The sequence below is a fragment of the Pristis pectinata genome, chromosome 17 (assembly GCF_009764475.1).
Source record: "Pristis pectinata isolate sPriPec2 chromosome 17, sPriPec2.1.pri, whole genome shotgun sequence".
Taxonomy (NCBI): domain Eukaryota; kingdom Metazoa; phylum Chordata; class Chondrichthyes; order Rhinopristiformes; family Pristidae; genus Pristis; species Pristis pectinata.
The window spans coordinates 20,700,721-20,844,899 of record NC_067421.1 but is presented as its reverse complement, the minus strand read 5'-3'; the positions used below and the strand labels follow the sequence as shown (position 1 = coordinate 20,844,899).

The following is a 144,179-nucleotide window of genomic DNA, read 5'->3' as shown; positions in this document are numbered from 1 at the left end:
TGCTTCCCCTTTCAGCCATTTTGTGTTTGCTGCAACGTGAGTATTCCTATTCTTTCATGGACTTTGGAGACTAAACTGATGAACCCTGGAGAGCTTGAACCGGGATCTATATCCTAAAATAACCAAATCAGTCTGACCTAGTGCAGGGTGCACAATATTTGCTCTGACTTCATTATGAGGACAGTCACCATGAAGAGGGCCATTTGTACAGAGCATTCCTTGGGGTAAGCTATTGTTCGGTATTTCCAAAGCTTGTCTCCATTTGTGGAACCTACAGGGAGCACTGTTGGGCCAGAGTCGAAGATTTGCCTTCACGTCAAGGCTTCATCAAAACCCAATCGCCATCATGCATGTGTGCTTTAAGTGTTTTAGATGTCGTCCTTTTAGTTGTCATTCTGCAGATGATATGGTGGAAGAGGAGAGGACCATAGGGGAACAAGGCAACCTGATGGAATATGGTGAAGATAGTGAGGGAGGAGGGCACCTGGCTGAAGACCCTCTTCACCGAGGACATGCAGGGAACAAGTCCCCCATGTCAATTGGCAACAAAGTTGCAAGGAGCCAATGATCCCTTAAGTGGGAAGTGGTTCCTAAAGCTAAACTGCAGATCCTCTGTATGAGATGAACACATAGTATTAACTGCATTGTGGCCAATCTGGCAGTGCTGGCATTAAGTCAGGGTTGAAAACTGGTTGATGTTTGGTTTATCATTTGAATCTGCAGTTGGATTTCATAATTCGTCTACTCTACATTCTTTTGCTATGCAAGAGCATCCCATGTGAAGGGGCATTTCCTAATGCGGCAGCCACCACTATAGTGCTATAAATGTGCTCATGCACCACTCACCAAATTTTCAAGGAGAACTTTATTGAAAACCAATTGTTTTTCAACCAAATTAAATAACTGGACAAAGTAATTGGAAAATATAGAAATGCTTGACTTCCATAGAATTGCTTTGCAACTAGTTTCAGAAAGCTGCCTCCTCTTCCGATGTTCAGTGGCTTGAAGTCTTTTGTACACATTACCAGCAGTTTAACACTACCAAGCTAACTATTTTTAGCTACTGGGCAAACATATTTTACCCAAATTCTTACTCATGCTGATCTCTGCAAAAAAAACCCAAAAAACAGTAGCCCATATAAGAAAAGCTGTGAGAAATTCCTCTAAAACAAATATCATTACGGCAATCAGCAATGATTGAGTTTTGTTGTGAATGTTGACATCAGTGATTCTGTTGTTCCTTTCTGATGACTGTCTAATGACAGATAACAAAGCAATGATCACAAACTTGGCCCTTTTATCATTAAATTTACCTACCCTTCTCTGATAATTATCTCTTAAGGAATCAGACTTCCTAACCATTAATCATTTGTATTATTATGCAAGACATGACAGTTCCATTCTATTATGTTCAGGCTCATTTTGCAAATGAAACTCAAGGCTGAACACTCTCAACAGATAAACTATAGGACCGTTCCCAGAACTAATCTGTTCAATTATGGGACCGTATGTTCAACAAAGAGACTTTGATGGTCAATATCATGATTTAAAATTGACTAAAATTTACCTCCACGCCAAAAAAAATTTCATCTCTCGTCTCATTGTTCAAACTAACAGTGCCACCTTCACTGTCACCAAATCAATGTTGACAGCTATGAGCAATGAGGTCCATCAGGATAACTTTTCAGTTTCTCTTCCCTAAATTCTCGGAAGAATTGACTCACAGTAAGGATGCTGGATTCTTGGTATATGCTGGATGCAACCATCTTCAGCTTCTTCAACAATGACTTTCTTTCCATCATGACCTTAAAGATTCCACAATATTGAATTCCATTTGCAGCTCACCAGGTAACGAACAGCCCATGCCCACACACTTTGGGTGTAGTCTGATAAAGTAACAAGGAACATTTGGGGCACACAAATCCTCCAACAAGAGACAATCCAACCACCATCCCTTGGTATTCAATTGCATTACCATTCCCTAGCCATCAGCATCATTTGCAATGGGGGTGATCACTGCTGAACAAAAACTAGACACAACAAGCCACATAGGTGGCACGGTAGCATAGCAGTTAGCGTAACGCTATTACAGCGCCAGCGATCGGGGTTTGACTCCCGACGCTGTCTGTAAGGAGTTTATATGTTCTCCCGTGTCTGCGTGGGTTTGCTCCAGGTGCTCCGGTTTCCTCCCACATTGCAACGACATACGGGTAGGTTAATTTGGGTTTAAAATGGGCAGCGTGGACTCGTTGAGCCGGAAGGGCCCGTTACGACGCTATAAATAAAATTTAAAATTTAAAAAAAATTTTAAAATTTAAATTTAAATAACGTGTCTATGACAGTAGGTTGGATGCTGCCTCATAGCTTAAACACTTTAAACAATTTCTACCATCAGGAGTACCCAAAGGAATTTAAGTTTAAGTTTGGAGGAACATGTTAAATATGCACATTAAATATGCCCATTTTACACATTCACGTACATCCACCCGTCGCAAATTGTTTAGTGATTATTTTAGGGTTGGAAAGAGCAGTTCCTCTGCTGCCCGGACAGCAGGGCTTTTGATTGGAATGTCATTCACCACTTCTTTCATTGGTGGAATACATTCCCAGTTGTAAGTGAGGAGGTCTTTGTAGGTTTGATTGAGCTGGATGTATCTTCATTGTGTTCAAACTGGTTGTCCCATCCAATGTCACAGTATTATGGCTCTTCATAGACATTTGATACAACTGATTGTCTTGCTGAGTCACTTCAGAGGAAATGGCTCTGGAGTTATAAATAAGTTAGTGCAGGCAAAGACAGACGATAGCTGTAACAGAAGAACAATGGTGAAAAAGATAGTTTTTGAATAATTTGGTTAGTGTTATTGTCATCAACATTGATGCTATCTTTTTATTTTAGATTATGTAAGCTGATCTCTCAGAATCATTAGTCCAGTGTTCTTGCTATACCTCTCTAGTAATTGCTCCTCTACCCCCAAGAAGAAATATTAAACTCATTCACATTAAGTGAATCAATAGTTTGTCTTTACAATTTTATTTTACTATTTTCAGTATTTCTTTTATTTAGTATTAAGGACCTTAAGACCTGTAATTATTCCTGGTACATTTTGAAATGATCTAGGATGAAGTGAAACATCAATTGGGATTAAATTAGCTGATGGATGAGATGGGAAGAGCTGCACTGCTGACAGACAGAATAAAGAAGCAGCAGAAAATATCATCCATTGTGTAAATCCAAAATATTTTCAGGCTATCAAGAAGGCAAATGAAACGTTGGCCTTCATTGCGAGAAGGATTGAATTTAAGAGCACTGCAACTGTATCTTTTAATGGTGAGGCTGCACCTGGAATACTATGCGCTGTTCTGGTCTCCTTACTTGAGAAAAGATACACTGGCTTTGGAAGTGGTGTGGAGGAGGTTCACCAAGTTGAGTTCCGGAGGTGAGGGGGTTAGGTTATGAGGAGAGATTGAGTTGTCTGGGACTATACTCACTAGAATTCAGAAGAATGAGAGGGGATCTTATAGAAACATACAAAATTATGAAAGGGATAGATAAGACAGAGGGAGGAAAGTTGTTTCCATTGGTAAGTGATACTAGAATTAGGGGAAGTAGATTTAGGACGGAGATGAGGAGGAACTGTTTTTCCCAGAAAGTAGTGAATCTGTGGAATTCTTTGCCCAGGAAAGCAGTAGAGGCTACTTCATTAAATATATTTAAGACACAGTTAGATAGATTTTTGCATAGTAGGGGAATTAACGGTTATGGTGAAAAGGCAGGTAGGTGGAGTTGAGTCCACGACCAGATCAGCCATGATCTTATTGAATGGTGGAGCAGGCTTGACAGGCCAGATGGCCTACTCCTGCTCCTATTTCTTATGATTTTCCTTCTCCTTTGTATTCTAGTCATTCTTCAAACACATTAGATTCAAATTCAACCTGAATTAACAATTGCTCTTTGTATGTCATTAAAAGATTGCCTTTTTATTTACCAAATAACCAGGCTGGCTCGTTATACATTCCTTGCAAATTGACAGTTCAATTTGCTACTCAAATTACCTGCAGACAGATAATGCAATGCAACAGATAATCCAGTATAACAGAAAGTCTTAATAGACAATCAATGTATCTTAGTTGTTGACATGATATCAATTAGCACAAGAGGGTGGTTCAACTTTTCTACTTGTTTAGTTGGGGAAAAAATCCACAAAGCTGCAACTCAGGATAAAGATCTTGATCAATCAACCTTTTAATTGTCTGAAGGAACAAATTGATTTATTGGGGACAGTGGAAGGGTTAATGACTGACTGGGAAAGCAAATAAAAGACAAACCTAGTGGGATTCCAGCTCATTCTTCAAATGCCATGTTATTGACATGTTACTTCTCTTGCCTCAATGTTCTTGTTTACTTTTTCTTCAAGCGGTGATCTTGAGCTCTTGTCGGCTTTATGTTAGCACATCTTAACCTGGAGGCATCTGGGGTTCTGTGAGCTGCAGGGTAGCTGGGGGGGGGGTGGAAGTGGGGATGGTGGGGTGGTGAGTGGTGAAGAGCAGGGGGTTGAATCTGACAAAAAAGCAAATGTGTCGTGAAGCCAGATTCAATCCATGGATTTCAACCCAGAACGCTGGGCTGCATGAGTGAAGCTGATTGCTAATTGACGTCAGTCAGTGCCTGTGGAGAGGGAATCAGAGTTAATGTTTCAAGTAAATGAGCATTCATCAGAACTGAGAAAAGTTAGAAATTGAACATGTTCTGAATTATAGAGAAGAGGCAGGGGTGATGATTGTTCTGAAGGTCATCAAACTGAAATGTTAACTTTGTTTATCTCTCTCTGGATGCTGTCTGACCTGTTAAGTGTTTCTAACACCTCCTGTTTTTATTTCAGATTTCCAGCATTGGCAGTGTATTTGAAGATCAATGTACTTGTGTTAATTAATGTGTTAATCAGTATTAACTTTGGGTGCATCAATTTCCTGGATCTCACCAGGGAAACCAATGGTAACTGGCGTCAGAAGAGATGACAGGTATAAATGATAATGGGTACTGGGTACTGGGATAATATGTACTGAATATATGTGCCTGCTTGTATGAAAGGGTTTGTTCACAATACTTGGGCTGAGAGCTTGCATCATAGACTGGAGCCTGGTGGATGTATGATGGATTTCTCATTTATTTCTTGGAAGTATCATCTACACATTAGACACCTGGTCCTTTGATCTGCATAGAATCAGATTATACTGTGTTAGAGTGGACCTCAGATAGGAACCACAATGTCCACCTGCAGCACAGTGAACAGGAGCTTCAAAGAGCAATGGCAGTAGTGGCAAACACTGGCAGCACCAGCCTGTTCCTCACTGTCAAAGTGTTGAGTGATGGTCTTTGCTATCGGGACATGAGGCCGTGTATGAGAAGTTATGGCAGAATCGGAGGTTTCCACAGCTATTGCACTTCACTAACTTCAACACCACCCTCACTCCACCTCTAAACCAACACATCCCAGCCTGCCTGTACTATTCAATCTGCCTCCTTATCTTTGTTTTAAAACCATGTAATTCTCCTCTTACTAAATGACATTACACTTTAGATTTCTTAAGCACCTTCACATCTTATTAAAATGAAAACAAAACATCCACACTGCTGAGATCTGAGGTAAAGGATCAGACAAATGTTTCCTGCATATTGGACACTGGAACACATGGCAACTTAAAGCCAATATCTTACTTGCATCTTCTATTAGTTGACAGCTGAACAACAAGGACAGATTCCTTATTAATCACTTGGTGTGGGTTGGGAGCAAGAAATGTTGAAGACAACATGAAAGGAAAGAATGCTAAAGAAGGGAAGAACTGCAAGAACTTTATCTCTCTTCCACTTTTTATCTGTCTTCTTCACTCTAGATCTGATTGAGCTAAGTGCTGCTGACTGTTTCTCCTCAACAGAGTGGTTGAACAAGGCCTTAATGTTAGATCTGGTCAGTCAATCACTCTATCAAACCTCAACTTTCTTAACATATTTCAATCTAGTGCATCAACTTTTCCAGACAGTAACAGCTTCAGCAATTTTCTTTGACTGCTGAATAATGTACTCACAGGCTCTCATTTCACTCAATAGCCTCATCATTTAAGTTATTTCAAGGGCCCTCTCATTAGTCATTCTCATCCAACGCAATTTCAGCATTTGTCTGTGACACAAGTGCCTTCAATCTTCCTACTTCAGTATTCAGGGTCCAAATTTCACATTCATATCATGTAAATTCTGCACATAGCTCCCAACGGGCATTAACCCCCTAGGACAAGAAACCCTTGCACAACTTTTCCTTCCCTGATGCCCTGGATTCCTGAAGCCAGTTGTGGTAACTTGCAGGTGCCTTTTCACTAAGATGAGCAAAGTCTGGCTCATAGACCCTCTGGCACAGAGGCATAGAGTTGTATAGCATGAAAGTAGCCCATTCAGCCCAACCTGTCCATGCTGGCCATGATCTCTATCCATGCCATTTGTCTACTTTAGGCCCATATCCCTCTATTCCTTTCCTATCCAAATACTGGTCCAAGTGCCTTTCAAATGCTGTAATGTATCCACCTCCCCCACCTCCTCTGGTAGTTCCTTCCAGGTAACCACCACCCTCTGTGTGAAAAACTTATCCCTCCGATTTGTGATTTCACCAAGCTTAGTATTTGTATGCACAGTTACCAAAAACCTTTATGGGTAAACAAAGATACTTTTCGTCATCAATTTGATTTTTGCACAGAAATCTCCATCACTATTTTGACCATTTTCTCTGCTTCTCTGCAACTTTGACTTCCTGATGTTATTAAATGGTCTAAATACAATTAATTTATTTACATATCTTATTTTCATTTGGTTAATACTGTCTTTTCTGTAAACTCCAAACGTTTGTGGGTTTGTTATCCTTGGGCTTCACCTGTCAAACACTTCCTCACATAAAGATAGATGGACTCGTCCCCTTATCTCAAATGTCTGCAGACAAGTTATTCTTTTCTTAAATGTTCTTAAGCTGAGAAATTTGTTAGAGTTCTTTGTGAGATGACCTCAGTTAAACATGTAAGCTTCTGAGGGGGATTGACAGAGTGAAAGTTTCTTCTAGTGCGGGTATCTAGAACTGGGGGCAAGTCTTCAGGACAAAGTGTTGCCCATTTCAGATGGAGATGAGGAGTAACTTCGTTTGTCAGAGGGTTGGGCTCTGAAATTTTCTACTCCGGAGAGCTGTGAATATATTCAACATAGAACAATACAGAACAAGAACAGGCCCTTCAGCCCACGATGTTGTGCTGAACTAATTAAACTAATGACACCTAATCCCTTCCATCTGCACATGGTTCATATCCTTCCATTCTCTGCATATTCATGTGCCTATCTAAGAGCCTCTGAAATGCCTCTATTGTATCTGCCTCCACCACCAACCCTGGGAGTGCATTCCAGGCGCCCAACACTCTCTGAGTTAAAAAACTGCTCCCGCACATCTCCTCTGAACTTACCCCTTCTCACCTATAACGCATGCCCTCTAGTATCAGACATTTTGATCCTAGCGAAAAGATATTCAAGGTGGAGTTAGACATTTAAACGATAAGTGTGTGAAGGGGTATGGGGAAAGAGTGGGAAAGTATTAAATTAAATTAAATTTAAATTTTATTTTATTTACAGCGTGGTAACAGGCCCTTCCGGCCCAACGAGTCCGCGCCACCCATTTTAAACCCCAGTTAACCTACCCGTACGTCTTTGCAATGTGGGAGGAAACCGGAGCACCCGGAGGAAACCCACACAGACACGGGAGAACGTACAAACTCCTTACAGACAGTGACGGGAATCGAACCCCAATCGCTGGCGCTGTAATAGCGTCACACTAACCGCTAACCGCTACGCTACCGTGCCACCCACAGTAGAGTAGAGAGGATTAGCCATGATCTTATTGAATGGCAGAGCAAGCTGGAGGGACCAACCAACTACTCCTGATCTTGTTTCAGAAGTTCTTCTCTTCTGTTGCTTTCAGCTTTCTAAATCCAGATTTAATCGTAACTCCACTTCCCTTTGACTCTTTCTTGTTAGGACCTTCACTAAGTGCCAAGAGTTTTAATATCTGGTTGAATTTGTGAGAACTGAATAATGAAAGGGAATCTGCCAATGTTCAGGACCATTTCATCATTCACCTGAACCACTGAGGACCAAAACAGTATTTGATCAAAGGTATCTGATAGGTAATAGTGATACTTCTATTTTGCAAGTATGTTGTATATGGTGGTGAAAATCCGACTGTGTCTTCATCCATTACCTCTGATGTTGATGCAAAGAGAGGATGAGATTTCACATGCACAAGTGGAGGAGACTTGAATGCAGAGGCCAGATGTCCCCAGTCAATGAACTTTCAGTCCAGGACCGCATTCTGCAGGCTGATTGTTATGATTTCCTCCTGTCAGGAATGTCACTTCCAATGTATTTAAACATTGATCTGTGCTCAGATTGTGGGCACAAATATGAGTTGGATTATACTCTTTCCAATTATTTTAGCATATAGTAATATTTATTTTATATACAGTGTTGCTCAACAGAAAAAGTGACAAGGCCTGTATTAATTGTAGACATTCACTTAGTGTAATCCTCTCTGTGCTAAATATGGAATCTTTGAGGTTCCTTCAGTTCATTCATGTTGTTGTCCGTCTTCCAGGAGGTAAAATCAACTTGAGCTTGCACCACCTTGTATCACACAGGGCCTCAGGGGACAAGGTGGGTTGCTGGCATGTTGCCTGTTTAAAACACAAAAATCCTGAAGAGTATAGGAGGCCTGTCTACTTGCTGTGACCAAGACGCCATCTCCAAATCACCAGAACCCCATTAAATAGAAGTAAGGTGAATATTCTAAATGATGCATGCAGTGAATGCATCTCCTGTTGGAGATTATACACACCTGGGAACTGAGTTCAGCTAACCCTAAGGTCTCTCAAGCCAGTTTTACCTAAGTATAAGCATTGTGTCAGGTGCACAGAAATAATTCTTGGGTAAATGCGTCTAGATCTAGTGAATCTATTAATTTTGTTTAATAACTTTGTGTGATATTTAATTGAAAATCTTCTTCAAATCTAAATATACCATTTCTACTCGTTCCCCATATCTATTCTGCCAGTTACAACCTCAAAAGGATGTTAACAGATTGGTCAGATATGATCTCCCTTTTATGATTCCATGTTGATTCTGCCCAATTCGCTTATTGTTTTCTCAATACCCTTTGCAGAACACATCCATTCACATGGCAAGGTTAACCGTGACCTTTCAGTTGCCTTTAATTTTAATTCAACAATTCATTCCCACTCTGACTTCCTTGAATTTGGTTCTTAAAACATTGCCCTGTGTAAGCGCGAGGAATAGAATCTGATCTTCCATCAAGGCACATTACAGTCTTCAGTGAATTCAACATTTTCAGAAAACCAGCCTTCCTACTTTCTCAGAACTGGTCTGTTCTGATGAAAGTTCATTTTTCTCCACAGGCACTGCCTGACTTAGTGAGTATTTCCGACATTCTCTTTTATTTCAAATTTCCAGCATCTGCTGTGTTTTGTATCTCTCAATTCTGGCAATATACATTTTATCATTTACTTACTTCAATATTACACCTCCTCCAGACAGAACAGCTGTGATTAATAAGCTTTCACCCTGTTTCTCTCTCCACAGATGCAGTCTGGCCTGCTGAATGTCTCCAGCATTTTCTGCTTTTCGTCCAGGTAGCCAACTCCGTCAAATAACCATCGCACAGTGGACTGACGCTAGATGACGAGCCGTTTGCTGCTGCCAGAGTGTATGATGTTTACTTGTATCAGTCTGTTTCTGAGGTCCAGCACCAAATGCACACTATCACTGTGAAAAGCTGCTCTATCCACATGCGCTGTGGGAATTTTACTGAAGTCCAGATGGCCTCATGTCTTCTTAATGTGCACTTCTAGAAATACTGTCCACTGATGTTTGTCCCGTTTCCACAAGAGTGATGAAATTTTTTTTCCCACTTGTCTTACGCACCAGTGGATTGAAGGTAAACTGCTGCAACAGATGTCACTTGTAAGAAAATTCCAGTTATGTAAGGGTTTAATGTGGTAGTAACATTCAGAGCCTTGGGCAGCATTGTCCCTGTGGTAGATGTTGTGTGCAAGTCAAATCCAAAATTACTTTCCTCTTAAAAGTGCTTGGTGAGGGCAAGTCTCTTCAGTGTGTTTCCAGGTCAATGGACTCTGCTCTTTGACAAAGCAGATGGATGTCAGACACTAAGGGCTGGCAATGCCTTCCTTCCCTTTGGATGAAGTACCCTCCCTCCTCAAACACCAGGACTGCCACTGGAAAGTAAAATGGCTTCTACACCAAACACAGCTGTTGCTGTTAATGGAAGAACTATTATTAGAACATTACTGTGAGGGAATGGTACCTGCAGGAGTCTTGCAATGCAAAAATGTCATGCTAACATCAGTTACAATTAATACACCAACACTAGGTACCTGTAGAAGAAACTAAAACTGCAAAGCTACAAAAGAAAAATTAAGTAGTCAATGACATCCTAAGATCCATGCCCAGAAATTAAGTTATGGAATACATGTTTTTCAGAACTACAGGATTGAATTCTAGCTTAAAACTGATTGTAAAAGCTAGTGGGTATCTAATAGGCACATGGCATATAATGAGAGATTTGATCATGCATTTTTATGCTCATTATGCTTGCTGCCTAAAACATGCAGAGCATACAAGTGTGTTACATGTGTTAATTATTGCACAATGCACATTTGATACTGCCCCTGCGAAACTGAATCATGTATATGCAATTACTGCACAGTATGGACAACATACTCAAAGCCAGGTCGGAGGAGCATGAACAAGAGCTAGCCCTGTACAATTTAAATAGCCACATGTTTGTTGGGAAGGCAGGTAGAATGGGGCTCAGCCACAGTGAGCTTTGGAGTAAATAGGTAAACTGGTAAATTGGCAAATTGACTTATTATCGACACGTGTACCAAAGTACAGCAAAAAATGTCTTGCATACCATTCATACAGATCAATTCATTACAACAGTGCATTGAGGTAGTACAAGGTAAAACAATAACAGAATGCAGAATAAAGTGTATTCCACCAGGCGGTATTAATTAAGGCATGTTGCCTTGTTTTTCTTAGGTACTGGGATGATAGTGGTCTTCTTAAAGCAAGTGGGAACCTCAAATTGAAGCAGGGAGAGGTTAGAAATGTCTGCAAGTATCACCTCCAGCTGATCTGCACAGTACCTAAGGGACAACATCTGGGCCAGATGCTTTCCATGGATTCACTCTCCGGAAGACTGATCTTACGTCTGCAATGGTGACCACGGACTCAGGTGCATTGGAGGCTGTCAGGGTGGGTTGACATTCCAATCTCTTGCTGTTCAAAACATGCATAGAATGTGTTAAGCTCATCAGGGAGGGATGCACTGCTGTTGCCGACGCTGTCTGACTTCATTTTGTAGCTTGTTATAGCATGTAAGCCCTGCCACAGCTGACGGCTGGTCTGGGACTCGGTTTTGGACTGATATTGTCCCTTAGCATCTCTGATAGCTTTACAGAGGTTGTATCTTGATTTCTTCTATAGGTCAGGGTAACCCAACCTGAACGCCGCAGACCTGGACTTCAGTGGGAGTGGATCTCTGGATTCAACCATGGTTTCCGGTTTGGGAACACCCTGATTATCCCCTTTGATACACAGTCCTCAACACACTTGCTGATAAAGTCTGTGATGGTGGAGACATACTCATCTAGGCTGGCAGCTAAGTCTTTGAACATGGACCAGTCCACTGACTCAAAGCAGTCACATAGAAGCTCATCTATTTCCTCAGACCAGCACTGCACAATTTTCAGTACTGGATCCTCCTGTTTCAGCTTCTGTTTGTATGCAGGTAGAAGGAGCACAGCTTGGTGGTCTGATTTACCAAAGTGTGGGTGGGGAGTGACTCATTAGGCATCTTTGATCGTTGTATAGCAATGGTCAAGGGTGTTTGGGCCCCTGGTGGGACAGGAGACACGCTGGTAGTATTTTGGTGACACTCTCCTGAATTTGGCCTGGTTGAAGTCACCGGCAAAGATGAAGAGGGCCTCATGGTATCCCGTTTCAAGACTGTTGACCACGGAGTATAGTTCATTGAGCAGTAACCTGGAGATTACAGGGAGTTCTGGAAGTGAAATGACTTTCTTTCAGAAACATAAGTGCTTCAATTGTGGTTCATTGGTGTCCAGCACAAGCAGGAACAGAAGGGGAAGGGCAAGGGTTCTCACACAGGGCAGGCCAAAGGAACATGGGGAAATGGGTTTGGGTAAGGAGGGCTTATCCTCAAGAGTCTTCTGGAAAGCACACATCTACCTCCACCCGTCCAAGGACCAACGTATCTGGAGGCTCTCCAGTGATCCTCATGCTTTGCACATTATTGTGCCTGGCAATGATGGGGGTACAGCTGTTTCTGGTTACAAAATGGCAAGAGGGGGAAGGAGAAGGAGAAAAAGACAGAATGAGGAACAGTTTCTTTCTATGTTTGTTGGGGTACATCTAATCTCCTGAGCTTCAGCTGAGGACCCAACCACTGGTTCAGGGTTTGCATTGGCAAGACAGTCAGTGCCCGAATCCAGCTAAACCTTGCATCCTTTCTGACTTGTAACAACAAGCAGCCAGTTAATATCATGTCAGACAAACGTCTGTCAATGAACATCTGGATCATGTGCAAGTTTCATTTTTTCTCCTTGACATTTCATTGCATTACCACTGCCCACTCAACCCCTACAGCTACGTCCTGAGGAACACCATTGATCAGGAGCTGTCAAGATGTAATTTCTATGACAATAAGATCATGTCAGAAGCTGCTGCAGCAACAAAGTCAATTCCTCACCTTGCAAAGCTCTGTCACCATCTACAAGGCACAAGTCATGGTCATAAGGCAAGTTCTGTGCAATTCCAAAGACACTGGACAATAGTCTTTATTGTCTCTGTGTAATTTCAAATGTAGTGATGAACACAAAGCAGCCCTCTGCAATCTGACCCCTTTACCCTCTCTGAACTCAGAGTGCACTCCAATATTAAGATTAATCCAGTATTTGGCAGGTAATAAATGAGTTGCAGCAATTTGTCAAAGCTATGATCTAGATGAAGGAACTGATGGGATTGTGGCCAAGTTTGCAGACAATACCAAGGTAGATGGAGGAACAGATAGTGTCGCAGAGGCAGGGAGTCTGCAGAAGGATGGACAGGTTGGGAGAGTAGGCAGAGAAGTGGCAGATGGAACGCAGCGTCGGGAAGTGTGGGGTTATGCACTTTGGGAGAAGAATAAAGGTGTAGACTATTTTCTAAATGGGGAGAAAATTCAGAAATCAGAGATGCAAAGGGAGTCCTGGTTCAGGATTTCCTTAAGATTAACTTGCAGGGTGAGTTGGTGGTAAGGAAGGCAAATGCAATGTTAGCTTTCATTTCGAGAGGACAGGAATATAAAAGCAAGGACGTAATGCTGAAGCTTTATAAGGTGTTGGTCAGACCACATTTGGAGTATTGTGAGCAATTTTGGGCCCCATATCTAAGGGCCCTGGAGAGGGTCCAGAGGAGATTTCCCAGGAATGAAAGGGTTAACACATGAGGAGCGTTTGATGTTTCTGGGCCTGTACTCAATGGAGTTCAGCAGGATGAGGGGGGAATCTCATTGAAACCTACCAGATACTGAAAGGCCTGGATAGAGTGGAGGTGGAGAGGATGTTTCCATTAGTAGGAGAGTCTAGGATCCGAGGGCACAGCCTCAGAATAAAGGGGTGTCCCTTTAAAACTGAGATGAGAAGGAATTTCTTCAGCCAGAGGATGGTGAATCTGTGGAATTTGTTGCCACAGAGGGCTATGGAGACCAAGTCATTGGGTGTATTTAAGACAGAGATTGACAGGTTCCTGATTGGTAAGGGGGTTATGGGTTACAGGGAGAAGGTGGGAGAAGGGGTTGAAAAAATAATCAGCCATGATTGAAAGGTGGAGTAGACTCAATGGGCCAAATGGGCTAATTCTGCTCTTATATCTATGGTCTTATGGTTATGGTCTTCCTCCCTAGTACAAGAAAAACTCCTGACCTATGCTATCCCAGAAAGAAAAGTGCAGACATTTGCTTGGGAGGGTACTTAACACATGCAAGTCAGGTCAGAGTTCACCCACAATCATACAACAGGACAGAATATTGCGAAACGTCGACTGTTTATTTCCGTCCATGGATGCTGCCTGACCTGCTGAGTTCCTCTAGCACTTTTTGTGCATTGCTCCAGATTCCAGCATCTGCAGAATTTCTTCTCCCTCACTTATCAGCATAATGTCATTTTCAATAAACTGTTGTCTGAGGACCACGTGCATCACAAGGTTTGGATAGGTACATGGATGGGAGGGGTTTGGAGGTATATGGTCCGGGTGCAGGTAGATGGGACTAGGCAGAAGGTCAGGTCGGCATGGACTAGATGGGCCGAAGTGCCTGTTTCTGTGCTGTAGTACTCTATTACTCTATGCATCTATTTTAATAGGTTCACAATTGGTTCTACATTTTCCTTTTTGCATGTGCAAAGGTCATAAACAGGGACAAAACGATGGCAAGACAAACTTGGAGGCACAAGGTAAATCAAATGGCAGTGACATTGCAGCACACCCCATGGTCTTTCGTTGACAGAGCAACGAGAGGAAGGGAGCTTGTTCTGCTTGGGCCAATGGAAGCTCCAAAGGCTTTTCTCTTCCTACAGACACATTGGCAGGTGGATGTTTGCAGATTAATTTTAATATTTGCTGATTAACCCCAAAATGTTATATCTAGTTTTGTATCAACCTAACCATGGAACAGTGCACCTCATAAACTTCAAGAAAAAGTTTTCTTTATCAAATTTTAGGAAGCTGTCTCTTATGCATATAAAAATATATAAGTAATTCCTGATATAAATAATTCAGTAGAAAAAAGATGACACAAATTCTACTAAAAACTGTACCCTTTCAGAGCCTCCTTAGCCACTAATCTTCTTTAGCTCTTATTCTATATGGGTAGACAAGAAAAGAATACACCTTGGATGTTTATTTAGAAAAATACATCAAACGTGACTGCACACTGTAAATCTGCAGTTTGGGTAACATAGAGGAGCAATAAGCTTGTTAAATGTAGAAGATGTTGATGCACTCCAGCAGGGAATTTGATGTCTGTTCTGCTCAGCACTCTGAAAATTGAGCACATACTCTCCTAAACACAACGTGTCTCCAAGAGTGGGCAAATCTTAACACTTAATCAGAGGAAATATTTTAACTCAATTTGAGTTAACCTTTTCTTAGTATTATGAGCAGTATGAGTAGAGAATAAAGTCTGGGTGAGGAGAGGGTGTGGAGTTCTGTTGCGCATCAGCAGCATTTGCATTAATTTCAGGTCACCCCATTATTGGAAGGATGTGGAGGCTTTGGAGAGGGTGCAGAAGAGGTTTACCAGGAAGCTGCTTGGATGAGAGGGCAAGTGCTATAAGGAGAGGTTGGACAGGCTTGGGTAGTTTTCTCTGGTGCAGTGGAGGCTGAAGGGAGACCTGATAGAAATTTATAAGATTATGAGAGGCATAGATAGGCATCTTTTAAAAGCCGGCATCTTTTTCCCAGGGTCAAAATGTTTAATACAAGAGAGCAGTAAGGTGACAGGGGGTAAACTCAAAGTAGATGTGCGGGGCAAGTTTTTTACACAGAGAATGGTGGGTGGCTGGAGAGGGTTGTAGTGGCGGTAAGTAGGATAGAGGTATTTAAGAGGCTCTTAGGTAGGCACATGAATGTGCAAAGAATGGAGGGATGTGGACATTGTGTAGGCAGAAGGGACTAGTTTAATTAGGCATTTAATTACGTTTAACTAGTTTGGCACAACATTGTGGGCTGAAGGGCCTGTTCCTGTGCTGTACTGTTTTATGTCCTAAGTTTTTTTTTGAGCACTACAGCACAGAAACAGGCCCCTTGGCCCATCTAGTCCATGCTGGCCTGGTTTTCCGCATAGTCCCATCGACCTGCACCCAGACCATACCCCTCCATACCTCTCTCATCCATGCACCTATCCAAACCTCTCTTAAATGTTACAATTGAACCTACATCTACTACTTCCACTGGCAGCTCATTCCACCCTCGCACCACCCTCTGAGTGAAGAAGTTCCCCCTCAGATTCCCCTTAAATATTTCACCTTTCACCCTAAACCTATGTCCTCTAGTTCTAGTCTCAATTAACCTGAGGGGAAAAAGCCTGCATGAATTCACCCTATCTATGCCCCTCATAACTTTGTATACCTCGATAAGATCTCCCCTCATTCTTCTGCACTCCAGGGAATAAAGTCCTAACCTATTCAACCATTCCCTATAACTCAGGTCCTCAAGTCACAGCAACATCCATGTAAAATTTCTCTGCGCTCTTTCAAGCTTATTGATATCTTTTCTGTAGGTGTGTGACCAGAACTGCACACAATTTGGCCTCACCAATGTCTTGTACAACTTTAACATAACATCCCAACTCCTGTACTCACTACACTGATTTATGAAGGCCAAAGTGCCAAAAGCTCTCTTTACAACCCTATCTACCTGTGCTGCCACTTTCAAGGAACTACGGATCTGTATTCCCAGGTTCCTTTGTTCTACGGCACACCTCAGAGCCCTACCATTCACTGTGTAAGTCTAACCCTGGTTTGTCCTCCCAAAGTGCATAACCTCACTTGTCTGCATTAAACTCCATCTGCCATTTTCAACCATTTACCCAGCTGCTCAAGATCACGCTGCAAGCTTTGATAGCCTTCCTCGCTGTCCACTACGCCCCCAATCTTGGTGTCATCTGCAAATTTGATGATCCAGTTTATCACATTATCATCTAAATCACTAATAAAGATGATAAACAATGGACCCAGCGCTGATCCCTGCAGCACACCACTAGTCAAAGGCCTCCAGTCAGAGGGACAACCATCTATTACCACTCTCTGGCTTCTCCCACTAAGCCAATGTTGAATCCAATTGGATCCTCCGATATTTGTTTTCTAATAATCTTTGACATGTGACTATTTATCCTACGTGAGAAGATCCCTTTAATTTGACGGTGCATTATGACGCCACATGATCCGAATATACTTTCTGCAGATCCATTGATGCAGTGCCACTGCAGTGAGTCTAAATACTTACTATTCCATTAATGTAAACAGTGACTTCCACCATTCTTGAGTTTATTGTTTCACATTTGTATTGAATGTGAATTAATTAATAGTAAATTCTGAGATGCTGCATTCTGTAAAAGAGGGTCTAAAAGTCGCACTGGAAACCATATAATGATGGAATAAATGATGTTGTGCATCAGCAGCGATATAGTCAAGGAATAACTTACCCATATTTATGGTACGGGAGCTAGGTTTGTTCCATAGCTGTGAATTGCCTGCTATAATTCAATCACCTGTGAGAACTCCTCTTCAGCTCTCAGAAACTGATTAAAATACCTGCTAGTAGCATTTCTGCTGGGAATAGTTATTGGAAAATAACATTTTTATGATCAGATAAAAAAGACCCATGGGACTTTGAAATCACATAAAACAAATTAATCTTACAGAGCATATTAACTTCACACAGTTTTTCATTTCCACAGATATGGCCTGGAGCATTTGACTACATATTCTATGTAACTGAGCTTAAAGCCCTATAACTGCTCACTGCAGACCAGGACAAAATAAAAATTACAACATTGATAGTGGCCATATAGAATTAAAATATGATCTTTCCATGAACATGCTACAGTGAATGGCATACTATGAGTTTGTAGTTATTTAAAAGCAAACTGTCTTGATATTGGGCAAGAGACAAGAATTTAAAATGCATTATAACTGAATGGAGTTGACAGTCTGAAGATTATTTTGGGATTAATGGACCAGATTTTGCTGTCAAAATGATGTTTAGGCTAATGGTATTTGCATTATTGATATAAATGGGAAGGCAACTATGGAATGGAAGAGCAAATATATGATCAATATCCAAAAAATGTTGTCTGAGTTACATCATAGTGTTAGCTTTAAGGAAACAGCACCTCACTGGAAACATACTGATTGCCATGAGCCTGCCATACCTTATAGTTGATACAATCCAAACCTGCCACAGAAAATTATACATTTTAGTTATATGGAAGTTATATATCAAGAAATTCAATTGCCCATGGAAGCATGCAGCACAGGGCACCTACACCTGTTGACATAGATACCATTAGTGTGTGGCTTCCATGTGCATAGACCACGTCAGGACTTGAGTGGTTCAGCAATCCCAGATGCAATCCTTTCCTCATTCACACACATTAAGTGCAAATAATTTCAGGAGCCCCATGCACCAGCTCAAACTTACCTCAGCTAATCCTTATCCTGTTAAAAAGGGGTTGAGCAATAAATTGAACCACTGCTAGAAGTTATTATGCAGTTTTGGAAACTCTAATGAGGGTAGCATAAGCTTGGGAGCAGACACCCTGTTTCACTGACACTCCCACATTCTAGAGAAAATCCATCAGGTCTCACATACAAAGCACACTGCAAAATTGAAGGGCACAGCACAGTTCAGCCACTGCTGCCTAGAATCATCCAGAGTTCAGAAAGACAACAGTCTTCATCCCTACAATCAGATCAGTTGGGGCTGTGAGTTGCAGCTCTGCCTGGAAAGGATGGTAGATCTCTGTCTGACTGATGTGATGAATCTTAGCCTCCGGGTGCATTGCTCTTCTAACACCAGGAAGATAATGGGAGGATGGGTTACCCTGGCAGTGGCCCTTCAGCATCCTCAAGGGAGGGTCCCTTTACATGCTCTGGGTTGTGCGGGAGCCCAGCCAGTCTGTTTCTAAAGCGTCTATTGATTTTAACTAAAAGAAAAACATTTGATCTCTAAAATCGTCTCAAACATCCAGAGATGTAGAAATTCCAGACCCAATGAGCACAACAAGTTCTGTTCCAACTGACTCCCTAACAAATCTGGAAGTAAATGATCTGTTTACATAGGAGAGGTTGAGCACTGGTGTCTGCTGTCCAGGCCTACTTTCCTGTGGATCCTCTGCAGTCTGGCACTTACACATTACTGAGTCAGTTTCTCAGAAAAGGTGTCAGTTTTGTGATACACAAGGTCAACCCTGTTTTGTTCCAGTTTGTGCCTCTTATACTCATGCAGTTGAAAGGTTCAGTGCATTGTAAGATACTGATCGTACTTAGCAATTTACTTCATGCTCTAGTTCAAGAACATGCGCAGTGTAATTGAGTTTCTCTTCATAACTTCCAGAGTTTAGAAGAATGAAAGATGATCTTGATGAAACGTGTGAAGTTTTTGGAAGACTTGTCAGGGTGGATGATAAGAAGCTGGAGAGACAAGAACTAGGGATTATAAACCCAATTAATGATTCCTACAGCATGGACATTCCTTCCAACATCTGTTGGTATTATGCACGAATTTAAGGGAATCCCTCCATCCACTCCTTGTGATAGCCAATCACATTAAAGAATTCTCACTGACAACAAACCAGGAAGGTAAAAGGTACAATTTTTAATTAACTTTTTTTAATATTTTACAGGGCATTAAATAAAATTTGGAATAAATCCACGTGATTAAAGTAGCAGCTGAAATATCATTAATAAACTTCTTAAACTTTTATTATTTTAAAATCCATTATATCTTGAGGTTTATCTGAGAGAATTACAACCATGTGACTCGTTAGTTAGTTTTTTTAATGACAGAGACTTTGCTATTATTTTGTTAGTGCATCATTAATAATCACAAACCTTCAGCAGCAGAACTGTATGTTCAAGACAATTTATAGCTTAATTCCATCAGCGAAGGCTGAAAACAATGTAATATGTAGACAATCACTGATAGCAACTCTGGGATTTCCATATGCCTGTATGGAAACCCTTAATTTGCAGTCAGTTTAGTTCTGTTACCATTGCGACTGCAAAATCTGGGTCAAAGTCTCAGAGTGAGCGTCTGTCATTTAGTGCCGAGAGGTTCTTCCATGCAGGCAATTTTGAATCGGTATTTCTTTGAACTAAATATCTGTGAATGCTCAAACATTAAGTATATTCTTGGTCACTAAGGGAACCAAGGCGATATGGGAAAAAAGTGAGCTGATGTGGAAGTTCAGCTTTAATCTTATTGTCTGCTTAAAACTTTGTTTCTTGTGTTTTTATTTTCCTAAGAATTGCATTTCAAACTCAGGTACTTTTTTAGCAATGTGATAATAGGTAATTATTATTTATCTGACACAGAAATTTAATTATTGCAACAGTGGAATCTCATTCTTTCAGCCATTGATATTGGAGATTTTTTTAAAAATTACTATTTCTTTGATCTTTTTTGCTCCCTTATTCCAATAATTTTCCCCTCTATTTATTACCCTTTTTCTACCTGATGACATTGAAAGTGACACATGCAACTTCCAGCTGGCATTCAGACCTATGCGTTAACCAGGAGACCAAGCACAAAGATGGCAATTTTTAAATGTATTTATTGGAAGTGAAGGTGTCTGCCAAGGCCAGCATGTATCCCTAATTACCATCAGAACAGAGTGGCTGGCTAGACAATAGGGGATGTCAGGTGAATGCACACCAGTCCTCACTGAAGGGTCAGCGGTGGAAAGGGTGAGCAGCTTCAAGATCATGGGTGTCAACATCTCAGAGGACCTACCCTGGGCCCAGCACATAAATGCAACCATGAAGAAGGTGTGCCAGCTAAGGAGATTCAGCATGTCATTGAAGACTCTGACAAACTTTTACAGATGTGTAGTGGCAAGCATTCTGACAGGTTGCATCATGGCCTGGTACAGAAACTCCAATGCACAGGAATGCAGGAGGCTACAGAGAGTGGTGGGATCAGCCAGTTCCATCACGGATACGCCATTCCCCACCATCAAGGACATCTACAAGAGACAATGTCTCAAGAAAGTGGCATCCATCATCAGGGACTCCCACCATCTGAGCCATACCCTCTTCTTGTTGCTGCCATCAGCAAGAAGACCCACACATCATGGTTCAACAACAGCTTCTTCCCCTCTGCCATCAGGTTCTTGAACTGACCTGAAAAACCCTAATACTACTTTGGACTTTTTTTCTCTCTCTCTCTCAATCTAGCACTAGTGTTGTGATGTTTATTTTGCACACTTAAGTTCATGTTAACTTATATTTGTCCTTGTCTTGTAATGTACAGCGCTGCTGCTGCAAAAAGCTCATTTTCATGGCATTTACACCCAGTGTATGTATGTCTATGTACTTGAAATTTGAAACAGTTTCTGAGGGCAGTTCATCACATTGCTGAGTCTGAACTCAAATAGGGGCCAGACTTCAGTAAGAAAGGTAGAGTTCCTTCCTTGAAGGACATCAGTAAGCAGCTGGGTCTCGATATTTGGTTCACTGATGCAATTTCATTCAATAGTTTGTCATCTTCACCGGTACTAGTCTGTTTTAGATTTATTTAATTGTTTGAATTTAAACTCCCCAGGGGCTGCAACAGGATTCAAATTCATGTTTCCAGATCTTTGAACAATAGTCCAGCAATCTAACTACTACAGTACCATGGAGACACAAGAGACCGCAGTTGCTGGAATCTGGAGCAAAAAAAAACAAGCTGCTGGAGGAACTCAGCGGGTCAGGCAGCATCTGCAGAGGGAAATGCACAGTCGACATTTCAGGTCGAGATCCTTCATCTGTAATGGATGTAGGGTCTTGACCCAAAACGTTGACAGTCCACTTCCCTCCACAGATGCTGCCTGACCTGCTGAGTTCCTCCAGCAGCTCATTTTTCACTATGCTACCATACTCATTCTTATCTACACAGGAGAAAAAAAATACAATCAGCATTTATCACACCCTCTTGATACTGCTGGAAGATTCTTTCATCCCTGTGCTTGCTGCCACATTTCCGGGAAGCGTGACCTGAGATTCTGCAGTGAAGAGAAAGATCGGCCACTTTGGTGAAGCACCCAAGTATCTGTCATCCATGTGAAATTTTAACCCGGCATAAGTCAATAAATTCAAGAGAAGAATAAAGGATTGATACAATGGAGAACAAAAAAAACTAGGACAAAATTTCCATAACAGTGAAGATACAAAATTACAGTGTTATAAAAATTACTGTGGTCCATCAATGGATATTAAATGAAGTAGACAGATCTCTTTTATAATATTTGGATCATGAACCACAACCCATTTCAAAAGGTCAGAGCGTACTATAAGGATAAAGTAAACTGGAATCAGTTACCTCTGAAATGGATAAAACAAATAGGATCTGTAGTTTTTAATTTTTATTTGAATCAATATTTTATAACTTGTTGAAGTGGAGTATTTGATGAGTGGATGTAAATTTGAACATAATGAGAGCTTATCTCAAGCACATATTTCAGTACTCCACATTTTATTGAGATTTTCACTGCAAAGATTTGCTTTTAAAGAAACTAATAGTACAAGGTTAGGAAAAACTTAAATATTGAGGAATATAAGAACGTGTGAAGGGTGAAAAGACCAGGCAACATTAAGATCATATCTGGCATTCATTATGTATAATTTAACTTAGAGAATCTAACTGAAGCATAAAATCTCAAGGAGATATTCTGTAATGTTTTCCTATCCTTCCCCCCACATTGCCCCCACCCCCGCCCTGACAAAGTGTGAATCAAACAAAACCTTTTACACAAAGTACAAGGTTACCAGTCCTAGAACTCTGGGGCAAAAATAGAAATGTTGGAAAAGCTTTGCAGGTCAGCCAGCATCTGAGGAGAAACAAGAATAGTCTTGATCTGCTAAGTGGTTCAAATATTTTTAAATGTTGTTCAAACACTTTACATAACTGTCAATCTTTAATGAGCACCAGATTTTTAAATTCATTGGCATATAACTTCCTTGTCTGAACAACAGAAAAACAATCGTCTTTTGCAGCATTGAATTAAAATTATTTGTCAATTTTCTTGTAATCCACAGACTTGTTTGTTCTAAGAGTAGAGTTCAGCATCGATCTTTAATGTTTTAGTGCTTGTGCACCTCAGATATTGGCAGTTATGTGCTTTATTTTCTTACAAGATTCCTAATAAAGGTCAATATTAGTCTTTCAATGTGTTCCCTCTTCTGGGACTCCATTCCAGTCTCAACACTCTCATCAACACACTCAATCTTTGCAAGGTCAGAAACCTGGCTGAAGAGTCAACAAGAACCTGGCACTTACTTACACGTGGTCTCAAAGTGACTGGAGATAAGCATGAGTAAAATCCAAAGACCTTTTTTTGTGAGGTGGGTTTAAGTGCAAGATTCTCTGGTTCATTTTTCATGAAAGGCCACCTCTACGCAATTTGAATTAGTGTAGGCATTTCCAGGATAATATAAACCATGTTGTCAAACCAAGGAGCTTTGACTTCTTCAGAGTAAGTTCTTGGATACCAGTGTATCCAATCTGCATAATGACTTGAAAGGTGAGTATAAATGCACTTCTTCAAATTAGCACACATCTCTACAATTAGACATCAACTGCAGAGAAGGTAGGTTATAAAAAGGTCGCTGCAAGATTTAGATCAATCGAACAAATGGAGAGGCAAATGATAGATTAAAATTAATATTGACAAATCTCTCTCCACTGATCCTTATTGTTTCTTCCTCAAAAAAACTCAATTGACTTAGTCAGACAAAATCTCCCTTGAAAAAATGCTGATTATCCTCGATGATTTGTGTGTCCCTTAATTTTTTTTTACCAATAATTTGCTCACCAATGATGTTAGCCTGCCTAGCTTGTTTTACATAATAAGCTAAATGGTATTCCTTGAGTATGCTCAAAGATCAGATTTTGAAAGGAATTCCTTTCAATAATTGGACAGTGTGATATAATAATTAAAAACATGAATATAATCTCGGTTAATATAGCCACCAGTAGAATACATGTTTTCAGAATTTAGAGCAATATTTAGATTGATAGATCACACCTATCAAGTGAAATTTGCTACACTATGTTCAGTTTAGCTTTTCCAATTTACATGAATTGGAATGATATGGAAGAGTTACAAGGCTGATGCCAAAATGTGCAGGGAATGTGTTGGAAGAAAAAAGTGGAGTAACTCAACGTCTACGGTCTTCATTAAATAAGACAGACAAGAAAAATAATGATAACTTCCCACTCAGCCAGTAGAAAAGGCCAGCGCATTTAAGGGCAGATTCCTGGGCAAGTTTAACCAGTATGAATTGTGAGGCCTGATTAATGTACATGAAAATAGAGGTTTGAACAGATCTTTGATTCAATGATCAATCACTCTACACTCATCAGCATTTTATAATTCTTAACGTCTTTAAGGCTTATTTCTCCCTAATAACCTCTTGAGATTCAATTTCAAACCAAAGACATTTAATAGTAGAATGAGAGCTACGGGTGATACATGACCTTTGAAAGCCACAGAACCTCAGAGTCTATGACTTTTGCTAGTTCCTCAACAACACACTGGCCCAGTGCCAAGCAGAAAGAATGTATTGCTGTCAGAGAGAAATATCCTCATGATCTCCACAAATGCAGCATGGCCATACGAAGTTCATTGGAACACAGAATGTGTTTTCAAAATAGAATGCAAATTATTTTGCTTACACGATGAAAAAACTAACCATATCTAAGTGACCTTTCGGGCTTCAATTGTCTTTTTTAATGAAATTTTGCTTTGTTGCATAAACATTAATTTAATTTTTTTACTGGATGCTGAAGATACTTAATTAAAAACAAGCAATATTTTGACATTTTTCAATAATTATCATATTCATTGGCAATCATCTTTGAATTCATGCAAACATTGAGTGACCCCTTAACCACAATCAATGATGAAGAGAACTTATTAGTTATACAAAACATTCTCTGACATTCATGCAAACTGGTTCTTTGTAATTTCTTTCTGATATGTTAAATATTTCGCAAGAAGTGAGAATATTAGTTAAGGTCCACCAGCATGGCAACCATTTTAATCATGTTCTAACATTGATTTTTGAGACTATAAGTCCTATGATTGAGACTTTAAATGACTAAGTTAAAATACAATCAAATAAACTGCTGGCCATAATGGAACTTTTAGTTAACATTTCTGTAACATATCCCTATTAATTTCAATAAATGAATAATGTGATCCAATAATTAAAAATATTGGGAATTTTCAATATTTTTCACAACTCAATTTCTTTGATCTCAGATATGTCATATGAGAGGGGCAGGGAGGTGCAGCAGTTAGTGCCATTGTCTCACAGCTCTGGGGACCCAGGTTCAATCGTGACCTTGAAAGCTGTCTGTCTGGAGTTTGTACATTCTCTCAGTGACCACATGGATTTCCTCCGGGTGCTCCAGTTTCCTTCCATGTCCCAAGGACATGCTGGTGGATAATTCGGCTGGTGTAAGTCATAGCTCAGTCTAGGTTAATGGCAACAAGAATGAAGGAGGAATTGATGGGCATGTGTAAGAGAAAATGGGGAGAGTGGGAACAGAAGCTGCCTAAACCCGATGGAGTAAATGGCCTCCTTCTATGTAGTTACAAGATATGAATGCTTAAAGATGACGGTTTTCCCTCTGACCCTTGCCCAGTGTAAACTAGATTCTTAAAATAAAATGGCATTCTTACCCCTTTTTTTCCAGATAAAGACCACAGGGTAAATTTCCACAAGTTAACTTCTGAAAGGAAAAAAGGGGCAGCCATTCCTGACCTGAATGTCACAACATACTGGAACAGAGTAAGGACGAATAGAATCAGTTCTCCTCTTTACAGTTCAGAAATGATACACAGATGTAAGATGTAACAATAGTTGTCTGTGGGCCAGTAACAATTATTGCCTGAGGACCAAGGTAATGATAGCAGCATGAGTTCAACTTTGCTCAATATTCTCTTGCTCTATATTATTCTGAAGTAGATTGAGTATTTATAAAATTTAGCTCTACATAACAGAAATACAGCTACGAAATCAGAGCCAAACCAAGGGGTTCAGATGATTCTATAAAGCACAAACTCTAATGACCTGTAATAAATGCATTTGTCATATCACATATGACACATGATAATATTCATTAATACAAACACGCTACCAAAGGGTTATTAGTTTTACACCTGCCGGAGATATCCAGTCAATGTTAACAATGACCATGCAATTTTATGAATGTTTATAATGTTTTCAACCCTACACCACATGACCTTTATGTTACTGATTTTCACTGAAACATAATGCTTCTTCTCTTTGGCTTGGCATACAATATTTCATTTATAGTTTGGGAATGAACCTTGGAACAATTTTCTATATTAAAGCTGTCATTTAATTTCAAATTGTTTCTGTTGTTCTCGCTATTTACAATCAGTTCTCACTGCTGAAGCCGATTTGTAGGTTGCTCTCTAGCCAATTCAAAGAGCAGAATCCACTAATGAGACCACACAGACTTCCGAGATGTCTGTTGTTTTACATGAGGTCGAAAGACACATAGATTTTCTCCCAACCTCTGAAATGAGAGGAATAATTTAGCAGAGCAACTCATGCTTGGAATTAAGTTAACTCTTTGCTTGAGATTTTTGTGACCATTAAATCCTCGTGTGTGAACATAGAACATTACTGCACCGTACAGGCCCTTCAGCCCACGAGGTTGTGCTGACCTTTTAACCTACTCTAAGATCAATCTAACCATTCCCTTCCACAATGATCAGCAAAACAAGAGAGCTGCCTCAACAGTGAATTGATGGGATGGTTCAAAGCTCACTAATATTGTTATTGTGTTGACAAGTGGCAAGGTCTGTTCATCCTGTTGTGATTAGGTTTACCAGTTTGCTTAATGAGGAGGCCATTGCTTTGCTGGATTCTTGCACTCCCTTCAAATGAATTATTATTCAAACTATTGGGTCCTTGCATTCTGAAAAAGATAAAAAGCTACAACCCAGATGGCTAGCTAACATATAAAGTGTTCCTTTAAAGATGATTCCCCCTTAACTGAGTACATTACTAAGAATGGTCTGACTCTCGAAACTTTGAGAGCTGCATCCACACCTTTCACAAGAGGAGCCCTCAGAATGGTGTCACTTATTGTTACAAGTTTAGATGTTATCATATGCAAGTTGCTGCACTGACTGAATGAGTTTGAGTAGCAGAGCACCATTTTTATTGTATGATATGAATTATATCTATATTGTTCTGATACTCCACTTCTACAGTGAATTCTTTGAATATGTTTTAAAAGATTTAACACTTATTACAACTCCATCTCTCATTCTCTTCTGTGGCAAATGTTATGCGTGAGATGCATCAAGTGGTGAACTCTATATTATGCCAAGTTCTTCCATTATTTAAAACCAAATCCAGGTTTACCAAAGCACCTCAGGTAGAGCAGAATTTGCTATCTCTTATCTACATAAGCAATACACTCAGTGGCATTGTGAATAGATATCTTTATTAGTCACTTGTACATCGAAACACACAGTAAAATACATCTTTTTGCGTAGTGTTCTGGGGGCAGCCCGCAAGTGTCACCACGCTTCCGGCGCTAACATAGCATGCCCACAACTTCCTAACCTGTATGTCTTTGGAATGTGGGAAGAAACCAGAGCACCCGGAGGAACCCCACGCACACAGGGGAGAATGGACAAACTCCTTACAGATAATGGCCGGATTTGAACCCGGGTCGCCGGCACTGTAAAGCGATATGCTAACCCCTACACTACCATGCCTCATAGGCAATAGTACATCACAGGCAAGGTTGGCCCTTATTTGCAAAGAACAAGGCCCTTGATTATGTGTAATCTATTTCCTCTGCCTTTGGTTTCACTTCTCACAGCAGCAGGATTCCTTTTTGCTCATTCTTTCATTCACTAATCTCTACAGCTGCCAAACCAGTTAAACCCTGCTAACTTTGGCAAACCTGACTGCTGACTTCCCAGTTGTCCTTATTCTATCCCAAGACCTATATAAAAGCTTTCATACTTCCCTTCCAGCTTTGATAAATGGTAGACACTCAAAATAGAACCAATTTAGGTCCCAACAGTTCACACACATTTCCAGAATATTTTCAGTATTAAGAAAATAAAAGTGCAAATTCACAATTCAAAAGGAATTATGGCATAAACAAATTAAACGAGCTATGGCAGAGCACTGAACCTTATTCTATCTCAACAATTTGTGGGTCAGCCAGAGAGACCTCTATTATTCTACTGTTTCACAGAACTGGGTGGTAACCAGAAAAGCTTGAGTCACATCCAGCAACTGCAAATTAAAACTGATACCAAGCAACGCAGTATGACAAGGAACAAAATGAGATCTTGATTTCAAACTGTGCATAAGCCTTTATTTCATATGTTGCACTAGGGAGCTGGCCCTATAAGATTAATGGTTTGAAATGGGTCCTTTGTAATTCAATAAAGGTATATTTTCCTTAAAATAGACCTTAATATGAGTTTGCAGCAGCATAATGGTTTAAAGCAATTTGAAGCAGTGCAGGAGTTTAAAATGGGTGCATGCTGAGTGACGATGGCAGGCGAGTGTGTCACGAACCAGCAACAAAAGAAACACACTGAGCATGATTTAGTGTTAAAAACTATTTTATTAATCACTACTTATGATAATACGTAAAATAAAAGTAAAAATGTTAGTATGTTAGAATTCAAAAATGTTAAACCTCGAACGTTAACCCCAAAACTAAACTCTTCGTGTGTGTGTGTGGCAAAGTCCAAAACTCCCAGTTCCGGAATGGTTCTTAAAGTTCAGTTCCGCAAGCCATAAGGTGAAACATGAGCAAGGGCTTCTTCAACAACCACCGTTGTCTGAAGATAAGACGTAGACGTAGAGAACATAGAGAGAGTAAATACGAAATCCAAATGTTCCACGATGGAACCCAAACGACACTTCAGGGTTTACTCGGTAGTGACTTCCTCACCCCGAAAAGCATCCGAATTGTGGTCGTCCACACACAAATACCTGTTTCCTTCTACAGGTCAGCAACAAAGTGAACTCCACCGGATTACTTCCAACTTCCATACATGGATTTCAGTAGCAAACACAGTTGTTTCTCCTCATCCATCGATAGAGAAAACAAGCAGGCTGGTGTCTCTCTCCCTTCTCTCTCTCTCCTTCTTCTCCTTCTGACTTCTTCAACAACTTCATTACGTCCTTTATCTTCTATTGATGTAAGCACGCCGCACACACACATACACACACGCTCTCTATCTTAAAGGGACTTTCACTGAGTCCGTAACAAGTGAGATATCCACCTCCATTGGGTAGGGAAGTCATGCACTAGAACCCTCCAACGCCCCTGCACAGTGCTGTGTGCCTACTTAGTGCTGAAATCAGTGTCACTAGATGTGATGCCAATGATTTCCCCATGGCTTCCTGAGAGATTGGGTTCGGCTGCAAGCTCCTGGTGGGAACAGGTCTGTGCAATTGGAAACTGAGGAGTGGAGATGGAGAGGGTGAGCACAGGTGGTGGATGGGCAGCCTCATTCTTGAAGAGTGCAAGCAGCCAACAGCTGGAGAATGAGGCAGAGTGGAGGGGAAATTTTGAGGAAAAGAGGGAAGGAGACAAGGGGGGGGGGGAAGCAGGTGAATGAGGGTGCTTGAGTGGACAGGATGGAGGGACTATGGGAGGGGAAATCTGATAGAAGCAGTTAGAGGAAGAGGGAGAGAGATAGGGAGATTAAGGGAGGGTAGGGCTGACGGAAGACGATGAGGGCAGAAAGGATTGCAAAGGAGGTGTTCCACAGTATTTGGGCAAGATTGTGCGTTTACAATCAAGAGGACGTTTGTTTGTGCCCAGAGCATGTGTACATGCCCAGACAAACATGCTCATTCTGTGTAGTAGAGTCAGGTCTCCAGTTGTCTTGGACCTCTTTGCCACTGACACTTTTGTGTGATAGCTGCTGGGCAATGGCCACTCAAAGCTTAAAAAATTCATGCACAGAACCAGAGTAGAAGCAAGTCGCCCTCGATTCCAAGGGTCAGTTGAAGAAGACGGTACACTTTTCAATGTTCCAAAATTACACTGAGTTGACAATCAATGCAAATCTTTTTCTGCAAATATACTGCAATTTTGTGAAAACTTAACAGTTATTAATGATACATAGAGGGTTGAAGAAAATGAAATTTAAGCAGAACCTGAGAAGTTAAACTTAAAACTGTAATGAAAGACATGGGATTAATATTCCTGCTTAGCAGAAGCATTCCGCTAAATTTTTGTTTAGTTCTTTAACTGGTAAAATAAATGCACAAGGAGAAGTACAAATCTAAATGTTTTTTATGCAAATTCCATCCTTTAGCCAAATATGTATTTTTAACTTCCCAGAGAGTGTTCCAAGAATATATTTTACTGAATTATGGGATTTTCTTTCCATCGATTTAAATGAATTTTCATAGTCACAATAAATACAGCCATCATGCAAGTCAATTAAATAATATTAAAATGTTAACATTATTTGTTATGAGCTTTTGCTTGTCAATTATACAAAAGATTGTGTTGTCAGGTTTGAAATTGTGACTGAATATCACATCACAGTTGCAAAGTGGGTGAAATTTAGTAAGTTAATTGAGTATAGGATGCATAAAAATTAAACCACATTATTATGTGATAGCCTCTTCAGGACAGGTGATGGTGTGGTTGTAACTTGAGTGCATTTCTTAAGATAATAAGATAACCCTCTTGCTCTTACTTGTAATTTTCTCAAGTAAGAAAACTACATGCAAAAGGAAGAGCATAAAGCCCAAATGTAATTTATTTTCTTGTGATCATTACTTCTCTTGAAATCAATCTGTTTTCTGCTACCAGTTTTAGATTCACAACAAATATGTCATTAAATTCAAGCAGATGATCCTGAACACAGTATGATTAATCACTTAAGTCCATGCTGGGAGTCTGAATGAAACAAACCAAAAAAATTTATAGAAAATATTTCATCTCTGATACTAATCACAAGAGCTCCTGCAGGGCATTTTACACCAAACACCAGAACAGCAACTGCTGTGGCCATACTGACTGGTGGAAAACTTTCAGATTTTATCTGTAGTTTTATAGTATACTGTAAGGAAACTTGTTCTTGCAATTGCTAGCTCCATTTATTGCTATGAAAATGGACTAATAGAAGTAGTGGTCTCAAGTTTTTTTTAAATCTTGCTCTTTAGGTATAGATGAACTTGTCCAAAAACATCTACACCTGACAAAATTAGCACTAGAACTAATAAAAGCTTAGCAGTTTCAGAAAATGTAACTTCACAATAACACCTCAGACAAAAAAAAAACTTTCATACAATCTCCCCAACTAGAATCCACATGTAACTCTTAATACAGTCTGTTCAATTTCAGGAAATACATTTTTTATGTAGTGCCGCTGAATGTGGTATTACAGCAATAAATATTTTCATATTATTTTGCCAATGCAACTTTGATTATAGTTACAATCTTATTGTAGGCAGCTTTCAGAACTTTATCCTACTGGACACACAGGGGTTCCTCCCAGTGCCAAATATGACAAGGTTGTGATCAGTCTAGTTCATTTTCCAGAGAGTTAAAGAAAATTTCTTCTCATCCAGTACTGGATGTCTGACAAGGAGATAATTTGGAAACAGTGGGGCAGATAAGCAAGGTATGGTTAAATAGAGGTGGGTCCCATCAACATACACAGTGTACTTGAGACAAATAGGATAGATGCATTTAAGGTGAAGCAATGTCATAAGGAAAAATGGAATGTAAAGAGAGGCTAATAAGGTGAGATGTAATAGGGTGTGAGGAGGCCCCTATAGAATTCAAACACTAGTACAGACCAGCTGGGCCAGATGGCCCATGTTCTGTGCTGCAAACCTCATGTAATATTCATCTCTTATTGTTTGGACTTAATCAAATTCAAGTGAACTTTGCAATTCATTTTGTTTGGCATTCTTGCTTTACAGCAAACCTGCTTTGTATAACAAGAATTACATCTCTGAATATACAATAATTTAACATGTAAAATATTCAATGTCTTTCATATAAAAGGTAGTTCAAAAAAGTGTTTTTAAGTAAAACTTTGCAAGGTTGAATATTTTGTAACTCGTAGTCTTCAAGAAATTAACTAAAAGTGCAATGGAATAATTTTGATTTTGGTACATCAAGAAATTGAAGTCATTCACGAGGCTTCATTTGAAAATGGCTTTGTAATCAAACAACTGTTTAACTGATCATTTGAGCAGCAGTGTTGCAGTGGTTAGTATTGCAGCCTTGCATCCCCAGCGACTCAGGTTCAATACCGACCTCAGGTGCTATCTGTGTGGAGGTTGCATGTTCTCCCTACAACAGCTCATGTGTCTTCCAGAGCTCCGGTTTCCACCCACCTTCCAAATGTGTGTTGGTAAGTTAATTGTCAGAAAAATGGGATTAGGGCTGAAGGGCCTGTTTCCTTGCTGTATTACCCTATAACTGCTACTTCTCTGTAGATTATCAAAATGTATTACAAAATTTATATTGAAAATTCACTTTAAAAGTTTGCTTCAATGGGGAGTATTTGTTCTTTTGTATTAGGCGGTAAAAACCATTTGTAACTGTCATGTCTAAATCTGGCAAAAAATACAAATACAATGTCATCTATATGCAACAAGGTTTATTTTATGTACCTGCTGCATTCTACTGATTGGATGCACCATAAGACAGACATTAAGACTTCAGCTGCAGCATTATACTGAGTGGGCTGCTTAAAAACAGCCTTTTACTTCATCATAGCATACAAATCCCCATAAACATGCAGTGAAAATCAGCAGCAAATGAAAACAAGATCTGCATGTGTACGTAGCTTCAGTCATTTGTGCATGACCGGTAACAACACTGATGTCATACAAATAAGAGGAGCTGGACCAAATAAATAAAATACAGTAACATCTACAGAGCAAACTTCCAGAATACAGTAAACAGTGATTTTTTCGGTCATTTCAAGCTTGTATCCCCATGCATAAGATTCACGCACAACTGACTTTTCGCATCAGAATCAATGGCTCCTGGGCAGAATTAGGGCAGTGAGGTGTGCAGTTTTGAAACTACAATTCTTCAAAGAAGGTGACTCAAGGTTTAGTGCTTTGTCAAGCAAGATATAAGGGAAAATGCAATTAGAATTAAATTTAGAAGTCTGTTCATAAAATATATATTTCACCGTTATTTTGTTTATTAGCAGCTCATATCTGTAAATATGAAATAAAACCAGAAAAATTGCTGCAAAATCCTGAGCAGTTCAGGGAGCAAGTGTATGTGAGAAACAGAGTTAGTTGGTGGCAGGGATTTTGGGGGTGGGGAGAATGGACAGGGTGAAGAGCAGTGGTAATATTCCAAACTGAATCCAAATGCACGGAGCAGCAAATGATCGAGATCCCACCTTCCACTCCCCAAAAGACAACTAGTTGATCATTTAAATACATTAATCGTTTATAAGCAGCTGCCATAGCAGTGTTTTTTGAATTCCTGAGCTTTCCAAAAACCGTCAGTGAAATCCTGAAGAGAGCAGATTGGCAAGATACAGGAGCTCAGGAGGTGACAATGTAATCTCACAATAAATAATTCAGCTTCACAGCTGCTCTCTCTATTGCCTCTGTGGAAGCATTTCTTCAAAAGAAGTTGTGTTCACTCTTTCCATAAATGTTGGAGAAAGTTTTGAGTGGATTAGTGCTTACCTCTTGTTCAGTATCTACACCCTCAGACCTACCAACGTCCTTATTGCTGTTAGCAGATCTCCACCAAGAATATGGGACCCAGGAAGTACAACGTGGCTAACTATAAAAGCACAAGTCTCATTGCTAATCACTGGCATTGCAGGCTACCAGCACTAGTGATAGATCTGCCACCTGCAGGAACTGGTGCTCATGCCTTGCTGATGACAGGTAAAGCGACCATAGCTCTCATATCTGCACCTCAGGAGACGGTAATGGCACATCATCTGCTCCTGAAGGTAGATGTCCAGCAGAAAACTCATGACAAAAAGAACAGATGATAGATGGAGAGAGTGCGGGAGGCTCAGCAACTTGCTGACAGCCAGGATGTGTTCTTAACTGCCATCAACAGCCCAAGCACCCAAAGACACACCCCACAGCAAGTCTAGAACAGGAATGGACTCATCAGGATTAGAGAGAGAGTCAATACCCACCTGAAGAAACACTTTAAAGACTTTCTCAATGCAACTCTGCCCTTGATATGAATGCCCTTGACTCCATTCCTTCCAGTACTGAGCTGTACACTTACCAATTCAGCCATTATACAGGGAACTTGTAACTTCCAATCTACCTTCTCAAAGTTGAACATGCTTACATTTGTGACGTAAACTACACATGGCAGACTTTAATGATATCTGCCGTCTCCATCTCTCTGCTGTGCTACAGTGCCCCCACTGACTGGAAGGGATAAATGCATTGTGACACAAGTAATTCACATTTAACACTGAATGCAAGAAGTAAAATTAATAAAATATGTCAGATACAATCTGATATCTTATTGCTAGGCTTGTGAAATATACAGGAAATCAAAGTAAAAATATAGATAAATAAAAATTGGCTCAATATCAAACAGAATGCTCTCCTTTGCAATATTACACTTTCTTTGGATTATACATCCCAAGTCTTTGGAGATGTCATGATTGTTGATTTGTATGAATGGAATATAATAGGTCCAATTACAATAATACCATATCATTTTTTTCATCAGACTGCAAAAATCGAGAAACTGAACTATTTTCAATCTGCATTCTATGCTACATTAAGTTTCATTTGCTCCTGCATGAACTGTTTTATGCTTTCCACCAAACACATCAACTGTTTCATGGTTTGCCACTTGTTACATTCAAGTTTTTAAACTACAAATATTTCTGCAGAAAAAAAACTATTCAATATGATTTGTAAGAAAGTTCTTACGATAGCAAAATATAATTTTACAACAGCTGGTTATTCACTTAATGGAGAGCTGACTGCATTAGTTTACAGGGCTGGTTAGCTGATATCAACTCTCTGTCAGAAGAGTGGAAGTCAATCCCTTGTGATTGGTTAATCAATAAAATGTTGTCTTAAAACTTGGCAACCAAATGATAAAGTACGACTTTCCCCTTTATTGCAGATGGGAAACTAATTCCCCCATGCAGGATACTTGATGACTTAATTCTAACTATTTATGTCAGGTTCACATTGATTTATTCTGACATAGTGCTAGTCAAAGAGGTAATTATCCGCTAGCCTGTTACTCCAAGATCTCTACTGTGTCTTCAAACAGATATTCAAGTTTTCAGTTGTGTCTCTGTGTCTGGAATGTTCCCTTCTAGATAGAGTAGGAAAGGGAATTGTTACGTATCATATTTCAAGCCATAATTTAGATCATCAAGGAAATGAAAGGTAAAAAGAGTTAAAAATAAGAAAAAAATCCTTTGACTAAATGTTTTCAGTACTTAAGTATTTTTGTTAGAAAACATACCTGGACATAGCTTAAGAAATATCCTACATCAGCCTCCAATGTGCTTTAACCCTGTTCTACTGCGCACTATAGTAAGTGAAATAAAGGACCCTCGCTGCACTCTTTAAAAAGATCATGAAGTATTTATAGGACAGTTGCTGGATTATTTCTTTTGGGTGCTGGTGCATTGTACCCATGTTTGAGGCTGTTCTATACTAAAGTTTGAAAACCTGCATGATCAGGCTGGGACTGAATTACTTTTATTTATTTAAAACCTTGGCTGAAACAAGTTGTTCCAGGTGTGGGTGCTCAGGTGGGGTTCTCTCAGGGAATTGAGCATGACTTTGAGAATGAAGAGAGGTCAGAGCAGGTGAAACTGCTTGAAAATGAAGGGTGTGGGGGCAGTGGAAGACAGGACAGGGGGCAGGCAGAGCTTCAGCTGGCACCTCAATCCAGGAGGCAGAAAGACAAGAAAATGGTCTTACCTTCAGCAAGTGCAGAGAATTGAATGGCCTCCTTTTCACAAAAGAGGTAGAGCTGCTGCAGCTAAATAAAACATTAAACTAGGACACGGACGGCATTGTGAGTGCCCTCCTCAAATTCAGCAGTGCACTGCCAGATCCAAGACGTTACTTAGATCTTAGTGACCATGACTCTTAACTTTTATGCATCAGTCTTCTCCAAGAACGCTGCTGAAGATCAAAGCAACATCTGAGAGCTGTAGTGCACTGCTGCATTTGCGGAGGGCACTGTGTATGTGGAGACAACTTCATCCCATTGGCTGCTGCCAAAGACAAGCAGGCAGAGAAAACACAATGGTTTGCATTGATCGTAGGTATCTTAAAGTCTTAAATAAAGCTTAACTGAAATCATCAGTTTTCAAGAACTGAAAGGGAATCTGCTCTCTCAGTGAGTAGCTAGTATGCAACTACAAGCTGCAAATCAAACAGGTGAAATGCTATTATCCTGGAAGTAATCATGAGTCTGTGGCGACTCGCCGTTTAGTCGGGCGAACCGGCTCGGCAGTCAGGTCGCGCGGCGTCGGAGCAATGAGGCCCAAGATGGCAGCGGGCCTCGTCTTTCCGAGCGACGGGGAGAACACGCGCGCGGGAAAGTCTTGATGACGTAGGACTTACGTCATTGCCGGTTGTTTTGGGCGGGAACAGTCTCCCTTAAAGGGCCCGCGCAAGGAGGGAAAATAAACCACTTCTGTTCGACAATCCTCCGACTAGCGTCTTGTTTTATTTCGCGGTTGCAACCGCTACAAGTCCTTCAGTCTGCAGTAGTCCTCTGCATGTAGAGTTTGACAGCAAGTCAGATGGTGGCTACTGGGCGGCAAGCACTCTGAAAACTTTGACAATCACTCCCTCATCTACATATGGAATTCTTAAAGTATCATTGCCTAGATTGATCTGAGGAAACTCCCTTGCAGCCATCATTCACCTACCTTTAAGGGGTGTATTCTGCCTTTAAGTAGCACTTGCAACTCAGAATCAGGTCCCCTTTTGCAGCTAACACAAATATAACATACTATTAGCACACAAATAAACCAGTGTGGGTTAATAACACACTAAAATCACATGTTCTTCTTGGTGGGGTTGGGGGCGGGGGATATATACAATATTTTCCTTGTAACTTTAACATTTGCTGCACTGAGTTAATGATTCAAACTGCATCATCTTCAAGGATCCTACTACTGCGATTGTCAACATTACACAATATAAATTCATGAACCGATTAGCGAGCGTGTTTCAGTCTGCATGGCTGTCTAAAGTGATCACTAGATTGTCAAAAGCTTTTTACTGCAATAACTGGCTTTCCAAAAATAGTATATAATGACTATAATTTCCCATAATAGTTCAATAGGTCTGTTCAAAACAGAGGAAAAAGCCTTTAATGTCTTCCTCTGCCCTGTGGAAGTAGTTACATTGGTTAGCAGCTACAGAATATTAATGTGAAATGTACAACTAAACACTTGCCCGAAATCTGGATACTATACAGCCTGTTTATTTTGGATGCTAATTGAACAGCTGCTGAAATGTTCATTCCATGTAGTCACTCAGCTGGCAGTACTTCATTATTATGGCCTGGTTAGTTCAGAACCTTGGGGCAGGAGGCACAAACATGTCAATCATCAAAAGAGCCAGACAGTCTTCAGTGACACCACATCCAACCCGTCCCTCTCAGATGAACAATACATTGGTGGCTCAGGTTTTCCAAGACTGTCATCGCTGAGATCTGTGACATTCTGTGGAAAGACTTTCTGTGGAGATCAAGGTTACACTGACTCTCAGTTTCCTCAATAAAGATCAATCCAAGAGGCCACAGAATATCTCTGGCATGTTTCCTAATTTGCTGCTTACCACTGCTTCAGAGAGGTCATACCAGCACTTGACTTATGGAGTAATGATTTTGAATACTTTTATTTCAGTGAGAACCTGATGCAGGGTCTCGACTTGAAATGTCAACCATTCCTTTGGCTCCACAGATGCTGTTCGACCCGCAGAGTCCCTCCAGTTTGTGCTTTGTTCCTGATTCCATCATCTGCGGTCTCTTGCGTCTCCCTCCAACCATAATTTCCTTATGATATAGGAGGCCATTCAGCCCATCAATTCTATGCCAGCTCTCAGGGCATTCTCATCAATACATGGCCCCCATTTACTTCTGTGTGACCTATTCTCTTTCGCATGTGCCCATTATCTCCTCAACTCTCTTACCACCCACACACAACTGGGGTCAATTTACAGCAAACAATTCATTAACAACCATCATTTCTTTTGGATGGAAGAGGAAACAGGAAGACCAGAGAGAAACCGCACCAGGTCAAAGGCAGAATGTACAAAGTACACACAGACAGCACCAGAAGTCAGTCGAACCTGGGTTGCCAGAGCTCTGACACAGCTGCACTGCCACTGAGCTACCTTCCTCATCCACCAAGAGGAGATGGTTGGTCTTCCCCTGTCAGGAGAACCGCTGAAGGGGCTCTCTCCAGTTGTGCATGTGGCCTCTTTCTCATTTCTCACCATCTAGGATTAAGCTCAGGAGGCAGCCATTTGAGTAATCTTTTCAGTATTCTCCCTTTGTAGGCTTAACCTCCGCATGGGAGTGAAGGAGTTAGTATGTCAATGGTGAGAAGAGGGTGGTAGGTGGTTTAGGAAAGGCCGAAGTATATAGGAGTATGCATAGAATAGCAGCTTGAAGATTAACAGTTTGTATGAGTATGAGAGTCTATGATAGTCTTGGTAAGTGTGTATTTTGTCACAAACCAGCAACAAAAGAAACACACTGAGCATGATTCAGTGTTAAAAACTATTTTATTAATCACTACTTATGATAATATGAAAAATAGAAGTAAAAATGTTAGTATGTTAGAATTCAAAAATGTTAAACCTTGAACATTAACCCCAAAAACTAAACTCTTCATATGTGTGTGGCAAAGTCCCAAACTCCAAGTTCAGGAATGGTTCTTAAAGTTCAGTTCTGCAAGCCATAAGGTGAAACATGAGCAAAGGCTTCTTCAACAACCACCGTTGTCTGAAGATAAGACGTAGATGTAGAGAAACATAGAGAGAGTAATTACGAAGTCCAAATGATCCACGATGGAACCCAAACGACACTTCAGTGTTTACTCGGTAGTGACTTCCTCACCCCGAAAAGCATCCGAATCTTGGTCGTCCACACAAATACCTGTTTCCTTCTACAGGTCAGCAACAAAGTGAACTCCACCGGATTACATCCAATTTCCATACATGGACTTCAGTGGCAGACACAGTTATTGTTTCTCATCCATCGATAGAGAACACTAGCAGGCTAGTGTCTCTCTCCCTTTTTTCTCTCTCTTCCTTCGACTGACCTCTTCAACAACATCATTACGTCCTTTATCTTCTGTTGACGTAAGCACGCCCCACACACACACACACACACACACACACACACACACTCTATCTTAAAGGGACTTTCACTGAGTCTGTAACACTGTATAAATGAATAGTACTCTTGGTGGGGTGCAACTCAGCTTGACGCATTTTGTGAGATCATGAAATAAATCTAGTATTGTTCCATGGGATTCTCAGTCCTGGAGAACAGAACTCCAGCCACTTCCTTCCTTCAAACTCTGCCAAGTTTCACGTCCTCTTTCTGGCAAACAAGAGCTCCCTCCTGGCATGCATTTCATGAACCAGGAATTTAATGTTACGAAGTCTACGTAATACCACCCGTTAGCAGAATCAACATACCTAAACACAGACCAGGAGCCAACAAGAGATCTTGCTCATGTATGGTCAGTGCGTACAAAATGATCAGTTAAGCTATTCTGCTTTATCACAGATTTAATACAAGTTATGACAAAAACTGCCATTGCTAGCCAATTCATTTCAGATTATGGAGCACATTGAGCAAGTAAAAAGATGACTAAAGTTTATCATAAGTTAAGCAGAATTTTTCTTTGCTGATCTGCAAATTAGATGCAATGCCATTACATGCTCACTAATAACTGAGCGATTTTATTTTAAATAAGGGCTTTGTGTTTTAGGGAAGTGGGCGCCATGAGAAGGCAGTTGGAAACCAAAGAATAAATAGAGTCTTATTGCAAACTTTCTCTTGAGTGCCAGAGCAGAGGGCCACAGTATCCCATCTCGGCACCTGAAGCACCCGAGACTTAGCGGATTCTATTAACTCATGTTTGCCATAATCTTCCATAAACAGTCACAAAAGATCAATGACCTTTCACCATCTACTGTGTCGGAATGTTTAAGGTCATGTTCTGTGGTTACATAACATGATGGCAACTGCTATAAATGCCCAATAAATTTTAACTAGGAAATTACCAAATTATGTAAATAACTATTTTAGATGTATCCAAAAATCAAACATCACTGCTTACATATCTTTGAATTTCAATTATTTTGTTAGATTTGGGAGGTTTGTTCACAACATATTAAAATCCATTTGGTACATTTGAAAGACAAGATGTCAACATGGAAAACACAGTAACAGCACAAAGATCTTTCTACTTTGAATTAATACTGATTATATAGCAGACATGCAGAAAAAAACATTTATGATTAATTGCAGTACTCACCGCTTCTTTAACGTAAAGCAGCCTTGCATATTGTGCCTCTTTAAAAGTTTCATAGAAAGGGAAACTACAGGCTAAACTTTGTTGGATGCATTTTCACTGCCTTTTTAATTGGGAAGGACTCATTGCTGCCCCGACATTATAAGGAAAACTTCACAATTATCCAGCAGAGACTAAACTGCTAAGAGCACATATTGGGAATGGTGTGTGGCCCACATTGATAAAATTAATTGTTGAAAACAAACAGAAAGTGAGTGCACCTGCAAGTTCCCAATATGTAATCCTAGCAGGGGAAGCTCTGCTGGAAGTATGATTTTGTAAAATCACCCTTTATCCATCTGTTGGTTTTTATCACTTGGTCAGACATGGTTTTGAAAAACCTGTATGCTGAAGAAAAAGTGTATTTAACAAATGCAAAATAAATGGGTAGGTTGCAATATTTGCATTCTCTGATATAAATCGTCACTTAAACGTTGCACCTTGATGCACAAGTTATACTCTACATTTTTTTTAAATCATTGGTGATACCCTGCATTAAAGACCACATTTCTTCACTTGGGTTTATGAATAATAAATTCACCAACACAGGTATTGGTCTGAATTCACTGTACAACTGAATTAGCAAGTTGATAATGTAGAATGTTTTTGTATTTGGATGTGCAATGGAACAACCTTGAAGCCATGTCAAGATAAAAAAAATGACAGGACAATTACACAACTAATGTTATTGGAAGTATGGAACAGGAATGAAATGCACTAAATAACACTAGCAATGGCTAGTTCAAAGACCTCTCTATTTTGTTAATGATGAAGTATCTTGACCACCTTCTGATAACATAAGTGAAAAAAGAAATCAAGATTTCTGCCTTGGAATTATAGCAGAATTAATAATTAAAAATACTGAGTTAAGTTACAGCAAGTTCAAACCACTGATTATCCTTTACAATATCACAATGCAGCTGGTAAATGTTCAGAGGACCTTTCCACTTTTGCTTTATGGAAAATACATCAACATAATTATAGTATACTTTTCACCCACTAATTTCTGCAAAGATCCCGAAGTTATATATTGGGAGTTCTCATTGATAATTAATCATTAACTTACTCCCTGCAAGCACTCTCTCTTTTATGACACAGGGTTGATATGTGTTCTCAATAATCACTGCATCACTAATTCATCAAACATAATGCTATATAAGCCGCTTTCTCAAATTGGTGGTGTTTTGATTATGCACCTGAGAAAGATCATGCAATGACTCCTTTACCATTTCTACAGTAAAATTAACATGACAAAATTATGTTTGTGATTTTAACACAAGTGATAAAATTATTAGAAGAAAAATCTGGGAAAGAACCCTTTTGACAAAAGAAACTAATATAAACTGGCAATTTGAAGCACAAAAGTTAAATCTTTGATGATTTTGCAAGCATTACAGCATCAAGGTGCAAAATGCAGCTATCAGTAAATTTTATGTTTGTTTAATGAAGGCAACAGTGACTGTGGAGAATATCAGCAAGTAGCCAATTTGACAGACTTTGGGCTTTGCTGACCTCCTTCTCCATGGTCTTAGCCACACGTCAACACAATTAGAAGATAACCCTCTTTTTATACTCAGTACCCAGATCACATCAGTAACCTTTCAGCCAACTTTTTTTTTAAGTCAATCTTCAAACCAGCAGTGATTAAACAATTGTTTTGGTACTCCTAAAGCCACCATAAAGGATTATGTATGGATGGAAGCAATGGTATTTTAATTCATTCATGACACACACCATCACACATTCTGCTGCAATCTTAAAAAGATGTACTACAAAGAAAACACTAGCAAAGAAAATGAATTGTGCCTTCAGTGCCCTCTCAGTTGTGCAATGTTGTTATAAGGGGGAAAAAAGTTCAATTTATACCTTTTGCAAAGTATTGCACTTGTTTTTCCTCTGTATTTATATTCTCATTGTGTATGACATCCAAAGGAGTTTCCTGCTCTTTTAGCTTCAGTGCTTCGATTTCAGTCTTCAGTTCATTTAATTGTTCTTGGAGATGTCTACTCTTCTCCATGTACTCAATTCTGTAAGTGTTTGATGAGAAGATATCAGTATTCAGTGATAATGTATCTTTCTAGAGCAGTATCTCTACACTTACAGTAACAACTGCAAGCAATGTAATCAAATATATAGCAGGTAAATAACAATGAAATCAAAACAAAAGCAAACAACACACACAAGTATCAACAGTATAAGCTTCACGTACAATAAAATGCTGAAAATACTCAGCAGGTCAGAATGCCTCCATGGAAAGAAAACCAAGATAACATTTCGAACCAAATACTTTTCATTGGGTCATTTTGCCATCTAAAAGGATCACCCCCAGCTCCATTGCAGTACTCTTGCAGAACTTTCAACTCCCACTCCAAAGGCATGCCATAAGAACTGATACTCCAATGTATCATTGAGGGAGTGTTCCATTGTTGGGGAATCTTCTTTTGGATGGTATATTTAATTCGGTTGCTGTCTACTCCATCAGGAAGATGTATAAAAGATCCCATATTATCCCTCTGTTTTATCACTGAAAGAACTGATTATCTCATTGTTACTGCATTATTTGTGGAAGTTTGTTTTATTTAAATTGTCTGTCTCATTTCCTATTTAGCATAGTGACCAAACGTCAAATGAACTTCATTGAACATTCCAAAATGCTTGAGCAACAAAATCTGCTGGAGGAACTCGGGTCAAGCAACATCTGTAGGAGGAAAGAAATTGTTGGTGTTTCGAGTTGAGACAGCCAAAGATCAAGAAGGATGCAACAAAAAAAATGCAAGCTTTTTCATTTTTCTTCAAAAATTTAACATATTTTTTCCCCACACTTCTGACTTCCTATTTTTCTAGATCACAAAATATGTCATATTATGAGGCTAACACATTAAGTAAAGAGAGAGAGAGACTGTAGGTTTAATATCCCACTCAACTTGATTCCCAATCTTGGCCAGTGTTGTGGGGAAGTGAATGGAAATAGTGGACAGAGCTCATCTATCCATTCCCCTACATTAAAAGTGAATAGCTGAGCAAGATAGAGGGAAAGAGATTACAAGGGGAGAATTGCATATTGTCCAGGAATTTTTCTAAAGTTCATTTTTCACCCTGCAAGTATCCTTGGGAAGGCCAGCATTTAATGCTTATTCCTTATTGCTATTGGGACGATAGTGGTAAACTGCCTTCTGGAATTGCTGAGGTCCTTCAGGTGAAGTTTTTCCCACAATGCTCAACATTTAGATGAGTAAAAATGAAGGAATGGCAACATATAATCCAAGTCAGGATGGTGTGCAACAGAGAGGAACCTGGTGTTTCCACATCCCTGCTGTCCTTTGCGTTCTTGGAGATTATGGTGATGAGTTTTGGAGGTTCTGTTGGAATAGCCTTTGCAAGTAACTTCAATGCATTTTCTTTATGGCACATTGATGACAATATAGGGAGAATAAAAATTGGGATTAACGTAGGATTGGAGTAAATGGGTGATTGACGACTGGCACAGACTCAGTGGGCTAACAGACCCGTTTCTAGGCTCTCTCTCTCTACAACTCTATAAATTTTAGGAAGAGAACTTGGAACTGAGGAATCCTCTGAGGAAATTTGCAAGATTCTAATTTTACTCATATTCAAAATTTAAATTACACAATGGGAAGTATTAACTTACATTACAACTTAGTGTTTTTAAAAATGAATTGTTTAAGCACAAGTTCTTCTCTCACCTTTCATGCAAGTGAAATATGGAAAGGCGGCAGTGGAACGTGCAGTTTACAGCATTCACAGGCTACAAAATGTAGCCCCTGATTTGTGCAATCAATTACATGTTTCACCATTTTCCCTCAAGGCATGTTTCATTTTTGTTTCGATTTACTCTATAAATGTCTGCACGTTCACAGCAATGTATATGTTGTGAATAGTGCCGAGCAGCTTTTCCATCTTTATATCAGAATCAATTCTTTCCCATGGTTAGGAATACGAGAACCCGTGTTGACTACGTAACCCTTCCACCTCTTCTACCACTCAATGAAATCACAGATGGCCCGTGGCCTAACTCCATATCCCTTAATACTATTGATAGATTTTTATGTTAAATGTTAAATTAAGGTTTAAATTTACTAATTTCAATTGCCCTTGTCAAACATGGGTGTAGAAGTGTTTCCTAATTTGTTTCCAAAAAAAACTGGTTCTAAAGTTTAAATCATAGCCTCTGGACATGAACTCCATAACCAGCAAAAAAAAACTGTCTGGAAAAGGAGAAGCTTTATCATTCAAGACAAGACAAGATTTCTGTATTAGTCACATGTACATCGAAACACACAGTGAAATGCATCTTTTGCGTAAAGTGTTCTGGCGGCAGCCTGCAAGTGTCTGATCAAATCTTCCCCTTTGGCTTAATACAAGGATGTACAAACCTAATTTGCACAATTTGTAATTTAAACTTCAAAATCCAGATATCATTCTGGTACATCCACACTATATTCCCTCCAAGGACAATGTATCCTTCCTGTTGAGTGTTTCCCTGTGGTACTCACACTATTCCAATACCAACCTGTCGCTTGCACTGTTGTCGTGTAACTTGTATCATGGTTCTCCAGCTCTAAAAGCCAGTATCTAATTAGCATTTCTACACAAATCCAAGACATGTTAATGATGTAAGTATACATCTCTGTAAGTATCTTATGACCTCAAGTACTTTTAAAAAAGGGCAGAACTGAGAACTTTTCAAATCCAGAGTTGATTACTTCACATTTGCCAACAATGCAATTCCTTTGCCATAATGGGCACTTGCTTGATTTATTAATGTCTTTTGTAATGTAATGCTACTGTTAGCACAGGCTACAATGTCACATAGATGAGTGTCATTGATAGAACTGATATATAGTTTTCTATCCCTGCTTCCAAGTTGTTAATAAACATGATGAACAATTGTACTAAAACACAGATCATTGTGAGATGCCACTAGTCACATCCTGGCAATTTGAGTACCTACCCATTAATTCACTCTCCTGACAATCTGCCTATTTCCTAACCAGGTTAATCTATGCCTTCAATTCCATAAGCTTCAACATGAGTAAAAGTCTCATGAGAGACTTTCTCAAATGACTTCTGAAAGGCTGTTTAAATAGTATCAGTAGGTATTCCACTGCTTGCTATTTAGGTCATCTCTTCAAAAATTTCAGTCAGCTTCATTAAGCTTGAACTACCCTTTACAAATTCTGACAGATTCTCTCTGATAAGCTGTAAATGCAATGTGTAATCACTGTAACCCAGTAATTTCTGAAAATTGATGGCTGCAAAATGCTCAATAATTCTGATTACTCTTACCAAGTTTTCTTAAATAGCATAGTGACATGCAAAATTTTCTAATCTAAGGGAATGACTAGCAAATCAAGAGAAGTTTTTCAAATTATAGATAGCCCACACACAATGTTCTCATCTATATCTTTTAAAACTCTATCCCAAGATGAAAATTATTTGGTCCTAGGAATTTGTCGCACTTCAGTGCCATTATTTTTCACACAACTGTTATTTTGTTCACTTTAATTTTGGTGAGTTCATCCCCAATTCAATATTACTTTCCCTGGAATGGAGCCCAGGTTAATTCTAACCACTGTCTTTTTCTAAAATAATTGCAAAACAGTTGTTGATTTTTCATCTCTTGTAACTCTCTTCTCATACTTTTTTTTGTATCTCTTACCATCTATTTTGTCATCTTTTGTTGTTTTCTGTATCTCCAGTATTTATCAACATCAATATCTTTTTGAACCCTTTTTTCCCCTTTCACTTTTAGCCTTTTATCTTTTTAGTCATCCATAGGTAAGTGGCAAGTGGTCCTCTTGCCCCTTTGACATTTAAATAGATCCTATATCATAAATCCTTTCTTTAAACAACCCACACTAATCTTGTTATTTTACCCATTAACAGATTTCACAGCTTATTGCAGACAGTCTCCATCTCACAGCATGAAAGTCAGCCTCAGCAATATCTAGAGTTGTGGTGACTGTTGTACGTTTCTTCTCTACAAATACTATGTTGAACTTGATAATATTATGAACACAATAAATCCTCATGTACTATTAAAGTTATCTAAATTTCCCTCATTATTCAGTACAATTTCTGAAATGGCCTGTTCCCTTCATGGTCTGAGGACATTTTATTGCACGTTAGACAGCACTTCCCAGTTCAAATTGTAATATTGTGATATTTTTGTAATTAAACAACTATTTCTAATATCCACTTTATACATTTCATATTAGAATTGTGATATTTTCAATAACAAAATATGTAGTTCCATAACATTCAGACAAAAGAAACATAATAGCTGTATACAAGTAAGTAGCCACACAGAATCCTGTGTAAAATTGAGTCAGCAGTTTTGACAGATGTTAAAGAAAACTGTTTCGCACAATCATATATAGATATGAAGGGCAATGAAGTTAATGAGAAATTAGATCCAGGTCTAATTCCTGACTTAGAGAACAGGACTTGCTCATTTTGTAAACTCTTAATGCTAAATCAGCCAATCAGATATCAAACTAATCCAAAACTAATAGCGGTCAAGGTATTAGCAGTTCTGTGCCATAGAAATTTTCAGCTCATTTCACCTTTACTGCATTCATGATTCAATCAAATCATTAGCCAGCCAACTGAAGATGTTTTTTTGTAAAATCGATGTGACCAAGGCTCACTAATCAATGTTACAGGTTGATCAACATTCAAAACAAAGTTACTTACAGAAGTAGCAAGTGTTCTGGATCAAGGTAACTAGTGCATTCACTATATGTAGATTTCCAGAAGGCATTTAATAATTTGCTGCAACGAAGGTTATTTTAGAAAATAAAAGCTCATGGTATAGGAGATGATATACAGGCTTCCATAGATTTGCTGGCCAAGAGGAAACCGCATGGGCAAACATGGGTCTTTTTCTGGTTGGCAATATACAAGTGGTGTGCCACATGGATTGGTTCTGGGGCCTTGACTTTTCACAATTTGGATAAAGACAAAGGTATGATTGCTAAATTTGCTGACACAGATAAACAAGAAAACAAATTTTGGAGGACAAAAGGAGGCTACAATGGGAAACGGATGTTAAGAAAGTGGACACAGACCTAGTAAATGCAGAAAATATGGGAAAAAGTGAAATTGTCCACTTTGGCAAGAGATATGAAGTATTAACTAAATGGTGAGTGACAGGATCTGGATGTTCTAATGCTTGATCTGCAAAAGGCTAGATTGCAAGTACAGCAAATAATTAAGAAAGTTACCAATGTTATTGTTTATTTGTGGAGGGGAATTGAACACAAAGGTCTGCTTCAGTTATGCTTCAGCTAGAGAGCATTGGTGAGATCAAACTGGAATACTGTGTACAGTAATAGTCTACTTATTTAAGGATGGATGTAAATGCACTGGAAGCAGTTCAGAGGTGGTTCAGAGGACTGACACCTGGAATGAATGAGGAAAGGTTGAACCGGCCAGGCTTGCATCCACTTAAGTTTGGGAGAGGAAACCTGACTGAAACACAATAACACCTGAATAATCTTGGCAGAAAGGATATGAAAACAGTGCTTCTTCATGTGAGATAATCTACAACCAAGGATTACTGTTTAAAAATAAGGGATCGCCCATCTAGGACACAGAGAAAATACTTTTTCCTCCTCTTAAGGGGTCATCTGTCTTTAGAACTTGCTTCCTCAAAGGATGGTGGCAGGTAAAGGTAATTAGACACTGCATAAACACAGGGTGAAAAAGTACTGCATATAGACAGGAATGTGGACTTGAGGTTACAGTCAAATCAGCCATGTCCTTATTGAATAGCGGAGCAGGCTCAAGTGGCTAAGTATTCCCTTCTGACTCCTAATTTAGATATTGGCATGATCTTGATCAATTGTGCTCTGGCTCATCTGCCATTATTTGAAGTTTGCTGTGGAAAAATTAATAGGATTTTTTTGTAATCCACCAGTGGCTTTCAGCGCAGAAAAACTCCAGGGAAGTGAATTTTAAACTGACACACTGATGCCCCTTCTCATTATTGCTGGCATTGCCTGCTTCACAGGGGTTCGTCCTCCAGTTCTTCACTGAAATCCATGAAAAATGTAAGAAGCAGCAACAACCACAGTACATTGGCTTTACTGGTTACTGTCAAAAAGGGATTATGAAAAATCCTGCTACATAATGAACTGCAAGCTGCAATGCTAAACAATGAGTTCACCACAAACTAATCCCAGTACAGTCTGATGTCAAACAAGGCTGGATCATGCACCCACTTTCTTTACAATCTTCCGCACTGCACCTCCAACAAGCTGCCCAATTGAGTGAGGTTAATCTACACATTGAAGAGGAAACTTTTCACCCTTCATAATCTTCACTTCAAAACCCAGATCACACCAATTTCGGCCATGGCATTACAGTGTGCAGATGGTACTTGTGTATGAGCATGTTTTCAGATCACCTTTGATGATCTTCACTGAAGAGTGTATGAAGATAGGTCTTTCACTAACCATTTGGAATACAAGCGACCTCTACCAATCTGCCCTGCCACACAACATCACCACAGACAATCAAAATTACAAAGGCATCTTGGAAAACATAGATCAATTTCCATTTCTCAGAAGTCACCTGTCAGTGAAGGCAAACATCAACAATGAAAGTCACTAGGATCTCCAGTTTGCTGTGAGAAAAAGCATTCCAAGAGCAAAACCTCAAACCTAACACCAAGCTCATGGCCCATGGAGCAGCAATTATGCCTGCCTTCTGATATGCTTTGGAGACATTGACAACCTACAGTAGGTAACTCAAAGCACTGCACAAGTACCAATAACAGTGTCTATACAAGATTGACCAAAGCCATTAGCAGGATGGGTGAACGAACGTCAGTATCTTGTTGAAGGCCAATATCCCTAAACACTCAACCAGCTCTGATGGTCAGGCCATATTGACACCAGGCTCCCAAAACAAGCAAGAGACAGTAGAGACTCCAAATGCTGGAAGTTGGAGCAAAAAACAAACTGCTGGAGGAACTCAGTGGGTCAGGCAGCATCTGTGGAGAGAAATGGACAGTCAATGTTTTAGGTCAAGACCATTCATCTGGACTGCAGTCCCAAAACAAGCTGCCAACCACAAGCTCTGTCACAGAAACAGCAGAAGGAATGTGCAATGTCCCTAACTATCCACCCACAAACTCCATCAAATACCTTCTGCCCTTCTTCTGGATAGCGATGTGTTTCCAGCAAAGGCTCTTCAGCCATTTCAGAATGCACAGAACTGGGCAGGAAGTGGACACCCTTATCGCCAAGGACTGCCTATAAGAAAAAGACTGCAGTTTGTTGTACTGTGCCAACCTCTCCTGTAATAAAGGATATCAATGAATTTTCTTTTCCCCACCCCAATATGTTTGAGTGATTTGGCTGTCCTGGTTGATTCATTGCCACTGCTCCGCCTACATACAAGTTGTAAGTGCAGGGTTAACTGCATGAAGTTGAGATAAGGCATCTTTTAAGTTAAATATGAGGCCAGGATTAGTTGAGAGCATTGGAGCTTGGATAGTTAGGGTGCAGAGAATCTAAACAGCAATAAAGCTGTTGGTGTAGTTGTCTGGATATGCCATTTGAAAATTAAATTCACCTTGGCACATCATTTTAAATCAGTGAACTTCCTCCTTCACTGTATCCATGTTCTTGGCATTGCCCACATCATGCTGAGAGCCATTTCTGGTCTTAACCAGTTTAACTCCCAACTTTAAACGTACCTATACTACTCACTTCAACCATTCCCTGTGGTAGTAAGTTCCACATTCTGACCACTCTGGATAAAGGAGCTTCCTCCAAATTCCCTACTGGACTTTATGGTGATTATCTTATGATGATGGCCGCTAGTTAAACTCTTCCCCACAAGTGGAAACTTTCTCTCTGTATTCAGTCTATCAAAACCTATCATTTTAATCATTCTAATAAGGTCACATATATTAAACTAGTGCCACCATACTTCATTCCTTTAATGTTCATTGAACATTATTGACACATACACTCACGAAAGAATGTAACGCACATGGACAGTCTCCATTTCCTAACAACAATGTCCATTTTGGCCACAGACAATACATCCCTGGATTTTTTTTTAATGCTTATTTCACATGTACATGGAAAACATTTTACATAAATCCAACCAAAATGAAAAACTGCACAGTTGATTAAGAATACAATGACACACTAACTAATGTACTTCCAAGTTTCATGACAACAAAATGTAATGAAAAATTCTGATTTCTTAAATCTGAAGGGGGAAATACACACTTAAGGAAAAAAATTAAATACATAAATGTGAAAAAAGTAATGAGAATCAATTAATTTCCTTATGAAACAGTGGAAATGTTCCTAATGAGTGCTGCAATCTTTTATAACTAGTCATAGAGTTGTACAGCACAGAAACAGGCCCTTCAGCCCACTGTATCTATGCTGACCATCATGCCCATCTATACTAATCCCACTTGCCTGCTTTAATTCCATGTCCCCCTATGCCCTGCTCACTCAAGTACATATCCAGATGCCTCTAGGATGTTGATACTGTTTCTGCCTCCACCACCTCCTCCAAATACCACCTACTCATTGTGAAGAATTTACCTGAAAAATCTACGTTAGGGGCAGCATGGTAGCATAGCAGTTAGCGCAATGCTATTACAGTGCCAGCAATCGGGGCTCAATTCCCATCGCCATCTGTAAGGAGTTTGTACGTTCTCCTGTGTCTGCGTGGGTTTCCTCCGGGTGCTCCGGTTTCCTCCCACATTCCAAAAGATGTACGGGTAGGTTAATTTGGGTTTAAAATGGATGGCGCGGTCTCGTTGGGCCAGAAGGGCCTGTTACCACGCTGTAAATAAAATTTAAATTCTCATAATTTTATATACCTCATGTCACCCCTCAGCTTGCTTTGCCCCAGGGAAACAGGCCCAGACTATTCAATCTCTCTTTATAACTCAATCCCTCCAATCCAGGCAAAACCCTTGCAAATCTTTCCTGTACTCTCTCTCTAGCTTAATCACATCTTTCCTGTAGTGTGACCAGAATTACCTTCAACTATTCCAGATTAACTGTGTTATGAACAGAATTAAACAACCAGATTTTTCTCCCATTACTAGGTTAGGCCATGTCAACTTACTAACCAAGTCAAGTTACCTGCCCTAGACCTCGATTTATTCAGGCTGCAAAAGAAAACTGCACTATCTGTTGAGTGACAGATTAAAGTATTTCACTTTTTTGTTTACATTGTACAGTGTTTTAATATGAGAGGAAGGATCCCTTGAATGTATCCTGACGTTTGATGGGAAAATGATTCATTAAAGGGTGGACGAGACTTTATGGAAGGAGATGACAAAGGCAGTGAGTGCACCAGCCTACACCTGATAAACCATTAAACGGTGTATGAAAAGGTTAAATGACTTCATGAATTAATGTGAAGATATTTGCCCCATGCACATCTGAAGAAATAATATAGGTGCGGCAAAGATCCTTACTTTTGATGTTCTTTTCCTCTCATTAGACAATGGTAAACAATAATGCAACATGTTAATTCTGTGGGAGTTCACTGTCCCTGGTAGAGTCAGAGTTATACAGCACAGAAACAGGCCCTTTGGCCTGACATGTCTATGCTGATCAAGATACCTATCAAAGCTAGTCCCATTTGCCTGCATTTGGCCCATATCCCTCAAAGCCCTTCTTATCTATGTACATGTACAAATGTCTTAATTGTACCTGCCTCCACAACTTCCCCTGGCAATTCGTTCCTTATTTTCACCACCCTCTGTGTAAAGCAACTTGCCCCTTAGATCCCCTTTAAATCTTTGCCCCCCTTACCTTAAACCTATGCCATCTAATTTTAGAAACTCCTACCCCGGGAAAAATGACTATCTACTCTACTCCATGCCCTCATGATTTTATGAACCTCTAAGGTCACCTCTCAGCCTCCGTTGCTCCAGGGGGAAAAAATCCAGCCCTCCAGTCCAGATAACATCCACATAAATGGATGTCTCACCAATGGTAGTGGTGGAGGGAGATTAAATTGCACCACTCAAGAGGAAGATGGATGCATATCCAAAAGGAAAGAATTTGCAGGGCTTTGGACATTGGGGAAGAGGGCAGGGGAATGGGATTCAGAGCTGAAACAGACTCAGCAGAGTGAAAGCCCTCTTTCCATCCTGTAGCCTTTCAGTGATATTATGCGGAATACTTTAAACAAGCGACACTGCGTGCGATTGGATACAAACTTAAAATCTGACCTGAGCTCAACCAAGGTGAACCTGAACTGAGCCTAGTACTTGCATTGTTTCTCCACCTGACCCAGAAGCCTTTGAAGAAGAACACACCTGTACGATGACATTGAATCAAATCTTACATCCACACCCAAAATAAACATTGCAAACCTGGTTGAAGTCCCTTGTCTACTCTACCCATGTGATCCATCACCACTCTGATCTGAAGAAATTTTTTTTTGGCAGAGGGTCATGGATTTATGGAATTCGTTGCCACATACAGCCATAGAGGCCCGATCATTGGGGGTGTTTAAGGAGGAGATTGATAGGTATCAAATTAGTCAAGGTATCAAGAGATATGGGGAAAAGGGCAGATATTGGGGCTAGATGGGAATAGAAGACTCGATGGGCCGAATGGCCTACTTCTGCTCTTTTGTCTTCTGATCTTGTGACTGCAGTACCAAGGCACTATAAACCTCCAAATCTCACCTAATGTTCCCGACTCCCAGTAACCTGCTCATTCTCTTACCTGGCATCATACTCTGTTACTGACAAACCTGAAAACAACACCTAAAAATAACACATAACAACACAGAAGGGTTATGTAGTTATAATAAAGAACTAGTTCCCAGTAGGCAATGCAAGGGGTCACATGGGGGAGCAGGAAGTGGCTGAAAAGGGCAGGAAAAGCCAGCCAGCCTGTCTGTTGTTGTTTTAATAAATGTTCAGATGTTAAACCCACACCAAGTTTATCTCGTGATGAAGAACAAACATAACATGGTGTCAGAAGTTGGTGAGAGGTCTGAACAAGGAAAGTAAATGAATACGGTGTGCAATTGAGAAAGAGACTCAGTGAGTATAAAAGAAAAGCTGTAAAAAGACGGAGAAAAAGCCGGCCGGCGTGGCGAAGGAGCACATTCTTCCTGAAGTTCAGCAGTCACCGGATTTGCCGAGAGTGATTCATGAGGGGAGAGGCCGAGAGTTCCCGTTATAGATAAGCTAAATCCTCCCAAGCCTATGCAGTTTACTGGCAATCTAGCCAATAATTGGAAATGCTTCAAACAGCGATTCAACATATACTTAGATGCCAGTGGAGTGGGAAGGAATGATGAAAAGTTGAAAGCGTCTATTTTTCTGCACGTGATTGGCGAAGATGCTTTGGACATCTATAAAAGCTTTCAAATTGATGAGACAGCTTTTGAGTTGGGCATCTTGATGGAAAAATTTGAGGAGTATTTTATCCCAAGTAAAAACATCACATTTGAGAGATATAAATTCTTTTCCTGTGACCAGAAACAAGGTGTTAGCTTCGACCAATACTTAGTCGAGCTTCACACACTGAATAAGTCTTGTGAATTTGATGATTTGAGAAACTCACTAGTTAAAGACAGAATAGTTTGTGGAATTCCAGATAATGGACTCAGAGAAAGACTGTTGTGTGAAAAAGATTTGACCCTGGAGAAGGCGGTGAATATGTGTAGGTCAGCAGAAACCACACGAGCACAAGCTAAGGAGCTGTACAGAGCAGACACAACAGTACATGCTGTGAAAACAGAGAAGCAGCTCCCAAGGCATTTCCGAAAGTAACAGCAAATCAAAGAGGAAGGCTCAAACAGCAAATGTAGCAGATGTGGAGGTAAACACATTCCAAAGATGTGCCCTGCTTATGGGAAGTCCTGCAATAGCTATGGGAAGAAGATTCACTTTGCAAGGTGCTGCAAAGCTGGGGCTAACAAGAGAAAGGTGCACACAGTTGTCGAGAAAATGGAGGATTTCTTCGTGAATTCTGTACAGACTGTGGCTACTGGTAAAACAGAATGGATTGTTCCAGTAACTGTGAATGAGACAGTAATTCCATTCAAGCTTGACACCAGAGCTCAGGTGTATCTGTTATCCATGGATGATTATAAGACTCTCACAGTAAAGAGTAAGATTTACCCTGTGAAGTTAAAAGCGACAGGCTACACTGAAGAGACAGTTCCAGTAAAAGGGGGCTGTATTGTAACCTTTAAGCACAAGGGGCAGCACTTAAAATCACAACTACAGATTGTAGAAAAGAGAGTACAGCCAATATTAGGTCTGAGTGCGTGTGAAAAGCTCAACCTAGTGAAAAGAGTTTTCATAGTAGCTTCACATACCAAAGATGACCACACAACACTCATAGAAGAGCATGCAGATGTTTTTGAGGGGCTCGGATGCTTACCTGGTGTACACAACATTCACATAGATGAGACAGTGGCTCCTGTTGTCCATGCATGCAGGCAAGTTCTGTTTCAACTTAGAGATAAACTTAAACAAGAACTAGCATGCATGGAACGAATGAATGTCATACAGAAAATTGAACCACCAACAGATTGGGTGAGTTCACTGATCATTGTGCAAAAGAAAAATGGAGCATTGCGGATATGTCTAGACCCAAGAGATCTCAAAGCCATCAAGAGAGAGCATTTTAAATTGCCAACACGGGAGGAGATCATGTCCCGGTTTTCAGGTGCCAAATGGTTTAGCAAGCTCAATGCATCGTCTGGATTTTGGCAGATGAAGCTCGATGAGGCAAGTTCGAGACTGTGCACTTATAACACACCACATGGAAGACATCGCTATCTTCGGCTGCCATAAGGGATCCTGTCCGCACCAGAAGTCTACCATAAAACCATCCACATGATTTGAGGGCATACCTGGTGTTGAGACCATGATGGATGACATCATCATCTGGGGGTCCACCAAGGAAGAACACGATACTTGACTGAGACAAGTGCTTGACGTTGCAAGGAATGTCAATTTGAAATTAAATAAAGAGAAATGTGAGTTTGGTGTGAAGACACTGACCTTCATAGGAGATGTCATATCTGAAGAGGGGGTGAAGCCTGACCCAAGAAAGACGTCAGCCATTAAAAACATGGAGAGGCCCCGAAACAAAAAAGGTGAGACATTTCTTAGGTATGGTGACTTACCTGGCTAAGTTCATCCCTTGACTATCAACAGTGTCAGCACCACTTAGGTCACTCCTTGAGCAACAAAATGAATGGATTTGGTCTCATGAGCAAGAAGAGTGTTTCCAGACGTTGAAAAGGGTCCTAGCTGAAGAGCCCGTGCTGAAGTTTTATGATCCGGAAAGGTGTATCAGGATATTAGCTGATGCGTCCCAGCACTGCCTTGGATCAGTACTACTGCAGCAGCATGAGGGCACATGGCAACCTGTGGCCTATGCATCAAGGGCTTTAACAAGTGCGGAAGCCAACTATGCACAAATAGAGAAAGAGCTTCTCGCCACTACATATGCATGTGAAAGGTTCCATCAGTACATCTATGAGCAAGCTATTGAAGTGGAGACAGACCATAAACCATTGGTCTCAATTATGTCCAAACCACTGAATGACTGTCCCATGAGGATACAGTGCATGTTGATAAGGCTGCAGAAGTATGATGTGAAGATGATCTACACACCGGGAAAATATATGTTTGCTACTGATGCTCTGTCTCGAGCAGTCGACAAGACAGAAAAGAGATCAACAGGTTAATGCAGATATACAGGCCTATGTTGACGTGATAGTCACCTCTCTTCCAGTATCTCCAGATAGAACAGAGCAGATTAGGAAAGCAGCAGAGGCAGATGAAACAATGAAAGTACTCAAGGATACAATATGGAAAGGATGGCCAGCAGCAAAGGATGACTGTCCAATGTGTATTCGGGATTATTGGGCATGCAGAGCTGAACTGTCAGGAGTGAAAGATATGGTTTTCAAAAGGGAACAGGTTTGTGATTCCAGTGTCACTACGCAAGGAGATGCTCTAGAAGATACACAAAGGGCATCTTGGGGAGGAAAAATGTAAATGTAGAGCACGTGAAGTGATGTACTGGCCAAGAATGAACCAAAACATCAACCGGACTACTGCTTCATGTGAAATGTGCCTTACCTACAGACCAAAGCAGCAAGCAGAACCACTTACACCACACCCTGTACCAGACAGGCCGTAATTCAAAGTTGGAGTGGATTTGTTTGACTGTAATGGGAAGAGCCATATTGTTGTAACAGACTACTTTTCCAATTACCCAGAGGTTGTGACACTGCAATCAACATCCAGCAAAGCAGTTATCACATTCCTGAAAGCTGTGTTTGCGAGGCATGGAGTTCCATGTGAAGCAATATCAGGCAATGATCCACAATTTGAGCAGTGAATTTGAATCCTTTGCCATTGTTTGGGGTGTTTCGACATATAACCTCAAGCCTACATCACCCAAAATCTAATGGCCTAGCAGAGAGTTCAGTTAAGGTGGTGAAGGGTCTCATGAAGAAAGCACAAGATGAACAAGAGGATTTCCATAGAAGTCTAATGATTTACAGAAGTGCGCCACTGCAGAACAGCCTTTCATCAGCCCAAATGCTGATGGGTCGACACATACACACTAACCTTCCAATACATGAAAACCTGTTGACACCGGAAGGAGTACACAAGGTCAAACAGGCTAAAGAGGAAGGGAAAGAAAAACAGAAACGGAATCACAAGACAGCGAAAAGCCTACTAGTCTTGAAGCCTGGGGATCAAGTGTGAATCCAAGATCATGATTCTGGCACATGGTCCATGCAAGGAGTTGTGCAAGAGGAAGTAAATCCACATTCATACCAGATCCAGATGGAGCGAGGGACACCTCTGAGGAGGAACCGCATGGATCTACGACCACAAGCTCCAACCCATGGCTGTGACCCATCTCCTGTCAGTACACCAAAGGGGCCAGCACCTGGAGAAAATGAACATGTGGACCAGAGTTCCCAAGATAACACTAATGCAGCAAATGAAAGCAACACACCTGTGGAAACAAGTACCAGACCAAAAAGGACCATAAAACCACTTCAGAGACTGATTGAAAGCTGCTGAGTTGACAAGGGTTCTTGGCAGGTTTATAAGGACAAAGTATTGTGTTTGTTTTTTTATTCTTTAAAGGGGGAAGATGCGTTATTATGTGTTGTTATGTAGTTATAATAAAGGACTACAGTTCCCAGCAGGCAATGCAAGGGGTCACATGGGGGAACAGGAAGTGGCTGGAAAGGGCAGGAAAAGCCAGCCAGCCTGTCAGTTGCAAGTCTGTGCAGTCTGTTGTTGTTGTTTTAATAAATGTTCAGATGTTAAACCCACGCCGAGTTTGTCTCATGGTGAAGAACAAACATAACACCTTGTACCTCAAGTTAAGTCCTGCGTCCATTCCTTGGCCAAGTGTCTGGCTCACACTACCATCATGCACTGACATGGAATCAAACTGATTTGGATAAAGTTCTCAGCTAGGTCGACATAGCACTACAGAGCCCAATCCAACCTGAACGCAGAACACAGACCTGACCCACCCCTGTCACACTCTGTCAGGTCAGGTCAGGTGGCTAGGCTCCAAGTGATACTGATTTTGGAAACACTTGCTGGGCTACACTTCAAAGTACTACTTAATTTAAATGGGCCCTTGAAATGGGATCTCAAAGTTTCTAATTCCCCTTCAATTAAAATTCTTACAATTCTATGGAGGCTATCTGGAATCATTTCATTGGAGTTAAAAACCATTAATGAAAAGATATCCTTGATTATCATGATAAAAACTATTATGGCAACATTTTAGGTAGCAGGTATTACTGTACAAGACTTTTGTAATAATTATTGAATTAGAACCTGCCCAATTAATGAAACTGAGGTTTGTCAAATGGGTCTCTCAGTGCCATAAATGTTGCATACGGGAGAACACAATATATATCCGACATGTGCCGACCATGTTCCTATATTAATCCTGCTTCCTTTGCTCCAAGCACCTATCTGATATACTCCAAATGTTTAAGTGATGTCCGCTTTAATCACCAACTCTTTACTTCACAACAAAGAATTTCATAAGTAATTGGCAGAAATACCATTGTGTACCATTAATCTTCAAATAATGTCTCCCCTCTTAGTGGAATAACCTTCAATTAATAACTTTAGATAGCAATTATCCAGAAGAGATCTCAAGACAAACACTTGCTGCTCCCATATTAATGGTACAGCCTTCATTAAGGTGAAGTGTTGAAGTACCATATCCCACTTTTGACATTCAATGTCATGAAAGTAAAGATTCTGCATCCCTCTCCCAACAATTTGTCACAACTTCAGTCTCTGAAAAGCATCTTTTATTGCAGCAAAGTGACTTGCTCATTTTTCATGCCAGCTCTTCTTCAGAAAATTGCCAAAAACTGTCAAATTAATTTTGTGCTGTGACCCAGGTATTAGAATTGAAAGGAAGGTTTGCTAATCCATTGTGATATCGAGGCCTGCCAGCTTCACTACTTCCACCACAAGCAGGAGATGAAATTTAATTTTCATTCATATCATCAAATGCTAATTCAACTTTGTCCTTGAACAAATTAGCTCCTGCCAGAACAGGTGTTTCATTAGATTTTGAATTTCCTATTTCTACTGAAACAATTTCAGTTTCAATACATTTTATTAGATAAAATATGTGGCAGATCATCTCCAGATCTTATGACTGAGTTGGAATGAATGCAAAGATAAAATATATAGTATTCTTAGTATGGAAGTTAGATTGGATAGTTTAATTAGGATGATGATATTGGGTCAAAACTTGCTGGGAAATTCCAGTAGTTCCATGTCAAATTGCTGGCATTTGCACCCAATAGGCATCAGAATATTATTCTATCACAAACGTAGAAGTCCTAAATTTGCTGGCCAGATAACAGCCAGTGATTTCTAGGCTGCGTTCCAAGTTCAAATGATCATGGAGTCCACTGTGGGGCATGAATTAATTGCAGGTCCCCATTTATTTGATAATATACACGGATACCTGGGGAAATAAAATCGCCTGCAGGATCTGCACCAAGTTTTAGATCTGGCCCAGGAATACAAACCCATTTAGCTGGTTTGGAAAGGAATGTTGTGAGGGAGAAGAGAAATTGCGAGAGATTTACATTTTGTTTTAATTAATTGAGTTTTCCTTTATATTTTAATGCTTTATAGTAATATAATTTAAGATGTTTTAATCATAATTGTTTCAATGTTTTAATAGTTTTTTGAATATTATACGTTCACAGCCTGACAGTTGGCAAAATTTTACAGACTATTCATGGGTAGGAATTAATTAGCTACTGCCCATCCTACTTCCACCCTCCCTGCACCCACACCATCATCACACACAGAGCCTAGTCATATCAGATCAGAACAGCACCACCCAGCAAGTTGACAAGTTTAAAGGAAGAGGTTAAATCCTTACTCGTCAGAAAAGCCAGACGAGTCGAGCTGCTTGCAGCTGTTCTGACCAATTAAACACAAATTTAGCATAAAAATTCAGATATAAACTTAATTGGCAAATTCTTCCACCAGAAGATAAACTGTACAAAATAAATACTGAAACCTTATCCAAAGGATGTAATTACTGCAGGGCTACTCCAACAGCAAGTAATCCAGATCTGCCAGAGGAACAGCTGAGCCAAATTGGCCAAGGAAGAAACACTGCAATGTAAATCAGGGAACTGCCCAGGCCATATAATGCAGACCCCATTCCATCATAATCAGTTCTGGATCATTTCACCAACTAAACAACATTTTTCATGACTACACTCCATTTTCAGAAAACAGCTGGCTGTCTAATATATTTTATCATCCATTTCCTCAACCTTTCTGATGCTTTTGATTATTTTTTGTATGTGTGTGAGATGTCATACAATACTTTTCTGTACACAAAATATTTCAATAAAAACAAAAAAACCAATTAGGGTTGCTCACATTGTTGCATGTTTGCAGTGTTAAATTCATATTACGATCATTTCAACAAGGCAAATTCAGTTGTCTTTTACAAAAGTGAAAGTTCAGTTAATAACACTCGTTGAAAAAGATAATTTAAAAAAAAACTTGATGAAGTAGGCCATCACACAGGAACAAGAGATGTTTTGTTCTCCATCTCCCACCCTATTTCATCTCATCTTGCAGAAAATTGTTTAATTCCTCTCAATCCTCATCCTCTCCCATGAATCAATCTATACTGTTTGACCCAATGTTTCCTTGCAACTTTGATTTATTAGCAACTCTTAAATTTATCACATCTATTGTTGGACTCTCCACAAATGGAAACATTTTCTACACATTCTGCACAGTGGTTCTTGGCCTTCTTTCTTATAAAGACCTCCAGCCTAATCAGCCTTTCCTGATAAGCATTTCTTCAGTTGTCACCAGTGTGAGCATTTTTGGCATCTTCATTGGCTCCTCTTTACACGTTTTGTAATGTGAAACCATTAGCTATGCACAGAACCTCATAAGCAATCTAAGCTAGGGTTGACAGAAGGATAATGTAACTTCCCATTTTTCAATTTATCCCTCTATCATCTTTTACGATTGCCTTATTGAACCAAGTATTCTCCATACTTGTATTTACTTACTTTCCCCAACCCTATTCAGCCTCTTCCCATCCATGCAGTTTGAGGCATTTTCATTTTTCCTTCCAAAATGCACCTTGGACATCTATTCCAAAATTAATTTGCCACTTACACAACAACTCTGCACACATTAATATCACCCTGGATTTTGTTGAATTCTTTCTTTGCATTAACTGCACCCAAATAGGTATCAATTATAAATTTGGGCAGTTACTTTAACTTCCAGAGTTCAAACTATTAGCATAAATTGTGAACAACTGTGGTCTCACCACCAATCTCTGTGAAACTTCCCACCTTTTCCCGGTCTGGGTAGATAAGGACATAAGAAAATCAGAGCGGGAGCAGACCATTCGGCTCCTCAAGCCTGGTCTGCCATTCAGTAGGAACATGGCTGATCTGCTCTAGGCCTCATCTTCTCTTCTGTACCAGTTCTCCATAGCCTTCAATTCTCTGATCTTTCAAAAAAGTAACCATTTCCTCTTTAAGTATCTCCAATGAGCTAGCCTCCAGGGTAGCAAATTCCAAAGATTCACCATCCTTGGCAAGAAGTAGTTCCTACACATCTCAGTTTTAAATGACCAACCCAAATCGTGCAACAATGTTCCCTTGTTCAAGATTCTCCCACTGTTGGGAAAGTCTTGATATCTATCCTGTCATACCCCCTCAGCATCTTGTGCGTTTCCATGAGATCACCCTTCCTCCTTCTAAACTCCAAATATAATCCTAATTTCTTTAGTCGCTTATGATGACAACCCTCTCTTCCCAGGAATTAGCCTACTGCTATCTGTGTTTTCTCTATTATCTGCTACTCATTTCCCAATTGCAACCACAGTTACGATTCTACTATCGCCAAAGACTTTGAGACCACATTTGAAAGATCCAAATGCTCCATCTTACCTATCCTCTCCTTAAATTCATAAAATTCAATATAGTCAATCAAGAAAGGATTTCCATTCGAAGTCTACTTTGAACACACTTCATGATATTGGCTTCTGGGGTCCAGAAATTCAGTCAGTGAGCACATGCTTTAGTGAACACTGTGTTATGGATTATGAGCGTAAAATCAATGGCAAAATGAGCACAATCTTATAGATCTCATAGTGGATAATACCATCTTTGCCAGCTGCTTTCATGAATGGAGCATCCAGGACATAAATAGGTCATATCATGTATAATGCCAATTGCTAATGATACAAAGTTAGGTGGGAATGTAAATTATGAGGAAGATAATAGTCTGCAAAAGGACAGAAAATGAGGGGGCAAGCAATTGATAGATTGAGTATAATGTGAGGAAAAGTGAGATGATTCACAATCGTAAAAATAGAAAATAGAGTATTTTCTAGATGATAAGAAACTAGTAAATACAAAGAGAGGTCCTGGTGTGTCAATTAATGAAGTGCAGAAAGTTAACATTCAGATATTTTAAGCAGTTAAGAGCACAAGCTGTATTTTGATTATTACTCCACAGCGATTGGAGTACAAGAGTAAGGAAGTATGCAGATTTGGTCACAGCAGCTGAGGAAGGATGTACTTGCTTTGAAAGCAGGCCAGTGTAGAATCGTCCTCAGTGGAACGAATAAGATTGGCTTATACCTGGAGCTCAGAAGAATGAGAGATGAACTCTTTGAACCATGCAGGATTCTGAAAGGGACAATGAAGATAGATTCTCAGGGGTTGCTGCCTCAGGCCAAAAAGAGCATAGAAGTAGGTGGCACAGGTTCTGGAAAAGGGGTCAGTCATTTCTTTACAGTGGGCTGTGAATCCCCTACCCTAGAGGGCTGTGGATGCTCAGTTGAGTACATTCACAAGTAAGATTAATAAATTTTTAGATTTCAAGGGAATTGGGAGAGATAGGGAACAGGCAGGAAAGTGGATTGAAATGCAACGATCCTATCCCGTGAAGCTGTATGACCTATACCTACTTCCATGTGTTAAGTTTTTCAAGCGCATTCTCACTGAAACCCAGAATATATGCACTTCTGCCTAAAGTGGTCTAGAGAATGTATTTTGCTGACATCAAGAGAATACCAATGAAGTACATTTACTAAGCAAGCTGACATTAGTGTATTTTGGTCCATTTCTCAATCATAAAAGAAAAAGCTGCTAGGTTTTTCTTTCAAACAACATTAAAATAACAGTCATTTTTAAACCTTTTGTTTGATGCTCACTACATTCAATACTGCTCAAAGGGTTTATGACATCTATTCAAGATGAAGGCAAAACCCATTTTTCTTCTTCTATCTCCATGGAAAGCAGTTTCATGTCAGTGTCCTTGAAATCAAATGAGAAGTTCTCAGTCTCAAAGTTAAGGCTTGGGAATTCTATTGGCATGGAAGTTGTGCTTGAATCCAAGGGCTAATAAAACCATAATGAAACATGAATTAAGTAACTCTTATTCTATTCAATATTTAAGTAAATCTCAATTTTTTTAATGTGCAAAACATTTATGTAACTAATGAACTGTGGTATGCTTGATGCAGCTAAATTTTTGAAGCAGATTGCAGTGGTAGAGTTCTGAAATAACAGACTATTAAGGAGGTCAGGCCAACACCTTTCATGAGGACAAGGGAAAATTGCAGAGAAGGGGCAGAGAACAAAGGAAATGTCCGTCAAGGATGGGGACTGACAGACACTGAATGCAACAGTTTCATCTCCCAATTTGACAATGTCTTCTTGGCCATAACTTGCTCCATATACCATTCATTGTAGCATTTACATCATCCAAAGTGGCACTGACTAAGTCCATGTGAATCTTGATATTGTACCTCCTCTAAATTTCCTGAATGGTGGGTTTGTCATTGATGCCAGACTCTGACATGACACATCTCATTGCATGAGGTGGCTTTCAATTAAGCAATAGCACTTGGATTTGTGGGTTGTAACAGCAAAGGAATGTGTGTTTGTGGGGGAGTAACGCTACCTAGATACAACAACTTTACCGGATGTCTGGGGCTATTGTCGATAATAAGGCTCTGTTGACCAGGTTAATCTTCACACAATATCATTTATTGAAGGGGAAGGGAAACAAAATGATATAATCTTTGAAATGAACATTCTTTCACACATCCCCATCCCTTGTCTTCTTTAAAGTCTCACCATAACTGTCTTGCTTTTTCCTGGAGCATTAAACTTTAGGGGCACATGCCATTGATTCTCATCTTCTCATCACATGCTTACCTCTTTTTTTTCTCCCCATTCTTGCCTTTCTTAAATCATGATGCATGTCCAGGAGCAACATTCTTCTACAACCATAAGAACTCAATTTCCAAAGACCAATGATTTCAGGGATTTCAATTGCCACTTCACGTTAATATTTAAATAATATCTCTGAGCTTCCTAACATTAAGGATCATTCACCGTAACAATAAAAAAGCTTCATAGATAAAAGACATGTACTTGATAGAGTTGATTGTGTTAATGAAAATCACAAAATTGAAAACTTATAAATTGAGGGATACCTGGAAACCAAATTGGATATATTACAAGTGAATTGCTGCCTCACCTGGAAGTACGTTACCTGGAATGGAAGGCTGTTGTTTGGAGAGATTGGATAGGCCGGGTTTATTCTCATTAGAATGTGGAATGCTGAGGGGCAATGATAGATAATCAGGGTCTTTTTCCCCAGGGCAGGAGGGTCTAGAACTAGAAGGCACAGATTTAAGATGGGAGGGAAAAATTTAAAAGGAGATCTGAGGGGCAGGTTTTTCCACTCAGAGGGTAGTGGTTATCTGGAACGAGCTGCCAGAAGAGTTGGGAGAGGCAAATGCATTTATGTCATTTAAAAGATATTTGGACAGGTACTTAGATAGGAAAGCCATAGGAGGGACACAGGCTTGATGCATGCAAATGGCATCAGCACAGATAGGCATAACGATCGGTAAGGATAAGGGGAGCTGAAAAGGCCCATTTCTGTGCAATGTAATTCTACATTCTATGAGCATTCGAGTCCTTGGATAGTAGGGTGGGAACAGGGGTTGCGTTTCCTGTGATTGGATGTGAAGGTGCCATGAGAAAAGGAGTGGGTGTTGGGGGGGATGGGAGTATGAACCAAGGAATCACAGGGGAACAACCCCTCTGAAATGCTGGAAGTGGAGGAGAAAGGTACAGGTGTCTGTTAAAATTGGTAGTAATTTAGGGAGATAGTCCAATAAAAATGGAGGATAGTGCCACGGAAGGGTAATCCAATCCTTGCTTTGGCTGGTAAGACAGGGAGTGAGAGGAGAAAAGTACGGGAATGGAATAGGTCTGGTTGAAAACCCTGTCAACTGTGGCGAAGAGGAAGTCATAGTTAAGCAGCAGGTAAGACATCTCAGAAGCACCAGTGTGGGAGGGGTTGATCAGACAAAATACAGAAGAGCTAGAGACAACTGCGAGAATGGAATACTTATGGCAGACGGAGTAGAAGGAAGCGTAGTCAAGGTAGTTGTGGGAACCCTCCTCTAAACTACCTGGAGAGGGTGCAAAAGAAATTCAGTTGAATGATTCCAAGAATGAGGGAATTAAGCCCCAAGATTAGATTGAAGATGTCATAGCTTTTCCTCCTTGGAGCAAGAAAAATTTGAGAGGATATATGATAGAGGTGTACATGATCATAGCTGGTTTAGATAGGGTAAAGAGAGCAGCTTTTCCCATTATTATACAATTCAAGCACCAGGAGGCACAGATTCAAAGTGATGGGCAAAAGACGAGGGGATGCAAGTAAATATGCTTTTTAAGGACATTGAAGAGCTGCTACAATCTGGAATTCACTGTGTAGAGGTGGTGTATACAGAGTTCAGAGCTTTAAAGCAAAATCAGGTAGGCAAATGACATAATTTATAGGGCTACAGGGAAAGAGTAGGGGGAATGGAGTTGCACATATTGCTCTACTAATAGCCAGCACAGAACTGGTGGGCTGGATGCCCTATTTCTGTGCCTCAAGGATTGCACACTCCTACCAAAAGAAGTCTATCATGATATCAGGACGTTCTAAAGTGCTTTACAGCCAAATGAGTATTCTCAAATTTGTCTAGAATGTAATGTAGGAAATGGAGAAAAAAAATTACATGCATTCCCAGAAAGAGGAATGTGATAATGACCAGCCTGTTTTAGTGATGGCATCTAGGGACAACTACAGGAGTGAAGAGCTCTCCCACCCTTTACTCTGTAAATTGCCCAAACTGCCACATTTCCCAAGTTATGAAAGCATTTTACAGGCAATGTAACACGTCTGAATACTTCAAGTGTTCAGAAGTATTACATAGCCCGTAAAGCTTTGAGATGTCCTGAAAGTGCAAGAAAGACAATCTGTAAATGCAAACTAAAAATGTAAATGCTGAAAATATTCAGTAGATTAGGGAGAAACTGTGCAGAAACAAAACAAGTCAATGATTTTTCATTAAAATATTAATAATAAAACAGCTCTGTCAAGGCAACAGATTTCCAGGAGAATGCAGAAAATACTTCAAAAATGTTCTAAATGTCTTGCTAAAAAAAAGTTTACCAAATCATTGGAATCCCTGGCCTCTCACTACTCAAAATGAAGGAAGAGCATCCAGAACTCGGCACCACAAGTCTCTAGTCGTGAGCGCATGAAGGTCACGTATGCACAAAATCCTAAACAACCCACCCACCTATCCCACTATGCATCATTTGTGGCATATACTGATCAGACAAAATACAGAAGAGCTAGAGAAACTGCGAGAATGGAATTCTTACGGCAGATGGAGTAGAAGGAAGCGTAGTCAAGGTAGTTGTGGGAGCCCTCCTCTAAACTACCTGGAGAGGGTGCAAAAGAAATTCAGTTGAATGATTCCAAGAATGAGGGAATTAAGCCCCAAGATTAGATTGAAGATGCCATAGTTTTTCTGCTTGGAGCAAGAAAAATTGGAGAGGATATATGATAGAGGGGTACATGATCATAGTTGGTTTAGATAGGGTAAAGAGAGGGCAGCTTTTGCCATTATTATATAATTCAAGCACCAGGAGGCACAGATTCAAAGTGACAGGCAAAAGACAAGAAGATGCGAGTAAATATGCTTTTGTGCATATATTTGTGGAATATACTGAACTCAATGTGGCTCCTAGATGTCTATAACTGCTTTGTCAAAAGATGAGCTGCTGAATCTTGAGATGAAGTTTATTTTCTTTGGAGCACTGTTGTCAACCAAAGACAGAGATCATAAGGGGACTGAGGGGTCACTGGCAAACGGAAACTCATGGTAGCATTGCGCATATGCTTACCTAATCCGCATTTGGTCTCCTCAACGCAAAGAAGACCTCATAATTCATGAATCAAGTATTCCAAATTAAAATAGGTCCAAGTAAATCACTGTTTCACTTGGAGTAGGTGCTTTGGATGCTGAATGGACGGCAATGCAGTTGCACTGCAAGGGCACTACAGCCTTTAACTCAGAGGCAAGATCCTGACTTGATTTTAGTCCCAGTGTTGATTTTGCTGCAAAGTACAATATTTGTTGAATTATTCAAATTGAGTTAAGTTATGCATCAATAAAGAAAATAATAAGTCCGTACCACATAAAGACTTGTTGGTGATCGCCACAAGTTTTTGTTTGGACTTTTGGTCAGATTCCAGTGCATCCTGCAAATCTTGCTTCAATTGCTCAATTTTGTTTGCTCCTAGATGTCTATAACTGCTTTGTCAGAAGATGAGCTGCTGAATCTTGAGATGAAGTTTATTTTCTATTTGATACAAACCAAAGAGAATGACATGGGATAAGATGTTTCTTTAAAACATAATTTATCTTTCATTTTAAGCGTGTAATCGTGTATTGCATTGAAGAAAATGACAAAATAAAAACGTTACGAGAAGAACTTGAATGCAAGATAGATACAAAGGAAGTTATTCACTTAACAACATCACATAATGATAAAAGTAGCCTCAGAGTTCACATGATCCTTCAACATCTATAGACTACATCACAATAAATTTCAAATCTAATAAATGATTGGTTTAAAAAAAGGTTTTACAAATAGACAAGCAACAATATGACAATATTCTCGGGAAGAACCTGACAAAGCCAAACACACAGAGCTCCTACCAAACCCCTTGTTTTCATTTTGAAGCCCACAAAATAGATGTGTGGCTAGCACGTAGAAGCCTGTGGGGACAGTCATGGAGTGGTGGGGAAGATAGTATCATCAGAGGCACGATGCTGTGGCTATGGGTATGATCCCCAGCAATCCTGATCATGGAGATTCAGGGAGGAAGGAAGTCAATGCCAGGGAAAGCTGTGCAGCACTAATAACTTTCAAGTTGGCACACATGTACATTTCACGTCGGATTCATGTTTCCCTTATTAATTCCTCTTTAATTCCTCTCCATCACCCTCAACTCTCAATCTTTTCCAGCCTGCAGTGAGGAAGTTAACATTTAAGCCAATGTCTTTGTTCTGACTATCAGTTAACCAAATCCATCCCATCATGAAGGATGGCAAACTGTAACCAAAACATGGACGGTATAAATTGAAGGATAACAGAATTTAGTTTTGCTCTTTAAGTATATTGTTATTTTCTTAAAATTGAAAAGGATCTGCTGTGGTTTTCATTGCAATCAATTCATATGAATGGGCTCACAGCAAAAGAATGAGAATGGAGAGGCCTGACAGATTTTATTTAAACTTTTGTAGGATAAGCTTTTAGCCCCTGGCATTACAACCACTGAAACTGACCCATTAGATTTGTGAACAGGTTAAGAATAATAACCTCTGCTCAGATTTCATTTTGCTGATACAGAATCTGACAGTCAGCAATGTGCACCAGTGTTAAACAGATTTTGTTAACACAAAGAACAAAACATTTACTACCTCTGAGATTCTTCAACCACTTTAAGCACGAGCATCTCGGCCTCCAACACTTTCTGCTCCATCAGTCTTCCTTCGTCTGTTCTCAGAGCTGCAACTTTCCATCTGTGCATCTCTTACTCAGCCTCTGCTGCCTTCTGGGCCAATAACTTGGCCTCCTCTTCCGCATCCTGCGCCTTTGCTGCGAGTAACGCTGCTGTTTCTTCAGATAGCTAGCGACAGATAATTCCTCAGATATAATTGCTGGCTGTTTATTCAGAAGTAGAAATACAGCCAAGATTTTTACTGAAATGGTATTACTCTATCTACTAACAATGTTGATTACCAAAGCCTTATTTGCCAACTGTGCCTCATCCTGAAACTGCAATAATCGGTGTTGCAGTTCATCCTTTGCTCTTTCTGCTTCCTCCCTCAGCTGTTTCTCCTGTGCATGCCTTTGATGTTCCATCGACCAAAGGGTAAAGAAAAATAGCATCAAATGCATCTCTATCAATATCCATAATGGGTAAATTAAACGAAATTGTAATTTTGAAGGAAAGAAACATTAGTTCTCTTGAATCATTTAATTGAATCAAATGAATGTTTAAGTTCATTAATAAAACAAGAGGTTTTAAAAGAAATAGTTATAAAAATGGTGTTTTAGTAAAGATAGCAGGCCTTTAAGATTAGCTGCCACATTCTATATTAGGAACTAAATATGACAAAGAATGAAGCCATTGTTTTCAGCACAACATAAACTCGTTTAATAAACAACCCATTCCCTCCCTCTTCCTAGAGGAAGTTCTGAATCTGAATCAGGACACAGCACTGATGTCATATTGACCCTTGCGTGAGCCCCTGACCAAATACTTAAGCCATCATCAAGACCCCTGCTTCCATGATATTGCCCCACTCCATGCTGGCCTCTATTTGTAGACAAACTCCGAGCCACATCCGTTAACTTTAGACTGACTACTTGACTAGATTTTAGCAAGCCCTTCCTTGCTCTACCCTTTGTAAACTTAAGGACATTCCAAAACGCTGCCCATATTCTGATCAGCAACAAGTCATGTTCACCAATTACCCCCTGAGCTCACTAACCTGCACTGGTTCAAAATTAAGAAACTTCTCAATTTTAAAATACTTACATTGGTTTACAAGTCTCTCCCTGGCCTTTCCCCTCCTCATCTGTGATCTATCCATGCCCTACAACCTTCTACAACATCTGTACTCCTACAATTCTACTCTCAAACCTAAATGAAATTACTCTATCAATGGCAGCCTCATCTCCAGCCACCAAATCCTCATCTGCAACATTCGCAGCACAGACTTCTCTCCTCTCTTACCTCCTTCAGACCTACTTATGACCTAATCTTTTAATCACCATTGCTCATCTACTCCAATGCCTTATTATATGACACTAAATTTTGTTTTGATAACACTGAAGTGCAATGCAACACTTTGCTACGTTAAAAGTGCTACATAAAGAATGTTGTTTTTACAGAAATTTAAAATAATCACAAGGTCAACAGATACATCTTACTGTGCACAGGTTATGCCCAATTACCAACATGCTCAAGACAGTTGTTAAAAAAAAAATCACTTCAGACTGCTTATGATAATCAGTCATAATAATGTTTCATAAAATTCAGGCAGTCATGGAGATGAATAAGATTAATAGCATATGTACTGCATATGCTTTAAAAGCAGCACATTCTACATTAATCTCAATTTGACTGAAATATTTCATTTATATAGTTTACAATACATAACATGCATAGGTCACAATCATGATGTAGGTTTGATATTCTTTGCTTCATTAACATTTAGCTGCAAGAGTAAGCAAGCATATTTTGAAACGCAGTTTGCATACATAAATGATTTGTCATTAATTTTAAATGTTTACTGATCACTTAAACAAAGCTTTAAAATAATGCTTTATAATTACTCAAATATAATGTATTATATTGAGACCGATGCTACTAACTTAACTGCTGCATTAGAACCAAACAATGCAGTATGATTTATGGAGACATTTTAAATTATTTTAAATATCAAAATAATTTTATAGTCATACATTAAAAGCATTAAAGTAGTAGGTTCAATGAGAACATTTAAATATTTGGGATACTTTACAGTTCATCCTTTCAATTCAACAGTAAAATTAACTTTTAAATCACAATTTGTTTATTAACATTGCAATTCCTAAACTACTTTATTAAAGTAAACTGATTTTTAAAAAGAATTGCCCACGACTTTGATGCACTCACTGAATGAAAGTAGGCAAGAGGCTTCATTAGCTACCTGCAGTCCTTCCCCCACCATTGAAATCACCCAACACAGATGGAGGCCCAAGTAAAAATATACAGAACGTAACCAAATATCACTTCTCAATTATAAGTCAACCATCAGCAAAAACTCCGTAATATCAGCAATTCTGACAAAAATTGCTAATGAGCAAGTAGCATCATCAGCAACTATTATTCTCATCACCAATACTCCCAAATCCCTTAACCCATCGACCTCTAGGTTGCTTGAATTCAACCCTCATTTGTCATCCCCCACAAATTTATGGGGCGATGGCAAATGGGGCAGTGCAAGTTGGGACAGAACCAGAAGTTTACATAAAATAGAATGAGAGCAACTGCCAAGGTGCAATATGTTTGATGTAAGATCTGAATCAGTGCAGGATTAGTGGTCAGAGCCAATTGTGATTGACTGTTTCTATCCATTGTAATAATGCATCATAAACTCTGCTCCCTAGCCACCGTCTCCATCCTCTTGTTACATATTTGGAGCTGAACACAACCATTCATAACTTTGGAGATGTAACTGACCCCAAGTGACCATCTGACAATGGTCCAGTCCCAAGACTACTTATTCCCACTGTCACAATATCGTCCAACTCAGTCAATTCCTCAGCTCACCTGCAGGCAAAACCACTACATTTGCTACTTTCACCAGCTTAACCTTCATGGTTGACCTCCTATCTTTCACCCAATGTGAACTTGAGCTCATTCAAAGCTGCGGAATTCACCCCCATACCACACCACCCCTCTGCTTCTCAGTCCTCTGTTAAGACATCCTTTAAAAACCATATCTTTAACCAAGCTTTTCTATTACATTCTTTTCTGGGTTGGTGTCAAATTCTGTCTGATAAGACCACCATAAGAAATAGAAGTAGGACATTCAGTATCCCTTCACTAGGCCTGCTCCACCCTTCAATAAGTTCATGGCTGATAATTTACCTCAACGCTACATTCACCTACCAACCCAATATCCTTCAGTTCTCTAAATAAAAAGCTATCAATCATTACCTCGAATATATTGAGCAATTGTGCTTCCACAGATCATGGGTAGAGAACTCCAAAGATTCATTGCCCTCTGAAGATATCTCTTCTTAGCTCCGAATGTCTAGTCTCTTATTATGAGACCCTGACCCTTTTTCTAGACAATTCAGCCAGGGAAAACATTATCCCTGCATCCAGCCTCTCTACTCTGCATAAATTTTATATGTTTCAATGAGATCGCTTTCCATTCTTCTAAACTCTAGAGCACATAGGGAAATTCTACTCATCTCCACTCATGCGGTAATCCCTTTATCCCATAATCCCCTCATCTCAGGAATTAATCTCATTGCATTCTCTCTATTACCAGTATATCCTGCCCTAAACAGGAAAACAGATCTGTATACATTTTTCCAGGTGCAGATTCACCAGAGCTTTATGTTAATGCAGTGAAATATCTTTGCTCTTGTACTCAAATCCTCTTGCAAAATAAAGACTGGCATATTATTTGCCTTTCTAATTGCTTGTTGTACCTCCACACTGATTTACAGGGATTTATGTACAACAACTTCCAGGTCTCTCTGAACATCAACATCTTTCTATCTCTCACCATTTAAGAAATGCTTTGCCTTTCTTTTTCCTACTGAAGTAGATGACCGCACATTTTCCCATATTGTATTCCATCATCCATGCCCTCACCCATACCACCTGCTTTTATACGACGACCACCACCCATCCCGTCAAAACTACTTTGCATTCATCTCATAATACATAACACCATCCATCTTTGTATCAGGTACAAACTTAGATATATCACATTTTAATACCCAAAGTATTAATACCACAGTATTAATAGAGATTGCGAATAGCTGGGACCCCAGCATGGAACCCTGCAACACTTCACTAGTCAAAACCTCACAAGCCGAAAATAACCAGTTTATTCCCACCCTTTGCCTTCTGTTCATTAATCAATATATTAATGTGTTCTAATTTTGTTTAATGACCTTGTGTAGAACCTTCTTCTGAAAATCCAAATATACCACATCCATTTGACCTGCCAGTTACAACCTCAAAAAGCAGATTTGTCAAGCATGGTTTCCCTTGTATGTTGACTCTGCCCTATTTTCTAAGTGCCCTGTTACCACTTCCTCAATGATAGATTTTAGGGTTATCCTTTCTACTGATATCCTGTTAATTGATCTGTCATTCCTAGTTTTCTCTCTCTTACTCTTCTTAAATAATGGGGGGGGGGGGTGACATTTGCTACCTTCTAGTCTGTGGAACCATTCCAGTAACTATGGAAATTTGGAAGGTGGCATCCTTCCCCTTCATAGGTTGGTCCTTGAGATTGAGGATGACTTGCTTCCTCTCCTGTTCTGCGGGAAGTGATCAATGGGAGCAATGTGGATCCTGGCTCTATTTCAAGTTACATCTATTTTAAATTGCATTGCACTCTTTCTCAGCATTCAGAATGAATCACTAGGCCACTTTTTATTAAACTTTATGATTTCAGCTTCTAACTGCATACTATGCACATCTCCCAAGCTTTACTTCACTTTGTAAAATTTAAAATAATTGCTTTTTAACCTCTTTGCCTTTCAATAACAAATTATTGGTTTCCTTACTGTGTGAAAACTTCAATTTAGTCGGGTGCACATGCTGCATTATGAGAACACTGTTACAGAATGTTATAGATCCCCTATAAAGAGCATGTGATTCCAAACCATATTGGAAAAGGGGAATTCTGCACCACAGAGCCCAGTTAGTCCTTTTGGGCAGATTTCTTCAAGATCAGGAAGGGAAGTAGTCCAAACAAAACTTAAAATTCATCTTCTGTAGAGATCTTGGTTTGTTTTATTTGTTAATAATCCACATTGCTATTTTTAAACAGGTCTAATTTACTACCTACCTGCTTCTTAGATCTCTCTTCTCTTGCCTGGACTTTCATTTGTTGGACCTCCAAAGAGTCCACCCTTCACCTTCACATGAACAGGTCATGATTTCCAATACAGAGCTGCAAAATCTAAAATATTTGAGGGAAATGTTAAGGTCTGTCTCTAAATGTTTATTTTTGTTTGTGAAACCTTCTATCAAGTCTCAGTCATTCTAAGATTTCCATTTGTTGCTCCCATACGATTTTTCTGTACTTATTTAGAAGTGTGCATTCATCAATAGTAAAATAAAACAAAAAAAAAGGCATCCCTTCCATTCATCACTTATAAATTTGTTAGCTCATTATGTGAAGTCAGTTGCTAGAATATTAAAATGTCAATGACACATTGTTCAATTTTGGACAAGAAGGAAGTATTTGCCAATGCATTATATGTTATTATTATGAATTAGGTCTTTCATATTTGTAGAAATGAAATTATGCAAACTGATTAATATCATTACAATGCAAATCAAAATTAGAAAAAATAGATTATTCTTTCTAAAAATATTCATATATAAAGTTTTCCATAATTATCCAAGCAAATAGCTCAGGTCTCAGGTATCAGTCAGCAGTTACTATTAAGAGACTCAATGCCCCTAACACTATTAGTTTGCTGAGCTGGGTCTTTCACAATTATTTGTACAGGAGTATTTTAACAACTGCATCAAGGGTGACAGGCCAAATTTCTTTTCAGAAATATCCAGTATTATAACTTAATCAGGAAAACATTTTCAATATTTTCCACCTCCCTTCCCCTCCCACTCCATGCGGGGCCATTTGAAGAGGACCGGCCCAATTCTAGTTTATCTGCAAATTGAATCCATTTGGTGGAACATCAAACTCATGTTAGAACTTTGAGTAAAAACAACTCAAAAATAATTCTTAAATTTCAATTTTCATCTAATAATCTATATTGTTGTATCAAAAGATATTGGGCTACTGGCCATCTTACTTACCACTTTATTGACCAGCAATTTTGAAGAATTAAACTTAAAAACATCAGTATTTTTGCCCAAGGGTTTGATAGAAAACTGGAAAAGAACATTTAAAAGAATGAGGAAACTCAATAGGAACCTGTAACAAGAGACCTTTAATTTTTTACATAAATAATTACATTAAACTGATTAATTAATATAACTAAATTAGGTAAGGTGATGCAATTATAGGTAACAGCACAATATCTGGCATTTTAATGGGGTTTAGGAAAATGCTTGACTTTATTGCAGGAAATTAAATATTCTGATTGGATCCCTTAAGTTGATGAGAAATTTCACCCAAACAAAATAAAATAGTTAAATTTATTGCAGTCACACATTACTTCATAAAAATTTGTCACCACAAAATTGCATAAATCACATAAGCTTGCACACATTGCAAATTGTGTTAAAGTTTAATCTGTGACCAATATACTCTTTTTTTTTTAAAAGAATGAGGAAGATGAGTATTCACACGTAGCCAAAAATAAGCAATTTGCTGGCATCTAATTCATTTGACAAAATCGTAAGCATCTAAAATTACATGGATCCTTGAGAACTTGAACAATAACACTAAACAAATAGGTCAGGTAGGAGCTAAAAATAGGAATTCAGCTCACAATCCTCGACTATCTAGAAGAAGCACTAGTTGCTTAGAAAATGCAATAATTTAGGACATGAAGCAATTATTTTACTTTGCACCTATTATAATTGTCTCCTTCCTTCATCACTTCAAGGATTTCAGACAGAGCATTTTGCTCCAATGCTTCCCATCCTACTAGACCCCCTATTGCTATACTAAGCTTCCTTCTCTTATTTGCATCTGCCATCCATTTAATACTGTTCCAGAGCTCTAGCTATTTATTTGATCCTTTTACGTTTACTGTATGCCAATGCAATTTATTTAGTACATAACTAATTAACGTTCCCCATTTAGTCTAATAGTACTTGACATAATGAAATTAAATGTCACACAAATGAATAACTATGTGATGACAAGTAACCCCCTTACTTTGCCCACCACCACCATCTATGCCGCAAACAGCAATGGGAGTTCCGACGTGCAGAAAACCAGAACAGGTTAGAGAGGAAAAAGAGTAAACCCAGCCACAAGGAAGGGTTAATCAAGGAAAAAGTTGCAAAAATGAAAGATTTATAATGTATTCAAAGAATCGGAATGGTAAGGACAAATGAAAGTTAGGAATATATTTCTAAACAAAAACAAAACTGAACACAAACGCTTTAAGAAACACTTCTTTTGCCTTTTTATGATTAATGACTACTTGCCAGCTTGAGCTATTTTCAACTTGTTGGATGAGGTGGTATATTTTAAATCCTTTGTATGTTTGTATGAATGTGTAAATTTAGAGAAGCCATGTTCCTCCATATGACGCATCACTCAAATGGGAAGGGAAATTAGAGAACCAATTGTGGCATTCAGCTTTAGAGTGCAAGCATTGCCTTGAGATATTTTATTAAACTTACCATGTAATAGATTGGGAATATAGCAACACACTTACACCAATACTTGTCTCAATTTAAAGTATTTTTTGGTTCACATGGAACAAAAATGGATATGTAAAGCTATTTGCCAAAGCCCGATCTACTTTTGCAATGCATTAAAGCAAACAAATCCCTTTGCAGGCTCTCATTACACAATACCTAGGCTTGGCATTAAATAACATGGTGTGTCCATAAATTTTCATTTTTGTAAGTCACTCAATTTTTTTCCTCATTCTTTGCGTTCCTTCCCCCACTTAAGACTCCAGGAACCAATTTCACAGCATCCAAGTCAGAGCCAAAGTGCTGCCTCAAAACAAGAACATCAATTCTGGAACCTTAAAGTGGTCCATTTAAAATTTAGAAATAACATTCAAGACCAGAGCCTATGTTAAAAATTTCACAACAAAGCATTAAATTGCCTCTTTATTGCTATAAGAAATGTTATGAATTTCATTCCATGGAAAGGATATTTTAGGCGTCAGTTTATTCTCAGGATCATAAATATGGAGACCAAAGGCATCAACTCCAAGCAGCAAATCTGTTCCCTTCTTATTCTAAAATAAACCAAAAAGAATACAATTTATGCATGTACGTGATGGAAAAGATTTACTAAAACTAACTGCAATTATGCGTATATAAAGAAATCACAGTACATAGAACAGTACAGCACAGTACGGGCCCTTCGGCCCACAATGTTGTGCTGACCTATATAAACCTACTCCACAATCAATCTAACCCTTCCCTCCTATACAGCCCATAACCCTCCACTTTTCTTACATGCATGTGCCTAAGAGTCTTCTAAATGTTCCTATTGTATTAGCCGCTATCACCACCCATGACAGTGCGTTCCAGGCACCCAGCACTGTGTAAAAAAAAACCTACCTCTGACATCTCCTCTAAACTTCTTTCACTCATCTTAAACGGACATTCTCTGGTATTGGCCATTGCCACCCTGGGAAAAAGGTACTGGCTGATCACTCTATCTAAGCCTCTTAATCTTATACACCTCTATCATCACCTCTCATTCTGTCTCTCCAAAGAGAAAAGCCCTAGCTCGCTTAACCTTTCCTCATAAAACATGTTCTCTAATCCAGGCAGCATCATGATAAATCTCCTCTGCACCCTCTCTAAAGCTCCACATTCTTCCTGTAGAGATGACCAGAACTGATAACAATACTCCAAGTGTGGTCTGACCAGAGTCTTATAGGGCTGCGGCATTACCTCGCAGCTCTTGAACTCAATCCCCTAGCTAATGAAGGCCAGTACACCATACACCTTCTTAACCACCCTATCAACTTGCGTGGCAACTTTGAGGGATCTACGGACTTGGACCCCAAGATCCCTCTGTGCCTCCACACGGCTAAGAATTCTGCCATTAACCTTGTACTCTGCCTTCAATCTTCCAAAGTGTATCACTTCACACTTGTCCGGATTGAACTCTATCTGCCATTCTCCGCCCAACTCTGCATCCCACCTACAGTATATCCCATTGTAATCTATGGCAACCTTCTACATTTCTACAAACAACTATCCAGAACACCTCCAACCTTTGTGCCATTTGCAAACTTACTAACGCACCCATCCACTTCCTCATCCAAGTCATTTGTAAAAAAAAATCACAAAGAGCAGGGGTCCCAGAACAGAGCCCTGTGGAACACCACTAGTTACCTACTGCCAGACAAAATACTCTCCATCTACTACCACCCTCTGCCTTCTGTGGGCAAGCCAATTCCGAAGCCATGCAGCAAAGCCTCCATGGATCCCATGCTTCATGACTTTCTGGATGAGCCTACCATGTGGAACCTAGTCAAAAGCCTTTTCTAAAATCCATATAACACCACATCCACTGCTCTAGCTTCATCAATATGTTTTGTCACCTTCTCGGAAAACTCAAATCAGGCTCGTGAGGCCTGACCTGCCTTTCACAAAACCACATTGACCATCTTTAATAAGACTATGCTTCCCCAAATGCTCTTAAATCCTGTCCCTAAGAATCCTCTCCAATATTTTGCCCACCACTGACATAAGACTCACTGGTCTATAATTCCCAGGATTAACCCTATTACCTTTCTTGAATAATGGAACAACATTTGCCATCCTCCAATCCTCTGATACCACTCCTGTGACCAGGGAGGATGCAAAGATCATAGTCAACACCCCAGCAGTCTCTTCCCTCGCTTCCCATAGTAACCTGGGATATATCCCATCCGGCCCCGAGGACTTATCTATCGTAATATTTTTCAGAAGCCCCAACATTACCTCTTTCTTACCAGTCCTGAAGGGTCCTGACCCAAAATGTTGACTGCCTGCTTTTCTCCACGGATGCTGCCTGGCCTGCAGAGTTCCTCCAGCATGTTTTTCATCTAGATTCCAGCATCTGCAGTCCTTTGTTTCTCTACCTTTTTCTTAACCTTGACATGCTCCAGCACATTAGCCTGTTCTACGCTTACCTCACATTCATCAAAGTCCCCCTCCCTGGTGAACACTGAAGCAAAGTATTAAGGACGTCCTCTACCTCCAGGCATGTTTCCCCCTTCATTCCTGAGCAGGGATTTTATTAAATTTAAAATCCTATTTAATTTCAAAATTTAAAATGAAAATAGTAATTTAGTAAACTTCTTAATCTCAGTCAATTTATATTTACAAAATAAAGTTCTTGAATCTGCATTGAGTGGGGAACTATTGCCAGTTTTATTCAAGACTATGGAGTAGCAATATTCAAACAAGCATGGCATGAATGTGCAAAACATGATAAAATTGGGGATCCCCACTCACACGTGTAAACATGCAGTGAGTCCTAAACTGCAAAAAACAAAGTGCTTCTACAATCACCTGCAGTGTCAGGAGACCTTATTCTGCCTACATGAAGTGTTGGGGCTACTTTAAGGCCTCTGAATGCGAGGAATTCAGGTCTTGTGGATCTCTCATTATTTTGCAGTTTACTGACTCTGAGAATTCATTTTTGTCTTCTGACAAATGTCAGATCCTCCATGGCTGCAAAATTCCTGTTTCATTCCTTAGTTTAGATCCCACTGAATTATTTAGTTTCAATTTTATCAAGCATTTCAATTTTGTACTTTGCCCCACTGCAGAAATTACACATGAAGAATTGCATCTTGTTCTACAAATATGCTACTGCATTAGTCTTGTGTATATATTCAGCACAAAATAATCAATATTTAATAAAATTTCATTAGTTGGTTACTTTTCTCTAATCTCCCTTCCAAAACCATTTAATGTGTCTGTTAAAGATGCAACAACTTATTTGCCACGCTGCATAAAAATGATTCACATTATGAACATATTTGATTTAAGCCAACATAATTTTGCTGAAATCAGATTGATTGTTCAAGGAAGAAGACAGATTGCTGTCACACTTACATTTGGTGCAAAACCGCACTTATAACAACCAATGAAAGAATTTAATTCTCCGTGCAAGATAAAAGGAAGAAAATTGATAGTCTGGGTTTTGCAGTAACAGCAAAACAACTAGTTGTTCACCAGTTTTACTCTTTGAAAACAATGACAATTTTGGAATTACCATACATGTACATTCAAAGGCAGAAAGCCAACAATGGCCACTAGCTATCTGACTCAATTCCATACTGAAATTAACATGGAATTCCAGAAGGGACTGAGAACTTGGGCTAATTATCCAGTACTTAAAAGTTAAGTCACCCGATGATTCTCCATCAGATACGAGGCACTGTGCGGAGTGTTTTTCCATAACAGATTTTAATAGAAGTGAACAGCTGTGAGCCACCCAGGTAGCAAATTTAAAGCAGCTTGTCAAGTCTTTTTAAAATCTTTCATACTTTTCTTTAAAATTGAAAAAGATCTCTAATGGTTTGTTAGTTAACTTTTTTAAGCACATTTAAGAGTTTTAAGTTTATGCTTCAGAATACTTCTAATGTTTTTGCAAGTTTAAATACCAAATTCAGGACATCAAGGGGTGGCATTTGTTTCAAACAAAACTTTACCTATTTCCTGAGTGGGGCTACGTTCTACCACTCAACTTAGCACCATTGTTACACCTATACAATGCAATGAAGGAAGTTTGCCATGGAAAAATTACCCAGTATTTGGTCAAAGTTCAAACTGGGAATATTATTAATAGGTATTCTTTTATTGCAGTTAGCAATGAACATCATGGACTTGTCAATGACACTGAAATCTGGGTCAAAGTTCCTCAAAGAACACCATGAAGTCTACTATAAGGTTGTATAACCTTTTCTTGCTTTTTTGAATCTATCTGTCGACCATCATTTATGATATCGTCAAAGTTGTGTAGCATAAATATAAAAGAAAATTGTTGATATTTAAAAACACTCTGCAATCTTAATCCGTAATTTGACAAGAAATAAATGTTACATTCACTTTGATTTCTACAGATTTCTTCTGTCCAATACCAAACTGCAACGGCAAGGAGAGCAAATGACAGTTTAACATATTAAAATTGGAATACTTGGTGGTAACAACTTGGTGGGAAGATTATGGGAGGTGCCTTTGTGGACTAGGAAATCAACTTCAGTGATGAGGTTGGTGGTCTGCCCTGGTAAAAAGGGGAATTGGTGATGAGGCAGTGGCAATGTCTAAGAGAAAAGTAGTCACGAGTGTCCAATATTACTTGAGTACTGAGTAGTTTGTAACATTTTCTCAGTTTCTCTGTCTCTGTCATATGTGCTCTATTGATGAGACTTTCCACACAAATGCCTTTAAGATAGCTTCATTTTTTTTCTTACACTAGTTTCCTCTCCACCATAGTTGACAGGGCTCTCAATCGTGTCTCCTCTATTTTCCACACTTCTGCTTTCAGATGTTTCTCTACCTACCAGAACAAGGATAGGATAGGACTCCCCTGGTCATTACTTTGCACCTCACCAGCCTCCACATTCACTCTTTATAATTTCTGTCACCATTAATGTGGTACCACCACCAGACACATCAACCCTCTCCTCCCATTTCAGCATTCCCAAGGTACTGCAACAACCTGGTTCGCCTTTTCATTTCTATCAAGCATTCCCCATAGCACTTTCACTTGCAACGAGGGGATATGCAACAACTACCCTCACCTCTTCCTGTTCCCCAATCCAAGGCCAAACAAACCTTCAATGTGAAGCAACAATTCAGTTTCACTTTTTTCCCCAATTTAATGTTGTATTTTGTGCTCATGATATGGTTTCTACAGTGGAGAAACTGAATCTAGATTTGGTGACGGCTTTGCAGAATACCTCGTCCAAAACCAGTCCATAAAGGTAACCCTGAGCTTCCAGTCACCTGTCACTTTAATTCTCCATCCCAAGCCCACTCTGACCTGGACTCCTACATTGCAACAATGGCCCTCAACGCGAGCTCAGGGAACAGCACCTCATCTGTCTGGGCAGGTGTCATGACAATATTGGATTTAACAATATGGGTAACAATCCTTTTCGCTTCTCTCCATAGATATGGACACACCTTCATTTCAATTTATTTATTTTCTGTCTCCATCAGTTTTTAAAGTGATCATTACCTTGACAACTTGAGTCTGCACCCCATTACAGACATTTCGGCCCCTCACCCTCTATGCAGCTTAAACCAGACTTGTTTTCTCACTTTTCCAGTTGTCATATAGTCATGGGAGTTATATAGCACAAAAAATAGATAGTTTGCACCATCATGTCCATACTGCCCATTGTACCTATCCAACTAATCCCATTATGTCTGTATCCTTCGAATACCCAAAACATTAACTCTACTTCCCTCCCCACAGTTGCCACCCAATTTGGGGAGAGTTTCGTGCATTTTCTGTTTTTACTTTGGATTTCCATCATGAGCTTTTTTATTTGCTGCATTTTGTTTGTTGTGGCCTACTAAGGGAGCCTCTCTCAACCATCTATATAACCAAACCTTAACCTGATTGTCCCAAGCACAGGAGGATGCCCAGGGAAAACTATCCTTGCAGAAGGGGGTCTCAAACAGGCATCAAGTTATTATCATGCTGATATAAGGGGACTTTAGAGAAGGACAATCATGGTGATTGTTTTTGTGGCTGGGGCACAGAGCACTCTTCTGGTTTTGAAGGCCAACATGTCACACTAAAATATCAACCTCTGGTTATGGCTACGCCATATCAAATTTTGAGATTTAAGGACAAGTATCATTACCAAGCTAGTTTTCACTACATTTCTAATGCAGATTCCACCCATATTTTTCCCCAACAGTAGCCTTTATTCTAAATGATTTCTAGAAAATGTTCTATATTCAAAAAGCATAGAAAACTTTAGCCAAATTTTAAAAACAAAATTTTCATAAGAACTGTAATTATTAATTTCAAAATTAAATAGTAACTTAAATATAATGGTCAACAATCCTTTGTTACTGTATTATAACCATGCGTGTTTTATGCAGAATGCTCATTTTGTATTTAAATCTGTATTAATTTCAAATGTTAATGGAAAATTTGACCAGAGTTAGTCTCACATAATGAGTAATTTTGACTATTATTTAGTTTCAAGGACCACACTTTACTACAGTTTAGGAATGCTTCAATTTTTATTAACCAAAATTGAGACAGATCATTGAGATCAAATTAGTCCCAGCACACATTATTCAATACAAGGAGCCTACTTAATTGCATAACTATCTAGTAATATCAAGCATTTATGAAACAATAATAGAAAGGAATCGACACTTCAAGCTTGAAAGTAAACTATTTAGACAGTGTATACCCTCTATGAATAAAATTGTATGACATATTCTTAATTTCTTATATTGCAATGTCAATGTTAAATCAGTACAGTTCTCCAGAAGTCAAAGTGGTATGTGGATGAGCCGAATTCACTCTGCAATATTCATCATTTGAAAAGAAAAACTTAATAATATCTTTGAGTTGTTAGGGATTAATGCCACAATAGAAGATTTTCAGAGAAAACTGCATAACAAAATTTCCATACTACAGCAAGAAACTGAATAGAAGTGAAGCTTAAGCAATTTCTCCAAACTGAACTAAAATTAGGAGAGTGTCATTCTGATGTGGTTTTAAAATCAAGAGTGAACAATGACATTTAAAAGGCCTCATGACATTGAAAAAGGGATTCAAGTGTTTGGCAAAGCAAAACAATTGATATATTGACTACCAAACGACAGGATTTTTACCTCCTGTCACTTGAATAAGCAGCAATGCTACAATCATGATGGAGGCATGATCCTTCTGGAGGATGTCCATCAAAGCATGCAGAATATTTCTGGAGGTAGGTGGGTTGGTGAGGAATGAGAAGACTGAAGGGGATGAAGAGATAACAGGAAATTACATTACAGATTTACACAAAAGTTCTTTCACTTTGAAAATATCTGACTTGCTACAGAGATGACAGCATAAGTTCTGAAACAACAACCAAGAAAGAAAACATTGTAAAACACTTAGTTTGATTAAAAAATAGCTTATGTCATACACTTCAAGATCTTGTGCTATCTTTAGATATTCCATTTTGGCTTCATCCCTAGACAAAATGCATCATTTGTTTACATTACAAATCTGAGGTAAACATACAAGTAAACTAAATATCTGTAAACCAAACAATTTTCTCTCTTAATTGCTAACAATTTGAAGGAAACTTCAAAATTTCTCAAGCAAGTTAAGATTAATTATTTGGAGCTGAAGTCAATAGTCCTTGCAAAGTGGATTGTAAAGAGCAATATATGCAGGTCCAAACAATGTAATGCAGGCTGCATGTCAATTTTGTCCTGCCTACTAGTTATAATGATTCCAGCACTAACCACACTGGTCATTCATGTAATGGTCCAGCAGTGGGAGTTGGGGAGGGGACACTGTGAATGATTTCCAACAGTTAAAGCTAGCCCTAAGGCAGCCACTTCTTAAAAGAGGCGCACATTATAAAAGTAGCAAGCATTGGCAGATATTTCATTTGAGTCTAGCAAGGGAATTAATGAACAGTGCAACACAGAAGAGGAGCTCTGGGATTTGCTGGAGGTGGAGGAAAACAGACGACTGTGAGGCTCTCCTGTCATCTGCTCAGGAAACAATGAAATCAGACAACATTGGAGATCAATTGGGCAGCATGGACCCAAGGACCTGCTTATAGTGCTGCAAGAATCCTTTATCTTACTAATCACACTACGAGCTTCAGGCATTACTTGATTCACCATATTCCCCAAACACACCTGCCTATCAATCAAGGTTCATATCAAAGCTCTGCACATTAAGCAGCATCCAACTGGAGGAAGAAGCCCCAGGAACATCCTTCATGCTCAAGAGTGACAAGTCACATAAAATAAATGACAAAGACCGAGCTGAAATGCTTCCAATCTTCAGTATTGACTGGACATTCCATTTGAACTTCTCCCACAGTCCTCACCCCATATATCAAGGGGTAGCTGAGAGGACCAGATAAAACATAGACTATGAGCCTAGTTACAATGTTGAACACTTGGACTGCAGCCAAGCTGTTTCAGTACAGTAACAACACTGGCATCTACCCAATACAGAAATTTCTCCTGATGCATTGTGACTTGAAAATGAAGGGTATTGGTATTGGTTTATTATTTGTCACTTGTACCGAGACACAGTGAAAAACTTGTCTTGCATACTGTTCACACACATTAATTCATTACACTGTGCATTGAGGTAATACAGAGTGCATTGAAGTAGTACAGGGTAAAAACAATAACAGAACACAGTGTAAAGTGTCACAGCTACAGGGAAGTCCATTGCAGGTAGACAATAAGGTGCAAGGTCAAACGAGGTAGTTTGTGAGGTCAAGAGTTCATCTCGTTGTATAAGGGAACCATTCAATAGTCTTATCACAGTGGGATAGAAGCTGTCCTTGAGCCTGGTGATATGTGGCCTCAGGCTCCTGCATCTTCTGTCTGATGGGAGAGGAGAGAAGAGAGAATGACCCGGGTAGGTGGGGTCTTTGATTATGCTGGCTGCTTCACCAAGGCAGCGAGAGGTATAGGCAGAGTCCATGGAGGGGAGGCCGGTTTCCGTAATGTGCTGGGCTGTGTCCACAACTCTCTGCAGTTTCTTGCGGTCCTGGGCAGAGCAGTTGCCATACCAAGCAGTGATGCACCCAGATAGGATGCTTTCTATAGTGCATCAATAAAAATTGGTGAGTGTCAAAGGGGATATGCCAAATTTCTTTAGCCTCCTTAGGAATTAAAGGCACTGGTGAGCTTTCTTGGCCATGGCATCTATGTGGTTGGACCAGGATAGGCTATTGGTGATGTTCGCTCCTAGAAACTTGAAGCTCTCAACCTTCTTGACCTCAGCACCACTGACGTAGACGGGTGCACGTACACCGCTCCCTTTCCTGAAGTCAATGATCAGCTCTTTTGTTTTGCTGATATTGAAGGAAAGGTTGTTGTCATGACACCATGTCACTAAGCTCTCTACCTCCTTCCTGTACTCCAACTAATCATTATTTGAGATACAGCTTACTACAGTGGTATAATATGCAGACTTGTAGATGGAGTTAGAGCAGAATCTGGCCACGCAGTCATGAGTATATAGGGAGTAGAGGGCTGAGGACACAGCCTTGTGGGGCACCAGTGTTGAGAACAATCGTGCTGGAGGTGTTGCTGCCTATCCTCACTGATTACAGTCTGTTGGCCAAAAAGTCAAGGATCCAGTTGCAGAGGGAGGTGTTGAGTCCTAGGTCTCGGAGTTTGGTGATGAGTTTGCTTGGAATTATAGTATTGAAGGCGGATCTGTGGTCAATAAACAATAGCCTAATGTAGGTGTCTTTACTGTCCAGATGCTCCAGAGATGACTGTAGGGCCAGGAAGATGGCATCCACTGTAGACCTGTTTTGGCGGTAGGCGAATTTCAGTAGGTCGAGGTTGTCTGGGAGACTGGAGTTGATGTGTGCCATGACCAGCTTCCGAAGCGCTTCATGATGGTGGATGCCAGAGCCACTGGTCGGTAGTCATCGAGGCATGTTACCTTGTTTTTCTTAGGTACTGGGATGATAGTGGTCTTCTTAAACAGGTGGGAACCTGAGATTGAAGCATGGAGAGGTTAAATAAGTCTGCAAATACCCCTGCCAGCTGATCAGCACAAGATCTGAGCACATGGCCAGGGACACCACCCGGGCCAGATACTTTCCTCGGGTTCACTCTCCGGGAGATCTTACATCGTCGACAGTGACCACGGGTTCAGTTGCATTGGAGGCGGTCAGGGTGGTGACAATCTACTTCCCTTCTGTTCAAAATGTGCATAGAATGCATTAAGCTCATCAGGAAGGGCATCATACTATTCCTCAATCTTTTGCAAAGTTACATATACTAAGCTGGCGTTATTCTCCAACATCTTTCTTGACGATACCCAGTTTGGGCTTTGCCAAACTCACTCAGCTCCAGATCTCATCACAAAATTGGATTAAAGATTGATAAAGGAGTTGAATTCCTACGGTGAGATAAGAGTGACTGTCCTTGCTGTAAGAAAGCAATTGGCTGAATGTGCCATCAAATTATTCTAATAAAATTATTACTGCGAATTAAGGAGAAAGCTTTCTATTAGTTGAAGGCATACCTAGAATTAAAGAATATGGTTGTGGTTGTCAGAATACCTCAAATCCCAGATGTCCTTTCAGGAGATCCTCAGGACAGTATCGCAGACCCAGATAACTTCAGCTTTTTAATCAATGACCTGCCATCAATAATGTCAGAAGAGGTATGTTCACAGATGAATGTAAAATGTTCAATTGTACTGGCAACTCTTCAGATAATGAAGCAAGATCTGGACAATCTTTAGACATAGCACGTAACATCTGCACCAGGAAGGTAACATAACTTTCATTCTATACATGTTGCCCATGTGTGTGCATGGAATATGCACAGAAGTTATCACCATGTCATCAACAGATAGATGCTGTTGTCTAGTTCTCCCATTGCTTTAGTGCAGTGTAGCTGTAAAGTGGACAGCCAAAGAATCAAGGCATCATAATTACATCCAGGATACCGGACACTCAATGTGCATGAATTGCAGCCAATAATCATACACTGTCTGACTGCTAAGGGAGTGGAACCCCTTTTGGTTTCTGCATTAGGTAGAACTGATGTAGTGTGCCCGATTTATTTCATAAAAATAAATTTACATACATCTCAACTGTGTGTAATTACAGCATAGTCTGCTTGATCAATATAATTAATAATGAGATAATCATCCAATAATTAGGTACACAATTAAAATCATGTTAATGATTACATCAGCATCAAGACAACTCACTCTCCAGCCACTTTCATTTTTTTTTAAAATGAACTGGAAACTCATCATTGAGACAAATTATAGTAATGCTGTGCCCTAAAGATACAAATTCTTTTGTACGTAATAAAACTTATGCAGAGGACAGCTCAGTGCTAGCTCCTACACAAGTAAGTTAAATAACATACTTGGAGGCTGTTTGAAGTAAATTACTTTCTCTCTAAAAATTCATTCACAGATGTGGACTGCCAAGACCAGGAGTGTCCACTGGCCATTTCTAATTCTGCTCAAGGTGATGACCTGACTTTTTGAATTGCTGCATTCCAAGTGGTGAATGTATTCCTTCAGTACTGTTAAACAGGAAAGTCCAGGATTTTAATCTTGCGATATAGAGGAATTGCAAATCAATTTAGGAGTCAATCTCTGCAGAACGTCTAGCTCTGCATCTGCTCTTTATCCACTGTACTTACGAGGTGGATCCAGTTAAGTTCCTGGTCAGTAGTAACCCCAAGATAAGGATAAAGAGAGATTTGATGATGGCTATACCATTGAACATCATCGGGAAAAAAGTCTGATTTTTTTTTACTTGGAGATGCAACAGCATTGTTAAAGCACTTTCACCAGAAGGACTGTCGCAGTTCAAGAAGGTGGGCTCACTATCACCTTTTCAAGGGCAATAATCGGATGTGCATTAAACAGTGCCCTTACCAGCAACGTTAGCATATCTTTTTTTTAAAAAAAGTCAGGCATTGCCTGGTACATGTGTAGTTCAAATATTGCTGGTCACTTACCAACCCAAGGCACAACATTCTCCAGTTTTCCTGCCATACTCAATTTTTCACTCTCATATCACCTCTGGAAATCAGCTCTTTAGTTCATGCTTGGACCAAGGCCGTTATTGAGTATGGAGCCAAGCAGTACTGGCAGAATCCAAACTGAGTATCTGTAAACAGGGATTTGGTAAGTAGCATTTGATAGCACACAATGCTTCCATTGTTTTAGGATGACACAGCATTCATTTATCTATCACCTTGTATTCAGAGAAAGAGCAGTCCAATGAACTGCATTGGACTTTAGTACAAGGATGCTCGTCTTACATGCAAATGCTAATAATTTCTTGAATAATAGCTTGAGGTCAGGTGTATTGTGTGACTACTTAATTATAATCAACAGGTTAACCAAGCCATTTTAAAATCTCAATCCAGTACCTTGTTCGGCCACTGTGCCCTGCACACCAAGCTGTTATTCTCTCTTCCCACATTTCAGGGGTCATCTGATATAAATTTATAACCTGCAAGATTAAATTATTGTGAAGATGTTTAAAGATACAAAATACCAACACAAAAATAACTTCAATTAGTTGCAATATCACTGAGATTGATAATTTAAATTATACATGCCTAGAAAACCAGCATTAAGATAGCATTACTCAAGGGATGTGCATTAGTTTCCCTGGAGCTAAAATGTACATCTGATTCATGTAACAATTAATGCATTTAAACAGCACCAATTGCACTCATTTTCACAAAAGTGCACAATAACTGAATTACTTTCTAAAAGCCAGCTCCAGCTGATTGTAACTGGCACTGACTGAAGTCACTGCCTACAAATACTGTAGGAAATCACTGCAGCGCTTGGTGGTGAGCTCACTGGAAAATTGGAGCAGGCATACCAATTGTCATTTGCTACTTTGGACATATTAGTCAAAGAGATGGAAACCAGGAGAGACAACCAGCACACATGGAGTCCTTAGCAGATGTTTCTGAGTAAAGAAACGTCACTTTATAAAGAAGTTGCCAGAAGGTTAATGCCAGAGCTATGGCTAAAGGATCAGGTCTGTGCTGGAAGATGTCCACTGGCCACACATTTGGACAAGGTCAGTGAACTCATCAAGAAATCCCATTCACAAGCATCTCCACAATGACTTTACCCACTGTTGTATGCACCATACCTCTAACATGCACCTAGCAATTTCCTACCTAATACCTAGTTCCTACCCAATTGCCATAAACCACACTTGCACAACCTTACCACTTCCCCTGTATTCATACACACATGCAGATAATCACTCACACCAAGCACATCACACGAACATTCTTCTCATTTGCAAAAATAAAAACAGCACACCAGTGACAGACTCCAACATTCCCATAGACCGAGGAGAGAATGCTGAATCTCATGGGTTTGGCTTCTGTAAAGATTATTAACAACAGCTGAACAGAGATCGTGAAAGACGATTGATACTAGTTCTCCTCTTCACATCCCACTTCCCCAGATATTTCAGAAATCTCTTTTGGATTGGAAGTGTTAGATGGCTTAAGTATGCTCCTTAGAAGTGGCCATCCCCTAACCATAATCATATTCTTGTCCCATTTTCCTTTCAGATTCCCCAAAAACCTCCACCTGCACAGAACTCAGCCATTAAACCACTATAACTAGAATTCACCAAGTCATTTGAAATGATGCTTGCAGGTACTAGTTTAGTTATTTCAACTACACATGTATTGCTGGTAAAGATTAGTGTGGGAGAAGTGGGTTTGAATTTGTGGAACATTGGCACCAGTTTTGGGGAAGGAGGGAGCTGTTCTGATGGGATGGGCTCCACCTGAACCATGCTGGGACCAGGGTCCTGGCAAATCGCTTAACTCGGGCTGTGGATAGGGATTCAAACTAAATAGTAAGGGGGTGGGTTCAACAGATTGGAAAAACATGGATAAAGTAAAAGGGAAAGAGTGCAGGAGAGGTTACTGAAGTCTCCAGAATAAAGAATATGACAGAAAATTTAGAAAGGGATAAGAATTTAACTTCAGGAAACATGGAGACAAATTTGAGAAGGGTGGTGAATACAGGACCGAAGGTGTTATAGTTGAATGCACGCAGTAGATGAGCTTATAGCGCAGTTAGAAATTGGCAGGTACGACGTTGTGGGCATCACAGAGTCGTGGTTGAAAGAAGATCACAGCTGGGAGCTAAACATCCAAGGATACACATCCTGTCGAAAAGACGGGCAGGTGGGCAGAGGGGGTGGGGTGGCTCTTGGTAAAAAGTGAAATCAAATCCTTAGCAAGAAGTGACATAGGATCAGAAGATGTAGAATCCTTGTGGGTAGAGTTAAGAAACTTCAAGGGTAAAAAGACCCTGATGGGGGTTAGAAACAGGCCTCCAAATAGTAGCCAGGATGTGGGGTACAAATTACAACAGGAGATAGAAAAGGCATGTCAAAAGGGCAATGTTACGTGATCATGGGGGATTTCAATATGCAGGTAGATTGGGAAAATCAGGCTGGCACTGGATCCCATGAGAAGGAATTTGTAGAATGCCTATGCGATGGCTTTTTAGAACAGCTTGTGATCAAGCTCACTAGGGAAGGGGCAATTCTAGATTTGGTATTGTGCAATGAATCAGATTTGATTAGGGAGCTTAAGGTAAAGGAACCCTCAGGAGGCAGTGATCATAATATGATAGAATTCACCCTGCAGTTTAAGAGGGAGAAGCTAAAATCGGATATATCAGTACTACAGTTGAGTAAGGGTAATGAGAGAGGAGCGGCCAAAGCTGATTGGAAGGGGACCCAACAGGGATGACAGTAGAGCAGCAATGGCAGGAGTTTATGGGAGTAAATTTGGAAGACGCTGGATCAGTTCATCCCAAAGAAGCAGCAGCACTCTAAAAGGGAGGATGAGGCAACTGTGTCTGACGAGGGAAGTCCAAGACAGCATGAAAGCAAAAGAGAGGGCATACAATATTGCAAAAATTAGAGGAAGCTAGAGGATTGGGAAGCTTTTGAAAATCAACAGAAGGCAACTAAAAAAGCAATAAGGGGAGAAAAAAAAAGAACATGAATGTAAGCTTTTATAGTATAAAAGAGGATACTAAAAGTTTTTTCAGATATATAAAGAGTAAAGGAGAGCTAAGAGTGGACATCGGAGTGCTGGAAAATGATGCTGGAGAAGAAATGGCGGATGAACCAAATAAATATTTTGCATCCATCTTCACTGTGGAAGACATGCCAGAAATTCGAGAGTCAGGGGATAGAAGTGAGTCTAGTCGCTATTACTAAGGAGGTGGTGCTTGAGAAGCTGAAAGGCCTAAATGTGGATAAATCACCTGGACCAGATGGACTACACCCCAGGCTTCTGAAAGAGGTAGTGGAGGCATTAGTAGTGATCTTTCAAGAATCACTAGATTCAGGAATGGTTCCTGAGGACTGGAAAATTGCAAATGTTACTCCACCCTTCAAGAAGGGAGGGAGGCAAACGGCAGGAAATTATAAACCAGTTAGCCTGACTTCAGTAGTTGGTAAGATGTTAGAGTCCATTATTAAGGATGAGGTTTCAGGGTACTTGGAAGCACATGATAAAGTAGGCTGAAGTCAGCATGGTTTCCTTAAGGGGAGATCTTGCCTGACAAATCTGTTGGAATTCTTTGAGGAAGTAACAGGCAGGATAGACAAAGGAGAGTCAGTGGATGTTGCTTACTTGGATCTTCAGAAGGCTTTTGACAAAGTGCCGCACATGAGGCTGCTAAACAAGATAGGAGCCCATGGTATTACGGGAAAGATACTAGCATGGATAGAAGATTGGCTGACTGTCAGAAGGCAAAGAGTGGGAATAAAGGGGGCCTTTTCTGGTTGGCTGCTGGCGACTAGTGGTGTTCCTCAGGGGTCGGTTTGGGTCCGCTACTTTTCACATTATACGTCAATGATCTGGATGACAGAATTGATGGCTTTGTGGCCACGTTTGCGGATGATACAAAGATAGGTGGAGGGGCAGGTAGTGTTGAGGAAGCAGGGAGTCTGCAGAAGAACTTGGACAGGTTGGGAAAATGGGCAAAAAAAAGGCAGATGGAATACAGTGTATGGTCATGCACTTTGGTAGAAGGAATAAAGGCGTAAACCATTTTCTAAACAGGAAGTGAATTCAGAAATCGGAGGTTCAAAGGGACTTGGAAGTCCTAGTGCAGGATTCAGTAAAGGTTAACTTGCAGGTTGAGTCAGTAATAAGGAAGGCAAATGCAATGTTAACATTCATTTTGAGAGGACTAGAATATAAAAGCATGGATGTAATGCTGAGGCTTTATAAGGCATTGGTCAGACCACATTTATAGTATTGTGAGCAGTGACTCAAAACCACTCACAATACTCCAAATGTTGTCTGATCCAAGGAAGGATGTGCTGGCGTTGGAGGGGGACCGGAGGAGGTTTACAAGAATGATCCCAGGAATGAAAGGGTTAAAGTGCAAGGAGTGTTCGATGGCTCTAGGCCTGTACTCGCTGGAGCTTAGAAGAATGAGAGAGGATCTCATTGAAACCGTTGAAAAGCTTGGATAGATTGGTCTTGGAGAGGATGTTTCCAGTTGCGGGGAAGTCTAGAACCAGAGGGCACAGCCTCAGAATAGGACATCCCTTTAAAACAGATGAGGAATTTCTTTAGCCAGAGGGTGGTGAATCTGTGGAATTAATTGCCAGACGGCTGTGGAGGCCAAGTCATTGGGTATATTTAAAGCAGAGGTTGACAGGTTCTTGATTAGTAAGGGCATCAAAGGTTATGAGGAGAAGGCAGAAGAATGGGGTTGAGAGGGAAAAATAAATCAGTCACGATCGAATGGCAGAGCAGACCCAATAGGCCAAATGGCCTAGTGGTTTATGTCTTGTGGTCTTATGATAAGTTTAGAAAGGCTACCTGTGCACAGTGATTCACCAGGTATGAGTGGAGCAGAAAGAGAATCAAGGCATTCCAACAATGATATGGCAAATACAGATGTATATTGCAAACTGTGATTCAGCCACCTATGTGCAAGAGGTGTTAGGTCTCCACAACCACTTCTTTTGAAAATCTTAGCCTCTGGATTTGTTGATTCTCAGATGAATGGTGAGCCTGTGTTCACATCCTGGAACATACATGGGGGAGGGAGGGATAGGTCTTCTTCTTTCAGCCTTCTCTTACTGGTTGTGTTGAAAGCCACCCCACTTCCACTAAAGTGCCCATTGCATACCACAAATATCAAAGCGAAATCTTTTATGAAGTAAAAAAAAAAGGACAATCTTTGCCAGTCTGATGTTCAGTTCCAGATAATACAAAAACATCACACGCAGCTAATAACTTGGTTTGTTGGGAATGAAAAATTCCATTAAATATTGTGGTATGGGGCTTTCCCATTCTGTTCAAGCTACATGTCCTGTGGCTGACTCACAGTGTTAGGTGTATATATGAGGCACAATGTGGCTGGGCAGGCATCAAATAAGCTGTACAAGGATTAACATCACCACTACATACTTCTGGTGTTTCCATGTGATTCTATGTTACAAAAGGTAGGTGATATATTATAGTGTAGTCACAGCTGAACTTGCATGCAAATTTCTTCCTAAAAAGTACTGCACAATTATATTCTGGGCCTTAGTTACTTTTGTCTACTATAATTTCCAGTAACCACTCCTTGCAATTAGGATTGCTCATTCACATGATTTACAAATGCTATTTTTTCATACATTTATTAAAGTAATTTCATCAGAAGTAATACATCTAAGCCAGTAACTGTGCATCAGAGTTAATTGTATTCACCTAAAGAAAATGCAAAAGTTTATGAAGTCTTTTTCAGCTGACATACTAAGATCCAACATGTACAATGAATTTATCTTCACCAAAAAAGTGTGTATTAAGTTATTTAATAATTTACAGATAATATAACTGTGATGAGACTTTTATCTGTATTAAAAGATTTGGCTCTTATTTTATTACAACTAATTGTATGCCATTTGATCATTTACATGCTTTGTTTTTCGAGGAACAATCATCTTTATTGATATACTGATTCTACTTACCCTCTTTGGCAATAACTCCTCTTGTGCTAGGAAACCAGCTGTGTGCATCTTTGGATCATAAATCACCAGACTGTAACAGACACATGTCTAAAATCCATTGAATACAGTTCTTAAATACAGCATATTTTTTTTTTAAAGTTTCATTTTACTTAAACTGAACCATTTCTTCTTAGATTCCAAATTATATAAAAGAACATTTCCACCTATGATTGGTGCAGCACAAAAAAAATCACGTGGGCCAGGGAAATTGGTAGGTGTTCTGTTCCAGCTGCGTTTTGTACCAGGACCTCCAAATATTTTTTTTAAGAAAGATACAAATACACGAAAATACCACATATTAGAATACAACCTCTCAATGCACATCCTCAAACTTTGCATTGCAGTGTCCATCAGTGTCTCTGCATGTCTGCCTGTGCATGCTTGGATATCAGTGAATGAAAAACAGGATAAGGGTTTCTTTTAATTCATTTTCAAGATCAGGCCATTGCTAGCAAGCTCAGCATTTATTCCCAAGTTTAATTGTCTTTAGAAAATGGCAAGTTACCTTCTTGAATTTTTCTGGTGAAGGTGTTTCCACAGTGTCGTTGGGCAGGGAGTTCCAGGGTTTAAACCCAGCAACGATGAAGGACTGCAGTGGCTCAAGATAGTTTCATTCCAAGTCAGAATGGTGTGACACCAAATGGGGAACCTGCATATAGTGGTGTTCCTGTGCCCCTTCAGCACTTGTCCTTCTAGGGGAAGAGATTACAGGCTTGGGAGGTGCCTCTGAGAGTAACAGGCAAACAACTGTAGTGCATGGTGTAGAACACATACACAGTGGCCACTGTGTGCTAATGGTGGAGGTAAGGAGTGTTGAGGGTGCTTGAAAAGATATCAATCAAGCATTCTGCTTTGTCCTATATGGTATTGAGTTTCAGAGGTATTGGGCTGCACTCATGCAAACAAGTAGAGAGTATTCCATTACACTCCAGATCTGTACATGGAACACCTACTTGGGATGTTAAGAAATGAATCTCTAGCCCACAGGATACAGAGCCTCTGACCTGCTTTGGTATCTACAGTATTTATGTCAATGGTGCAATTGAGTTTCTGGTCAATGGTGCCCCCAGGATATTGATGGTTTGAGACTTAATGGTAATGTCATTGAATGTCAAGGCCAAGTTAAACTTCCTCATTGAAGATGGTTGTTGACTGGCATTTTAGTGGCATAAATGTTACTTGCCACTTATCAGCTCCTGCCTGAATGGTATCTGGATCTTGCTGCATACCAGCATGGGTTCCTTCATCAAATGTAGAGTGCAAATAGAATTGAAGACTGTGTAATCATCAGTAAACATCCCCACTTCTGATCTTACGATGAAAGGAAGATCAATGATAAAGCACCTGAAGAAGATTGGGCCCAGGTCACTGCATTAAAAACTCTTCCCTCTCCCTTCAGCTTGAAAATTCTTTACCCTTCAAATTGCTCAGAGACCAAGGTGATAATGGTGTAGTGAGGACAAAGCACTTGGGGACCCGATGAATGAAAGGGAAGAGTCCATTTCCTTAAGTGTTCAGATTGAAGGACTGGGAATAAACAAGGAGTAAAGAAGGGGGAAATTAATTCATTCAAGTCAGGTTGAGTACTGAAAAAGAAATAAAAAGTGGAAAAGGAAAATTGCTTTAAGAAGAGAAAAGGTGGGGTGATAGGAGATACAAGGGTGAAATAATAAGACCTCTAACAATTAACTGCTTCCAAAGTGGAGTCTAAACAGGGGCAGTTACCTCCACAGTATGAACCCTTCCCTTTCTTGGCAGGAAAAGTTGAATGGTATTATAGGAATACGAGCCTTTATATTAACAAGGAAAGATTTTGGGGTGTCAGAAAGTGAGTCACTCATTCAGCCTCTGACCTGCTCTTGTAGTTGTGTTATTTTTGTCCCTTATCAATGGGGATCCCTAAAATATTGAAGGTGGAGGACTTGACAGTATTAATACCATTGAATGTCAAGGGAAAATGATTAGACCCTCTTTTTGGAGATAATCATTACCTGGTACTATTGTCAGGTCACTGCTCTTTGTGACTTATTAGCCCATTCCTAATGAAATCTGGGACTTGCTGGATGAAACCATGGATTGCTTCATTTGCTGAGGATTTTTAAATGAAACAAAGCATTGTACAATGATCAATGGACATCCCCCCTTCTGACCTTGCGATGGAAGCAATGTCGTGAAGTAGCTGAAGATGGTTGGGTCCAGTACACTGCATTAAGTGAATAACTGGGTCTGGGATGAATGATCTCTAACATAGTCAACCATCTTCTGAGTGATGGTCTGTGGAAGTCTGAAGGGTAAGTTTTTCATACAGAGCATGGTGAATTTCTGGAACGAGCTGCCAGAGGATGTACTAGATGTGAATACAATTACATTGTTTAAAAGGTGTTTGGACAGCTACTTAGACAGGAAAGATACAGACCTAATGCAGGCAAATGGGATTAGTGTAGATAGGCATCATGGTTGGCATGGTGGGCTGAAAGGGCCTCATTTCTGTGCTGTACGTTTCTATCCTTTCTTCCATGAGTTTTATTTACAATTAACATGCATATGTAACAGCTTTAGCAAGCTTACAAGCTATTTGAAGAACAGCTGCCTTTTTGACAATGGTAACAGAAAGGGAATGATAATCATCCAGGAATTTGTGGTGATTTACAACCCAGAAAAAAGTCTTGTCACTCCAAGCTGATCAATCATTTACACATTAATTGCAATTGCTGTTATTAAACTTTCCATCATAAAGTAAAATCTAGACCATTATTCTCTTTCTTGGTCACCTTGAAACAGTACCTGCTTTACAATATCCTGGTGTTTTAAACAACAACCACCACCACCAATACTTTGAACTTATAAAATCTCTTTGCTATCATTCCTTCGGCCTTTGCTATTCCATTGCTGACGAAATGACAAAAATAGAAAAATAAAGTTTTTAAAAAGTCATTGACAAACTCAACAGCTCATTCACAGTGCTAACACAGAAGCTATAGGCCAAACTGTCTTTTGTACATGATTCTATACTGGAGAGCACTGTATGCCAACTATGCTCAGACTTCTTTTAAAAGTTGCATCATATAAATAATTGAGCAAATTGCTAAGTTTTCTTTTCTTCCCCCCACTACATTAAAAAAACATCACAACACAGCTCAAAAATTGTGATACTGGATGTTACACTTCAAGCCACGAATGAAATAAAGTGAAACACTGACTTGAATTTCCTTTGAAATACATGCATTCTGCCCAGAAATAATAGGATGTTCAGGCCTCCCCAGTAAATGCAGAAATCTTAAACTTCTTGGCAAACTTCTTGTGTCAAGAAGCTTTAAAAGCTTTAGTACCAGATTAGATCCGATGTAGGAATAACAACTTTATTCATTCCAATGCAGAGACCTAGGTAACTATTAAGCAACATGGATTCTCTTGAATTAATGTGGTTTCTAAATTAGCAGTTCAGCATTGTTTTGTTTTCCTCAATTTAAAAAAATATAGCTTGATTAATTCTGCATTGTTATTCTGTTTCTGAATTATTCTGAATGTCAAATAATGGCCCCCAGTACACAATGATATTTATGCTCCAAAGGCTCTCTGCTGAGTAGGGCCTTGATGGGGACAGTCGCAATAGCATTTGCAGAGAAGTGCTCATTGGAGGACCTGCTTTATGAACTTGTAGACTCAGTGGTCATGTGAGCAATGAACCTGATAGCTCACTAACTGATAGAATACTCCAGGCCTATGTCAAGAAAACAAGTATAAGTTGCATCAAATTTTCTCTATCATGTCATCAAAATGTCAGAATTGCAAATGTGTAACTTCTATTAACTATACCAAACTGAAATATCTACTCACAGGCAGACTAGTATATACTGGCATCAACCCAACAATCTAAGCTGGCTAATTGGAGGTAATTCTGAAAGGAAGTTCACAAAACATACAATTGGGCTTGCCCCCAGCTTGGGTCTGGTAGCATTCCCCAGGACAGCCCATCTCCCTAAAAAGGAGAAGACAATGATGACGAGGTTTTCTTGGGGTGGGGTGGGGGTGCATGGAAATTTAACCAAGTACGAATGTGGGACTTTAATTCGAAAAGACTGGGAATTATGGGTTTGTGTCCTGCACCTGCAACCTTGTTTCATGAACTAGTGGTTACCTGAAATGAGAATTTACCTACACCTGAGGCAACATTTCAGACATTGATATTCTCAGGGGGAATTCTGTACGCACAAGCATTGTTCAAGCTACTTCTAGTCACACAGAGCACTGAAGTGTTGTTGCAGCACCTTGTGTGCTCTTAGCATAATCTTAATATAATCAGAGTACTATGGCCTTAACTATTCTTACAGCAGTGCCCCACTCTTGGGACACAATTCACTAATACTGAGCAAGATACAGGATGCAATACAGCAATGATGAAATAACTGGATTGGTAATCTAAAGAACATGTACCAGGACAATTGGAGAACTAACAATTTAGCTTTATTTTAAATTTTCAAATAAACACTGATAAATGCATAAATAACCATCAAGTTATTGGATTGCCAAGTGGAATGGTTTACAAGCTCACTTCCCCTTAGAAAAATGAAGTTCCTGACATCACCATGCTACAGCCAAAATAATTTAAAGATTTCTTTCCATCAAATCATAAGTAATTCAATTAGTTCACTTCATCAATTATACTCAAGGAAATATGCCTATCCAATGCAACCTATAAATTGAACCCTAGGAACAGGATGATAAAAGATAAGTCAATCTCCTGTGACATAGCACAAGTGAAGTCGAGCAAATTCAGAAAAAATGAACAATAGCTGGGATGTAAAAAAAGCTGATATGTAAAAGGATAAGGAAAAGAGCAAGGCAAGGTGTTTGTCAAAAGGTAGAGAAGGCAAAAAGAAAGGAAGAGAGAGGAAAGAAGTGAGAAAAAATATTGTTGAAAATGGAAATGAATGGAGTGATTGAAATGGAGGATTAGAGGACGAGTGAGCCAAGGGATGCAAGGAGGAACCTACCTTAGCATGGAGGGCACAATGGAACTGTATCTAGGACAAGGTTAATTGTCCTCCTTTTTCTTAGACCTTGCATTTCTTCTTGTGTATTCTGACAGATTTAGATTTAAAGGGTTCAATTAGGGAATATGATAGCTGGCCAAACTGCCACTCCTACATCCATGTACAGAAGTCAAGGATTACAATCAAAGTTGTGAAATACACAGGAGAGATCAAACATTAGGCATGTTACACATTGTCAGACATTGGAAGCAATGACTCGCGTATTTGATTAAGTTGTTCTGAGGAATTTTATTGTGAGATCATCCGAGGAAGTATTTGAACAATTCCTGACCGGAAGCCTAATGGCTATATTAAAGTCTGTTGGCTGAAATTTTAAATGCAACATAATTATTTGTTCCTTAACAGGTTAAGAACTACATGCTTACACATATGCTGCCTCTCATGGAGATGAAACCAGTTTCACTGCAGAGTTTGAACCTTATGGCAGAACTTTCAACATTATTGCCAATTATAGGTGGGAACAAGAGCTGCAGATGGGAGTTTGCAGCTTTAAAATGGATTTCCCAACAACAAAACCAATAGTGAAATTTTCAGTGCATATGGAGATGCTCTGCTGGACATTTCTAATATATCAGTGATATTGTCCGCCAGATCTGTGAACTGGAAAAAAAAGGAAGGTGTGAAAAGCAAACTGCTAATAAAAACTGGCATATAAAAATTAAATGCACGCAGTTGGACTTTCTACAAAGCAAGATCCTCTTATCCCATATTTGCACAATAATTTGCATTGAGTACCAAAATAAAAAAAAGTCTATTTAAAATAAAAATACTAGTAACTACTAAATCAGCGGCATTAGGGATTTTACAGATTAATATAGCATATATATTCAGGTTTAGGAAAAATATCTGCTAAACATGTAAAATCTTTATCTGTCAAGCAGAGAAGTTATTTAATAGAGAAATACCTATGCAGCACACAACAGCACAAAACAAACTAAGACATTGTTGGATTCTGTTTTGAGTAATTACTGCACAATGCAGAAACTCTTATGACAGGTAAAAGTACAAAGCGAAACAGTGATTTGAAAGGCTTATGGGGAATTGTTGGTCCCATGTAGAATAAAAATAGAAGCTAAAATATCAAACATTTTTACAAAGCTTTCAAAAGACATGGTTTGAAATATTCACATTAGGAAATTACAATAGGTTAGAATTTTTAAGACCAGGTATTCTGCTAACCAGTAGTTATGGGTTTAATTAAATGCATTCAAATTCTCAGATCTCATCTCAAATTAGTTAAAGATTCTCAGGATTTTTTAAGTGGGACATGTAAATAATTGAAATTCATGCCATCTCTGCATAAAATATGCTCACACAGAGATCCCAAAGTTTCAGTTTCACTAAGTTTTATCATTTTTCTTAAAATAAGCATACCCAAACACTAATTAATAATGAAACAACAGTAGGTCTCTAAACATGGCATACAAGATTGAAAATTTTCTTGAATATCTGCATATTTTAGCATTTTTCATAATCAATGGACCATGTTTATGTTATATAGTATGACATGGTGCCCCAAGTCAACAAATTAATGTAAAAAGAGGGCACTTTCATGGGATGAAAATGAGTTGTTGCATTCTAAACACAAACTCTAGTCATGGTGACACAATTTAAACATATCTAGCAAAAAAAAACTGCAATACAAATTAATCTGTGTCTCTCAAGACCACAGTAATTCACTTTTCAAACTGCTACACAAAACCAAGCAACAGGTTTTCAGAACTGTAGAGCAAATACTATTAACACAATCATATCTTTGGACCTATTTCTACTACCGTAGTTTGGTATTTTTAACTAACAGATGGTAAAATAATTTTCATTCAAAATAAAAAGAAAACTGAAATATTAATGTTTGATAATTTTTAATTTAATAATAAGCATATTTCTCTTCCCAATTATAGCAAGTGTCATAATATATAATAAAGGCCTGTTCTCTTCAGACTCCAGTCATGCCAAGCTGCCTTGCTGCTGGAATTTATGGGTCTCCTGTAACAAAAGCAACCCATCTCCATCCCTCTACTTCCCATGCTGCTGACTGATTTATGGACAATTCCAAGGAATGAGACAGCTCTTCACATAAAAGAACTTTCATACCATAGGCATCTTCTAAGCTGCTGAAAAAGCATTTGACAATCAAGCCAATTTACATATCACAGCTGTCTTAACCCATTTCAGTGCCACAGATTCATCATGGAATGGCTTCAGAACAATGCTGCAAAAGCCTTTGGCTGCTGCTTTTACTCCCATCTGCAGACAAGCTCAATAGGATATTAATCAGTTGCTCATACAGTTAACAAGTAGTGGTGTTCAGAGTCTGGTCACATTTTTCTATCCCAAGAGACTGAAATCACTTATCACATGGAGATTATATCAGGAATTTTCCTTCTTGTTATCACCAAGTAGACCATTATAGCTTATTTCATAACAAATCTAATGGGTTATGACTGAAAGCCATATTTACTGTGACCACATTTATTCTGTGGATTATGCCTCTAAATCTGTTTTATTCAGCTGAACAATTGCCAGTAACCTCTCTAACAGCAGCCTGTAAATAGCTGTTTATTACTCCCCAATGTTTAAAGTCAATGAGCTTTCAGAACAGATTCTTTGTGTATGATTTCCTATGCATATGGTGTCTGTTCAAATAAAAGCGGTTTGAACTTGCTACAAAATTCAGTGACACTAGCTCTCCCAACTGGTTCAAACTTGGAAAATCAGGGCCCAAGAATCAATGCTTGGCCCAAAAAGACTCTTACTGTTACCAGGCTGTTAACTGGGCTAGATTGCTCTGACTGAAGTCAAATCCAAGCAGTCTGCAGCCAGGTATTCAATAGTTAGGAGGGGTTCCATGCTTTTTCAAGTGCTGTTGGGGAAGCTGCAACAACCTCCCACTTCCCAAGTTCTATCTCAACGGAGTATGAGAATAAAGAGAATGGCACACTGCAGGCACTAAAGCTTTATACAAGAGTGACATATAGACATCTCACGGTCAATAATACATTCTATTGAAAATAAACATGACTTGTTTATTGCAAACGTTGGTCTTCATAATCTTACAAAGAAAGCATACATTGGGTTTAGGAGGCTGGGCATGGGTGAATCCCTTCACTATAAAAGGTTAAGAATACTCTTAAGTGGGAAATCAGGAGGGCAAAGAGAAGGTATGAGATAGATCTGGCAAGTAAGGGTAAGGAAAACCTCAAGAGGTTCTATAGCTAAGGGTGGCTAGGGAGAGAGTACATCCCCTAAGAGATCAGCAGGGCCTCTCTTAGCCTGCAGGAGACGGCTGGGATTTTTTAACAAATATTTCTCCTTAGTGTTTATCAAAAAGAAAATCATGGTTGCTCAAGAGATAAGGGAAACAAGTGGAGATGCGTTGCAGGACACTGGTGTTACCAGGGAGGAGGTACTTACAGCCTTACAGCACATCAAGGTGGATAAATACCATGGCCTGACCTAGTGCATTGTCAGACTATGTGAGAAGGTAGAGAAGAAATTGCAGAAGCCCTTATATTTGCTTCATCATTAGCCACTGGTGAAGTTCCTGAAGACTGGATGGTGGCTAATGTTATTCCATTGTTTAAGAGTAACAAGGACAAGCCAGGGAACTACAGGCTAGTCAGCCTGACATCAGTAGTGGGGAAGATACTGGAGGGAATTCTGAAGGATTGGATCCACCAGCATTTGGATAGACAGAGTCTGATTAAGAGGAGTCAGCATGGCTTTGTGTGTTTAAAATTGGGTTTGACGAACCTTTTAGAGTTTTTTTTGAAGAGGTAACCAAAAAGGTAGACGAGGGTAGGGCAGTGGATGTTATCTATTGGGACTTTGGCAAGACCTTCGACAAGGTCCTGCATAGTATGCTGGTCAGGGAGGTTAGGTCTCATGGAATCAAGGGAGAGCTATTTAGGTAGATTCAAAATTGGCTGAGGTAGGAAGCAGACTATGATGGTTGAAGGTTGTTTCTCAGAATGGAGGCCGGTGACTAGCGGTGTGCCACAGAGGTCAGTGTTGGGACCCTTGTTATTTGTTATTTATACAAATCATTTGGATGTGAATGCACAGGCTTGAACAGTAAGTTTGTGGATGACACAAAATTAGGAGGTGTTGTTGATAGTGAAGAAGGTTATTGTAGATTACAGGGGGATCTTGATCCATTAGGGAAGTGGACAGAGGAGTGGCAAATGGATTTCAATACAGTAACGTGTGAGGTGATGCATTTTGGAAAGTCAAACCAGTGTAAGACTTGTACTATAAGTGGTAAGGCACTAGGGTGTGTATTGGAACAGGGGGACCTAGGAGTCCAAGTGCATAGTTCATTGAAAGCAGTGTCACAGGTAGACAGGGTGGTGAAAAAGGCATTTAGCATGCTGGCCTTCATCAGTCAGGGCACTGAGTACAGGAGTTGGGACATTATGTTGCAGTTGTACAAGTTGTTGGTGAGGCTGCACTTGGAGTACTGTATACAGTTTTGGTCACGTTATAGGAAAGACATAGTTAAACTGGAAAGCATGCAGAAAAGATTTGTGATGATGTTGCCAGGACTAGAGAGCCTGAGTTATAGGGAGAGGTTGGCCAGGCTACGTCTTTTTCCTTGGAGTTTAGGAGAATGAACAATGACCCCAGAGGATTATAAAACTGTAAAGGGCATAGATAAGGTGGATGGTAGCAGTCTTTTCCCCAGGGTAGGGGGGTCTAAAACAGGGGGTATAGATTTAGGGAGAGAGGGAGAAGATTTACAAGGGACTTGAGAGGCAACTTTTTCCACGCAGAAGGTGGTGAGTATATGGGAACGAGCTGTCAGAGGAAGTGATTGAGGCAGGTACAATACTATCATTTAAGAAGCACTTGGATAGGTACATGCAGGGGCAAGGCTTAGAGGGATATGGGCTGAATGCAGGAAATTGGGACTTGATGGGTGGGCACTGTGGTCAGCATGGACTGGTTGGGTTAAAGGGCCTGTATCTGTGCTGTATTGCTCCATGACTTGAATGTAACAGGAATACCCATAAATCTGTACTGGCACTGTAGAGTCAAGATTGGATTGAATGGAAGAAGGGAGTGATGATGTTTTGGACAAAGGAGAAATTGTTCAGTAAAAAAAAAATCTTTCCTCTGTGTTACCGGCTTGCACCTTTGACAACTCTGCACTAATAAACCATGCTCTTCTCATATTTAATCTGGCTTATTCCATGATTCCATTTCCTCCTTCTGTAGCACTCCTGGTTGGATATCAAAATTATGTAGTAAACAGAGTAAAATAAAAAGATCTTGACTCAGTCTGGGCTGCAATTAAAGGTGTCCACTGAGATCTCCAGACAGTGAAACTGTTATTTCAGAAAACCAGAATGTTATCATTTGGCTTTCATTATGTTGATACTCCAGGTTTGTGCCAGGGTCTTCAGAGGAGTCACGAGCCATTTAGATAAGGAAAAGCCTGTGCCCATGTAGCCAGACCATTTGAAGCGAGGCAGGAAAGAGGATGAGTAGAGGAGGAGAGCATTATGAAATTGATAGGAAAGGCGGCAAGGACTCAGTTAAGTTGCTACACATGTGCAGCATTTGATTCCCTGCACCAGCATTAAATTATAAAAAATGAACAAATATCTAATTAAATGTAGGCACTACCTCAGAGACAGCCATGTATCCACTGATGCACTAATGTCACTAGAAGCCATTTGTAACATTTATAGCCATGGGTAACATGTTGCTTTTGCTGGTTTTGGACTTTATCTCTCACTCCATTAGGCAAACTTGTGTCTCCTTGTTATTCAGATGAAACAGTCCTGGTTTCCCCTCCACCCCACCTAAACTCAAAGTGTAAGAGCTTACAGTGAAACACTTCCACAAGGTACAAAAACATAAAACACTACAGCACAGGAACAGGCCCTTTGCCCCACCATGTCTGCACCAGCTATGATGCCAATATAAAAACTAATCCCACTTGTCTGCACAAGGTCTATATTTCTTTATTCCCTGTCTGTTCATGTATCTAAATGCTTCTTAAAAGCTGCTATCATATCTGCTTCTGCCATTTCCCAAACCTGATCCAAAAGCACCCCAACAAGCTAAACTAACTAAGCTGAGGTCCATATTGCTGGAAGCCAGGCTCCACTTGAAATTTGCTTCCTGATCATTCCCAACATGTTCCTGGGTGTGTTAAGGAAAATTTCAGGCGCAAAAAAGCACAACATTTCTCTTTTTAAAAAAAGGATCTCAATTCAAGGGCAAGACATTTATTGTTTGGCTTTACTTTAGGAGCCTTAAGTATGGCACTTCTCTTGTGCAGAGTGCCATGGACAACAATCAAGTGCATGAATCAATATGGCACTACATGCACTTATTGGGTAGAACATCACACCACTACCATGTTGATCACTTTGCACTAAAATGGACTTTTTGTTCTTAATTGTGTTCTTTCTTGTAAAAATGGTGTTCAATTCATGGTTAATTTGTGTTTTTCTTGTGAATGTTACTTATCTGATGCTATGTGCCTGTGATGCTGCTGCAAGTAAGTTTTTCATTGCACTTGTGCATATGACAATAAACTCGATTTTGATTTTTATCTTGTATCCCAATAGTGCACAGGTTGCTTCACTACTTCCCCTATTTCCTTCCCTTCTATTTTTAAATCAGTTGCCATTCTGTAGCTCAGTGAACACAATACTTATAAGATTAGCTTATTTTTGTTCTGTCCATTTTGTAGAAACTGTTTCCCTATGGCAGCTGTTTAATTCATTTCACTTTACTCAAGGGAAAATAAAAAGCAATTTATTCATGTTCTTTGCAAAGATGGTCTTAATTGCTTCAAACACTAAAGGTTATTCTTTAAATAAATGCTGCCAAGACAAATCAATAAATAAACAAGCATAATTGCATTTTGGTTGTTTTGGAATGTTATTGCATGTTTCTGCCTTGAAAAGGGTGAATGTCAAAAGATTCTGTAGTATTTTTCATGCCAAGTAACTGCACAAGTATATATTTGAAAATAAGGAGAAAAATGCATTTATAATTTTAAGATCTACAAACTTATGAGTTATTATTCATTTCAAGACATTCAGCTCCAAATTCCAGAACTCCAGAAGTCATTTAAACTTGTGCAATAAAACCTCTCCATGCAATAAAATTATACTTTAGGTAAATGTTTGCACTTAGCAATGTGAATAGTGTAATCGTGGGGGAGAACTCTTTCCCATGTTTTACAACTTATATTAAGAACTTGAAGGTCAGGAGCAGTACTGTTTGGATGAAGAATTGCAACATTGAAAAGATGCTTTCTATAATATATAATTATATCATATTTATGTTTTTCTAAATGAATAGATATCTGAATTCAATAACCAGAGCTTATGTCAAGCTCACAAGTGCTTCAGCTGCTACACCAGTCATGGTTACACGCAAGACCAGGGCAGAGACTATGGAACAAGCATGAAAGATGGGGTACAAGCAGACATTAGTACAGAAATTAATATACTGAGAAGCCTAGAGTTGAACATGGGAGAATGTCCACAGGGAGCATAGCAGAAATGTGGTTATCTGCTGCAAGGGTAATTTGAATGTCTGCATTTGACAACCAATTTGAGGCCGACTGTGGAAGGAAGCAGTGAAGCATAGAGTTTGTGACAGAGAGATGGGCAGAGTGGGGAATGGGAGGGGGCAATTATCACTGTAGTTGCATGTTAAAGATTTTCCCTATTCTGAAATAAATCCAATTATTTTTTGGTGTAATGTTGGTAAAATTGGTAACTGACAAAAAAAAGAATCAGGGAAGGAAGGATTTGTGTAACAAAATGACGAATAATGTAGGAAGGATATTAGCTAATGAGAAAGCACATTTAAATATCTCATTAACAATGGAAGAAAATAAATGAAAACTCAAAATGCATAGGAATCATGTTCATAACATTTAAAATTATAGATTTAGCAACCAATAAGTGTTTTAAAACTCAAGATAGAGAAGTTGGGGAGGGGATAAGAGAACAGGTGGAAAAAAAGATCTGTGATAGGGTAGAAGAGATTAAAGGACAAAATAGGTGATTTAAAGTCAAAGAAGCTAAAACTGGGAAAAAAATATAATCTGCATTTAAATCTCCTCTAGACTATCTAAAATTATTGGAAGAAAGTGGAATGACAGTGAAAGAAGTGGAGTTAGGGAAAGAGGAGACAGTCCAAGGAGGTATATCTCATGGTCTATTCCCATTTTCTGCATTGTAAAACTTGCTTCACCTCTAAAGATTCACCATTCTGATGAATAATCAATGACCTGAAATGTTAACCCTGCTTCTCTCTCCCTAGGTGTCGGCTGACCTGCTGAATATTTCCTATGCTTTATATTTTTATTTCAGATTTCCAGCATTGGCTGCATTTTGCATTTGATTAATTGCTAAATGTTTCAAATGAGTATTTGGCTTCTCTCATATTCTATTTTAATTTGCTAGTACTTTTTAAATCATATTTAATATTTTTGTACTTAAGTGAATACCTTGGCTTGAACAGCATAGGAAGCCAAAAGAACTGAAGTTTCTGGTGGACAATATATTTCTTCTTCCAAGATCCATTTCTTGACCTGGGAAAGAAACAGCAAATAATGATAGTTGTGAAGTATTTACATTAATTCTTCAGACAAATTTAATAATTTTTATTCAAATACAATTTTTCATGATGCATCCATTTCGTTCAGTAAGTTTACAGAATAAAAAAAAGTACTTTTTGACCACAGCAAATAAAATAGTTGAATAAGACAAAAAGGAGGCAGATGAGGTTGGTTTGTTGATAAATCATACAGCAAAACAACATTAGAGAACTTCCTCAGAAGTTGGTGCTGGGTCCCTACTTATTTTTTGTGGGCAAATCTCTCCCAAATTAGAAGTTAATTAAAAGCAAGCTTAAGGGTGGAAATCTGTCTGCCCACTATGTTTGCAAAACAAATTGCAAGCAATCAAATGCCAATTATTTTCTGCAATTTCATGTGTAATTAAATGAATATTTGTTTAAAAAGCAATTCAGCATCCCCAACCTAAACTTTCCTTGATTTTGGAATTATGTGCACGCCACTGTTAGAGAAAGGCATTAATTCTAAGTTGTGTCTTGGCCTCAAGTGCCCCATATAAGAGAAAGGCAATTGATTTACAGATATTAAAAATACTGCTTTAAACAGTAAACTTGCAGATGACAAAATTCAAGAAGGGATCTTGTTAAAGCTGCCAGAGGGATAACTGTGATTTTGAGAATGAAATTACACTCCAGATAATAGAGTATATGCAAACCCATAAATAACATAACACGAGAACTTTTAGCATCACATATGACAGGCTCTAGTTGCCATACTTTCCACTTTGAAATTGGTCTAATACAACCTATATTACAAAAAAAAATCAAATTTTAACATTCAGTCCACCATGCCAGTACCTCCACATGGAAGTTATTTTGTCAAACCTTATTTCCCTTCCAAGTTCTTTAACATTTTTTTTACCCAGTGTTTATCTAATTTGCTTTTAGGTATTTTGATTGACCGGCTTCAAAATCCAGTTGTGGTTTTGTCCTATATTCTAAAAGTCCTACATGAAAAATAAACTTAAGTTTTTTTTTTTAAAGTGTTTCTAGTACTAAACATAAATTGATGTAACATTGATCTACAAAGATAATTTACTACTATTAACTCTTGAAATATTTGAAATTATTTTAGTAGATCTTTAATCTTTATTATTAGAGTAAAAAAACCTTATAATCCCTCTTTCCAGGTATATTACTACAAATGTTTAGCACCTTTACATCAAACAGTACAGCACAGGAACAGGCCATTCAGCCCACAACATCTGCACTGACCACGATGCCAAATTAAACTAATCCCATCCACCTGCACATGGTCTATATCCTTCGATTCCTGAACTACTCATATGCCTGTCTAAATCCCTCTTAAAATGTTGCTTCTATGTATCTGCTTCTACCATCTCTCCTTATTATGGGTTTTCTGCAAGGGGAGTAGGTTCAAAAAAATTGCCTTAATGTCTGGTACTGCTCTACATAATGACAGCATTGATATACTCTTCTACTCAATCCATCACTGTTTAATCCTCAAAAATGCAATCTTATATGCTTAACTGTGTTCTTCAACCAGTAATCTAGAGTTATCTGCTTCTCTAACTTGGATCCTATACTCTGTTGAGAAAGATATGGTTTGGATTATATTTCCATTAGCTATTCTTTTCCCGAACAATTTCTGATTAATAAAGCAGCTGAAGTGCAATTAACAAGTCTCCAGTGCTCAAGCTTCTGTGTGCTTCAGTTAATACACACAGCACTTCTGATGTGTTCTTTCTCCAAGTCTCAACCAAAGTCAATTTTAAAACATATTCCACAAGTTAGAAGGGTAAATAAAGTCAGATAATGCTCCATTGAAATATATCTTACTTCAAACAACTATAAAAATAAAACAAACAATAGCTCCATAAAGTATTTCTTAAAATGCATTAGTGAGAAAGCAGAGACTAAAATTAGGTCACGGTAGTTAGAGATACTGAGACTTCAAAAGGGTAAAAAAAATGCTCATTAATATTAAATCAATAAGTTATGAAAAGCAGCTTTGCAAGATTTGATTTGAAGACATCAAGTATAAACAGCACAATTATAGATTATTCATCAGGTGTTAGTTATGGGCAAAAATCTTGGCAACTGTGCATTCAAATAAAATTCAGAAAGCATTCAGAAATTAGTGGGATAAGCAAACGCAGCCAGCACAGGTCGTGCGATTGGCAGGGAAGCAGTAGAAGTAGCTAACTAACAGTTCTCCTACAAACAAAATACTTAAAACATGGTTCAATACACAGTTCTGTTAGAGAGACAAGTGTTAGACTGCATGACCATACCCACAATCAAGGCATTGGCACCAGTTAAACAATGTCATTCTCTGAGGGACGGATTACAAGGACACCCTCATTACCTGAGGCATGACAAGAACCAAAAACTCTGTCATGATGCAGAGCTTCAACCTGAAATGTCAATGATTCCTTTCCTCTGACAGGCGCTGCTCAACCCCAAGTTCCTCCAGCAGATTATTTGTTGCTCAAGAACCAACTGCTGGAGTGACCAATTCTCTCATCTCTGTCAATGTTGCTGCCAAATGGCGGGGACAAAGAAAATTCTGCAGCAGTCTATGTGCACAGGCAGAAGCTGAGGTCCAAAGTATCACTGATTCCTTCACACAAGACTGGTCACAGGCTAAATATCCAGAATATTGTTCACCAAGAACATAACATCAACACCTAGCAATCAAGAGCCATGATGAGATATGCACACTACAGGAGCCAGCTCTCACTGAGGGCATGATTTGATGATGCAATGTGTCACCGTCTCCACTGTGCCAGCCTTCAATTGCCCGAGGAAGAATGAAGATCAACATCTCAAACCGAACACCAAGTTCATGGTCTACCAACCAACTGAGTCCCCACCATCCTGTACGCTTCAGAAACATGGATAGTTTACATTTCAAACCACTGGAGAAGTATTAAACTGCCTTTGCAAAATCCTCCATTCCCAGGCCAGTATTCCCAGTTAATTCAGGAGAAAATAAGGGAGAATGGATGACCAATTAGATGGACTACGAAGTGAATCTTTTGATGAGTTTGGATGGGGCATGAGGGGGTGATAGGACAGAAATTAAAGAAAGATGAGTATTCCAGTACAGAACAGTGATAGATATAGTGAACAGTTGTTTTGAAGATGAGAGTGGAAGAAATAGGTGAAGAGGGGTACAAGAAAATAGCTTATGTTAAAGAAGGCAGAAAGCAATTATTGCTTTCTAGCAATAATTATTGCAATTATAGCAAGACCCTACAGTAATGAACTGTTCTGGCAGAGGAGAATGGGGGCTAATAATGCTTTGCATACCAGATTTGGGACTGAATGGCTATAAAATAATTGTTTCACTAATATTCATCCAAATATACTTCACTTGCACTTGAGAGTAAGATGAGGGCATGTAGGGGAATGGTGTGCGAGAGAGCGAAAGACCATTAATATATAGCATTAACTACAATCCTGACTTGGTCTCTCATATCCAAGACACACAATACTCCCTTAGTCATTCTGAGTTAATTTCAGGAAAGGCACCATGTGACTCATATTCACATATTGCTTTGATTTATGGTTGTCAAAATACTGAGAATGATGGTAGTGAATTCCACTTATGTTCAGCTACACTGTTACAAAAATAAACAGTCAACATTACTGGTCCACCTGGGAGAAATTTTTTACCTAATGTAGGAAATACCATTGTTTGATTATCTCTTCTTCTGACAACGTAGAGAATGTATTGCCCAAATAGACTTGTCTGCCATTTTCTGGTGACAAACTTAATGAACGTTAGCTCTCAGGGATGGATGGATGGATCAGGGGTGAGAGCTGATTAAAACAAATTCTAACCTGTATTCAAAATGCCGAATTTTCAGTTTAATGGAAGCTGGACAGGGGCAGGCAGAACGATCATTCATTGGAAGAAAGCAATTTCTAGTCCAGAGAGAATGTATTGCACATCACCTTTTATCTCCCTGATCTCCTCCATGAATTAAAAATAAATTATGACATGGAAGCAAGTATTATGGAGGATATTATGTGAAAAATCAAAAAAGCTACAGATGCTGGACATCAGGGGGTTGGGACAAGATTCAATGGAAAAACGTTGAAGGAAGATGAACTGGATGGTGGGGCAAATTTTGGACAGTGGGTGTCACAGGCAAAGGTTGGCTATCATCAAATGAGATGGGAGGGGGTAGAGGTATGGAGAATAAAAAACAAACAGAAAATGCTGTAAATACTCAGCAGGTCAGGCCACATCTGTGGGAAGAGAAGTAGAGTCAATGTTTAAGTTTGGAGAGCTTTTATTTTAGATAATCAATTTTGTTTTTAATTAATGGAGAAAATCAGGGAGGTAAAGGGTGATAAGAAATTCATTCTTCATGGACCAGGAAGAGCAAAAGCATTTCCTCCAGTAAGCCTACCTGCACATGATTGAAACCTCACAATTGCCTGACTCCTATCACCCACAACATCCAATTCACTTCCCAGCAAGTCCAACATCCCAATCACCAATGAAACCCAATGTATCCCCCCCCCCAATGTTGATTCTCCAAACCTCTTTCCCCCCCCCCACCAACCACTACATTTGATGATATCCAACCCTTTCCTCAAGACTCCCAATGCCCACAACTTGCCTCACCATCCAGTTCATCTTCCATAAACACTTAACAATGAACTCTGTCCCAACCCCCTGATGCCCAGCAACTACCTCTGACCCCACTCCTCCAACTCCACCACCACCACTAACCTAATGACAGGTACAAAATTTATTAAGGTTTTTTTTTTAAATTTTGGGTTTAACTTCAAGATATTCAGGAAACCCACACTTGTGGATTCTCATCCAAAAACATTTTTTCACTACTCCTAAACCCTTCCCATTCTGACTCCCTTTCCAGCCCAAAGTTAGTTATAAGTATTTGGTGTCAGTCTTTATTTCTAAAAGACCACCAAGCAAGGAGATGACCCATGTTTTTCAACACCTTGATACATGTTGCAATCAATAAATATATTTTTTCAAATATTGTGTCATTAATCCCTGCCAAAGTACAAGCATTGATCACAGAAAAGGTAACAGAATCCAGAACTGTGCAAAAAGGTGGCACTTAGCTGTAACAACATCAAAGTAAAAGCTCTCTTAACAGAAGAAAGAATCCAGCTATCTATAGCAAGGCTCAATCTCGAGTGGGAACAAAAAGATGTCAGAAGAATTCAGGTTTAGTCCCTTGACATCATAACATCCTGAGAGTTGTATATTTATATAATTCTTCCTGTTATCCACCTAGACATTATAGCATTCAAAGAAAAAGAATGAAAACGATATTCAAAATGCACTACCATATGAAATCTGTAGAAGTACATCCAGCTGCAACTCCTTACTGACCGCAATAAGGAACTGGAGCTGGATGACCTTCAGATCATTTGGGAGGGGTTGATAAACCAGAGTTACAGGGGAGCAGTCACACCTACGTTGCAGGAGGTGGGTAGCTGGGTGACCATCAGGAGAGAGAAAAAAGGAATAGGCAGTCAGTGCAGGGTACCCCTGTGGCCATTCCCATTCCCCTCAATATTATTTTAGATATGCTGGGGGGGGGGGGGGGGGGGGGCGCGGGAGAGAATGACCTACCAGGGGAAAGCCACAGCAGTCAGGTCTCAGGCACGGAGAGTGGCTCAGAAGGGAAGGGAGGAAGAAGAGCAAGCAGTAGTGATAGGGGATTCATTGGTTAGGGGAGCAGACAGGAGGTTCTGTGGATGAGAACGAGACTCTGGAATGGCATGTGGCCTCCCAGGTGCCAGGGTCAGAGATGTCTCGGATTGAGTCCATAGCATTCTTAAGGGGGAGGGCGAGCAGCCAGAGGTCATGGTACACATTGGTACCGATGACATAGGCAGGAAAATTGACAAGGTCCTGCAAAGTGAATTCAGGGAGTTAGGTGCTAAGTTAAAAGACAGGACCTCCAGGGTGGTGATCTCAGGATTGGTACCTATGCCATGTGCTAGTGAGGCAACAAATAACACAGTTTAACATGTGGCTAAGCAGATGGTGCAGGGCTTCAGATTTTTAGATCATTGGGCTTTCTTCTAGGGCAGGTGGGATTTGTACATACAGGACAATTTGCACCTGAACTGAAGGGGGACCAATATCCTTACAGGAAAGTTTGCTAGTGGTGCTCTGCTTGGGGGAGGGGAGGGGGGGTGGTGGTTTAAACTAGAGTTGTGGGGGGGGGGGGGCAGGGTCAGAGTGGCAGTACAGCAAGTGGAGTGGCTGTGGGGAAAGTAGATGTTAAGCCTACAAGCAAAGACAGGAATTGAATGGTTGATGAGCACGTGGGACTAATGTTGTGAGATGTGTCTATTTCAATGCAGGGAGTATTGTAGGTAAAGTAGATGAACTTAGAGCATGGATTGGCATGTGGAATGATGTTGTAGTAGCCATTAGTGAGACTCTGTTGCAGGAGGGGCAGGACTGGCAGCTCAATCTTCCGGGGTTCCCTTGTTTTAGACATGATAGAGAGGGAGGTATTAAAGGGGGAGGGGTGGCATTACTCATCAGGGAAAATGTCACGGCAGTGCTCAGAGAGGACACACTGGAGGACTCTTACTGAGGCAATTTGGGTGGAACTGAGGAAAAAGAAAAGGATGACCACGTTAATGGGACTGTATTATAGACCTCCCAATGGTCAGCGAGATTTAGAGGAGCAAATTTGTAGAGAGATAACAGACAGTTGCAGGAAACACAAAGTTGTGATAGTAGGTGACTTTAACTTTCCACATGTTGACTGGGACCCCCATACTGTAAAAGGATTGGATGGGACTGGGTTTGTCAAATGTGTTCAGGAAAGTTTCCTTAATTGATATATAAAGTTCCAATTAGAGAGAATGCAATACTGGATCTCCTCTTAGGCAATGAGACAGGGCAGGTGACAGAAGTGAGTGCAGGGTAACACTTTGAACCTAGTGATCATAATTCCATTAGTTTCAAGATAATTATGGAAAAGGATAGGACTGGTCCTAGGGTTAAAATTCTAAACAGAGGAAGGCCAATTTTGATGGTATCAGAAGGAATTTGGCAGGCATAGATTGGGATAGGTTATTTTCCAGCAAAGAGATGCTTGGTAAGTGGGAGGCCTTCAAGAGTGAAATACTGAGAATACAGAATCTGTATGTTCCTGTTAGGATAAAAGACAAGGCTAACAGGTTTAGGGAACCTTGGTTATTGAGGGATATTGAGGCCCTGGTAAAGAAAAAGAAGGTGGTGCATATCAGATGTGGGCAGTTAGGATCAAATGGGGTGCTTGAGGAATACAAGAAATGCAAGAGAAGACTTAGAGAGAAATCAGAAGGGCTAAAAGGGAACATGAGGTTGCTCTGGCAGACAAGGTGAAAGAGAATCCCAAGGGTTTTTATAGCTGTATTAAGAGCAAAAGGATAGCAAGAGACAAAATTGGTCCTCTTGAAGATCAGTGTGGTCAGCTATGCATGGAGCCAAAAGAGATGGGGGAGATTTTAAATGGATTTTTTGCATGTGTGTTTGCTCAGGAGACAGACGCAGAGTCCATAGAACTGAGGAAAAAGAGTAGTAAGGTCATGGAACATTATCCAGATTATGGAAGAGGAGATGTTTGCCGTCTTGAGGCAAATTAGGGTGGATAGATCCTCAGGGCCTGACAAAGTGTTCCCTCGGACCTTGTTGAAGGCTAGTGCAGAAGTTGCAGGAGTCCTGGCAGAGATACTTAAAAGGTCCTTAGCCACAGGTAAGGTGCCAGAGGACTGGAGGATAGCTAATGTTGTTCCGTTGTTTGAGAAAGGCTCTAAAAATAAGCCAGGAAATTATAGGCTGGTGAGCTTGACATCAGTCGTGGGTAAATTATTGGAAGGTATTCTGATGGACAGGATACAAGTATTTGGATAGACAGGGTCTGATTAGGTATAGTCAACATGGCTTTGTTCATGGCAGGTCATGTCTAACCAATCTAATAGAGTTTTTCCAAGGAGGTTACCAGGAAGATTGATGAAGGGAAGGCAGTGGACGTTGTCTACATGGTCTTTAGCAAGGCCTTTGACAAAGTCCTGCATGGGAGGCTGCCCCAGAAGGTTAAGCCACTTAGCATTCAGGATGAAGTAGTCAATTGGATTCAACATTGGCTTAGGAGAAGCCAAAGAGTGGTAGTAGATGGTTATCTCTCTGATTGGAGACCTCTGACTAGTGGTGTGCCACAGGGATCGGTGCTAGGTCTGTTGTTGTTTATCTATATTAATGATTTAGATGATAATGTGGTAAACCGGATCAGCAAATTTGTGGATGGGGGCATAGTGGACAGCAAGGTAGGCCAAAGCTTGCAAAGTAATCTGGGCCACCTGGGAAAATGGGCTGAAAAATGGCAGATGGAACTTAATGCAGACAAGTGAGGTTATGCACTTTGGGAGGACAAACCAGGGTAAGACTTACACAGTGAATGGTAGGGCACTGAGGTGTGCAGTAGAACAAAGGGACCTGGGAATACAGACCCACAATTCCTTGACAGTGGCATCGTAGGTTGACAGGGTTGCAAAGGGAGCTATTGGCACATTGGCCTTCATAAATCAGGGCATTGAGTACAGGAGATGGGATGTTACGTTGAAGTTGTACAAGACGTTTGAGGTGCCAAATTTACAGTATTGTGTGCAGTTCTGCTCATCTACCTACAGGAAAGATATCAATAAGCTTGAAAGAGTACAGAGAAAATTTACATAGATGTTGCTGGGACTTGAGGACATGAGTTACAGGAAAAGGTTGAATAGGTTAGGACTTTATACCCTGGAGCACAGGAGAATGAGACGAGATCTTACAGAAGTATACAAAATTATGAGGGGCACAGATAGGTGAATTCTTGCAGGCTTTTTCCCCCCTCAGGTTGAGTAAGACTAGAACTAGAGGTCATAGGTTTAGGGTGAAAGCTGAAATATTTAAGGGGAATCTGAGGGGGAACTTCTTCACTCAGAGGGTGGTGCAAGTGTAGAATGAGCTGCCAGTGGAAGTGATGGATGCAAGTTCAATTGTAACATTTAAGAGAAGTTTGAATAGGTACATGAATGAGAGATATATGGAGGGCTATGGTCCAGGTGAAGGTAGATGGGACTAGGCAGAAAACTAGGCTGACATGGACTAGATGGGCCGAAGGGCCTGTTTCTGCACTGTAGTGCTCTATGACATTATAAGTAATGTTGCATAAATCTTAGTACCTGCAGGAAAAATAAATGCTGGGTGATCTCTTGTACCAGTTCTTCTGCTGCATTCTCAGTGTACAACCTGGCAAGAAAGTAGAAAATCATAGGCTCTTCATTGGAAACATCGTGTTCCATAACCTAATAGAGGTTAATCCTTGATTTTTTTTAACCTGTACAATCATTTTTCAAAAACATTTCAATACATAAAAATACGACATTATGCAAAGTACCTTTTTTTTATCCATTTTCAACCATGCAACTGTGTCTTTTACTGCATAATGCAAGCCAAAAAAAACAGGATTCTCTCAACCCAATTGTTTGGCAAACCAATCAAAAAGATCTTTGCCCTTCCATTTTACCTAAAGTACATTCAAAAAAGGTTATTTTTTAAAATTCTGTACAAAATCTTGAAGAACCTTAAATGTAAATTTGATTTCTAAAGCAATATACAAAGACTTCAGGATTAACTTTAAAATGAAACCACTATTTTACATTGAATTTTGTCAAAGTTCAGGCCTATTAAGATTACACTTGCACATCAAGAGAGGTTTACAAAAATAATAAAAGTCCTGAAACAGGAGAAATATTGATCAATGAACAAATTTTAGGATACAGAGCAACCTAAGTGAAGCAATTTACTTGCCATGTAAAGCAAAACAAAATTATGCTGCCCACAATGTTTGGCTTCCTGACACTTCAAAGAAAACGATGTTTGAATCTACTGCAGACAGATGAAATGAGAGGTCCCTCTGTTGGCTGTAGCAAGTGACTGCAAAAGGTTTGGGCATTCTCAAGCAAGTTGCCAGGGGATAGGGATCACTGCACAAACTGGCAACAATTTTAAACTTTTCTTGCAGAGAGTGCCAAAATGGGAAACAGAAATCTAACACATTTCTGAGCTGTCAAAGAATTTGAGAACTCAGAATTATGATCTTCCACAGATTAACCAGTGTACAATCCCACACAGAAGTATTTACCCTTATTCTCTTCTGTATCCCACCCCACTTGTCAGAATTTGATGCAGAACACCAATACACCATTTATAATCAATGAAGACAGACAAATTATCTTTTCATTTCTTTGCCATTTCCTTATTCCTCAACATAATTTCACCTCTCAGTCTGAGGGACCCATATTAACTTTTGCTCATCTTTCCCTTTTTACAAATCTTCTGTCACCTGTCATACATCTTCTTAAAGGTTTGTTTTTATGTTTCTCAATAAGATTATTCTCATATTCTACTTTTATTTTTAATCAATATTTTGGTCCTCCTTGGCCAAATCCCGAAGTGTGTCCAGTCCTCAGGCGTACTGTTTGATCTGATAATGTTGACAAAACCAAAGGAAAAGGCTTCTTTTTTTGTTAGGAAAGGCACATAAAATCAACAGGCCATTTACTGTGAACCATGTGTTAATTTTTTTTTTAAAAACAGTAGCCATTGCTCTTTACAGTCATACGTTTTAATGTAACTTCCCAATCTACTCCAGCCGTCTGACACCCTATACCTTCATGGTTTGCTTTGATTAGATTTAAGACTCTGGTTTCAGATTGAACTAAAATCACTTTCAATCTACATACAAATCTTTGCCAAAAGATTTTAACTGCCAGATTATTAATCCTTTCTTATTCTACAGCATAAGTTCTGAAGTTGCCTGTTCCCTCATTGGTTCTCAACAGTCAAAAGGCAGATTAAAATACTCCGGAAATACCATAATACCCGTGTTACATGCATCTCCATTTTCTTGAATTATAGCATTCCTTTCATTATAATTACTACTTAGGGACAAACAGACAACTCTCAACAACGTTTCTGCTCTTTGTTCTTTTTTAGCTTTACACAAACCAACTCCATGTCTTGGTTTTCCAAGCCAAGAACCTTTCTCTCTACCTCCTTTATCCAATCCTTTATCATCAGGGCTACTCATCCTTTTCCATTTACCAGGGCTACTCATCCTTTTCCATTTACCAGTCTCTTCTAAAATTATCCAGGGATATTTAATTCCAAACAATGATCAACTTTCAGCCATGTATCAATAGTAGCTTTTAGAATGTGTATTTTTGTTTCTATCTGTGCCATTAATTTATCCAACTTGCTCCAAATATTTATTCAGATAAATAGCCCTCAATTTTGTCTTTTTTTTTATTGTGTTTCCCTGCTCTGACTAATTGGAATTGTCCTCAAGTTAGTATGCTCCATCCTTTCCTACCAGATTCTGATAATACAAGGTAGCAAAATGGGCAATGATTATTACTTTGTCCTTTTCTCTTTAATTTTCCCCTTGTCAAAAAAAGCTCTTCCACGACTATTTAGTTGAAAGAGTCATCTGCATTCATAGTTATTTGATTCACTAGAACACTAGTCCAAGTCAATTAAAGTGAAGCCTAACAGAACAGCTTCCTTTTTGTCAGGTACTGATATCAGTGCCTCACGAACAAAAACCTATTATTTCCATACCAGCATTTAAGTCATGTGTTGAACTCTCTGATTTTATTGGTCCTATGTAAACTTGCAGACATTATTACTCTTGTCATTTTATATTTTAACTTGGACCACAGCTGCCCACAGCTCCTCAGCCTCCTGTTACGTCCTATCAATGTTACTGGTTCCCCCAAAACAATGACAATTGTGTCTTTGCCCTCCCACCAAATTCCTCTCCAGCTAAACGAGATGTCCTTTATCCTGGCAAGGGACAAACAACAGCCTTTGTGAGACATGCAGCTCCAGAGAACAGCAGTTATTTCCCAACACTATTGCCCCATTACTATTACATCCCTTGTCACTCCCCCCTTGAATGGTTTCATGTGCCACTGTGCATGGTCGGTCCTGCAGTCTCAGCTCATCCACAAAGGTTGCAAGAACCTTGTATCTGCTGAACAAGTGCAAGGTCCAGGTCTTCTATAACCTACCTTCAGGATCTCCATGTTTGCCTCACTTGCAGACCAATTCTGCAGTAACTAATCTAAAATGTGCGACTTTCTCATGGAACAGTGCCCAGGTAACCCTCCTCCTCCCTGGTGCATCACAAATTCCAGCTCATCAACTTTCAGCCAGAGCTCCTCAAACTCCAGACATTAACACAGATGTGGTTACCATCAACAGCTACAACAGGTCTGATAAATGGTCAAAGTCATTTTTTTTCTCCACAAACATGCTGCCCAACATGTTGCATACTATCTGCATTCTCTTTTTATTTCAAGCCTCCATTAGCTGCAGTGTTCTGCATCCCACACTCCCAGGGTGGTTTCATTTCTCTCTCCCCTGGTGTGTTCATTCATCTCCTATTACATCTCCCAAAAGAGATCATCTATGATCAACAGGTCTTCACCACACTCTCTTGCAGGACCAACAACACCTGTGACATTCAGTCTTTTGGAACATAAAATATCACAGCACAGTACAGGCCCTTCGACCCACGATGTCGTGCCAACACTTTATCTTGCTCTAAAATCTATCTGACCCTTCCCTCCCACATAGCCCTGCATTTTTCTATCATTCATGTGCCTATCTAAGAGTCTCTTAAATGTCCCTAATGTATCTGCCCCCACCACCTCTGCTGGCAGTGCATTCCATGCACCCACCACTCTCTGTGCAAAAAAACTTACCTCTGACATCCCAATACCTTCCTCCAATCACCTTAAAAATTATGCCCCCTCATATTCTTCTTCATCCTGGGAAAAAGTCTCTGACTGCCCACTCGATCTATGCTTCTTATCATCTTGTACACCTCTATCAAGTCACCTCTCATTCTCCTTTGGTCCAAAGAGAAAAGCCCTTGCTCGCTAAACCCATCCTCATAAGACATGCTCTCCAATCCAGGCAGCATCCTGGTAAACCTCCTCTGCACCCTCTCTAAAGCTTCCTATAATGAGGTGAACAGAACTGAACACAATACTCCAAGTGTGGAGTAACCAGAGATTTATAGAGCTGCAACATTAGCTCACAGCTCTTGAACTCAATACCCCAGCAAATGAAGGCCAACACATCATACGCCTTCTTAACAACCCTATCAACCTGCATGGTAACCTTGAGGGATCCATGGACGTGGATCCAAAATCCCTCTGTACTTCCACACTGCTGAGAGTCCTGCCATTAACCTTGTATTCTGCCTTCAAATTCGATCTCCCGAAGTGCATCACTTCACACTTATCTGGGTTGAATTCCACCTGCCACTTTTCAGCCCAGCTCTGCATCCGGTGTCCTGTTGTAACCTACAGCAACCTTCTGCATTATCCACATCACCACCAACCTTCGTATCACCTGCAAACTTACTAACTCATTCTTCCACATCCTCATCCAAGTCATTTATGAAAATCACACAGAGCAGGGGTCCCAGAACAGATCCCTGCAGAACACCACTGGTCACCAAACTCCATGCAGAATACGCTCCATCTACAACCATCCTCTGTCTTCTATGGGTGAACCAATTATGAATCCACACAGCCATGTTTCCCTGGATCCCATGCCTCCTGACTTTCTGAATGAGCCTTCCATGAGGAACCTTATCAAATGCCTTACTAAAATCCACGTACACCACATCCACTGCTCGACCTTCAATGTACTTTACCATATCCTCAAAAGAATTCAATCAGGCTCGTGAGGCACAACCTGCCCCTCACAAAACCATGTTGACTGTCCCTAATCAGCCTGCGCTTCTCCAAATGCCCATAAATCCTGTCTTTAAGGATCTTCTCCAGTAAGTTGCCCACTACTGAAGTAAGACTCACTAGTCTGTAATTCCCAGGGTTAACCCTACTCCCTTTCTTGAACAAAGGAACAACATCTGCCATCCTCCAATCATCTGGCACTACTCCTGTGGCCAGTGAGGATGCAAAGATCATTGCCAAAGGCACAGCAATCTCTTCCCTTGCTGTCCATAATAGCCTTGGATATATCCCATCTGGCCCCAGTGACTTATCTATCCTAATGTTTTTCCAAAAGTTCCAGCACATCCTCTTTCCTCACATCGACATGCCATAGTGTATCAGCCTGTTGTACGCCATCCTCACAGATGTCAAAAGTCTCTCTCTCTTTCTGGTGAATACTGAAGCAAAGTATGCATTAAGCAGACTACCTCTTCCGACTCCAGGCACACGTTTCATCTTTTATCCCTGATCGGTCCTACCCTCACTCTAGTCATCCTATTGTTCTTCACATGTGTGTCGAACACCTTGGGGTTTTCTTTAATCCTACTCACCAAGGCCTTCTACTGCCCCCTTCTAGCTCTAAGTCCATTCTTAAGCTCCCTCCTGGCTACCTTCTAACTCTCTAGAGCCCTGTCTGATCCTTGCTTTCTAAACATTTGGTAAGCTTCTTTCTTCCTCTTGACAAGATATTCTCTTGTCAACCATGGTTCTTTCACTTTACCATCCTTACCCTGCCTCATTGGGACAAATCTATCCAGAACCCCATGCAAGTACTCCCTAAACAACCTCCACATTTCCATTGTGCACTTCCCCAAGAACACCTGTTCCCAATTTATGCTCCTAAATTCCTGCCTAACAGCATCATAATTCCCCTCCCCCAATTAAATACTTTCACATATCATCTGCTCCTATCCCTCTCCAAGGCTATGGTAAAGGTCAAGGAGTTATGGTCACTGTCTCCAAAATGCTCTCCAGTCAAGAGATCTGAAACCTGATCAGGTTCATTGCCTAGTACCAGGTCTAATATGGCCTCTCCTCTAGTCAACCTGTCCACATACTGTGTCAGGAATCCTTCCTGGACACTCCTAACAAACACTGCCCCATCTATCCCTTCTATACTAAGGAGGTGCCAATCAATATTAGGGAAGTTGAAATCACCCATGACAACAACCCTGTTACTTTTGCACCTTTCCAAAATCTGCCTCCCGCTCTGCTCCTCAGCGTCTCTGCTGCTATGGGGGGGGGGGGGGGGGTGATCTGTAGAATACTCCCAATAGAGTGATTGCTCCCTTCCTATTTTTGACTTCCACCTACACAGACTCAGTAGACAATCCCTCCAGGATGTCCTCCCTTTCTACTGCTGTGGTACTGTCCCTGATCAGCAAAACCACACCCCTACCTCTTCTACATCAATCCCTGTCCCTTTTGAAACATCTCAACCCCAGAATACCCAGCTGCCATTCCTGCCCTTGTGACAGCCAAGTTGGGCAGACCTGAGTATTTCCATTTTTTTCTGCTTGTGTCTTGCCCTTAAAGCATTTCTGCAGAAATTTCAGACTGACATTGAAAAGTTCAAGAAATGAAGAAACTTTTCTGGCAGCAATGCTGTATGAGGGATCTCCCACTTCAAAAGACTTCCCCTCCCTCAAGAGGAAAGGAAAAAGAATAACAACATGACTAAATCATCCTTTGACCAACATGTGTGATGTCTGCCTTGAGCAGTGACAATTCGACTCATAAGACACTCTAGTGCCCAGAAGTTACCTTGATTCTAGACAAGGATAACAGAACAGAACATCCTCATTTTCCAAGGGTTTTGCCTCAGTATTCCTCAGTATAAGGGCCAACTATCAGAACACATTTAAAAGAATTCCCAGTCCATCTTTTTAAGGTCACAAAATATCCTACAAAGTACAGTTGGAGAATTTTACCAACTTTCTGGCTAAGGTTCCTTAGTTGGAGAAAAATTACAAAATTAATAAACAAGATAAATGAAATAAAAGAACAATAATACCAGAATTCTGATTCATCGTGGCAACTGATTCAAAATTTCCAATTGGAGCTTTGAATTGCTTAGTGCATAAATAAACTTTAAAGTAAATAATAGACTGTAAAAATTCTTTTGCAAATCCCATCTGACATTCAGGAAAAGAGGTAACTAGCCCAATGCAGCTAATATCTGGACTTTTGACAAAGTTCCCAAATAACAAGCGTCTTAAAACTGAATTCCACAGGATGAGGCTCTGACTGAGTGAATACGAAATAACTGGCAAAAAGCAAGTGGTAGTGAATAGATGTTATCAGAATTGGCAGAAATAACAGTGGCTCCCAAGATTTATTGAATTCTGCACTTAGTTGCCTTTTAAAAGGCCATTCAAGCTCACAACTAGTCGATTTTAACAAAGCTCAAAAACACATTGGAGACAGATTACACCTCTCCCAATGTGCTCAGACCAAAGAGGAAAACCCATCCTGCAGAACTAATGAAGAACTGCACCCAAAGTAATCCAGTGCAGGTGGTCATCTTCATATTCCTGCCAGTTTTTCCCTCATGGAGGATAATCTTTGCTTTATATATTTTTCCATATTTCCATTTATATGCACTGTGCACGTGGCCATACTGCTGAGGTCACCTTGACATTTTAGACAATGTCATTTTTGTTTTGCAACTTTGAAATGCAGATAAATGAGAAATTCTAAGTGTAACTGGTGTACAGTGTTTCTTTTAGAGAAGTCTGTTATTCTCTTCATGCCCTCTCCAGCCTCTCTCCTTCACACCACTCATAATGCATGCTGATGCTGAGTGGTTGCCAGGAAAGTGCATCTTTAAGTTTTTCTCCTTTTGCTGTGAAGCAAAGTGACAAGCTGGAAATGCCCCTGAAAGAACTTATTCAGGTCACAATTTAATACATATTTTTAGGTGTGAAGCACATGAATGCTGTTGCATACTTGTTTACAGCCAATGTTACAATTTTTTGATGGCGTCTGATCAAGTGTGGATGCTGCAAACAAAGATAACTTGAAATCCAATTTCTAGGCAACCTCTAATAAAAGAGTAAATTGAGAGTAAGAGTAAGAAAATGTGTGTCTGAAACATGAACTCTTCAATTTAAATGCTCTGTGAAAAGTATGGATAAATTATGACCCGTCTCTTGGCAATAAAACAGACTATTCATAAAAAAACCCTTGTTAGTAAGGAATCCAATGCAAAATACTGCAAATGCTAGAAATTGTAATTAAAAGCATGTATGTTGGAGATGTTCAGCACGTCAGACAGAATCTGCAGACAGAGAAATAGCATTACAATTTCAGGTTGATGATCCTTCCTACAGATTTCAATCTTATCACTCACTCATCCCAATTACTCAGTCTTCTCAGTAATGTACATTTCTAAGTGTTAGATGCATACCAATCACATTAATTTCCAAGACAAGAGTCAAGGAGTAAGGCAGCAAAGTATTAACTGCAAGTCTCATTTCTGTTTAATACAAATTCAGATTTTCTATTTCTTTGATCTTTATGACTGGCTGTATATCTTTTTCTGATCTTGCTTTTCTACTCTCCCCAAATATATCCTTCCTTTACTCTCACTCCATTTCACCATCCTGTTCTTAGCTCAGTCTACCCAACAATAATAGCCTTCTTTCCATCTCTGTTCAAGTCGGCCCCAATTCCTCACCTGGTTACCTTCCCAGTATTCTATTATCTGCAGAAATGGCACAAAAATATTGCAAATACTGGATACACAAGATGAAACAAAAAGCTAGAAAAATGCACTGAATGTTTCTGAAGTTACACCAAAATACAAAAAAGTTATTTTTCATTTTTACAGATTATCCCAATCAACTCTGATTAAAGCATTCTTCATTTCTGTATTTCATAACCCATTTCTCATCTAAAATGTAACCCATTACTTAATCCTTTTAGACTGCTATTTTCTTTTCTTGTGGGTTTTTTTTTTAAAAAAGAAAGTGGACTCATAGGTCAAGAATGGAAGTGCTAAACAAGGCAGCTAATTGAGTGGGCAATGACTAACACAAATTACAGCAGAATCAGAAACAAATATCATCTTAAAATGGATCAGAAGACTGATTGAAGAAATCCCTTGAAATCACAAGCTAGATTTGGAGATGCAGAATTAACATGCAATAGATTCTCACCCTCAAGCTAGTCTTTGAAAAATAGAAACAATACTGAAAACATCTGTTCTTTTGCAGTTGAATTTTTATAAAGGGTTTTTTTAAATAACCAGCAAAACAAAAAACAGGCTCCATACACAAATGCTATTTCTCACATTACTCACAACACAGGACATTATTTGGCCAAGAGTCTGTGTTGGCTATCAGAAAAATATTAGCAATCACATTGCCCCACTTATTTCTGTGTAACCTATTCTTTTTCAAATGCACAAGAACTCTCATACCACCCACACTGATTGTAACTGACTAAATGCCAACTAGTAAATCTGAGACGTGGGGAACACCAGAGCAACTGGAGGAAACACACAGTCATAGGGAGAACATACAAACTCCACACAGACAGCACCAGAAGTCAGGATTGAACTCTATTGCTGGATTAGATCAACTGAAAAAATGAAATGGTGCAAAATGAAGTTATACTGTGATGTGTTAGAAACATAGAAAACCTACAGCACAATACAGGCCCTTCGGCCCACAAAGTTGTGCCAAACATGTTCCTACCTTAGAAATTACTAGGCTTACCCATAGCCCATTATTTTTCTAAGCTCCATGTACCTATCCAAAAGTCTCTTAAAGGACCCTGTTGTATCTGCCTCCACCACCGTTGCTGGTAGCCCATCCCACACACTCACCACTCCGAGTAAAAAAAAACTTACCCCTGACATCTCTGTACCTACTCCCCAGCACCTTAAACCTGTGTCCTCTTGTGGCAACCATTTCAGCCCTGGGAAAAAGCCTCTGACTATCCACATGATCAATGCCTCTTATCATCTTATACACCTCTATCAGGTCACTTCTCATCCTCTGTCACTCCAAGGAGAAAAGGCCAAGTTCACCCAACCTGTTCTCATAAGGCATGCTCCCCAATCCAGGCAACATCCTTGTTAATCTCCTCTGCACCCTTTCTCCCTTTCTATGGCTTCCACATCCTTTCTGTAGTGAGGTGACCAGAACTGAGCACAGTCTTCCAATTGGGGTCTGACCAGGGTCCTATATAGCTGCAACATTACCTCTCAGCTCCTAATTTCAGTTCCACGATTGATGAAGGACAATACACTGTATGCCTTCTTAACCACAGAGTCAACCTGTGCAGCTGCTTTGAGCATCCTATGGACTCGGACCCCAAGGTCCCTCTGATCCTCCACACTGCCAAGAGTCTTACCATTAATGCTATATTTTGCCATCATATTTGACCTACCAAAATGAACCACTTCACACTTATCTGGGTTGAAGACGTTATTTGCAGATATCTGATGTATGAAGAAGATACATAGTCTATATACATAGATACATAGGACAAGAAGCAATAGTCATCGTATTTGTATTGTAGCCTAATAAATCAGATTTCGAAGTCATTCTCAACTCTTATGATTGCTGACTTTACAAAACCTGGCTTATCCCAAAATTATCATGATGATTTTTAGCATTTACTTCACTCACAGCACAAGGATGTTGGCAAACCAATCTTTTCACTGTGACCCACAAACATCAAAGCCAATTTTACCTCCATCCAAAACTGTATGCCCAGAGATGCAAAAATCAACTTTAATGAAAAGAATCTACTTTGTTTTTAAAAATAAACAAAAAGAGCTGTTTGATCTGTGTAGTCAAAAAAAACTTGCTTTCAATTTCTGTGGATCAATTTTCATAAAATAGAAAGCTAATCATTTAACGTTACTTTTCTCCTCAACTTCAGTCTTGTCCATCCCAGAATGAGCCTCAAAACATTTTATTCAACAATTACGATCAAAATCATTTTCTTATATCAGACTCTTAGTTATTTACAATTAAAAGTAGACCTCATGACTGTGTATGATTGTAAAGATTCATTCTCCAAACAGTCCAAGACTACATTCTTTCCCATTGTCTCTCAGGACACTTCTTTCTCCTTGTAAAATTTCTGATGTTCTCACTAACCCCAAAAGGATGATCACAAATTCTTAAATTATTATTCTGTAGTCCTTTCATTAATGCTTTTTGAAGTTACTTAGGAAAAAAAAACATGGTTTGTGAAAGATGTATCATATTTGACCAATTCTTTGAGGAAGCAGCATGTGCTGTGGATAAAGGAGAACTCATGGATATGCCAGACTTGGATTTCCAGAAGGCATTTGACAAGGAATCAAAGGCTATCATAGAAAATAAACTGCAATTCCAACAATTTGATCAGTGCACTTCCCTGGTGATTATAATCTCTGAGTCACTTCCTCCCTTGCAACTCCAAGTTTACAGTTATTTGTAGGATGTCACTTGTATCCTCCCCTGGGAGGACTCGTGCATAATTTACCTACAGTTCCCCTAATTCCCCAGACTCACTTTCTATTGGGCCAATGCTTACTTTATTTCTGCCTTTACTAAATATCTCTAGAACTCTGACCATTTTTTTTTACATTTCTAGCTAGTTGTGTCTCATATTCAAATTACCTTATTTATTGAACTTCTAATTATTTTTTTTAATTTTTTTTTAAAAACTCTTCCAATCTCCTGATCTATCATCCATCTTTAAACAATTATGTGCTTTTTCTGTAAGTTTGATACTATCTTTAACTTTTTTTTTAAAAAAAGTTCCTCCCCTTGGGATTTTCTTTCTTGTTGAAATGTACAAGTTCTGCATATTCTGAAAGATTCCGTTAAATGTCTGCCACTGCACTCAACTGACTCATCCCTTAATCTAATTTGCCAATTCACTTTTGCTGGCTGTTTTTATGGCCATAATTGTCCTTAATTAATCTTCAAATACTATTCTTAGAGCTATTCTTCATTCCTCAAACTGAATGCAAAATTCAATCATATTATGACTCCTGCTACCCAAGTGCATACGTGGGCATTAGCCATACACTTAACAGATCGAGATTAAGTGTCTGACAGGTGGAGGTGATACTGAACACATGGATCAACAATGAAAGGTAGGTCCAGCTCCATTTAATACAGCAGGTATGCTATAAGAGAGTCAAATCTGCTGCTGATCACAAGTCTTATAAATAAAACCACTTAAAAATATTAAAAAGATATAAAACCAGCTAAAAAACACCAAACACAAACTTTCTAATGTTTAAAATTAAAGGAATTATCACTCATTTTTTGCTTTCTTATCTTCAATCTACATTGATTAAAAAAGCAAGAGCCTGGATCTGTGATCCCATTGATTTCAGTCTCCTGCTTTGCCACTTGCTGCCAATTAAATGATGGTCTGGATGGGAAAAGATGATCATAGAAAATATCATTCAGCACACGACCTGGGCCACTATCTCTTGCTCTACAACATTCATGCCCTGTTCAAATCTTCCATTCCTCAAGAGCTGTAAAGGAAGGCTGATCTACACATGCATCTTGCTTCTATTTTGCAGAAACATTACCTTCTTTAACAAGGAAATATGCCACAGGATATTAGGGAGAGATCTCTCTGCTCCTTGCCACCACACTCCCCATCCCCATGATTCTAATGTCAACTAACTCCAAAAGTTCACAAGTGAGTTCAAAATAAATTGATGCAATTGCTTCTTTGAAAGTGCTATTTTAATCTGGGTCAGTAACCTCCATAAGTGGACCATTCCTTATATTCGTCATATTCTGCATGAAGCTATATCTGATCATAATCAAGATTTATCCCCGATTGCTCAATATATTCTCAGACTTATCTGCTATAATTCCCAAGTTTCCTAACCTTCCATCTTTTCTGATCAAGTAGTATAATATCCTTTTGAGCCAATATTTCTTTAATCCATTAACTTTTACATTCCTGAAAGTGTGAATACTAAAACCAAGTAACTTCAGGGCATTGGACTTTACTGAAATCAATGAGTCAGTTGTAGACTAAATAATATTTCATAACTTGTATTTAAAAAATATTGACAACTGTACAGATAAAGACAGAAAGAAAATATGAATACAGGTACTGCTGAACAAGCTCCCAGAAAATAGTGCTTTGCTTCTTCTAAGGCATTAAATGAGTGGTTAGTCAACATATTTCAAGAGGTAAAAATATATAGAAATTTTTTAAAAACTCCACTAAATAGATTTTCACTAAAAGACAGAATTGGTAAAATCTAGTGCTTCATGATTATCTGGTCCTCTCTACACCAATTTTGAACAGTGGGCCAAAAGTTGTGCTATTTTCTAAGTTAGTCCTGAAAACTTCACCCTAGGATGGTGTCTACTTTTAATTCCTTTCAATGACTGCCACCTTGTGGTTACTCTTGAAGATTTGTAGATACTGTGTTAAACTCTCTAATGTACTTGAGCTGTGGCAGCACAGTGGCCTAAAACAGTCTGGAAGCCTCCTCAACATATCCATCAATAGCTTTTAACCTAGACACTGTCAGGATACTTCCAGCTTTTGCAATCAATTAAGCAGAGAAGGTGCGTCAATAATCCAAAAGTCAATTTCAATTCTGCTATTTATGGAGACATTGCAGTCATGACTTTGAAAGGACTCTGAAGGTTGGAACACAACTCAGGGACGTGAAACAACTGAAAAATGACTATCAATAGCTATTTTGTGGTTTGCTGTTTAGATGTTGAATGGCATCCTGCAGTATTCAAGGGCATATGAGGAGATAATCCAGTCAATGACACCAACAAGGCTTAGCTGGACGTTGCCACAGAATTCAATAGCAGGCTGCACTACACCCAGAACCAATGCTGAAAGTTTATTTAAAATAAGGAAGTTAGACTTGCATTTATATAGCCTTTTCATATTCCTTTCACAGCATCCTAAAACCTAAACCCAAATGCTTTGTTTTTTTTTAAAAAGGAAATTTGGCATACAGCAAGCTTCCACAATAAGCAATTTGATAGTAACCAGATAATCTGTTTTCATAATATTGATTGAGAACTAAATGCTGGCCAAGACAATGTGATAACCTCCCCCCCTGTGCTTACTGAAAATTATGCCATGTGATCTACTTTTTCCCCCATCCCAGATAGTATAGGAGGCCTGAAACATTGTGCTAAAGTATCTGGAACAGGACTTCAACCCATATATTTTGTGATTAAGGTCACGGCCAACAGCTCTGTCCCTCTTTTTTCCCCTTTTAGAAAAAGAACATAGTACATCAGCAAGAGACAAGGTCAGAGGCAACCTCATGCCCTTGCAGGAAATGTAATGCTTGAGATATTCAAAATAAGCAATGGATAAGTTCACATTGGTGAGGGAATTGGGGACCTTGCAGCTTCCTACTGACAGACTTCCACATCATCCAATCACATTACATACAACACTCATGCAAATATGAAGTCATCAGCAAATTAAATATCATCTGCCAAAACATTCTTCCCCTGAGAGTTCTTATTCACATCTTTAATCCTCCATTGATGATAATAACTCTTCAAGAGAGCAGACATTCTGAGGATGTATGCTTTACCACTGGAGTCATGCTGCCACATGCCAATATTCAGACTGTCGCATTTCAGTGGGCTTGGTGAGAAAGATAATTGAATCTTCACCTGGTGCCTCACAACACGAGTAAGAAAAGATGGCAGAGACACAAATAGCAACTGAGAGAGCACATCCAAAGGAGAGCACCATCGGAGGCCTTCTCACTGAACACAAATACTCTATCTTGGGAACAGTTAATGGACAGGTTACTTCTGCTGCAGCAAAAAAAAATGTGCTGGCCAGTGCCCCAGCTACATTGTGCACAGTGCAGAGGATTTGGAGGAGTCCATTTCAACCACGAGTAGCACAGCATAAAGATATAATTACAAAGCACTCTATGAAGAGACTGACCAACTACACAGAGCATCAGCACCTCACTTGTCTGATGCACAGTACATAGTATTAAGTCACCATGAACAAAGTGCAGTAGTATCATGAAAGGAAACATAGAAGTGGGAATTTGGCTCATAGCTCTTTTAATCTGCGCCATTGCCCCTCTCTCTGTCAATTCCCAAGATGCTCCTTTGACCCAATGGTTGATATAGGTACTTAACCATATTATTGCAATGCCCTCATGGGCTCCAAGAAGATCTTTCAGTCTTCACGGGGGGGCCTTAGCAGACTGTTGAAGTGACAGCAGTTGCACCATGTAGAAATCTCTCTCCTTTTCCATCGGGTAGAAGATACAGGAGCCTGAGGGCACATACCACCAGACTTAAGGACAGCTCCTATCCCACTGTGATAAGACTATTGAATGGTTCCCTTAAACAATGAGATGGACTATGACCTCACGATCTACCTTGTTGTGACCTTGCATCTTATTGCACTGCACTTTCTCTGTAGCTGCGACACTTTACTCTGTATTGTTATTGTTTTTTACCTGTACTACATCAATGCACTCTGTACTAACTCAATGTAACTGCACTGTGTAATGAATTGACCTGTACGATCGGTTTGTAAGACAAGCTTTTCACTGTACCTCGGTACAAGTAACAATAATAAACCAATACCAAATGTAAAAATAAAGATGTTTGATTACACAAGGAGAACAAAGTTTTAAAAGAACATGGAAAACAAAACTGCAGATGCTAGAAATCTGAAAAGCAGAACAGCCTGGAAATTCAATTAATGCTGGAAACCATTAATGTTTCAGGTCAGGAATCCTTCTTTCTAACGAAGCCCCAGAATTGAAACGTTAACTTTTTCCTACTTCTGCAGATGCTACCTAACCTGCTGAGAGAGAACAAAATTCTTACTGTACAACGTGCAAACATTTTCAGACCTTGTTAACTTAACTTACACTGTTACATTTTCCTTGATTTTAAAATGCAGTGAATCAGTTACATTCCATGCTTGTGAATGGAAGTATATGTATAGAAAAATTAAAGCTTTGAGGAAGCTTATAGTAACAAACCAAGGATCCAAACAACATACTACTGAAATGTCACATTCTAAACATTTGCATGTTTAGGAACCTGTTCTACAATATATGCTTACAGAAGACATTGATGAAATCTATTAGTTGGACAGATTCTTTTATAATTCTTGCAATTTGAATTTCTATACAAAAGGGAATGACACTGAAAGGCATTGGATTGTTTGGTGTGGCATGGAATATTTGTTAACTCCCTGTATTGGAAATGAAGGGAAATGGGTTAGCAAGGTAAAAGATTAGCCACAATCTCATTAAATGCTGGAACAAGCATGAGGACCACATGGCTTCTATTTCTCACATTCTTAAATTTTGTAAACAGGGCAGGTCTTGACATCTATTGCTGGTCATTTGGACTGGAACCCTCAGCATCAAGCTGTTTAAAGTGCAGTTTGGGACTTCTATACATGTGCTGTCAAACACAGAATTCTTGGATTTCCATATCTGTCAGTTTGCTCTGCACTTGGACTATACATGGTCTCCAGCAGTGGATCCCAGTCTTGCTGAGATTCCATGGCATTTATGTCAGATCCTGTGAGAGCTTAGATATGATATTCCACTGATTCCAATAGGAACTGTAGGTCTGTGGATTAGGAAGCAAGGTGCTAAGTTAGGTTACCTCTTTAAAAATTACATTAGCGTCACTTAATGTTTTTTTAAATTATTTATAGATATTTTAAAGAGGGTTGTAGTTAATTTACTTTTTATAAATTATTTAAACATTAATGGCTTTTAAATGTCTCTGAAAGCCTCGGAGACGTTAAAAGACAATTAAAAATCACTCACCGTCTTTATTGTCGGCAAAGCTGGGGCTTCACCGGATGTCAAAGCTTTCAAGGCCAGGGCCTCCTCATTGCACTGCTGCAAACCCTGCCAACCATGGGGCCCATGCTAATACAGTCAGTTTGCAGTATTGAGATACGCTGGGGAAAAGGGAAGGAAGTGGGTTTGGCATATGAATGTTACATAGATAGAGTGATAGAGCCAGGCACATCCCAGTCAGCAATGTACACCACAGCTGTTTCAATAATTACATCATCTTCATTCCCCACCGTATTCCCCTGGTACTTATTGAAAGCCACATTCTCACATTGTTTTTTTTAAATCATGAGTTCCAGGCACCTTGGGAAACCAGTGAATGTAGTTACACTTGCAAACTCATGTTACTATGGATCTAATCAAGAGATTAATTTACCAAAATAGGCAACCTGCTCGGCCAAGGGTTTGCTCATACATAGCATGACAAGCTCACAATTACTGACACCAGTGGGATGGAGGTGCCTACCCAACAGTCACTTTCCGTGCATTTATCCACCTCCTCTTCATTTGTTCAGCCCAGTGGCTTAGACTCTTAAAATATTTACTAAAATTATTATAATCAAATGATGATTTGAGACAATATTTCAGCTGAAGTACACAATTATAAGTTTATTTTAAAATCCATAAACACTATCTTGAAGGTTAGTAAGGTTAGTGTGTATAAAAAGCCAAGCACTTCAGTACAATTCTAGAGGGATACAAGGGCAGAACTGGGCAGAGAGAAGAAAATAAGTTGGTATGTGATCATTGGAAGGGTTGGGGAAGGATGGAGAAGACAAAAAGTATTTTTTTTTTAAATTGAATAACACAAAGAAACAGTACAATATGATTGAGTACACACAGGGAAAGGTTCCATTTGTAGGGAAGAGCAAAACTGTAGGCCATTAATAACATTTTCATCAATAAATCAAAAGGGAATTCTAAAAGTCTCTTTACCCATGGAGAAGTGAGAATATCAAAGTCACTACCACATGGAATGGCTGAAAACAAATAGAACAGATCAATCACTTAGGCACAAGGCGTTATCAATGTAACTCATTATTCCCAAGTGAACAAGGATGACAGAAGGTTTGTAAGAATCATTACATTGATACGAATTGGATGGGCAGAACAGTCCATTTCTGTGCTCTACTTATGGAATAAAAATTGGAAAAACACATAGCCTTCTCATTAGTCATGGAGTTTAGAATTTATAAAAGTTGGTCCTGTGCCATTTTGGAAATTAGTAATTCCTTCAGTACAAGAGAATAACAACTAAAGAGAATAGGCACAACTAATACTTAGAGGCCCTGATACTCCTTTCTTTCCCCATTACTTTATGACACCAGTACTCCTTGGCACACATTTGCCCTTCCCACTGCTCCCAAATACCACAACCTCTCTCCAATTGGATGGATAGGTGCTGAATTGGGACTTGGAGACAACCATGAAGCTGGGGCAGGACAAAAAGGAGATACTTACAAAGCAGCCAATGATTAAGTGAGTTAATTTAATAACATGGTGTACTAATTCTTATTAGAGATAGGTATAACAATTTCTGGGGCCGTTATTTTCAGTTAAGGATCTAAAAAGTCATACATGCATTTCACTGTGTGTTTCGATGTACATGTGACTAATAAAGATACATCTTATCTAATTCAACTAAAAAAATTTTAAATAGCACTTGAAAAGTTCACAGATGTGGGGACGAGACAAAAGATACAAAAAGGAAATATTAAAAACAGAAACAATTGATAGGTTTTAATGTCCCCTATGTTCAGCAAATGTACTAAAGAGCTTCCAAAAGATTCTCATGCTGCATAGATACATGCCATTACCATAGCTATATCAACCAAAAACTATAAGCAACAATTCCTACTTACAAAGCACTATTTAAATTGTTCATAACTTTAATGCAATGATTTATAAATCAAAAGATTAGATTTAGACACTCAAGAAAGTTAGATTCAATAATACTTAATAAACTTGTTTTTAATCACCTTGAAAAGGAAGATTAATTCTGAGGAAAAAAAGCATTTCAAATGAAATGAATGCTGTCAAAGACAAAGTATTAAGAATTGATTTGCCAGCCTGCCACTAATTTTGTAGCTAAAACAGTCAACCACATCAATCACTTACTGCTACTGGCAGAGATTTGTGAAAATAAGATGCTGACAGGCACAGCTTTTCTTTTAAACAGCTCTTCTTTTAAACAGCTCTTCTCATTTCCCTCGTAATTTCACACCCTCTGGCACAAATCACTAACAATTCAAATTGCTAACAGCATATAAAGCATACTATTTGGGATATTAAATAAAATATTTAAAGTTCTAATGAACTTTGAAACTTCAAAGCAAGTTTTGTAGATGTTAAAATGCAAATCATTGAGATCATTTCATAATACATTCAAATCATATCAGGGCCTCAAAGTACTGGTTGAGGGATCTGGGATTTTGAAAGTACAAGGTGAGTGTTTTGAGGTGGCGCCTTTGCATTTTGAATTCCAAGGTACTCCCTAATGTGCGAGTATCTGGAAGCATGATGAGGATATTATCAGGATATAGGATTTTAAATTGTGGATTTTGAAACAAGAAAGTATCAACAAGTTGGAATATTAGTGGCAGAATGGTGGGAACAATGGCAGAACCTCAGTCATATCTGTAAGATTTACATTTGCCAAATCAACATTCCTTTGAATACCTCACATTGATCTCTCTCAAAGCAACCTCAGGAATGGTTAAAAAGTAAACTTTTTCAGTAAAGTACCAGAATACTCTTCCTGAACCTGAAAAGTTTCTCTCTAGGTGCTTTGTTCTAATTACTATTTCCCCATCCTTTAGTGTTGAAGGCTGCTATCTTAAGAATGTTTTATCTAATAGTTAGTACAAGAACTAGTTATAGAAACTCAATTATGAGGAAAGATTATACAGCACTGTAAGAATAAACAGCTGAAAAGACCTGCTGCAAAAAGGCTGTGAATTGTAATTTGCTTGCTTAAACTAATAATTGCATATTTTGATGTTATACATATTTTTAATGTCCTAGAATAGAGAATGCAATCATAAGATAACATAACAACCAGAATAAATCCAATCCAACTACCACATCAGCAGTCTTCTCTCAATCATCATCCCAGATGCTCATTCGGATTTCACCAGGACCTTTCACCTCCAGACTTCATTACAGCCTTCACCATGGACATAAAGCTGAATTCAAAGGCAAGTGGAGAATGACTGTCCTTGGCCAAGTACAGCACCAAGGAACCTTGGATAAGTGAAAGTCAAAGGGAATCAAGAGAAAACCATCTGGTGACGGGAGTAATACCAAGTATAAAACTATAATCCTGAAGATGCTGGGGATGCATGAAAAATTGAAACTGCTTGAATCACAGGCAAGGCAACATGTGATGAGAGAAAAAGAGTTAACATTTCAATCTGTTGACTTCTCTTCAGAACAGTTCTGTAGATTGGATGCAAGATCATCAAATTTTCTTTCTTTCTCCACTGATGCTCCCCAACCTGCATAATATTTCCAGCATTGTTTTTATTTCATCAAGGACCAAGGACTATGCCCTTGGTCCAACCATCTTCAACAGTTCTGAAAGTCATCTGCCCTCCATCATAATCTCTATCTGCTGATCAATGCATAATGTGGAAATTTTATTTACAACTCTTCAGATACCTAAGTAGTCTATGTGTGGATGAAGATATGAACAATAGGCTGGTACATGCAGCAATATTTGCACCACAGAAGTGCCATGCATCGACCACTTACATGGACCAGCCATTTAAATACAAGAACAGGTTAAAGGCTAGGTATTGTGTCACTGACTTCATCAAGACCTGCATGGATGAGTGTGTGCCGTCGAGAACATACCGAGTTTTCCCAAACCAGAAGCCCTGGATGAACCAGGAGATTCACAGTCTGCTGAAGGCTAGATCTGTGGCCTTCAGAACCAGCGATCCAGAACCCTACAAGAAATCCAGGTATGACCTATGGAAGGTCATTGAGAGAGCAAAAAGGCAATTCCATGTGAAGTCAGAGACACAGTCGGATGCACAACAGCTGTGGCATACTATTACTTCCTACAAGGCGAAACCTAACAGCATAAGTGGCAGTGATGCTTCACTCCTGTTGAGCTCAATGCCTTTTATGCAAACTTTGAGAGAGAGAATAACACTACACCTGTGCAAATCCCCACAGCATCTGACCACCCTGTGATCTCTGTCTTGGAGGCCAAGATCAGAACATCTTTCAAGAGGATGAACCCTCACAAGGCGTCAGGCCCCGACGGTGTACCTGGCAGGGTACTGAAAATCTGTGCTAACCAACTAGCTGGAGTATTTGAGGACATCTTCAACCTCTCACTGCTGCAGCTGGAGGTTCCCACCTGCTTCAAAAGGGCATCAATCATACCAGTGCCCCAAAAGAGCAGGGTGAGCTGCCTCAATGACTATTGCCCGGCAGCACTCACATCTACTGTGATGTAGTGCTTTGAGAGGTTGGTCATGGCTATAAGCAACTCCTGCCTGAGCAAGGACCTGGATCCACTGCAATTTGCCTACCGCCACAACAGGTCTATAGCATACGCAATCTCACTGGCTCTCCATTTGGCTTTGGAGCATCTAGACAACTGCAAAACATATGTCAGTCTGCTGTTTATCAATTACAGCTCAGCATTCAACACCATCATCCCCTCCAGTACTAATCAACAAGCATCAAAACCTGGATCTCTGTACCTCCCTCTGCAACTGGATCCTCGACTTCCTTATCGGGAGACCACAGTCAGTGCAAATCAGTAGTAACATTTCCTCTTTGCTGACAATAAACACAGGTGCACCTCTAAGGATGCACGCTTAGCCCACTGCTCTACTCTCTCTACACTCATGACTGTGTGGCTAGGCACAGCTCAAACACCATCTATAAGTTCGCCGATGACACCAAGGTTGTTGGCAGAATCTCAGATGGCGATGAAGATGCGTACAGGAGTGAGACAGATCGGCTGGTTGAGTGGTGTCACAAAAAGAACCTCGCACTCAATGTCATCAAGACGAAGGAAATGATTGTGGACTTCAGGAAGGGGAAGTCAGGAGAACACACACCAGTCTTCATTGAGGGGCCAGCGGTAGAAAGGGTGAGCAGCTTCAAGTTCCTGGGTGTCAACATCTCAGAGGATCTATCCTGGGCCAAACACATTGATGCAATCACGAAGAAGGCACGCCCTTGGCTCTACTTTGTTAGGAGTTTGAGAAGATTTGGTATGTCACCAAACACTTGCAAATTTCTACAGATGTATGGTGGAGTGCATTCTGACTAGTTGCATCAGCGCCTGGTATGGAGGCTCCATTGTGCAACATCAAGAGAGACTGCAGAGGGTTGTAGACTCAGCCAGCTCCATCACGGCCACAACCCTCCCCACCATCGAGGACATCTTCAAGAGGCAGTGCCTCAAGAAGGCAGCATCTATCATTAAGGACCCTCACCATCTGGGACATGCCCTCTTCATGTTACTCCTATTGGGGAGGAGGTGCAGGAGTCTGAAGACCCACACAACATTTGAGAAACAGCTTCTTCCCCTCTGCCATCAGATATTGGAACAGTCCATGAACCCTGCCTCATTATTCCTCTTTTGCACTACTTATTTATTTTTGTAACTTATTGTAATTTTTATGTCTTGCACGGTACTGCTGCCACAAAAACAAATTTCACGACATATGTCAGTGATAATAAGCCTGATTGTGATTCTGCTTCTGTAGCAGATGATTTACCTCCCGATTCTCAAAGCTTTTCCACCATCCATAATGCATACAAGGAGTGCAATAAATTACACTTCACTAACCTGAATGAACGTAGGCCCTCCAGCTCAAGAACCTTCACATCAGCCAGGAGAAAATACGTGTCTTGACTGGCCTGCAATCCTCCACCCCAACCATTCATTTCCCCCAACCCAACCATTCATTTCCCCCACTACCAGTGCACCGTGGCTGCAGCATGCACCATCTACAAAATACAAACCATCAACTCACTAAACGCTGTATAAATGGTACCTTTCAAACCAGCAATCATTACTCCCTTTGAAGTAAAACGGACAGAGGCATTGGAGAATGCCACCAGCTGCAAATCCATCTCAAAGTCACACATCAATAAGACCTGGACAGTCATTCCTTCATTCTCATTGTGTCCAAATACTGGAACTCCTTATCTAATAATATTGTCAGAGTATTCACAACTCACTGACCACAGTTTAACACATTGATTTTTCATCACCTTCACAAAGCAATAAATGTTCACTTTGCACCATCACCTAATATTCTGCAAATGAACTTAAAAATTAATTTACTGCAGAAAATATATAAAGTAGTAAAATCCAACAGATCCCCTGCAGAACTTTTAAATGCAGCTGCACCTTACTGGAGACTTCTCAATCAGGTTTTGCAGTGGGTGAACCTTTCTGAAACACTGATCCAGCCTCAAGCAGAGTACTGTGTTATATTCTGGTTGCCTCGTTATAGGAAGGATACAATGGCATCAGAGAAGATCCAGAAAAGATTTAAAAGGATAGTCCTGGGATGAATGGCTACAGTTACACGATAGATTAGAGACTGGAACGGTTTTCTTTAAAGAGCAGAATGAGAGATATGATGGAAATATATTGAGTACTGAGAGCTCTTTACAGAGTGGATAGCGGGAGGCTGTTCCCATTGGTGAGAGATCGAAGACAAGAAATCACAATGTACTATGGGGAAAGAGAATTAGGAGTGATGAGAGAAGAAACTTATTTTTATGCAGTGTGTGTTTGGAACCTGAAATGTACTGCCTACAGATATGATGGAAGCAGGGGCCATTGTGGTCTTCAGAGAAGAATTAGATAAACATACAGCAAAGAAAAATATTACAAGGCTAGGGGGTGAAAATAGTGAGCAGATCTGACAGAGAGTCAGTGCCGACAAGATGAGCTGAATAGCCACCTCCTATGCTGTAATGATATAGTTTCATTGTAGACTAGAATTACTGAAGGATCCAACTCCATTGTGATGCTGACAACTCTGCATGCATCCACAAGCAAAACCATAATGTATCATCATAAATGTTATGATACAACTTCACCTTTTAGTCCTAGAACTTATCACAATTGCTGTCCCACAATGCTAAATCAGTTCAACACACAAAATCCTACAGATACCCAGCAAGTCAGGCAGCATCTATGGAGGGAAATGAACAGACGACATTTCGGGTCAAGACCCTTCATTAGGACCAGAAAGAAAGAAGGCAGAAGCCAGTATAAAAGGGTGGGGGTGGAGGAAGCAAGAGCTGGCAGGTGATGGGTGAAATCAGGTGGGGGGGGGGGGAAAGAGAAGAGAGGCAGGTGGGGGAGGGGGAGAATCAGAATGATGCAAGAAGCTGGGAGGTAATAGGTAGAGGTGACAAAGGGCTGCAGAAGACAGAATCTGATAGGAGAGGACAGTGGACCACGGAATAAAGGGAAGGAGGTGAGGAGGGGAACCAGAGGGAGGAATGTGTGGGTGATGGGCAGATCGGGGGGGGGGGGGGGGGGGGGGGGGGAGGTGGTTTGTTGTGGCCGGTGGGATAAGAGAAAACAAAAGGGGGACAGAGGGGAGTGGTCACCAGAAGTTAGAGAAATTGATATTCATGCCGTCAGGTTGGAGACTACCAAGGCGGAATACGAGGTGCTGTTCCCCTAAATCTGTACAGTAAAAAATAAGCTTGTGGTTATGGCATTCAGCTTTTTGGAGATAATACAAAATTGCTTAATGCAACTATTTCCATATCAGTAGCACATTAAACAACTTTTTTTTTAAGATTTCCATTTATGGCATTAGAAGGTGCTGTAATCAGCCGTTATGGTCTTCAAGCAGATATCACAGTTTCATCAAAATACAAGTTTGCTTTCAATATTTAGACCATGCTAACTCAACATCTTGCCAACATTTCCATATCAACATAAAATGAAGAACAGTACATAAATAATCAGACATGGAAGGAAAGGTTTATTCATTCAATAAAAATTATTTATACAAACAGGTGCAAGAGAGTTTTAAGCTGTCAGTGGATTCATATTTAAATATATTCCCAGGGTATCACATACTTCACTTCTTAATTAACAGAGAATCATTTTAACCTTGAATCTCTTGAATCTCATCACACCAAAGTTGGTAGCAGTGTCATAGAGCACTACAGCACAGAAACAGGTCCTTTGGCCCATCTAGTCCATGCCAACCAGATCTTCCACCTAGTCCCATATCCTTCCAAACCCCTCCCATTCATTTACCTATCCAAATTTCTCTTAAATGTTACAATTAAACCCACATCTACCACTTCTGCTGGCAGCTCGTTCCACACTCGCACCACCCTCTGATTCCCCTCAGATATTTCACCTTTCACCCTAAACCTATAACCTCTAGTCCTAGTCTCACCCAACCTAGGAGGAAAAGCCTGCATGCATTAACTATACCCCTTATAATTTTGTATAGCTCTATAAGATCTCCCTTTATTCTCCTGCACTCCAAGGAATAAAGTCCTAACCTATTCAACCGCTCCCTTTAACTCAGGTTCTCAAGTCCCAGCATCATCCCTGTAAATTTTCTCTGCACTCTTTCAGGCTTATTGTTATCTTTTCTGTAGGTAGGTGACCAGAACTGCACACAATGCTCCAAATTCGGCCTCACCAACATCTTGTACAACTTCAACATAACATCTCATCTCCTGTACTCAATGCCCTGATTTATGAAGGCCAAAGTGCCAAAAGATCTCTTTACAATGCCATCTACCTGTGATGCCACTTTCAAGGAACTATGGATCTGTGCTCCCAGGTCCCTTTGTTCTACCGCACACCTCAGAGCCCTACCATTCACTGTGCAAGTCTTATTCTGGTTTGCAGTACCTCACAAATGTCTGCATTAAACTCCATCTGCCATTTTCAACCATTTACCCAGCTGCTCAAGATCACGCTGCAAGCTTTGATAGCCTTCCTCGCTGTCCACTACGCTCCCAATCTTGGTGTCATCCACAAATTTGCTGATCCAGTTTACCGTGTTATTATCTAAATTATTAATATTGATGATAAACAACAATGGACTAAGCACCAATCCCTGCAGCCCACCAACAGACACAGGCCTCCAATCAGAGAGACAACCAGCTATTACCATTCTCTGGCTTCTCCCACTAAGCCCATGTTGAATCCAATCAACTACTTCATCCTGAATGCCAAGCGACTTAACCTTCTGGACCAGCCTCCCATGCGGGACTTTGTCAAAGGCCTTGCAAAAGTCCACGTAGACAACGCACACTACTTTTCCCCTCATCAACCTTCTTAGTAACCTCTTTGAAGAGCTCTATAAGATTGGTTGGACATGTCCTACCATGCATAAATCATGTTGACTCTTTCTAATCAGGTCCTGTCTATCCAAATACATATATATCCTGGCCCTTAGAATACCTTCCAATAATTTACCCATAACTGATGTCAGGGTTACTGGCCTATAATTTCCCACCTTATTTTTAGAGCCTTTCTTGAACAACAGAACAACATTAGCTATCCTCCAGCACATCACCCGTGGCTAAGGACGTTTTAAATATCTCTGCCAGGGCCCTGCAATTTCTGCACTAACCTCCCACAACGTCCAAGGGGACACCTTGTCAGGCTCTGGGGATTTATCCACCTTAATTCACCTCAAGACAGCCAGCACCTCCTCTTCTGTAATCTGGATATGGTACATGACTTCATTACTCTTTTGCTTCAGTTGTATAGTTTGTGTCTGTCCCCAGAGTAAATACGGGTGCAAAAAATTCATTTTAGATCTCCCCCCCAATCTCTTTCGGCTCCATGCATAGATGACCAAGTTGATCTTCAAGAGGACCAATTTTGCCCCTTGCTACCCTTTTGCTCTTAATATAGCTATAGAAACCCTTGGGATTCTCTTTCACTCCATCTGCCAGAGCCATCTCATGTCCTCTTTTTGCCCTCCTGATTTCTCTCTAAGTGTTCTCTTGCATTTCTTATCCTCCTCAAGCACCTCATCTGATCCTAACTGTCTATACCTGATATGCACTACCTTCTTTTTCTTTACAAGGGCCTCAATAACCAAGGTACCTGCTAGCATTGCCTTTTATTCTAACAGGAACATACATATTCCCACTTACCAAGCATCTCTTTACCAGAAAAGAGCCTGACCCAATCCATGCTTGCCA

At 39.7% G+C, this 144,179-nt stretch overlaps 1 pseudogene; it reads right to left on the bottom strand.

Moving 5' to 3' along the window:
• Window positions 1-42,384: 42,384 nt before the first annotated feature.
• On the bottom strand, window positions 42,385-139,907 carry LOC127579617 (merlin-like; annotated as a pseudogene).
• Window positions 139,908-144,179: the final 4,272 nt, after the last annotated feature.